Source organism: Cervus canadensis, chromosome 2 (assembly GCF_019320065.1).
Source record: "Cervus canadensis isolate Bull #8, Minnesota chromosome 2, ASM1932006v1, whole genome shotgun sequence".
In the NCBI taxonomy this organism is placed as follows: Eukaryota; Metazoa; Chordata; class Mammalia; order Artiodactyla; family Cervidae; genus Cervus; species Cervus canadensis.
In genome coordinates, this window is record NC_057387.1 from 108,973,853 (window position 1) to 109,116,202 (window position 142,350).

General features: G+C 51.0%; 1 protein-coding gene across 3 annotated transcripts; it reads left to right on the forward strand.

Annotated features, from left to right (window-relative positions):
- The first annotated feature begins 19,721 nt into the window (after positions 1-19,721).
- On the forward strand, positions 19,722-115,136 carry SH3BP4 (SH3 domain binding protein 4). 3 transcript variants are annotated; one of them, XM_043462052.1, is made up of 6 exons: positions 19,722-19,942; positions 59,342-59,416; positions 93,573-93,823; positions 99,188-101,547; positions 111,759-111,947; positions 113,190-115,136. In XM_043462052.1, exons 3-6 carry the CDS (start codon positions 93,706-93,708, stop codon positions 113,412-113,414), a joined length of 2,892 nt encoding a protein of 963 aa, XP_043317987.1. In that variant the 5' UTR covers positions 19,722-19,942; positions 59,342-59,416; positions 93,573-93,705; the 3' UTR covers positions 113,415-115,136. The 3 variants fall into 3 exon arrangements, with proteins under 3 accessions (XP_043317987.1, XP_043317989.1, XP_043317988.1); XM_043462054.1 differs by lacking the exon at positions 59,342-59,416; XM_043462053.1 differs by lacking the exons at positions 19,722-19,942; positions 59,342-59,416 and adding an exon at positions 88,835-88,915.
- The last annotated feature ends 27,214 nt before the right edge of the window (positions 115,137-142,350 follow it).

Sequence of the window (142,350 nt, forward strand, 5' to 3'; positions counted from 1 at the left end):
ATGTAGTTGGTACTGCTAAGAAGAGTCAGCTGGTGTACTGTACCACTGTGCTTTCCAAGGTACTATGCATGTTATGTGCTCAGTCACTTCAGTCATGTCGAACTCTGCGACACCAAGGACTATAGCCTGTCAGGTCCCTCTCTCCATGGGATACTCCAGGCAAGAATCCTGGAGTGGGTTGCCATACCCTCCTCCAAGGGATCTTCCCCACCCAGGGGTGGAACCCTCATCTCTTAAGTCTCCAGCATTGGCAGGTGGGTTCTTTACCACTAGCACTATAAGGTACTATACAGTAGGATTAAAAAATGTTTTCTTTATTCTTTGTGTCTGTTTATTTTTCATGTATTATTTGCATGAAAAGCATTGTAAATCTATTACAATACAGTATTATGTAGCCAATGGTGTTAGTTGGGTACCTAGGCTAACTCTGTTGGACTTACAAACAAACTGAACTTATGAACGCACTCTCAGAACAGATCTCATTTGTACGTAGGGGACTCACTGTCCAGTGAAACTCCACGGCTCACCGTTTAGAGACAAAAGCAGCAAAGAAAGGGAACTGAGCTGCCGTGGGGTGCCCACAAGGAGCCTGGCTCTGGAGCCCAGTGATGGCGAGCAGCATGAGATGTTCCACACCCACAGGGCTGCAAGTCACCCAGGTTTCTTGGCAACATCCTCAAAGTGGCTGAAGCTGAAAACCACAGCAGCAGCAACCCAGCTTCATGAACCCAGCACCCGAGGTGATACTTATCTGAACCCAGGTCTGGGGTGAGTTCGGCCCATGTAAAGAGATGGTATTTAATGTTCTCTGTGAACACGTGACCTTGAAATCTATCTACTGCTCTGAGAGGAAAGAAGCAAATCAAATGAAAACTGGCTGCAACTTTACCCCACGTAGACATTGTTCTTGGCACTTCAGAGGGTTCCAGTTACTAAAACAAACACCAATATTGAACAGATGAAAAGAAAAGCTGAAAAACTAAAATTCTAAATAGCAGCTAAAGGTAACAACTGGGTGGATACCATGTGGCAGTTGAGGAATAACTGCTAGGTGAATTTGAATAATAAAAGTGCTATTTGAAGAATCCTGAACTTTAGACATACTCTCATAGACATCTAGAACACATATTTTTCAGCAGAATGAGTAATATAGACCAATTTGCTAATCGTCAGTTTCACTAGATCTTGATGACGTCACTCATCATTAGAACATTGGTAAATTGTCACATTTCCGTTTACTTGAACATAGTGCTAATTTGTTTGTTTTTCTAATTGAAGTACAGTTGATTTACAATGTGTTAATTTTAAGTGTACAGTAAAGTGATTCAGTTTCATATATATATTCTTTGGTAGATTCTTTTCCATTATAGGCTGTTACAAGACATTGCAGATAGTTCCATGTGCTATACAATAAGTCCTTGTTGTTTATTTAATCATAGTAGTCTGTATCTATTAATCCCAAACTCCTAATTTATCCCTCCCACCCCCTCTCCCCCATCTGTTTGTTTTTAACCAACACTTATCTAAGGGAGTGCGGAGTATCCAATTTGTGGATTCCTACGATCAGTACTAACTTCCAAGTGTCCTCCTATAGCCATTTTGGAGCCATTTCCTGTGACCGACCACAGCTTGCTCACCACAAATGGGAACGCCTCTCAGTGCAGCACTGACTTGAGAAAATAGATCTGGTCATGACAACTGGTTGAAGACATACTCTAAAATAAAAATAAAAACCATTAACTTTTGTGCCCGATTTGCATTGTCTTCTTATTACCTCCTCCATTAGCACAAATAATTCAGTTATATAAAGTACATCAAAACTATTATGAACCTTATAACAAACCTTAGCTCTGCTTAAAGTTTTCCATTTCCACTAAGGCACCCAGTGCCTTTTGCAGAACTGCCTTCTTCACCTCTGAGAGAAAGAGAAGAGTGTTTTTGGAAAACAAGTGACCTAACACAGGTGTTCTCAAGCTTGAGTCCCCCCAGCTACACAGACCAGATGATGCGCACAGGCGCGACAGAGATCCTGCTCGCTGGCTGTGTCATTCCAGCCCTTCTTGCCTTCCAATAAAGCAAAACAGATGTGAGTCAGGCAGGATCACATCCTGGAAGCAGCAGCTCTCATTTATTGTAACGTAAACCATTCACCAACCTGAGTCCTCTACACACGGCCAGCAACGGATGGCTTAGAGTATCCCAAGCGTGTGAGCTATCCCCACGTGCTGCAATAGCCTGGATGGAAAGAGCTCATGTAGAGTATAAAACAATCCCAACATCTTAAGTGACACACATCCCCCCCAAAAGAATGGCATTTATTTTGCAAGCAACCAAATACGTAAAATGGCAACCCACTCCAGTATTCTGGCCTGGAGAATTCCATGGACAGAGGAGCCTGGTGGGCGACAGTCCATGGGGTTGAAGAGTTGGACACGACTGAGCGGCTAGCACTAAATTTGTAAAATCTAAGCCCAAAGTCTCCTGGGAAGCTGGCTGCAGGCACACTGAAGAATATCCTTTCTCTTTTACCAACCACAAAAATGTTGCCTTACGTATTTACACCTCTCATACCAAGAGTGAGCATATGCAGCTTTCTTTGATTAGACGCTGCATCTGAGGACTCTGACCATATGTTATCAGTAATATCAGTTCAGTCACTCGGTTGTGTCCGACTCTTTGTGACCCCATGGACAGCAGCACACCAGGCCTCTCTTTCCATCACCAACTCCCGGAGCTTGCTCAAACTCATGTCCATTGAGTCGGTGATGCCATCCAGCCATCTCATCCTCTGTCGTCAGTATGTTACGTGACAGGCTAAAGCAAAATCAAACAAACAAAAAATCTGTGAATTTACTTTAATTTGAAACTGTATATGGTATTATATATTTGTTAGGAATTTGATATATGGAGAGAAGAAAATACAGTCGGCCCTACATATCTGCATATCCATGGATTCAACTGAAGGATGGAAAATATTTGAAAAAAAAATTCCATGAAATTCCAAAAAGACAAAACTTGAATTTGCCACTCATCTTCAACTATTTATATAGCACTTACATTATATTTGGATTTCCCTGGTGACTCAGATAGTGGAGAATCTTCCTGCAGTGCAAGAGAGCCAGGTTCAATCCCTGGGTCTGGAAGATCCCCTGAAGAAGGGAATGGCTACCTATTCCAGTATTCTTGCCTGGAGAATTCCATGGACAGAGGAGCTTGGCAGGCTGCAGTCCACAGGGTCTCAAGGAGTCAGACACGACTGAGGGACTAATACAACTACACTACTTTACCAACGAAAGTACTGAAAGTCACCCAGCTATGGGAGGATCACATTTTCCAAGCCCCAGATTGGAACAAATCTGCTACAGGTGGTCAAAACAAAACAAAACAAAAAAACCAACAGATTAAATGTTTAAATTCAAGATGGTCCCATAAAATCTGAGATGTCATGAAGTCAGGTGAGGGAAGCAGGGAGAATGCTCAGCCAAAGTGCAGGCAGAGGTGAACTATTAGGAATGGAAGAAGACCCAGCAGGCAGAGAGGAATGGGGACCATTACTGATCCATGCAGCATGAGGTGTGCGTGGTGGGTGTCCTTGGGTCTGGTGAGGCAACACTGGCTGTGTCCACCAGCCTGCACTGCTGTGAACCAAAACTCCGAGTCCCCAGCCCTGCCTCTCACATTTCACTGTCCTCTTTGGGACCTAGAGGAGAGCCCCTTCAGAAAATCTGCATGCATCTATTCTTGGATAGGGCTTCCCTGGTGGCTCAGATGGTAAAAAATCTGCCTGCAAATGCAGGAGATCCCAGTTCAACCCCTGGGTTGGGAAGATCCCCTGGAGAAGGGAATGGCAGCCCACTCTACTATGCTTGTCTGGAGAATTCCACGGACAGAGGAGCCTGGGAGGTTACAGTCTATGGGGTTGCAAGAGTTGGACACGACTGAGCGACTAACACTTTCATTCTTGGAAAAGTCTTTCTAAACATCAGAACCACTGTATAGAACATGACAGCAGCAAACCTACTCAGAGAACAGCCGCAAAGCCGACAACCAAACATTCTTTCTCCTCTGTTGTCAAAGTCACTCTAGTCCTGTGAGGCAGAGCTCTTCTCGCCTGCTCCGAGTGCTTTTCTAAACAGAGCATCATGGGAGGATTCCTAAGAAGTAAATATTTATAAGGCATGGTGGCTGATCAAAATATCTCTTTAATAAATATTTAGGGAAGTGAAAGTGTTTCTGTAAATAATACCAAGATGAACAATCCTTAACATCAAGAGGAAAATCTTTGGTTGGTAATAAGTGGGGAGTCTATTTTAATTCTTGATTTTGGGGATCCAAACGTACTTAGCAAAGTGGAAGAAACTCCAAAATATTAGGAAACTGAAATGCCTGCAGAAGTTAAGCTTTGGGGAAGCACCACAAAGAGATGCAGAAAACTGAGTGACAATGGGTGGGTTTAGAGGTTATGGGGTGTTCCAGAATGATCTCTGTAAGAGAAAGCGGCCAAGTGCAACACACACACACACTCATGTATATACAGTTATGCTTTATCATTTTGTGCCTTTTTGAATATTGTATTTAAATGAACAGATTATTTGGAAGTTGCCTTGCATGTTCTGATGCTGTTATATAGCAAAAGAAGATTCCAGACTATTATGTTGCCACGGTTCAGTCGCCAAGTCGTGCCCGACTCTTTGTGACCCCATGGACTGCAGCACATGCCAGGCTCCTCTCTCCTCCCCTGTCTCCTGGAGTTTGCTCAAATTCATGTTCTTTGAGTTGGTGATGCTATCTCACCATCTCATCCTCTGCCACCCCTTTCTCCTTCTCCTGACTATTACACCATCTTTCATTTATTCTCTCATTCAGCCAGGAATGATTGAGTGTCAGACCCTATGAGAGAGGGCAGAAGACAAAGGAGCTTTTCCCTCCTGTGCTTGGAGGCTAAGGAAACAGAAACAAGCCTGGAATTAAAGCAATTTGTGGTGAGCATCCCCAAGGAAAGTGGCACGATATCTCCCTTCTCTGTGCAGAGGGACTCAGGCTGACTGACCACCCTGGTTTGCCTGGGACTGTCTCAGTTTAGTGGCAAAATTCCCTGGAAACCCACTCAGTCCTGGGCAAACTGGAAATTGATTAGTCACTTAGCAGGTAGGAGTGGCCCCTGCTGGGAAGGGGTGATGAGCAGACAATTGTGTGAAGTTGATTATCCAATCTGGGCTTGAGGTGTAAATTGGAATGGCTACCATATGGCTGATGATGAACTGAGTGCCTCTCCCCCAGGGAGAGAGGGTGAGACCTTTGTCACCAAAGTGAACTGAGCTCCACTTTCCTGGGAAGGCTTCTCACTTTGAATCTGCTGACAGATACTAACAAATCCTCCCTCACTTCCTTTTTAGTTCTCATTTACCTGATATGTGTTGGCCTCAATTTATCTCTTCTTTCATCATCATGTTTTAAGCCTGACTTTTGTAAGGAGTTGGGTTTGGGGGATTTTCCATTCTTAAATTTTCTCCTTTAACTTAGAGTAATAACCCATTTATACTCATTGTCATCATTTATATTCAGTTTTGCTTCTGTCATCTTTTTTAATGTCTTTTTTTTTCTTTGTTTTCTAATTGCTTGCTTTCTAGTCTGTTTTGTTCAGATAGGTTTTTGTTTCTCTGTTTTTTCTTTTATGATGCTAGACTTCATTGTGATCTGTAGGGCAAACAGCATTTTAATTCTGCTAATTGCTACATCATAGATTTTTTAAATGCATTTAAAATGTATTCTTCACCTGAAGGGAAACCAGTCATCAGAGTCATCAGGAAAGTAGACTTTGTAATATCCTTTGAGGAAGACGGTGGGTTTGTTCTAAAAATTGCTACCTCAATTTCAATATTTAACTCTGCACATCCCCTGCTCTTCCCAGGTACGATTTCCTCAATTTCGAGTTCTGTTTTAGGGGTCATGTGTATTTTATTCCACTGTTTTTTAAGATTTCTTTAATTCCATTATTTCTTTAATTATCAGTTTTGCCCTCATCTCCACCCTGTACTCTGAAATGCTATTATCTGTAATCCTTAGACCTGTCCTTCACATACTTTTTCTTTCTGTCTTGATGTAGCCAGTTCCGGCTGCTCTGACAAATACCACGGGCAAGGTGGCTGAAACAATAGACATGTATGTCTTACAGGTCTGGGGGCTGGAAGTCTGTGATCAGGGAGCCAATTCAGCTGGGCTGGGTGAGAACCCTCTTCCTGGGTCTATCTTATCGGGGCTTCCCTGGAGGCTCAGATGGTAAAGAATCTGCCGGCAATGCAGGAGATGGGGGTTTGATCCCTGGGTGGGGAAGATCCCCTGGAGAAGAGAATGGCAACTCACTCCAGTATTCTTGCCTGGAGAATCCCATGGCCAGAGGAGTCTGGCGGGCTGCAGTCCATGGGGTTATAGAGTGAGACATGACTAAACACTCAGTCCCACAGTGAGGGCTCCACCCTCATGACCTAATGATCTCCTGAAGACCTCATCTTTAAACGCCATCACTTCTTGGATTAGTTTCAAGATATGAATCTGGGGGTGGATCACAAACATACACTTACATACCCCTCTATAACACCATGGGCTGTGATTCTTCTATTTGCTTCTAGCAGCAGTCTCCCCGGCAGAAAACAAATATTTACTGAAACCAATTTTGTCAGGATACCACATAAAAGGAAATCAAGAGCAGCAGAAGGGATGAGGCAGCAGGAGAATCTAATCCTGACATGGCCTTAGTCAGGTGGATATTGAAGAAAGGAGATGCAGGGCCCCGGGGTCCCTCCCATCACCCACATTTGTGACTGCTGCCCCAAATGCTCAGAAACGCTGTTCCCCAGACTCCACTCAGACTGCACCCTCTCACCTGTCTGGCCGCTGCCCCTAAAACCAACAAGCAGCAAGTTGGGGGAAAAAAAGCTGGTCACCCTCTAGTTATCATCCTCCTTGTCCTCATACACTCAGTCCAAATTTCTTGAGAAAGTCCTAAGCACTGGTCATCCATCTTCACCTCCAGTGTCTGCCCAATCTCTTGCAGTCTGCCCTCTGCCCCATGCCCCTCTGCCATCGCTAAAGTGACCCACTATCTCCCCATGGCCAAGCCAATGGATGCTTCCTGGCCTTCCTTTTTTTAGTCATCATGCTGACACCCAACACTACTGATCGCTTTACTCTTACTAGAAATATTTTCAACCCTATCTACCGTGACTTCCTTTCTAAGTCTTACCCCTTCTTAAGTGAAAGTGAAGTCGCTCAGTCATATCCGACTCTTTGTGACCCCATGGACTGTAGCCTACCAGGCTACTCTGTCCATGGGATTCTCCAGGCAAGAATACTAGAGTGGGTTACCATTTCCTTCTCCATAGCTTTCCTCAACTCCTCTTTGATACTCATTCATTCATTCAACAAGCATTTGTGGAGCACCAACTATTTGCCAGTAGATACAGCAGTGATAGTAATCTCTCATTTTATGGAACTTACAATCCAACACAGATGGAGGGAGGGAGAGCAAGGAGTGAACAATAAATGAATAAATGAAGAAGCATGTCAGACGATGTCAAAGGGTCGTAAGTCCTGGGCAGCGAAATAAAGCAAGGCAAAGCTGATAGAGAGTGACAGTGAGGTGGGGAGTCTCACTGGATGAAGGTGATCAGAAAACAGCTCTCTGAGAAGGAGACAGTACATCAGAGCTGGAACAATGTGAGAGAGGGACGGATGTGGAGAGCTGGGGGAGCGTGTGTGTGGAAAACGGAACAGCAGGTCCAAAGAAGCCGAAGTAGGTGGCTAATAGGTGTGTTCCAAGAATAACCAGGGGAATGTGGTGGGAGAGGGGAAGGGAGAGGGAAAGTGAAAGCCAAAGTGGCTGGGGCAAGTGACAAAGGTCTCTGTACACCGAGGAGGAGGAGGCCACTGTTCTCCAGGCAGTGACCTTAGTCTTCTTTCTCTGTATATTTTCAGAGCAGTACCCCATCCAAGCCCAGAGCCTCCATGACCACCTTCATCCCCATGAAGCCAAGTCTACTTCAGCTCAAACTTCTCAGTTAAGCACCGGGTCCTAGGGCTTTCCTGGTGGCTCAATAGGAAAGAGTCCGCCTGTTAAAACAGGGGACATGGGTTCAGTCCCCGATCCAGGAATATCCTACATGCCAGGGAGCAGCTAAGCCCACATGCCACAACTACTGAGCCCATGTGCTGCAACTACCAAAGCCCATGCGCCCAGGAGTCCGCGCTCCACGAGAGGAACCACCACAAAGAGAAGCCAGTACTTTGCAACTAGAGTGGCTCCCGCTCGCCACAGCTACAGAAAAGCCCACCCAGCCACAGAGGCCCAGCCTGGCCAAAAATAAATAAATAAATAATATTGTTTTTTTTTCTTTAAAAAAAAAAAAGAAAGAAACGTGAGTGACTTCAAGCCTGTCTATATTTAAGAGCAACAGGTACTAGGGAAGGAAATGGCAACCCACTCCAGTACTCTTGCCTGGAGAATTCCATGGACGGAGGAGCCTGCTGGACTGTGGTCCATGGGGTCGCAAGAGTCGGACACGACTGAGCGACTATCACACACACTCTACTCACGTGTCCCAAATGCATCTCAGACTCAACGTGTCCAAACCTGATCACGTCATTTCCTCTGGAACGTCTCACCATCTGGGATTTGCCTAGCAGAGTCATGGTCCACTGAGGTCACCAGGCTGAACTCTTTCAGGGGCATCTTTCAAGACCCCTTCCCCCTCATCATCCCCGACACAGCCACCAAACTACAGTTTCTGCTCCTTAGTATCTTCTCTCTCTGCCCTCGGCTTTTGTTATATTTTCACTGTCCTGGTCAGATTCTCAGCACTTCTTGCCACAAATGTAACAACTAATTAACTGTTCTCTGTGACCTAAGTCTGATCCTCTTTGGGTCCATCCTGCATATTCCTAACAGAGGGGACATTTGAAGAGTGGATATCACTATGTTCCTACCTTGTTTCAAGTCTAGAGTTCTCAGTTCAAATCCCTTGGAAAGGTGATCTGTCCATAATTTAACTGTTTTTTTTTTTTTTTTAATTTATGTATTTATTTTGGGGGGGGGGGTGTACTGGGTCTTAGTTATGGCATAAGAGATCTTTAGTTGCAGCATGTGAAATCTAGTTCCCTGACCAAGGATCGAACCAGGGGTCTCCTGCACTGGAAGCAGGGGCCTTAGCCTCTGAATCACCAGGGAAGTCCCTCATCCTTAAATGCATTCCTTCCCAACACACACACACACACACACTCCCATCCCACCCCTCAGTCATCAGCTAGACCTGGCAATGTCTCTGGCTGTTCTGTACCTCCATGCCTTCCTTCCTGCTTGCTCCTCTGCTTACATGCCTAGAACCTCTTCAATTAATTTATGCCTATCATTCTTCAAAATACAACCCCAGTAAATGCTGGCACATCCATAGAGAGAAATACTATATTTATTAAAAAGAAACAGGCAGAGCTCTGTGAATGTCTTCAGAAGCATCTGTAAGATATTTCTATTTACACAAAAAATAAGCTGCAGAATACTGTGCATGGGATGCTATTATTTGAGGGGGAATAAGATTATTAGAAATTTAATAGCAGACATAAAGATAATTTGGTAGAATATTTTGAAAATCAAAATGGTAGTGATATCTTTTAAAAACAGAGCAAAAGGATAAAGGGATAGCAAGTAGGTGGGGGAAAAAATATAAGAAAAATAGAGCATCAATCCAGGATGTCAAACAACTGAATAATAGGAGCCCCAGAAAGAGAAAATAGAGTGACCATTTCTTTCTAGGCTTATTATAGAAAAAAAATGAGGAAAATTTCTCACAATTTAAAGATATGTGCTTTCAGATTGAATGGGTTGTTAAATCATCCATCGTAAATCATAATAGATGAAAAATAGCAAGAGAGAGCTCAAGAACTTTCACAAGCTGGAAACAGAAGTACTTAGAGAAGCTTCTAAGTACATGAGAGAGAGAAAAATATATATCCATAAGATATTACATCTCTGCACGTTCGATGTAAAAAAATAAAATTGGCTTCCCCGGATGATGTGATAAAGTTCGTGTTAATAAATAACTCACTTTTTCATTATTTCCTGTGTTTTCCCTCCTCTTTGGTTGCCATGTGGACCCATAACCCCATAAGCCTTCTTTCCAAGTGTGTCTAGACAGAGAGTCTGGTTGCCTCTTCATGGTGGTTCTCTGAACATATCTGGCTATCTGGAAAGAGGGCAGGTTGACCGCCGCCTGCTCTCTTCCCTACCCAAACCCTCATTTGGCCTTATCTTGGGGACAGTGGCTGGAGCCCCTTAGGCTGATACACTGAACAATCAGCTCAAAGGGAGGCACTGGAGAGGGGTTGCCCCAGGGCCAAGGTCAGAGCAGGCCACCTCCCAATATGGTCCCTTTCCCCCATGTAGTGGTTCCAAGCATGCTTGTGTCTGCTGACCAGAGGCAAGGTCAGCCTGGCAGCTTCCAGATTCATCTCTAGGACTTTCAGATAAGCCATGAAATCTCTTGGTGGCTGGGAAGAATGAATCACGAGGTCAAGACTGAGACTGTCATGGAGGTCCAAAGAGCATGACCACCTCTGAATGCCAAGTGGCCTGGCAAAATAGATCCTGTCCACTGCTCAGTGGCTGGAGGTCGGATTTTGGAGCAGGGTAGACCCAGACAGAAATTTTATCTTGATTCTAGCTGTGATCTTTGCTGAGTCATTCTCTGAGCGTCTGTTTCTGTATTGACCACATCTTATATTTCATGGTGAATTGACACCTGTGTCCAATTCCTAAATATAGTAAACAACTTGCGCTCAAGCTTGTTTTTCAATTGCAAAGCAACCAATCCAGGGTTTACACCCAACCACTTCCCTTATTGGGCCCCACACTCCAGGCCGCTATCCACCTGCCCTAATTACACTGGAGCCTGCTAGCAGACAGCTAGGGACAGAGAATCAGACATCATTGAAGTGATTTATGCCCCAGAACCTGCTGCAATTATTCAAAACAGCCAGTCCCAAGCTGCTTACCAAGCCATGCCCATTACTTTCCTTGGAATCCACAGTACAGGTTTCTTACCCTCATGCCCTGGCTGCCTCTGCCTCCCACAGAACCCTGCTGCCTCTCCAAGTGGCCCAGTGTGCCTCCTGTTTCTAGGAAACTGTGATTATGATATATATATAATTAGTCACTCAATCTTGTCTGACTCTGCAATCTCATGGACTACAGCCCACCAGGCTCCTCTGTCCATGGAATTCTCCAAGCAAGAATACTAGAGTGGGTTGCCATTCCCTTCTCCAGGGAATCTTCCTGACCCACGGATCAAACCCAGGTCTCCTGTTTGGCAGGCAGATTCTTTACTGTCTGAGGCACCAGAGAAGCCCAATTTAAACCCATATTTAAGCCCGATTTAAACCCATGTTGATGTGATGGATAGTAACTGACTTTTTCGGGAAAAAAAAAAAGAAAGAAAGCTTCATGCTCCTGGCCACATGGCAAGTGGTATGCACACAATAGGAACAAGTACAGACAAATCTTAGAGCTCTGGGTAGACTTTTCCGCTCCTTCTGTTGCTTCCTAAGCGCCAGTTGCAAAAGTGTCACCTCACCCTTAAATTCCCAAACTGACCAAGTTTTATTAAATTCTCACAGTTTGACACTGAAATAGTCACTGTGATGAGGCCCAGCCTTATGAAGGTGGGGTTCTGTGCTGTGCCCGGAAACACCCCAGGTTGCAGCTAATCTAGTCTGTCCAGCCACATCATCCCTAGGTTCACACATGCCACCCGGCACCACACACAGCGAGCAGCTTGCTCCTTCCCAGAGCAGGCTCAGCCTGGGACATCGCCCCTCTTCCCTGCTTCTAACCTCGGACAAATTATACCCGGCTTTTGCCATCCAGCCTTGAGGATGCCCACCCACCACCTGGATGCAGGCTGGGCCAGGTGGCTGTCTTGTGTGTGCCCTGATACTCAACTGACTACTTAACACCTTACAGAGTAATTGTTTATTCCCACAGCCGTCTGATTCTTAGATAGAATGATGTAGGATATACTTAGGGCTTCCCTGGTGGCTCAGATAGTACAGAACCCACCTGCAATGCAGGAACCCTGGGTTCAATCGCTGGATTGGGAAGATCCCCGGAGGAGGCCATGGCAACCCACTGCAGTATTGCACTCCAGTATGCAGCCCCACAGACAGCAGCCCACCAGGCTCCCCGTCCCTGGGATTCTCCAGGCAAGAACACTGGAGTGGGTTGCCATTTCCTTCTCCAGTGCATGAAAGTGAAAAGTGAAAGTGAAGTCACTCAGTCGTGTCCAACTCTTTGTGACCCATGGACTGTGGCCTATCTGGCTCCTCCGTCCATGGGATTTTTCCAGGCAAGAGTACTGGAGTGGGGTGCCATTGCCTTCTCTGGGCTTATATGAGCATTCTAGATATATTTGTTAAATGAATAACTGAATACTTGAAGAAAGAAATGAATATTTATTTAGAAGTATTTCTAGAAGTTTCCTGAGAGCCGCAGAACTCCTTTCAGCTGAATTTTTTTTAATCTGTCTTCCTTCTGGATTCTGCACGTGCACCTGTGACATGCACATGTGACATCCTAGCCACGCCCCTGTGTGTATGAATGAACTAAGGACACCCAGCAGGATGGAGGGCTCAGAGTCACAGCAGTGTAGGGTGGGAAGGACAGAGCCTTCCACAAACAGCAAACAGGTTGCCCAACATTTTCTCATGAAACAGGGACTCTCTTACAGCTCATGTTGAATTACTGGCAGAGCAAGTTTTTCTGATCTGCAGCGGTAGGTGAGTGGGTGGCGGGTGGGAGAAGAGCATCTGATTCCCCACATCCCCCTGCACAGTCAGCGGATATGGGGACCCAGCCCCTGCGAACCTCTCCACCCTCACCTCTCTGCATTCTCCTCACACTTTCACTCCAGCCACACTGGCGTCATGTCAGCTCCAGAAGGGCACGAAGCTTCCTCCAGCCTCTGAGAACTAGATATTGCTGCCATACCAGTAAACAGTCTGTCTGACAGTCTGACAGACTTTATCCTGGGGGGCTCCAAAATCACTGCAGATGGTGACTGCAGCCATGAAATTAAAAGACGCTTACTCCTTGGAAGAAAAGCTATGACCAACCTAGACAGTATATTAACAAGCAGAGACATTACTTTGCCAACAAAAGTCCGTCTAGTCAAAGGTATGGTTTTTCCTGTAGTCATGTATGGATGTGAGAGTTGGACTATAAAGAAAGCTGAGCGCCGAAGAATTGGTGCTTTTGAATTATGGTGTTGAAGAAGACTCCTGAGAGTCTCTTGGACTGCAAGAAGATCCAGTAAGTCCTAAAGGAAATCACTCCTGATTATTCACTGGAAGGACTGATGCTGAAGCTGAAATTCCAATACTTTGGCCACCTGATGAGAAGAACTGACTCATTAGAAAAGGCTGATTATGGGAAAGATTGAAGGCAGGAGAAGGGGACGACAGAGGATAAGATGGTTGGATGGCATTACCAACTCACTGGACATGAGTTTGAGCAAGCTCTGGGAGTTGGTGATGGACAGGTAAGCCTGGCATGCTGTGGTCCATGGGGTCGCAAAGAGTCAGACACGACCAATCAACTGAACTGAAGTGAACTGAACCAGTAAACAAAGGGTGTTGCAGACATCCAGCCGTCACATCACAGTGGCCCCTAGAGTGAGCTCCAAGGGAACTCTGAGTGGAGGCTAGATGCTCCCCCTCTTTGAATCATCAGACTGCAGCCACCCACCCCAGCCACCCACCGTGCACCCTGAGGAGACTCAGGATGAGAAAGCACAGGAAACTGGCCCCAGAGAGCTGAGCTGCATATCAAAGGAATGATTTCAGTGAGCCTAGACTCTTGAATCTTCCCGTGCACAGGCAAACACTACACTCCTTAACTTGAGACATCTGGTTTTCTTTTATTAACAGTAATCTTTTGATGTTCTGACAAGGCCTTTTGTTGCAAAAACTCTCCTCTATATCCTGGCTGCCCTCACCCTCGCCTCTTCAGAGCAGTTTCTCGGTGTCATCTGAGAGGCTTGCTGTCTGTGTCCCAGGCTTCACAGCCTCAGAATGTCCGCCGAAGCAAACACAACTCTCAACTTTTCAGTGCGCCCTTTTCTTTTCCAGTCGACTCCGCAAAGACTTGGCATATGCTGTGCTGTCTGCCTGGCATGCCCCTCCCTGGTTCCTTTCTCTTTGGCATGGATGTCTCCTCCCCCGATGGCCCTCTCTAGTTGGCCTACCTAAGTCGGGGAGTCTCTTGTTTTCTCCTGGTTTGGGTGATTTCCTTTATAGCTCGTACCACCCATGAGCTTGTCCCCTTCTTTCTGTTTCAAGTCATCGCTGGACCCTCAGCACCAGGAAGGCAGAGCTGATGCTGTCTCACCCAGCCTCAATTCTCAGGGCTGAGCCCAGGGCCTGGCATACACGTGTTCAATGTGTATGTCCGAATTGCACAACTGCCACTCTCCAGGCTTGTGACTCATGTCAGGAGCATCTTCTCCCTCGGTTGAAATCCACCGAGGGTACTCAGCCAGGCGAGGGTTTTCCCAGCAGCCCCCTCTTCACACTGTGTGTTAGAGACAGCAAGTTTGAAATTCTGTTCAACCACACTGATGATACAATTGCTATTTTATAGATTCCATTGGATAAATACCTTAATGCCTTGTCTTAAACCCTTGTCTTTTTATTCTCTTTTTGTATTTTTAAATTCTATTTTCCCCTTGACATGGGCATTTTTATCATAACTGATCTCACTTCTCCAAAAGAACATTATTATTTTTATTTCCTTGTAGAGAATGCCCTTGTTCCTAGAAAGAGACTTTCATGATAAGCCCACTTACAATTTCTGAGAAATTACTCCCTAACGTGAAGTGTATTTTACAAGTGGCCAGAATGCCACAACATTAGCAAGCTTTGGTAGAGCTCAGGGCAGTACTTATTACTTATTCTTGCTTGAACTGCTGTTTCTAGCAGTGCTGCATGTACTTTAAGAAGCTACTAGAATGAATGATAGGTGGTGGTGGTTGGTGTGGATTAAGCTCATGCTATTGCTGGTTTAAATAACAGTGATGCCATATTGATGGTCCAAATCCATGCCAGCCTCCTCTAACTTCCTGGGCATTTTACTTTCTGACACACAGGAGACTTCCTAAGATGGCATTTTTCCCCTTAATACACTGAGAGCATGTCATTATAAAGGAGCCTACACTCAGAGAAATTTGGCATGTAAAACCCTTTTGTGAAGTCTGAAGGTCACTTTCTTGGATTCTCTCATCAACGCTTTTCTGCCAGGGCAATGTGGTCAGCTCCTTGAACTACAGTGGCTTGCAAAAAGGTATTTCTACGTACAGCTGGTATAAAACCAGGAATGAAAGATTAACTTGTAAGTCTGTGTGTGTATACAAAATAATGACGGTAGTTTATATTTATAAACACTGTAAGCTCGACACTGAGCAATCTGCACACATTATTTCATTTAATCCTTGCAAATATTATGCCCAGCTCCAGATGAGAAAACACCTAGCTGTTAAGTGATGGGACTGGCATTTAACCACAGGCAGCCTGATTTCAGTACCAAATGTGCACACTTGTATACACACACACACACACAGTCCTACAACACACACATGTATCATATATACATTCATACACTCTAACATATTGTAAATGCTTAAGAAAAGGTTTCTGGATGGACATGTGACAATACTTTGTTAACCACAGGATCTTGGCAGAGGGTGTGAAATTGTGGTCAATGCCTACTTGTTACTCTTGTTCACTGTTCAGTTGCTAAGTCATGTCTGACTCTTTGTGACCCCAAGGACTGCAGCACGCCAGGCTTCCCTATTCTTCAATATCTCCCAGAGTCTGCTCAGACTTATGTCCATTGTGTTGATAATGCCATCCAACCATCTCATCCTCTGTCTCCCCCTTCTCTTCTTGCCCTCAATCTTTCCCAGCATTGGGGGCTTTTCCAATGAGTTTGGCTTTTCATATTAGGGAGCCAAAGTATTGGAGTTTAGCTTCAGCATCAGTCCTTCCAGTGAATATTCAGGGTTGATTTCCTTTAGGATTGATGGGTCTGAGCTCCTTGCTGTCCAAGAAACTCTCAAGAGACTTCTCCAGCATCAAAATTCAAAAGCATCAATTCTTCAACCCTCAACCTTCTTAATGGTCTGACTCTCACATCCATACATGACTACTGGAGAAACCATAGCTTTTACTATATGGACCTTTGTCAGCAAAGTGATGTTTCTGCTTTTTAATATGCTGTCTAGGTTGGTCATAGCTTTTCTTCTAAGGAGCAAGCATCTTTTAGTTTTATGGCTGCAGTCACCACAGTGATTTTTGGACCCACTCTTCTAATCCTTTGAAACAAACAAGTATTACTCTTGTACTTAAAAAAACTTATTGAATTTGCTGAATGTGTTTCCACAAGAAATGCTTATTGAGTCATTGAATGTTATGAGTAGCTCATTTTTTTCTTTTGCCTTTGGAAGGAGAACTAGGAAAACTGGGTGGAGTGAAAAAGCATACAGTTAACAGGGAACAACATCTTAAGACCTTCTTGCTTTTCAGTACTTCAAAGACAGAAAAATCCACAGACAACTTACACCCGCCCAAGAGTCACTGTATCTCTCAGCTCATTCCTGCGTCAAACCCATGAACTACAGGAGTACAAGAGAATCTGTTCATGGGTTTTTTCTTTTTTGTTCAATTTTCTTTAAACATTCTGACCTCCATAAATGCCTCTTCTTTGATGCAGGCTGCTTTGAAGATGCTTATGGCACCACGATACGATACCAAGTACTGGGCTGGTATAGCCGTGGACACCTTGAGGCAAGCTCTTCACCCCCGAAGGTGAACGCAGCAGGCATTCTGCGATCAGCGCTGTATCTTGCATTTCCATATCACTTTGCGGTTTGTGCATTTTAATGCTTCTTCTTCCCTCACTGCTTAGTGAACTCAGCTTTTCCCAGACTGGACCTTGGCTTTCTTATTTGATTGTTTTTGTGCTCTGCCCTAGCTCTGTTCCTTGGTGTGGCCGCTGAGCCTTTCTTCGTGTTTGGCCATTTGTGTGCTTCTGGGAATTGTCTTTTCATAGCTTTTGTCCATTTTCCACTGGCTTGTCTTGTTCAATGCTTTATAGGCATTTTTACACAGTAAGGATATTAGTCATTGGGAATAGCAGTAATAATAGTAGATAAAGCAAACTGAATGCTACTCTGTGCCAGGCTCTTTACTAAGCACCTTAGACGCTGCACTGAATTTTCATTCTCATTTAGGAAACCGAGTCACAGAGAGGCAAGCCTAGCAGGCTGGCTTCTAGGCCAGTGCTCCAAACGTGTTCTTATATTACTAAGGACCCCCTAGGCCTCCCACATGCCTTTTATACCCTTTTTCTGAGGTTTTTTCAGGGTGACAGCTTCCTTTTGAAATCCACAGCATACTTTTTAAGGCTAATTGTATCTATTTTCAGGAATTCAATTGTCCTAACACATAGATGACAGGCTTCCCGGGTGGCTCAGTGGTAAAGAATCCCCTTCCAATGCAGACACTGCAGAAGACACGGGATTGATCCCTGGGACAGGAAGATCCCCTGGAGGAGGATATGGCAACCCACTCCAGTATTCTTGCCTGGAGAATTCCATGGACAGAGAAGCCTGGCGGGCTACAGTCCATGGATCACAAAGAGTCAGACACGACTGAGTGACTGACACATAGATGATACCCAAATCAGAACACCATTGTTCACCCTTCTAGGTCCATGTATCTGTCTTCCTATGTCTCCTTCCAAAAATTCATCGGGAACTTCAAATTGAAGTGGCAGTAAATCAGATCCCTAAATTAAAGGGAGGTCTCAAAGGTTGCAAGGGCTTGGGATCCAGAAAACCCAAGATTTGAATTCAGATTCATGCCCCAAGGGCTCATGATAGCAGTACCTAAGGTCTAAAGTCATCTACACAATGAGAATAGTAATAATATCGACTTTGCTAGGTAATGGTGAGGAATGACTCAAGGAGTGATTATTTCTGGGCACAGAATAACAAATGTTAGCTTTTTTCCCCCTAAAGACCTGTTCTTCCTCCTGGTTTCTGGATTGCATGGGGCACCCAGTCCTTCAGTATGGTAACTAGTGGTCCTCGAAATGATTAGAGCCCAACCTTCCTAGTGGCTTCAGGTCAAATTCTGGCTCTACCAGTTTCCTGCTGTCAAATTAATTCTCCAAGGTTCAGTGTACTCAGGCGTGAAATGGACTAATGAGGGTAGCCAAGTGTGGGATTTTGGGGAGATTAAATGTTCCAGTCCATGGAAAGTGCTTGCCACACAGTATGTGGTGCGTTCACTCACTGAGCATTTATTGAGTACCTACTACGTGCCAGGCATATTCTGGCACTGGTGACCCAGCGGTGTACCAGCCAGAAAACGTGTACACGGCCACATGCTGTGTATTCCACTTGTGATCTGCTCACCAGGAAATTCTTTGTAATTTTCCACGTGACTGCCTTTTTCTTGTTCTTACTTTTTAAACTTTGCGCTGGTACCCATGTGCTTTTTTTTTTTTTTTTCTCCACGGCCCTAGACGAGTGTAAGAAAGGTTTTGAGAATCAGGTGCCCCTGTCCGCAATCTAGCTGACGCCGGCCAGCCTGCGGATCCGAACATCACCCGGGGGTCTCTGCTTGGGATTCCTAGAGAAGGGGTGGGCGGAGGAAGATGCCAGGAGCTTGCGAGCGCGGCCAAAACGTCTTGAGACGACCGCCACCTTTAGATCTGCTCGGTACCAACCAACACGATTCCGGAGGGGCCTGCCCTCCTGGACCTCGATCCCGGGCCCCAGCCTAAAGGAGGAAGAGGAGGAGACGCCAAGACAGGATCCTCGCCGGGGCCCCAGGAGACGAGGCGCCACACCCCGGCCTGCGAGCGCTCCCCCTCCTGGCCTCTTGGCGCTCCGGCTCGGCCCCGCCCCTCCGCCCACACCCCGCCCCCGCCTCCCGGCCCCCGCGGCCCGCCCCTCCTCCAGCCTCCTGGACACAGCGGTTCGGCCCCGCCCCGCAATGGTTTGGCCCCGCCCCTGCTTTTCCCACCCTACTCAGACCCCGCCCTCCGACATGACCACGCCCACTAATCTTTCCTGCCCCGCCTCCGCCTTTTGGCCGCTTTCCAGGCCACGCCCCTCCGAGCTTGCCCCGCCCCCTGCCTGTCCGCACCCCGCCCAGCCTCGCGGGCCCCGCCGCTCGCCCCTCCTCCAGGCCCCAAGCTACAACGGCTCGGCCCCACCCTCTGCTTCTTCCAGCCCCACGCCCTCCTCTCCGCCTCCCCAGGCAGGTCCCGCCCTCCGCCATGACCACGCCCACCACTCATTCCCACCCCGCCCCCGCCATTTGGCCGCTTTCTGGGCCACTCCCCCTCCGAGCTCTCCCCGCCCCCTGCCCGCCCGCGCTCCGCCCCTGGCTCCGGGAGGCCCAGGCTAGGACCCGGTCGCCTACTAGTCCTGGGAGTCGTCCCACCCCTGTCTCCCCAGGGCTCTCGGCTCCGACTCTGTCCCCTACCGCCCAAGGCGCCCCACTCCGGCGCAGGACCACCTCTTCCCCGCGATCCCGCCCCGAGACCCCGCCCTCTTGAGCCCGCCCTGGCCAAGAGTCACCCCCGCCCCACCACTGCTGCCCTCTCCCTGGTCCCCGCCTCCCGCGCTCCGCCTCGCGCGCCCCGCCCCGGCGCGGGGACCACCCTCAGCCCTCCCAGGCGGGGGCTGAGCGCTCCCGGCACTCTCGGCGGTCCCGGCAACTCGCTTCCGCCGCGCGGTGGTTCCCGCGGATCGGCGCACGGTGCCGGCTCGGGCGCGCTCCCAGACCGCGGGGAGAACCGCAGGAGCCCGCCGGACGCAATGCGAGCCAGGTAGGCAGGCTGCGCGCCCGGGCCGGCCCCTGCGGGCCGCTCCAGCCCCGCGCCCGGCCGCGCTCCCGCGGCGCCTTCTGGGGCTCCGCGGCTTTGCACGCCTCGCGGGCGCCGATCGTTTCTCCACCGCCCGAGTTCGGGGTTCCGGGGGTGCCCGGGCGCGGCTGGCGCCGGACGGCTTCGGGAAGCCTTGCGCGCCCCTCGTGCTCCCCGGGGACTCCGTCACCTCGGTGCAGGCTGGCCTGGCTCGGGGTTCCGGGAGCCGAGCCGCACTTACGGCCCCCGCGTGAGCCCGGCAGATCCCCCTTCCCTGGTCCTAGCGAGGTGACCCTCCTCGGCGACTGTTCGCGTCCTCGGGGCCCTCGGCTCGGGGGGCCGTGGGTGCTCCGAGGGCTGGAGGCGCCGGGGCTTTCTCTGGCGCGGGTCCCGGGCGAAGGGAAGGGCGCGCGGTCCGGGGTTAAACTTAGTGACAATGCGTGTTTCAACTTCTTCGGGGACCCCCTCATTTTAGGATGGAAATGAGAACCCTGATTTCTGGCTTGGCCGTCCGGTGACCCACAGCCGCGAGGTGACAGTGGCGGCGGCGGCGGCGGCGGGCGGGCGGGGACGACTGGCGGAGACGCACGTTGTTAAGTGGTGTTTCGCGGGAAGGCGGCTCCGCGGTGCGGGTTGGTGGTCTGTAGGACCCCAACCCTGGAGGTCGGTGGCTCCCACCCCGGGCCGGCCGGGTAGCTGGGGGGACCAGGCCGCTCTGGCCCTTCTCCCGGGGGTGTCGGGCGGCCCCCGGTGCCGCCAGAGGGACGGCGGCCGGGCTTCCTGCGTGCGGAGAGGCCGGTGGAGCCTTACCGTTCAATGCGATTCAAAAAGGGAACCCGGGCAGGATGTTATCCGCGCTTTTCTTTCCAAGTTAGTGCCGCTAGATCGGTACCGTGTGTTTTATCAGTAGTAAGAAGTTCACACAGAACTTTTGTTCGGATCACAGCAACACTGTATTTTCTGGGTGGAAAGCATAGAAATATAGACAGTAAAACAGAAACCATCATTGATCCCACAGTTCTACCGGCTTCAGTATTTACCTTCTTTGATATTCATATTGCACCCGCTTGCTGATCTAACCGGTAAGTTTAGACGTGGAACCTCTCTTGACTAAATGGAAGCAATCCCTTTGTGAAGCTCTCCGCCTCCCCCCTTCTAAACCTGATTGTCTCTGAGCATCAAAGTTTGGGTGTCTGGGCCTGGCTGCCTTCTCAGGCCCCATGGGTCCCCTTTGCAGTGGGTGGTGTTTTCCATGCCTTCTGCAGGCCCGAGATGGAGAGAGAAGCTGGCAGTCAGCTAGACCAGTGGCTCAGAGGGGATTGGCTTTGGTTTGGGTTCCTTGCCTTGTAAAACTGAAGGTAATGATTCTCAATCTGCTTCTCAGGGCACCATAAAAATTAATGGGTGGTTTGCAAAGCGTTTCGACATCCTTGCATGGACAGCGGCTGTACTTTGAGGGGCTAGGAAGCATTTCATTCGTGTCCTTTGCTTTCGTCATCAAATAAAAGTCTACCTCCCACCTGGTCATCCCGTCTAGGAAATGGGAGTGTCCAGTGGAGTCTGGAGAAGGTTCCCGGCTCCCTGCTCAGCACAGTCTGCCCAGGCCAAGTCCCTCAGGAAATGGTGGGGTGGGGGGCTTGGAAGGAGACAGAACCCCCTCATCCATCTCCCCCATCTGCTTTCTGCACATGGACCAAGAGTGTAAGGGGGCTTTGACATTAAGGCCCCAGGGTTCATAGGCCTGATGTTGAGGCCATGCTGATCCAAGAAGAAACAGTTAGTTCTGGGAGGACTCAGACAGTGAACAACCCTGGCTTCCTAGGCATTTGTTTTACGGCACTCTTGTTTACCAAATGAACAATGACCCGCTCAGGTCTGCGGTGCCTGAGAAGCTTCTGTGAGCTTTATTTTTTTTCCTGTTGTCCCAAGACTCTGGCACCACGCTTTAAGGGGCTTTTTAAAGCAATTGGGAGGGACTCGGATCATTTGTTAATTTTGGATACTGAAAGCTGGAGCCGTCAGAGGTGCCACACAGGTTGCCTTTTGTTCCCCTGGCAAAGCAGCCGTGACGGAAGCGCCTCTTTCTGTAGCAGGTCTGGAGGGTTCCAGTTTGTCATTTGATAGTCTCATTTTTTTTTTTTTAATTGTCACTCCCACCAGCACTTTGTTCTGCCCAAGAGCTAGGAGCTGAGCACAGACCAGACACAGGGGGCTTTCCAGAAGGACCCAGAAAGTGGGCTGGATGAGTTACTGATAAGTATCCTTCCAGGCTCCTGGGCTCTTAGTGTTGTGCCTGGAATGTTCTCTGAGTTGGGAGGAAGGGGGAGTCCTGGATTTTCTCCTCTGCTGTTTGCTAACTCAATTTCTAGTCACCCTGCAGCCTTGAATTGTTTCCCTGCAGGCTGCTTCAACAGACTTTTTTCTTATTCTAATGGTACTGGTGTGATAATAAGATATGCTAATAGGAACGAGGTTGACCCCTGGGTCCTTGGAGGCTGCTCCTGTGTTTAAACCCTGGCTTGCTTCCGGGCCGGTTTAGTGTGGGAAGGATGTGTGCACTTCCTTCTTGCAAGACAGGAGCCCACCTGGCTTCCCTCTGCTTCTTAGGGGAGCCCTTGGCCCGAACAAGGTTAGAAGCCACTTCACTGGGCCCTGGCAGACCTTACCGCAGCTGGGGGCAAACCACTGTGGCTCCCTGTTTGAGGAACCAGGCTTGTGTGTGACTTGTGGGCTCGGGGCCAGCCACGTGGGTTTTCCTTAGCTTGGTTAGTTTTAAATTTGACACCTGAATTGGGCCACGTTGCAATTTTTCTTCTGAGAATTGGAGTCAGTCCCCTGGGATGTGTTTCCTAAGGCCCTGGAGATGGGCACTGGAACTGCTTTGTCCTGAGGGCACCGCCTGACAGCCGGGAACTGGGGCGGGTCACTGAGCAGCTAAATAGCCTTTACCGTGACCTCAGGGCCAGGAGGGGAGCCCGGGGCAGTCCACTGTCGACACTCAGCTTCCGGCAAGCTGGATCCTGCCTCCCCACTGCTTGCACAATAGAAGCCCCACATTCTGCCTTCACTCTCCAGAGAGTGACAGAAAAAATAATTCAGCAAGCCCCTAAACACCCAACTACTTACCAGGGTCTTCCAGGGAGTCTGAGCCTGCTTCTCCGTGGGCTCTGCGGGCGTCGTGTGTTACTGGACAGCATCTGATGCATTCAGGACCGGAGTCTGGGGGAAGGATGTTGACAAAAGAGTGTGTGATGTGATTCTAGGAAGGGTGAAATTCTTTGTAGTTCATCACCGCCTCCCATCCGCCAAGTGTACAAAATATCTTCCCAAACCACTGGTAAGCAAATATGGACTTGTAAGTTAAGATTTGGAGTGTTGTAATAAGGATCCCTTGGGCTTCCCAGATGGCACAGTGGTAAAGAATCTGCCTGCAGGAGTCATGGGTTCAATCTCTGGGTGCCATCTCTGGATCAGGAAGATCCCCTGAAGGAGGAAACGGTAACCCACTCCAATATTCTCGCCTGGGAGACTGCGTGGACAGAGAAGGCTGGCCAGCTACAGTGCATGGGGTCACAAAGAGTTGGCCACATCTGAGCACAAAACAGGGATTGTGTGATGGACCTGATCCAGCATGCAGACTTTAAAATCCTCACAAAAACCGTGAGGGTTTCCCTTTTACAGGAAGACCACCGGCATTGAAGTCGCTCTACCAGCCTCATTGTCCAGTAAGTGCTCAAGCTGGGGTTTAAGCCTGGACCTGCCTGAGCCCAGAGCTCTTCATCACATCTCCCCGTGTGCCGAAGTGGAAGAAACAAGTCACACCTTCGGGAGCGTGAAGACACAGGCATGGAAATAGCAGAGTGCCTACCTCCTTTACACAGTGATAACACAAAGGTGGTGAAATCTTCAAAACCTGAGAAGTCTTTGCAGCCTAGATGGAAGGCAGTCTGTTTGCACCTTTGTCCCCCAGGGGGCCGTGCCCTTGCACCCTATCTACAAGGTAAAGTTTGATGTATTTGGAAGATGGTGATTTTGAAGTTGAGGACAGCTCAGAATCTGCCCTGAAGTTTGTCCTTGTACCATGAAAAGAGGGTATTCTGGGCAGATGAGGTCACTAGAATAAGATTAAGATTATAGGAAGGCTGTTAAGTAAATGTAAGATAAGGTCCACCTTCCACTGTACAATCAAATAAAGGACATACTAATGAGATTATTCTTATCTGCTCCATGAAGCCTCGTCTTCAGGGAACTCTGAGCTGATGCCTGGTAGCCCAGCTCTTCTGAACCAATTGAAAAGAATCCTTTCCATGAAAGAGTTTTTGTGGTTCCAAATTCTTATTAAATCACCCTCTTCTCTCTCCCCCCTTCCCTGTTCTCCCAGCCTGCTTCACTGAGGAAAATGCTGCCCCATTCTCATGAAACAGGGAAGCCTGCTAAGGTCTGCAGGCATAAAAGGAATTTAAAGGTTTCCTTGGTCTCTGAGCCCGAAGTGTGCTGGTCAACCTGCTCTCAGGGAAAAAACAAAGTGCCTTGATGATTGATCAGCCAACTGCCCTGGTGTACATCCTGCCCCCATGGCTGAGCTCTAGCTGCCAGTTGGGTCTGGCAATATTATTACCAAGTATCTGAGACTCTGTGTAGCCAGTAAGAGTGGGCTCCAGCTTGCCTTTCATTGCACTGAGCTCACCGGCCCAGCCCCCTTGTGGAATGGGTGAAATGGTTGCCTGGCTTCTACTTGGACCATGGCTGCCCGGGAGCTGTATGTTCTGAAAGGATTTGGGTGTCGCTGAGTAGCCTAATTTGGCCAGCAAGAGTTGGGTGCTTCAAAACTCAAGGCTCCTATGTGTGTATGCGTGTGCGCTCAGTCATGTCCTCGTGGTCTGTAGCCCACCAGGGTCCTCTGTCCATGGCAGTTTTCCAGGCAAGAATACTGGAGTGGGTTGCTGTTTGCAGGGGATCTTCCTGACCCAGGGATCAAACCCACATCTCCTCCATTGGCAGGCGGGTTCTTTACCTCTAGCGCCACCTGGGAAACTTTAAAAGCTCCCCAGAGGAATCAGCACTCTGATGTGTGTCCAGGGTTGAACTCCACCGAGGTAGGGAATTTGTGTAAGAAGGAAACTCGGGACTAGGCGTGGTCAACTCTGCTTTTGAAACCAAGGAGTTGAACCTTTCCCGTGTGGAGTGAGGGAGACAGAGCCGGCATCCACAGGGGCTTCCTAGGATCGTACAAGGGGAGAAGGGAGAAACTCGGTGGCTGAGGGCTCTTTAAGAGTCTGAGCTTGGTTGCACATAAGCTGATTACTTTTTCTCTATCATAATTAGCAGTCAAATTTATTTAAAATGTAAGTGCTTCCTTGAGAGGCAGCAAGTGCGTGGGAAGGAGATGGGCTGAGCCAGGCTTGTGAGCTGCTCGGGACCAGGAAGGGACCACCAGGCCTGGGACGCAGGCTCAAGGAGGCATCTGTCTCGTGAGATACACACTCAGGGTCAGGGGGCGGCTGTGGAGAGGGGGCTAGCTGGGGGCTCACTTCCTTGGAGTCGAACCCATCACCCCGGAAGAGCTCCCTGCAGGCTTGAGTGAGGAATCAGGCCTGGGAGCACCCGTCTCAGTCCCTCCGTGGTGACAAGGCGGGAAGGCCAGGGGGCAGAAGGCCAAAGAGGCAGCTGGAGGTGGGAGAATGTGTGCCCTTTGACCCCAAGCCCAGGAGGAGGTTGGGGTGTGGAGGAAGGGGTCTGGGAGCCCCATGCAAGCAGGACAATTCTGGGTCATGAATGATCAGAGAAGTAACACGTGGAAGGGGGCCCCTGGGTTTGGTTTGTTAGGGCTGTGTGATTGTGCTCCTGGGGAAGCGCCTAGAAAACCAAGGACGAGACACGTAGCCCTCTGAGACACGTGTTAGTGTCATTTGAGGATGTCAAGGCAGGATGGAGCTGGAAATATGTCAGAGGGGCTGGGATGCTGGGGCTCTGGAGGCCTGGTGGGGGGTTGAAGGGAGGGGGCGTAGGACCAGCACAGAGTGATGGAGGTCCAGTGAGGGGTGAGTGGCCCCAGGGACTGTGAGGGCAAGAGGTGGGTGTGAGAGGTTGTCATGGGGACTGACTCTTTAAAAAAAACCCTCACCACCGCCCCTACCCCCCATGCCTTTTCATGTTGTACATCTGCAGCTTGTTTTTACCAGCCTTTTCCGGGGTGAGGGGGGCCATCCTCATTTGTCCCCAAGACCCAGCTCCCTGAGTCTCCTCAGGGAAGCCTTCCCTGACTGCTGAGGTCAGGAGCTGACTGCTGCTTCCTTGCTGTCATCCCCCTGGGCAGGGCTCTGCTGGTCAAGGGGCTGCCCTTTCTTTTTCTCCGCATCCTTGCTATACAAACAGCGCATCCTGTGAACCAGGAGGGAGCAGGGTGGGGACCAGGGCAGTGACTGCCCTGTAACCATGAAGCAGCGATGCTGATGGTCTCTTCTTATCTTCATAGCTAAAAATTACGCCAGAGGAGGAAAGCAATTCCATGAATAATAATCAACTGACTTGTAAATGCTGCCCAGCGGTCCCCTTGCAGCTCTGCCCTTTGCCTTCTCATTCACCCCAACTTCCTGCCTTTGTTTACCTGTTCGTGCTATCACCCTTTTGGAAAGGATTTTAATTTTTATAACTTTAGGATACAGAAAAGTACAGCTCTTCCTTGACATCAAATGGAGTTATGTACTGATAAATCCATTGTATGCTGAACATATTGAAAATGCATTTAATACATCTAAGCTCCCCAGCGTCATAGCTTAGCCTTCCCTAACTTCAGCGTGCTCTGAACCCTGTTAGCCCACAGCTGGCCAGAGTCATCGAACACAAAGCCTGTTGGGTAATGAAGTGTTGAATAGCTCACATAATTGATTAAATATTGTACTGAAAGTGAAAGACAGAATGAGTGTCTGGGCGCAGAATAGTTTTGTGTCTGTTCTTGGCCCCAGCGGTCACTCCCTGCCCTGCCCAGCATCACGGAAGAGCGTGGGACACATGTCCGCTAGCCTCGGAAAAGAGCGGAGTTCAAAATCTGAAGTCCTGTTTTTACTGAGTGTATGTTGCTTTCAGTCTGGTAAAGTCAAGAGATGTAAGTCAGTTGTGCGTGCCTGTGCTTAGTCGCATCAGACTCTTTGGGATCCCATAAACTGTAGCCCGCCAGGCTCTTCTGTCCATGGGATTTCCCAGGCAAAAGAATACTGGAGGGGGTTGCCATTCCCTTCTCCAGGGCATCTTCCCAACCCAGGGATCGACTCCCGTCTCCTCCGTCTCCTGCACTGGTAGGCGGGTTCTTTACCACTGAGCCAGCTTGTTGTTCAGTCGCTAAGTCGTGTCTGACTCTTTGCAACCCCATGGAAGGCAGCCTGCCCGGCTGCCCTGTCCTTCACTGCCTCCTGGAGTTTGCTCACACTTATGTCCAGTGAGTCAGTAATAACATCCAATAAGTCAGGGACCATCTGTAAATGGCACATGTGAAAAATGCAGCTTCGTTTAAACATTTCAAAATTACCCTAAGAATCGTCGTTTTGACAAGTGGTGTCAGATGTTTGTGTGTGTCCCTTAGAGAAGTGGAAAATAAAGCCTCATGTTTGAAGTTAACTGGGGATGATGGCTGGAGCCACTGTTCTGCATATAGTAATTCATGTCAAGCTCTGGGCTTGGCCTGTGACCCAGGGCCTCTCACAGTAGCTGGTGGTGGTGATGGCAATGGTAGTAGAAGCAGTCAGCTGCCAGGGTCTGCTCTCACTTTCCCTCCCTGTCATCCTGGCCCAAATATCCTCTGGCAGAAGGTGTGTTTTTTTTTCCCCCTTGTGGCTTCGGAAATCAGTGTTTATGACATCTTAAGGAGGGAAACTTTATTCTGGTTTTGTGCTGGTCCACAGCCATTTGGCTATTTCACCTTTCTGTCCTGCATGAGGAGACCAAAGTTTCAAATTTTGATCACATGTTTCTTTTCGGTCAGCCAAATATGAAACAGTCTGATTTGCACAACTGAAAGTCATCAGAGGACATTCAAAAATTAAGTGACTGACCATCCATCATGTTCTTCTAAGCACTGATTTTTGTACCCGAGGCCATTGTCAGGGCAAACTGGAACGTGACAAGTTCCTTTTCTCAGGGATGTCTCCAGTGGTCTTTGTTGAGATCTGTTTTATTTTGGGTGATGTCATGGGCTTCCAAATCCCACATACCTGTCTGTGTTTGCATCTTTGGCTTCTGTTTGCTTCTGGCTTTGACCTTGGACACATTTTTGGACTTTTTTGAAGCTGGGCTTTCTTACCTGTAAAGCGGTGTTGGTGGGACTGAACTTGCCTGGTGGGAGATTTTCATGTGGAGAAATGGACCCTACTGCATCACCCTCTCTTGTGAGCCCCGTACCTGTCCTGGGGAGGTTTTCATGATTCTGGCCTTTTGGAATCTTGTGCACACTTGTAGATTTTTAAAAAATGTTAAGTAGAGATTTTGTGTGATGCCTCACCATCTGAATTAAACAGGAGTGCAGGGGGTTGATATTATTTAGGTATTCAATCTGACGTTTAAAGAATGTAAGTGTTGACATTTAAAGATGATGGTAAGTGTCTAAGGATTAGAATCTCCAGTCTTTGCCCTGTCTCTGAAATTCCTGGTGCAGAAAGAGCGGTGAGGGATGGGGTTGGCAAGTTTCACTCCAGTCTGAGACCTGGGGTGGGGAATGGTCCTGGCTTGTAGGCGGGCGGGGGGGCGGGGGGGCGCCAGCTGTCAGCGGCTGCTCTGTGCCTCTTGCAAGAAGGCCTGACGTGTTCTCGCTACCTTGGGGGGTCGGGGAAGAAGATGAAGCATCTAGTGTTCAACAGACATCTTTTCTAGATATATGAATTGTTTTGGGAAGAGTTCCTTGTGATTTTTCATTCTTAAAAAAACCGTGTCCACTTAAGTTTTTTTCCATCCCTCAAGTAATTATGTGTTCATTTTACAACCGTGGTGTGTGTGTGTGTGTGTGTGTGTGTGTGTGTGTGTGTGTGTACGTGTATGTTTTAGTCACTCAGTTGTGTCCAACCCTTTTTGACTCCATACACTATACCCCAGCAGGCTCCTCTGACCATGGGATTTCCCAGGTAAGAATTCTGGAGTGAATTGCCATTCTGTTTTCCAAGGGATTTTGCTGGCCCAGAGATCTAACCTGGGTCCCCTGCATTGCAGACAGATTCTTTACCATCTGAGCCATCAGGGAAGCCCCTTTAGAAAGATTAGAAAATGCAAAAAAAGAAAAAAGTTCACAGTGGAATTCTGCCACTCAGGGTAACTGCTCTGGGCATTTTTGTGTCTTTTAGATAATTTCACATGTAAATCTAGATCCTTCCAAAAGGAACAAGATGGTGGAGTAGGAACTTGGTTTTTTTGTTTCCTAGATGCCTGATGCATAGTTATCCTTCAATCAGTCCTTCCCTGTTGAATGAATACTATGCTTTTTACCAAAAAATTGTTGATATACCTTCAGATCAATAAGTACAGATTTGCATCCTCAGTTTTACTGTCGATCTCTTCAGGGATGCATCCTCTTAATTTAACAAGTCCTTGTTCATAGACAGTTTCCAGTGACTTTGAAATTATAAACAGTACTGCAGTGAACATCTTTCAATACATGTAAGTTTTTTCTTCCAATGATTTTCTTTTCTTTTATTCTTAACATCTATAAAGAACTTCTAACTTTATTAATGATAGGGTGAATGTATAATTGGAGGAGGAAATGGCGACCCACTCCAGTATTCTTGCCTGGAGAATCCCATGGACAGAGGGGTCTGGTGGGCTACAGTTTATGGGGTCACAGAGTCGGACACAACTTAGCGACTCAGCACACACACATGAGGAACTGTAACAACGTGGCCCTCAGGAGACCTGCAGATCTTTTTGACATGAGTCCCGTGTGCGGTCAGGTGTTACAGTGGAAGCCCACCAGTCACTTACAACCCTCCTGTATTTGTAAACTGCAGTCCTCCTAAATGCTTTCATGTACTGTCTGCCTTTGCTCTCAGAAATATTTATTAATTTTCAGTCAAAAATACTGAGGCTATTACTCACCCATCCGTGTATTAAATCAGCATTTATTGAGCATTTACTTGTGCTTACAGCGAACATAAGAGAGAAAACAGACACAGGAAGCAAAGGAAAAGCACAGATATTTACAAAAAAGAATTGGCAGTGTTGAAAAAATGATTCCTCAGTGATCACAGACACTGAGTTTCCGGGGCTAGTGAGCTGGCCTCCAGGCTGCAGAGCTGGCCTTACAAGCAGGTGCCCCTGGGGGCTTGGACCTTGGTGAATTCTCTGTACTTGGCTTCCAGTTCTTGTTTCCAGAACCTGATTTAGTTACTGCCCTGACAGACCCAAGTTAACTAGACTCACAGTGACTGATGTATAAACCCAGTGCTGCTATATCTGTCAATCAGGGGAGATGTGATTACTGAAAGGATGATGTGTCTCAGCTTATGGGGTTGGTTCTTCTGCAGGCTGGTCACAAGGGCATCTGGATGACAGATGCGGCTCTGTCCAGAACAGAATTGAAACAAGACCGGTGTGGGGATGTGGAAGCTCTCTCACCCCCTCCTAGCTAGAGATCCAAGAATGATTAGGCAAGCTTCCCTCACCCCTGTCACGCCCTGGCGTGGCTCAGATGGTAAAGAATCTGCCTGCAACGCAAGAGACCTGGGTTTGGTCCCTGGGTCAGGAAGATCCCCTGGAGGAGGGCATGGCAACCCACTCCAGTATTCTTGCCTGGAGAATCCCATGGACAGAGGAGGTTGGCAGGCTACAGTTTATGGGATCACAAAGAATCAGACACAACTTAGCGACTGAGCACACACAAATATATAATCGCTGCTCAGAAAAGCAAGTCCAAAGGGAGTAACATTTGGGAGAGTTCCTCTATCTGTTGAGTGAAACTTGGTGAACTTTGAGATCAGTCTCAGCTTCTCTGGCACTCCTTTGCAGGGAATTGATTTTTTTTTAGTTAATCAATTAATGTATTTATTTATTTGGCTGCACCCAGTCTTAGTTGCAGTACTCAGGATCTTGAGTTTCAGCATGTGGGACCTAGTTCCCTGACCAGGGATTGAACCCCGGTCCTCTGCATCGGGAGCCCAGATTCTTAGCCGCCAGAGCACTGGGGAAATCCTGGGGAGTTGATTTCTGACCATCCAGGGGCTAATGTGCTCTAACTTGTGAGTTTTGGTAGGCGGGGGCTGGAGGTGCTCATCACGGTTTTAGGGAATGTACACACATGCCGGTTTCAGAAACAGTACCGTATGGGGCCGTCGTGTGTCCTGTAGCCTGGGAGATGTTTCTGTTGGACATCCTCGGGGCCCTCCCCCTGCTGGAAAGGGAAGCGGCTGACGTCCATGCATTCGGCTTCAAGAACTGCCACTTGGAGCTCTCCAGGCTCCTGTTGCTATGGGCGTCAAGAGTGATCCATGGGGCTGTCCATGTCCCTTGGGGAGCTGCGACCTGACGGACTGCACTTTGATCTGGCACACGGTGATGGCGCAGACTTGATTTCTGAGACCTGTGGGTTATTAAGGGCAGAAAGTACTTAATACCTTCCACTGATGGTAAGGCTGTAATTTTGATTTCTAGCTGTGGTCTGGCGTCACAGGACTTCTTCCTTCTGGCAGGAGGGGAAAGCTGAGTTATGGGCGGAATGTTGGTTGGCCTGTGTCTTGAGCGTGGTTTGCAGGAGACCTGACTGCCTCCTCTGTCTTGGCACCCGGGTTCCTGTGAGTCATCGTCCACCTAGTGTAGGATGAGGCAGCACTTTTCGGGCTGCCCAGAAGGCAGGAGGACTGCTCTTTCGTCCTGGTTATTTGTCCTGGCTGCCAGGCCCACCTCATGGAGTTCAAGGGGGTGGGGAGCCCCTAGATCAAGCTTGAGAGCCAGGCCCTCTTGTAACTCTCCCCCCTGGCGCCTTCCCCTCCTCGTTAGGGAAGGGGAAGGCGTGTTTCACTTGGACTCATGCATTTGCTTCCTCACTGTGAGCCAGATTGGGATTAGGGGGTGGGGAGGGAGGGGGTGGAGAGGCTACCAGGGACAGCCTCTGTGCTGGGAATCGGCCGCCAGTGTCCCAGGAGAAGAGGTCAGAGCTCCCCAGGTGTGCTGGAGGGCAGGACTGGCTCCCCAGAGAAGCCCTGCTAAGTGGGGGGCCCCGAAGGAATTGAGTGGAAGCCCAAGGGATACTTAGGCATGGCGGGCGGTTGGGTGAATGCCAGGAACTAATAGATGTGCTAGTTTTCTGGGAGCACATGGAAGGGATGGGAAACGCGGGTGGCAGGTGTCTAGATGGAAGGGTGGGTCCTTCTGGTCGTCAATCAGTTTTAACTTTTATCTCAGGCCCCTGGGAAGATGATGACAAGGAACCTGACTCGCAAGGGGTCCAGAAGTTGAGCAGATGACCATGCCTCCCTGCTCATATCCGTGATCCCCCGCAGCTACCTTGGGGTCCCCTCCTGTTGCCCCACTCTGCAACCCACATGGGGAGCCACACCCTTCTGACCTACTGTGAGAGTATCATAGAATCATCCGAATGTTTAAACGACCACCCTGGACAGTTTTAAGAGTGACCTTCATTGCCCAAATGACACTCAGCAACTGGGCCAGCTGTCGGATTATTGAGTCATAGCATCTCATATTCCAGAAAGGAGGAGGTGTGGATCAAGATGCAGAGGCTTCCCAGATAAAACGACGTTGGAGGGACTTAGTGAGATAGATCCGAGCGCCTCGCCCTGGTCAGTGGAGTCCCTGGCCGTCTCTGAGCACGGCCGTCCCCCCCCCCGAGCCTGGCGCTCAGGGCCGCAGGCAGGATGAGTCCTGATTTTCCTTGTCAGGTTCTCACTGGGCCTGGCAGTCATCCCCCTCCCACGGCCCCCTTCGCCGCCCTCCTTGAGTTGGTAGCCTCAAAGTTGCGGCTTTCCTGGCTTGCAGAAGGTTTCTGTGTCTAGCGCACATTCACCTGGCTAATCCTGTGTCTACTTCTGGGGAAAACCTCCAGTCCCACCTTCTGTGCTAGTCGGACAACCCGCTGTTCTCCACGCTCTCGGAGTAAAGCCGTTCCTTTATCAAGGTTGAAAGGGACAGAACTAAAAGCTGGACAATGATGTCATAAATACCGCATTTTTTTTTTTTTTTTTGTCATTAGTGAAATTGTCAAGAAATTGGCCGCTTGCTAAATGGAGGGTCTGATGATTATTCTGGGAAGAAGCAGGGCTATTTTGTTGAGCAGGAATGTGCAGAGCAGAGGGTGACTCCCGTGGGGACTGGGTGTTGGAAGGCTGTGAGTAACAGGTGAGCAAGGCCTTCAGGACAAAGTGCCGATTCACGGCTTAGCAGACCACTGTAAATTAGGCGTTGTGGGAAGATCTTGCGCGAGTGTAACTTTGAATATGTCAGGCTGCTTGCGGTTGTCCTTTGCCTTCAGGTTTTACTGCTGGGAATTGCAAATAGGCAGCTCCCTAGAGCTCACGCACCAGGCTGGCGGGAGTGTACAGAAGTGGTTTGGGTGTGAAAACTGATGGGCCAGTCTGGGGTGGTCATCTCCCCATTCACCTAAAACCCCCTCCGTTGTCTTTAACAAAACAAAGTAAACTGTAAATTTAACATGTTCGGGGGAGAAAGAGGAGAAAATGTAGCTAATATTTGTCAAACAGCTACAGGCGGTCAGTATAACAGGTGCTCTCACTTTTATTATAGAAGATCCTTCTAAAAGCCAGCGGGCTTCCCTGGTGGCTCAGATGGTAAAGCGTCTGTCTGAAATGTGAGAGATCCGGGTTTGATCCCTGGGTTGGGAAGATCCCCTGGAGAAGGGAATGGCAACCCACTCCAGTACTCTTGCTTGGAAAATCCCATGGACGGAGGAGCCTGGTGGGCTACAGTCCATGGGGTCACAAAGAGTCAGACAAGACTGAGCGGCTTCACTTTTTCTAAAAGCCAGCAGGGTAGGTGGCTTTGCTCACATCTTCCAATGATGAAACTGGAGCCAAAGAGGGTAATTATTGTGTCCCTGGACACAGGGAGTATCCCAAAACCCCAGGGAGTAAGCTGTTATGTGTGGTCCTTATGCCTGGATATTAACTGAGAGGGTTATTTACCCAAAGCATGAATGCCAGGCTCTGCGTGCAGCTGTTCCATTGTGGAAGCGTACACTGTTACAGTGGGAGGATTAAGTGCATTGAAAATGACCCCAAACCAGACATTGCCCGGGAGGACATTCATTCACCGGCACCTGTCAGATCAGAGCCGCGGTGGCGTTCTCACCTTGACCCCCATGTGGCATGCCGCTCGCTTCCCGCCGCCATGAACTCGTCTTAGACCCTGGCATCGTGTTTTAATGTTATAGTGACTCTTTCCTCACATCCTGCATTTGAGGATGCCTGTGCCTTGAACCCCCTTAGCTTCCTTTGAATTACAAGAATACTCAGAAACTTCAGAAATAGTTCTTTTCATCAGTGGCAAGCAGTGCTGGAAATCCCATGCACAGAGGAGCCCTGGCCTGCTGCAGTCCCTGGGGTTGAAGAGTCCGACGCGACTTAGCAGCTGAATCCGAGAATCTGATTAGCCCTTATATGTTCAGCTAAGTGCAGTATGGGAAGCTCTCACTTACGGGCTTAGTGCCCTTGGCTTACCTGCCTGCCACCCACGGAGGAGCCCCACCAGAGTTCCCTCCATCAGGTGAGGGCACCACCTGGTCCCCTGTGATCCATCCAAGCACAGCTGATGGGAGAGAAGCGGGCTGAGGTCCACCAGCAGGTCCGGGACTCTGGTTATCTTGGTGATGACTAATGGAACATCCCAGGTCTTGCCTTTTTGAGTGCTTGATCTCAAGAGGGAATTTTTGAAAGTAGCAACATCAGGAGTACCGTGGGTGGTGGTGGGGTTACAGTTGTGTTTCTGGCGTAGGACATCCCAAGGAGCCACCCAAGTGCCTCGAGCCAGGTGACCCCGATGCCATCCTTGTTGTTTTTTCCTAAGGCATCTCTTCTTTTTATTTTAATATCCTCTTTAACCCAAGAGCTCTTAACATTTAGTATTTTCCCTTGTCTCTTTCCTCCTCTTCCTTCCTCTTACTTTCTACTCAACCGGAGTCAGCGATGCCCTGGCAGTTTTCTTCTGTAGAGGGTGTTGGGATTTCCAGGTTGCTTCTCATGTTTGCGAACGCGCCTTGCATACTCGGTCGGCAGTTGCACTTTCTCCAGGACATGCAAGTGGATGTGGATCAATTAAATTATGTTCACTGATTACATGACGTGTCACGTGCTGACAGAAGGCGCTCGGTTTGCTGTGCTGTCAGATTCGAGGGTCGGGCTCCCATTTCCCGACAGGACTGTGGTTTTGTCGTGTTCCCTGGATCAACTCTGACAGCTTCTCCGTATATATGAGCTGTTCTGGCAGCTTATTGGATCTTTAGATTGATTCACCGTTTTGTCAATCAGAAAACCCTCTCCCGTGTGTATTCAGTGTTTGGGGCCTCAGTTGTACCTTTCTCATCGTGCTTTACCATCTTCCTTCCTGGGTCATTTTCAGATATGTGTCACGTGGAGTCTCAGCTTTTCTTCTTCCTGGGCCAGTGCTCCTTCCTGGACGTCATATGTTGGTAAAAATCATACTCTTGGTTCCATCACTGCCTCTCCCATGAAGGCTTTGCTTCTTTTCTCCTCCTGCTGAGCGTGGTTTGGAAGTTAAACGACCCGAGACCGTGGCTGTAGTTGCCTTCATTGAAAAGGAGGGCATTTTGACGAAAGGCGCTTGGTGTGTATCCAGAGCCGTGTCGGGACTCGGGTCTGCTGCTCCTCGGGCAGAGCGAATGTTTCAGCCTGGATTCCTCCCCAGGTTCCCTCTTCCCAGGGTCCAGGGGCGCTGTGTTCCCCCAGTGATATGGCTTCTCTGATGCTGCAGTGTTCTCTGGGGCAAGGGTTCTGTCATCAGTCGGGGTTTGCAGCCTTGAGTGATGTTGTGTGCCTTGACACTTCAGGACTTTGGGGGTCCCCCTCCCCAGCGTGCAGTCCCGTCTGTGTGCCTGGGCGGTGGTGTGTTGTCACGTGGACTGAGGGTTTCGGTGGGACCCTGCAGTCACGTGACACAGGGCACTGGCCTCAGCTGGGCCTTGCGTGGCTCTGTGACCGGCCTCTGCCTGGGAGGCCGACCCCACTCCTGTTCTTCCCGCTCACCTGCTCATCAGTGCCCTAGCAGACACGCCGGGGGGCTTCAGTGCGCTAGACACGGTTCAGCGGTGACCTTTGCCGAGAACTGAGAGCAGGAGCTGATCGTGTTTATTCTAGGCCTGCACACTTCTGAGGCCTTCCTGGTTTCACAGAGCAATTCTGGCCTTTTCAGCCCGGCCCTGGGTCTGGCAGGCTGTTCTTGAGCTTTCTGTCTCCAGCCTGCCCTTCTCTGCACCGGCCCGCTGGTCCCTGAGATGCCGCTTTGTTCCCAGTGTGATGTGTATGGACCCTTCTCCATAGGCTTCGAGGATAAATGTCTCACACAGACACTCACACACAGTAGCCCTGAATGTCTTCCTGTTTTAGTTCCAGCTACATTGGTTAGATATAATGGTTATCTGAAACTTAAAATACAAACATTCAAAAAATTAAGATCATGGCTTAAAACTCAAGATGCAAAAAAACTAGGATCATGGCATCTGGTCCCATCATTTCATGGCAAATAGATGGAGAAACAATGGAAACGGTAACTTTATTTTCTTGGGCTCCAAAATCACTGCAGATGCTGACTGCAGCCATGAACTTGCTCCTTGGAAGAAAAGCTATGACAAACCTAGACAGCTTATTAAAAAGCAGAGACTTTGCCGACAAAGGTCCATCTAGTCAAGGCTTTGGTTTATCCAGTGATCATGTATGGATGTGAGAGTTGGACGTAAAGAAAGCTGAGCACTGAAGAATTGATGCTTTTGAACTGTGGTGTTGGAGAAGACTCTTGAGAGTCCTTGGACTGCAAGGAGATCCAACCAGCCATTCTAAAGGAGATCAGTCCTGGGTGTTCATTGGAAGGACTGATGCTGAAGCTGAAACTCCAGTACTTTGGCCACCTGATGCGAAGAGCTGTCTCATTGGAAAAGACCCTGATGCTGGGAGGGACTGGCAGCAGGAGGAGAAGGGGATGACAGAGGATGAGATGGTTGGATGGCATCACTGACTTGATGGACATGAATTTGAGCAAGCTCCGGGAGACAGTGAAGGACAGGGAAGCCTGGGGTGCTGCAGTCCATGGGATCACAAAGAGTCGGACACGGCTGAGTGACTGAACTGAACAGTGGTCAGAACCGTCACCATCACTGGTACCTTGGACTGGCCCGGACAGCATCCTTCCTTTGCTGCTGGACTTAAGGGTGGTCTTGGTGAGTCTGTGTGCCTGGGCTGGGCCTCTCTCCTTCTCTGAGCATCAGACTCACCATGAGGGCTGCAGTCTTGCTCAGGGCTCTCCCTTAGTGTCAGTCGGCCTCAGGCTGAGCCCCCTGCACCCTTAATTATAGAGGCATCCTAAATGACCCTCTGCCCAGCTTCAAGTGACCCCTTTGGAACCCACTTATTGAACAGTATTGTTCCCCAGATGATGGTTTTTCAAAAACGTCAGTGTGGTTATTACATTGTTTTGTTGTAAGAAAAGTACGTGCTTTTGTAATCATTCCAAATATTACCGACACCTGGAGACTGAAAAGTGAGTCATTCTCTCCCACTGGGGCTGGCTGTATGTCTGCTTCTGACAACTTTCCTGGGGCGAATTCCATCAGGTTGTGGAGTTTTCTGCCGACCTGTATTGCTCAGGGTTCCGCTTCTGTATCCCCAAGTGGGGTTTAGGTATAATTTCCCTTTTTGTTTATCAGCTTGGGGATCAAGATCACTTTTTGCCTCGTAAAGCAACTGGCAAGGGGACTTTTTAAAAAGAAACTGCTTTAGACTTATCCTGAGGGGAATCAGCTGGAAATGGCAAGGACTTGGATTGTGTGCTGCTGCAGGGTGCTGCCAGACACCAATTTCAGAAACTCTATGAACAAAACAAAATAGGCCACTGTATAGGACCTCCCTCTCTTATTAGAAATTTATTTGTCTTTGAATTGTGGTTTTTTATAAAAACAACACATAGTGTAAAACTTACCATCTTGACAGTTTTTAAAAGCATACAGTTGAACAGTGTAAAGTGTGTTCACATGGTGTGTTCACAGCTGGTCTTCAAAACTTTTTCAGTTCCCCGAACTGAAACTTACCCATTAAACCTTTCCCCATTTTCCCTTCTCCTCTAGCACCAGCTGAGACCTCACCATCATTCTACTTTCTGTTTCTGTGAATTTGACTCTTTCACATAGCCCATATAAGTGGAATCATATAGTACTTGTCTTTTTTTGTGACTGGTATTTATCTTACTTAGAATATTCCTCAGGTTTCATCCGGGTTGTAGCATGTGACAGAACTCCTTCCTTTTTAAGGCTGAAGGATGTTCCATTTTATGGATGGACCACATTTTGTTACCCATCCACCCATTCTCGGACCTTTGGTTTGCACCTCTTGGCAATTGTGAATGATGCTGCTGTGAACATAGGTGGGCAAATATCTCTTTGAGAAGCTGCTTTCACTTTTGGATAGATACCCAGAGGTGGGATTACCTTTATCATAGGGTAATTTTGTTTTTAATTTTTTGAGAACCCTCCATACGATGTTCCACAGCGGTGGTACCAGTTTATCTCCCCACCAACTCCGCACAGGGGTTCCAGCCTCTGCGTCCTAGTCCACACTTGTGACTTTCTGATTTTTAACCACAGCCATCCTAAAGGGTGTGAGGTGACATCTCCTAGTTTTGACTTGCATTCCCTTCTGATTAGCGGTATTGAGCATCTTTTCATATGCTTATTGGCTAGCCTGCCCTTTTTAAATGGCATTCATTTACTTAGATTTTTCTGTAAAGTGTTTCTGAGGTGGCTTTCTCTTCATACTCCTGGTAAAATGAAAACTCAAGTGAATTGATGCAGATTTCATGCTTGGTCCCATGCAGGTGTGCTGGGGAACTTATTTCTGAATCGACCATTTAGAAGGAGGAGGTCCTTGTGGAAAGTGGAGCACCTCCTCCACTGTCCCCTGTCCCCTGCCTTCAGCCCAGAAAGCCACTTTCCCTTTTGCAGGCTGTTTAAAGCGTTCAAGTGCGTTCTGATGAATGATGCTGTAGAACACGATTGTCACCCTGTCGATCTGAAGTGTAAGAACTGAAGCCACCCAGTGTCTCTCACTAGGGCTCCCTTCTGGCTCAGGCAGTGAAGAATCTGCCTGCAATGTGGGAGACCCGGCTTCCATCCCTGAGTTGGGAACATCCTCTGGAGAAAGGAATGGCTACCCACTCCAGTATCCTTGCCTGGGAAATCCCATGGACAGAGGAGCCTGGCAGGCTACAATCCTTGGGGTCGAAAAGAGTCAGACACAAGTGAGCGACTAACATAAGATAGTAGTGCCTCTAAGCAGTGGAGGTCAGTTGTCTTTTCTGTTTGTTTCTAAGTGAAAAGTGAACGTGTTAGTCACTCAGTCGTGTCTGATTCTTTGTGACCCCATGGACTCACTTGGCTCCTCTGTCTTTGGAATTCTCCAGGCAAGAATACTGAAATGGGTAACCATTCCCTTCTCCAGGGGATCTTCCCAACCCAGGGATCACACCCAGGTCTCCTGCATTGCAGGCAGAATCTTTACCATCTGAGCCACCAGGGAAACCCACCCACAAAGAGTATGAGCCGTTCTCAGTGTTTTCCCCGTCTGGTTTGATAGGTGTGCTTTGGAAAGTTAGACTGATCCTTGCGGAGGACATATTTACACTTATCTCAGTGGATCAGCTCCTCACCTGCCTGAGGGAGGGCCCTTTAGAAATTCAGGAAAGTCCTGAACTTGACTCCACTTTGCTGTCCTTTATCTTTTTGAGCTCCAAAACCACTGCAGATGGTGGCTGCAGCCATGAAATTAAAAGACGCTTGCTCCTTGGAAGAAGAGTTATGACCAACCTAGACAGCATATTAAAAAGCAGAGACATTATTTTGCCAACAGACATCCATCTAGTCAAAGCTAGACCTTCCAGTGGTCATGTGTGGATGTGAGAGTTGGACTATAAAGAAAGCTGAGAGTCGAAGAATTGATGCTTTTGAACTATGGTGTTGGAGAAGACTCTTGAGAGTCCCCTGGACTGCAAGGAGATCCAACCAGTCCATCCTAAAGGAGATCAGCCCTGGGTGTTCATTGGAAGGACTGATGTTGAAGCTGAAACTCCAGTACTTTGGCCACCTGATGCGCAGAGCTGACTCATTGGAAAAGACCCTGATGCTGGGAAAGATTGAAGGTGGGAGGAGAAAGGGATGACAGAGGATGAGCTGGTTGGATGGCATCACTGAGTCAATGGATGTGAGTTTGAATAAGCTCCGGGAGTTGGTGATGGACAGGGAGGCCTGGTGTGCTGCAGTCCATGGGGTCGCAAAGAGTCACGCACAGTGTATGGGGCAGGTGGAGTGGGTGGGCCTGTGGACACACACCCTTGACTGACAGTTATCCTGAAATGCAACTCCAGGTTTGCCAGTCCCCCTGGGAGCCCAGAAGCTCCTGGAATCTTTAGCTGGACTTGGCCCTGAGGCTCCAGCTTTGAGGGGCAGGCCCTTCAGCTGTTCTGGGGGGCGGGAGCTCTCTTCCCACGCTGCAAGGTCCAGCCTCCTTAGCTCAGAAAGGGCGAGGGGTTCGAGCCCATCCCAGCCACTCTGGCTTCTCTCTGCCCCTCACCTTCCCTGTTCACTGGCAGGTGTTGGGGTCCCTTTTGGCTGCTGGGGGGGAGGAGGGGCAGGAATTAGGTGGCTTTGAGCCAGTCTCTGCACCCACCCTGGGAAAGTAGTTCATCCTCAACTGTGCAGGCCTGCCACCCGCAACACGTGGCAATTTGTGATGGGGATAATTGTATAACTTGCCTGATTAGAGGCGCGTGTGGAGCTTGCCTGACTCACGGCTCAGCCCTGCCCGGGGAGCAGTTGAGCTGGCCCAGCCGGCAGCTGCCTGCAGCCCGAGGGGTCAGGGATGGGGCAGGCAGTGACGGGCGTGGTGGATCTCTCCAGATCGGCGTGACGCAGAGTTGGACTCCCTGGTGGCATCCAGCAGCTCTGTGCTGGAATGCTCTTCCCAGGGAAAGGAGTTTGGTTTGGGTTGAGTTGTTTTCCCCTAAACCTAGTCCTTCCAGCCTGTGAGCGCTAGGGCAGCGCCGTGCCGGGCCCCTCTGCCCATGGCTGCCGCCCCTTCTCACTTTCACAGATGGAGAAGCTTCCTCCAGGGAAGCTGAGCCACATCCCAGGGCCCCCTGTGGCCGCCTTCCTCCCAAACGTGGCCTGCCCCCGAGCCTGGGGCCCCTTTCCATCAGGCCTGAATTCCATCCTGGAGCAGCTGTCACCTGCCCTTGCCTGGAGACTCATGCCTGCCTCTAGAATCCTACCTGTGAAGCAGGCACTGTGAGTGTCTTCACTCAGCGTTAGGGCAAACCCGGGGGCATGAAGCAGATCCCTTGCACTCTGAGGGTCAGAAATCAAACAAATGTGGTTTGACTTGGAGCACCCTGCTTCCCCCGGCCACCTCTGCGCCTCTCTTCTTAAACAGAGCTGAAAGGGGACGAGTTTCTTTCCTCCTGTGTGATCCTCGGGTGCCCTCCAGCCCAGCATTTCCAAGTCCTGTGCAGACGGCGATCAATTCTCCGAATTGATTGATGACCCCAGAGTGCAGGAGTCCAGGGCCGAGCTTGGCGTCAGGGACGCCGCGTGTCCTCCATACGGGCTGGCGTCTCCGAGGCTGGGGGCTGAGCTCTCACCCAGGGACCCCTCTGAGGGATGCCTGCAGACCTGGGGGACCTCCTCAGGTAACCCATCCATCCCTGCACGGGGACCCCTCTGCTCACCTGGCCATGTATTGCATAAAGGCCCGAGCAGAGCAATTGGTGTCTGGGCCCTTCTAGAAATTGCTTTTTTTATAAATACAGGCCAGGTTATCACCTCTGTTTATCCAGCCTCTCAGGTTGTAACTTCCTATTGATGTTCTAGTCAATGGACAGTTCTGAGACTAACCTGAGTCCTTAGGAGGGTGGAGGGCAGTGTGTGTGTGACTGAGCCACTTTTACATACAGCTGCCTGCAGCCATGTCATGCTCTTTGACTGTTGCTTGTTTTGTAATAAATAGAGGAGCTTGTATTTATGCCCCTCCCACTGGCAGGCATGGGAGGGGGTGTGTGTTTCAGCAAAGAGGGAGGGAGTGGCCTGGAGAAGGGGGTTAAGAGGCCAGGCCAGGTGACCAAGGTCAGCATCAACAGTGGCAAGTCCTGTTGACAGTATATGCCCTTGGGCAGGGTGAAGAGGGCACCTCCCCTGCCGCCTTCCTCCCTTGGACCCACAGCCCCAGTCTCAGGCTGAAAAGAAGCAGACACACCCCAGCTGAAGGGCAGTTACCCAGTACCTGCCTGGTCTTGCTCAGAGCCGTCAAGGTCACTGAAGACAGAGAGTGCCTATGGAATTGTCACGGTCCAGGGGAGCCTCAGGAGACAGGGCTGAATGCCGTGTGATACTGGCAGGGATCCTGGGGTGGGGAAAGGACGTGAAAGAGAAACTCAGGGAATCTCAGGGCTTCCTTCCCTGGTGCCTCGGCAGTAACGAATCCGCCTGCAATGCAGGAGACAAGGGTTCGATCCCTGGGTCTGGAAGATCCCCTGGAGAAGGAAGTGACAACCCACTCCACTATTCTTGCCTGCGAAACCCCATGGACAGAGGAGCCTGGCGGGCTACAGTCTCCGGTGTAGTCAAGAGTTGGACATGACTGAACCACTAAACAACAAAAAGGGTATCTGAATATAGAGTGGACTTTAGTTCATATAACATGCCGTCATCATTCGTTGACAAATGGGCCATCCTAATGGGAGATTTTAATAATAGGGAAGGCAGGTATTGGTTGGCATATGGGAGTACCTTGTGTTATCTTGACAACTTTTCTATACATCCAAATCCACCTTAAAAGGAAGTTTGTTTTAGAAAAGAGACAGCACGGTGGCAGGGAGGGCCTGTGGGAGGAGGGGTGCCAGGGCATGGCTCACAGACCCTTGACTCTGGTTGGTATCTGCCATAGGCGGTAACCATGGCTGGAGTCCAGAGGGTGCCCTGCAGTGCGGGCCAGTGTTTCCGGGCGCCCCTTGCCAGGGAGGAATCCAGGCCTCCTCACCTTCTGCCAGGCATGGTGCCCACCCCCTCCAGGTCAGGCGCTGGCCTGTCTCTTCCAGTCAGCAGGTTCTCTGTTCTCTTCTCGGCTGGACTTTTAGCAGTGAACTGCTCTCCCGGTCAGCGAGGAAGCCAGCTTCCAAACACAAAGCGCAGGTCAGCTCGGCCAGGTGAACTTGAACTTGAGACAGGCAGCAGAGCAGCGGGAACAGTGGGCCTGTGTACAAACTGCCCTGCAATTCCGAGTCTGGAGCACTAGGCTGGTGGGGAGGGGTGGTCGGGGTGGCCGAGGGCCCCGCTAATCCTGTTAGCGGCTCAGGGGGTGATGCGTGGAAGAGGGGATGAGTCGGTGAGGTTGTCTCTCCTCCAAAGATGGCTGATAGCAGCATGCACGGCTGCATCGAGGCATCTGCTCCTTCAGGCATTTTCTGCCGATGCCCTGAGTCAGGGCTCAGGGTGCAGGTGCTGTGACGCGCCCAGCACCAGGAACGTCTGAGCGCACACACATGCACACACAGGCATGGGGGCTCGGGCCCCTGCACTTGAGCTTGTAATCTTCTTAGGCCAGAAGGCTTTCTTAGGGGACCCGGCTCCGGGCCAGCATGGGGACAAATGTCTGTCTCCAGCTGGACCTGCCATCCTCTGGCCAGTCTTCTGTGCCCAGGGGTTGCCCTAGACGGGGGCAGTTCTGAGCAGCCCCTGCTGATGGGAGGAGGTTACTGATGTGGGGACCACACCTTGAGTGTCAGGGGGCCTCGGTCTGGGCTGAGATTCACCTGGAAAGAGACAAGGGGGCGTCAGGTGGGAGGAGCAGAGATGGCAGCCGTCCTGGGTGGCCTTTATGTGCACGCGTTGGTTCCTCATCGCAGGGTAAATCCTGGAGCACTTACGTAGCGCCGACTGTAGACCCCGAGCTCTTCTAAATGCTTCACACATACACTCCCCACAACAGTTTGTAGGTTGGGTGCCCTTTTTTAGAGATGAGGGCAGGTCTGCTCCTGGCTCAAGGTCCTGCCAGTGGGAGGGCATGAGAGTGGTGCTCCGGGGCCCCAGGCAGCCCACCCAGCCTGGCACCTCCTCGGGTGGGACAGCTGGAGATTTGCGCTTACACAGACAGGCATCACCCTGGCACTTAGGGTCCCTGCACTGGGCGAGCTCTGGGTGCTGGGATCTTCTGGTGTCTCCCTTCTCTCGATGACCTCTGGACCCAGAGACTCCCGCGATGGACATAGAGTGGGGATGGCTGCTTCGGTGACCACCCCCACACCCAGGGACCACTTCCCTGCTGTCGGGGTTTTCCAGAAGGTTCTCTCTTCGCCGCTCTTCCTGCCCAAGTGCGCAGATCTGAGATTCAGCATGTTTGAGTTAACACCACCGCATTCCCCAGCTGCCCCAGGAAGAAATCTCTCCGGATTCCGTACGTGCTCAAGGTGTGTTTGAGCAAACACGTTTTCTGGTCCTTTTTAGCCCTTCCATGCAAGCAGGCTGTGCAGCTCCTGGGCTTTTTTCCTACAGCCAGCCTGATCTTCAGGTCCTGGACATTCCCCGTGTCTCTCCTGGCCCTGGGACCGGAGCCCCAGGAGCAGGGCAGCCGCCTTGCAGTGGCCCCGGGGCCTTTGTTCCTGCACCCCTTCGGGTGATGTTCATGGTTTGCACGTCTTGCCTTCCGTCACTCCCTCTGGAAGCGCTCTGTCACTCATTCAACAAGTATTTGAGAGCCTGCCGCATCTGGGGGTGTGGAGGGGGCAAAGGACAGAGTCCCGGGCACAGTCCACTTTCCATCTGTGGGCAGCAGGGACCAGATACCCTTTCCCTGGGCCCCAGGCCGAGCTGGCGTGCACTGGGCCATGCGCTCACCGACCAGGGCCGCCCCGTGCGCTGAACTCTGGCTGGGCCCTGCTCTGCTGCCAGCCACAGGCTCGCCCATCAGCTCGCGTAGAAGGTTTCTTTTGTTCGGTGCTATTGGCATGATTGAATCCATCGCTGCTGCCAAACAGGATGTGGTCTGGGTGACTCCCAGCTTCCAGCAATCGTAGGTTCTTGTTTTCCACTGCCTGGAGAGGGACAAACCCCATAACCACAGGGCACTTCAGGGGCCCCGGGGGGAGCCCTAGGTTAATGAAGAGCCCAGCATGGCAGCGTCGGGGACCAGCATCTTTAATTGCATGGGAGGGAGGGGGAGAGGTGGGGCGATTTCTCGCAGTCATAACCCAGCCCAGGAGGAGATGGCTTCCAGGTGAGGCTGGAGGCCTTTGAGTTTGGTTTGGGAGGAGGGTTTCTAGGTGGGGCCCTACTCCCAGGTCACAGCTGGGCTGTTTCTCTGCAGCGCGAGGAGACGAGGGAGGGAGCCGCCTTTTCCCTAGGCCTGCAGGGCCTGTCCTTACGACTCCATTGGGTTATCAGGCGGCCAGGCCTTGTGGTGCCTAAATCTTGAATGCATGTGTGTATGCGCGGTTGTGTCGACTCTCTGCCACCCCATGGACTGTAGCCCTCCAGGCTCCTCTGTCCATGGGATTCTCCAGGCAAGAACACTGGAGTGGGTTGCCATACCCTCCTCCAGGGGATCTTCCCCACCCAGGGATTGAACCCTGCAGTCTCCTGCATTAGCAGGCGTGTCCCTTGCCATTAATACCACCTGGGAAGCCTGTAGATACAAATAAACACTTAAATATTTGGGACGAAGAAAAGATGGCAGAAACAGTGACAACTCATAGAGACTGGTATAGCTTCTCCCTTTCCATGGTTTTCCCCATTATTCTTGCTGGATTGTAGGAGTTCTTTGAATTTTCTGGAAAATAAGTTTTTCTTGGCTGTGAGCATTGCAAATATTGCCTCCTACTTTACTTGCCCACACGTGCTTTAAAAATCCAATGAAGCACATTCTGAATCCCTCCTGGGGGATAATTTACAGAACTGTTTTCCAGGCGTTCCCAGTTCTGGCCGGTGTGTCCTTGGTCTTGGCCAAGGCATCGTGCCTGGTCCAGCTTATTGTAATTATCCGTCACTGCCTTCTCTCACTTTCTGTTCCCCTTCATGGATCACCCCCCCTGGTCTGGGAGTGCTTTCCTGCACAAATCGTTTTGGTCTCTTAGTCATTTGGGGGAAAATGTGTGAGTCAGCCCTGGACCTCGGGCCTGGGGCACACCCCCTCCTGGCCGAGCAGCTTTAAATCTGTGTTTCTTTGTGGCCCCTGGAGGTGGGAGCTTTACTAAAGGAATGTGGGGTCTAAGGAGCCTGGACCCAGCCTGTTTAGAAGGAATGCATTCCTGGAGGAAGTTAAAATTAGAAAAAGCAGCTACACTTCCTGCCATTCAGCCGCAGTTGGCTGCTGTTTGTTTGCACAAGGATTCTTCTGGTAAGAATCTGGGGTCGGTTTCTGCTGGAATGTGACGGTGAAGTCACGGTTTGCAGGATGGAGGTAGTCCGTTTCCATGGCGATCTTTGTTGTTGAAGTCACTGCTTTGTTTGTGAATTCTTGGAGAATTGTGCCAGCGTGGAAAATAGTCTTGAAACAGCTCCTTTTCATGGCTAGCAAGGAAGATTTTATTTATTTGTGAAAGCTCTTGAATGGGAAGTTGATACCGTGGAGTACATCTGTTTGTCGGTGAACGCTAGAAGGAGTAGACCTGGACCCTTGGCGGTGGGGCTTGGCTCCCCATCGCTCCGCCCCCTCGCAGGGAGGCTGGGACTTCTTGGGAAGCCCCCTGTGACTGGGGGAGCCCCCCCTGACTGGCGTAGGCGGGGAGGGGGCACCCTCCCACCCCACCTCCTTTTTAGCAAATAAAAATACACCGCACCCTGCTATGGTTGACTATTTGGGACATACTTAGGGTAATAAAATTAATTGTTGCATATCTGAAATTCAGATTTAGCAGGGTGTCCTAACACCCAGATCACCTCTGACTTTCCTCTGTGGTCCTCAGTCTTGGTCTCGTGGTGCCTGGGCCCCTGCCGGGTGAGGAAGCGACATTGCCTGCTCCTCGCTGGCTGGCGGGCTTGTGGCTTCTCCAGGTTTGTCCCCAGGGGCTCGGACACTTCCCCCTGCCGGCGCTGGGCTGGCCGCTCTCACCTGCTGGGGTCAGGCTTGCAGTCAGGCAGTCATGGCGCGTGCTGCCTTCGTTCCGTGGACAGAGAGCATGCAGGAGGTCTGAGTTGCTCACACACATTAGGGTCCTCCTGCGTCATCACACCATGCCCAGAAGCTGGAGGGCACGGGGGAGCTGGCGCGTCATCTTCCCTGGAGAACAGACGTGTTCATCAGAGGCTCACGTTCACCGAACCAGGGCCATCACCAGCTCTGCACTGGCCTGCCCAGGAGTGCCATCCCTTAAGCGGGGGGTGGGCGGCGAGCATGTCACCCAGACCTGGAGTCACAGGTCTCTTGGTGGGAGTCATGGGCCGGCACTGGACCTTGAAGGAAGAGGGGAGATGTGTATGTAGGAGTTTTCCGGTAGGTAGCTCCCCTGGCCAGAGTGAAGGGAGTTGGCATGGGTGCTAAGGAGGCTGGTGGGATGGGGCCGAGCTGGGGAGAACCCTGAGCTGGGGCAGGGATGCCTGGCCTCAGGTGGGCTGGTGCCAGGAGGGAGAAGGGCACTTTGTGTTCATGGGCAGGGGAGGTGAAGGTGAGGGAGCTAGAGGATGGATTCGGTGGAGATGCAGCTGGGACCATCCGGGACCAGCTGATCAAGAGGGCCAGCAGATCACAGGTATGTTCGGGCAACAGGTCCCACTGGTGGGGCATCTTACTGTGCGCTCCGTGAAGCAGACGTAGGGGCTGGATGCAACGTTGAGCAAAACAGGTGTCTTCCTGCCCTGGGGGCCATGCAGATACGCTCGTGAGAGATACAGGGCTGATTCCTTGGGGGGATCCTATAGCTGTTCACTGAGTGCTTGCTGTGTTCCAGGTGGACAGGGTGAAGTCTTTGCCTTCCAGGAGAGAAGAAAGGAAGTAAACAGATGATATAGAGTGCTGGGAGTGATCACTGAAGCCCGGGTATCGGGATGGGCAGAGAAGCTGTGCTGTTTTGAGAGGGAGTGTATTAGGCTCAGGGGCTTCCCAGGTGGCGCTAGTGGTAAAGAACCCACCTGCCAGTTTAGGAGACACAAGAGACGTGGGTTTGATCCCTGGGTCGGGAAGATCCCCTGGAGGAGAGCATGACAACCCAGTCCAGTATTCTTCGCCTGGGAAATCTCATGGACAGAATTGCCTGGCAGACTATAACCCATAGAGTCACACAGAGTCGAGTACAACTGAATCGACTTAGCACACACTCCCGTCGTAGGCTGACTGTCCCTTCCCACCTCCCCCGGGGATCGTCACATGGTAATTGCCAGAACCTATGAATGGTACTTCATAGGGTAAAAAGGACTTGGCGGGTGTGATAGCTGAAGGATCTTGAGATGACCCTGCCTCTCTGGAGGGGCCCTGAGTGTCCTGTCATGGGGGAGATGTGCCTGCAGAGCAGAAGGTGATGGAGACAGAGATGGAGTGAGTGGGCTCTGCCGTGGGAGGGAGGGGCCGTAAGCCAGGAATCCAGGATGCCAGAAGGAGGAAAAGGCGGGGCAACGGATTCTCCCGGTAGAGCCTCCACAACGCACCAGGCCCAGCAATACTTGACGTTCGCCCAGTGAGACTGGTTTCACATTTGTGCTCTCCAGATGGTAAGAGTAAATTGGTTTCACGGCGCCAGGTTTGTGGCCGTTTGTGACAGTTCCTAGGGCTGTCACATGCTTTTCCTGGGAAAGGAACGTGGAAGCCCAGGGACTGAGGAGGTGATGTTTGAGCCAAGCCCAGGTGTAAATAAAAAACTTTCCCTGGTGGCTCAGATGGTAAAGAATCTGCTTGCAATGCAGGAGACCTGAGTTCAATCCCTGGATCGGGAAGATCCCCTGGAGAAGGGAATGGCAGCCCACTCCAATATTCTTGCCTGGAGAATTCCATGGACAGAGGAGCCTGGTGGGTTCTGTCCATGGGGTCACAAAGAGTCGGACACTACTGAGTGCCTAACACCTTCACTTTGGCTTATTTCAGGTATAAGGGGTGGGAAACATACTTCACGATGCATTCAGAATGTGAGGGTGGGCTTTCCTGCTGCCCTGTGGGCTGGGACTGTGGGGCCTGCCCTGGGATCCAGTTCCAGCTTCAAGTCAGGAATTCCTGGGAACTGTCAGCCCTGATGGCCCTCAGCCTGGACACGAGCTGCAGTGAATTTATACGTTTTTAATGTAAAAATGTCAACTGCTTTTCTCCAGATTTAGCTGTGTATACGTGTATCTTATTAATGGAACAAAATATTTCCTTGGCTTTCTAAATTGGGAGTTTCTAGCAATACAAAATAGCACACTGGCTTTGACCAGAACTGGCCAGAAATAATGCACCCATGTCACTCAGCTGGGCTTGTGTCTTGGCCAAAAAAGGTCCAGTGGCCGAGTGCCTGCTTGACATTTGCCATCTGTTCTTGTTTGAGGTCCCCAAGTGCAGAGCCCGAGGGGAGGACTTGGGGATTGATATTTTGGAGAGAGGTGGTCCCCAGAAGTAGGAGTGGGGACACAGGAGGGCGACGTGAGGAAGTGAGGGAGGCAAGTACAAGGTACATCACTGAGCTCATGGTCACTATGACTGCTGGGGACCCTCCCGAGGAACCTTAGAATGGTCCTTCTGAAGGATGAGGCAGCCACAGGAGTGTGTGTGCCCTGAAGGCTGAGCAAGGGCTGGGGGCCACACCCATTTGGAGGGTGTGGTCTTTTTCCTTTTTTGGCTGTGCTGGGTCTTCTTTGCTGCTTGTGGGCTTTCTCCAGATGCAGCACATGGCTGTCTCACTGAGCGGCTTCTCGTTGCAAAGCACGGGCTCTCGCTGCAGGCTTCAGGAGTGGCAGCACGCAAGCTTCAGTGGTTGCAACTGTCCAGCTGAGTTGCCTTGTGATACGTGGAATCTTCCCAGACCAGGAACTGAACTCATGTCCCTTGCATTGGCAGGTGGATTCTTAACCACTGGACCACCAGGAAGTCCTGGAGGGTATCTTGATAGCACAGTGAGGGGTGACTCATTGTATACAAATCCAACACAACGTGGCCTCCGCGACATCCAGACTCACGTTCCCTTTGGGTCCTGAGAAAGGCAGCTATTTCAACCCCCTCCAGCGAGAGCTGAGACAGCCTCCAAAGTGTGTCTTCGTGACTATCCCAGGTCAGCGAAGCAGGCGGTGTTGGGGCGAGGCTTGGAGAAAGTTCAAATGCGTGTGTGAGGAGAGACGGGAGCACAGAGGTACGAAGCACCTCGCCTGCAGAGGGACATTGGCCCCTGTGTGTAGCATCGTCTCTTGATACCTGTTTGGAGCCCGGTCAGCCCAGGTGGTCCCTTCCCCGCCTCCCAGGAGCCCCTCCTGCATCCAGGAGTTTTCTCTCCATCTAGTTCTGGACTCACACCAGCAGCTTTGTGCCTTGGCGTCTTCCATTTTCAGCCTTGTCTTTTTTTTTAATTTATTTTATTTTATTTTTGGCTGTGCTGGGTCTTTGTGCTGCACGGGCTTTTCTCTAGCGTCAGAGAGCAGGGGCTACTCTCGGGTTGAGGGACACGAGCTCCACGCTGCAGTGCCTTCTCCTGTCGCTGAGCCGTGCTCTAGGGCTCGAGGGCTTAGTAGTTGTGGCTCCTGGGCTTAGAGGCTTGGGCATCTTCCCGGACCAGGTATTGAACCCGTGTCTCCTGCATTGGCAGGCAGATTCTTTACCACTGAGCCACCAGGGAAGCCCCCAGCCTTGTCTTACATCTAGGTCCCTGCTGTCTCTTATTTCCCATCTAGAGTGCAGGACCCATTGGTTTTATTTATCTTGCTGGTCCTTCTGTACCTTGCAGGGAACAGAGCCCAAGTGCAGATTTGGGAGATGGAGGAGACATCTGTTGACACTTAACCTCCTGTCCCTCAGAGCCAAATGAGCACCAGCCAGGAGGGCTTGAGCTGTGTTCACAGTTGTGTTAACCTTTCACGCCTGATTGGTGGTTGCTGATGACAAAGGTCTTACTGTGTAGAACAGTCGCTGGGTGGAGAGGCTCATCAGAGAGGTTCACATGACCCTGGCGGGCAGTGAGGGATGGCCAGTGGAACCCACCTTTCTTACCCCATAATAGCCACCTGGGCCGGGGTGTTCTGATGTGACCTGACTCCACACACCTGTTCCAGCCTGTATTTAGAGCTGGGGGTCCGAGAGGGAAGTGACCCCATGGAGCTGTGCCCTTGGCCCAGCCTTGCTGGTGGGCAGCGGGTGGTGGTCACCCAGCCCTGTGTCCACCAGTACGAGTGTCTCCCCAAATGCCCACCTCTCCAGCACACAGCCATCTATTGAAATAGCTTCAAGTTGACATTTTCTTTATCTGTGTGTATTGAAGATTGCATTTTTTTTTTAAGTCTTGTTAGAAGAGTAGGCTGTTCCAGGGGTTGGGAACTGCCTTGCATTTCTGGATAACATTATACTTATCTCAAAGGAGAGATTTAGAAACTGGGGATTTATTTTGGGGTAAATGAATAAAAACACACTGTCCTCTTATAACCTGGTTTGGGTCTTGGGCTTCGGAAAATGTTCGTTGCAGTGAGTCTGTTTCTGAACCATTTCTGCATATCTGTGAGGGTAGGGCGTGTTATCTAAAAGTGGGAGTGGCCTGGGGTACATAGCAGATTAACAAATGGCAAAGCAGTCCATGTTCTCTTAGAGAAGGGATTCCGCCCTTTTCCCACGGCTTTGGCTAGGTTTTTGGAACTGAATGGTACCCCAGTCCAACAGCAAGGCAGGCGGAGGCCCCCCCAGCCCACTTTGCAGAGCTGAGAGGGGAAGGGGGCTCTTGGGAGGTAAGCAGGGCGTGGAGGGGATTTGGGGTCCGCTGAAAAAGGTCTGCTGTTAGCACTGGGGAGGACTCAGGCTGCATCTTCCCCTCTTTCACTGTTGCTAAGGTGAGAGGTTGCCAGGGTGAAGATGTGACCTCCAGGAAGAAGAATCTGCGAGGTCAGAGGGTGGGTGGTCCTCGCCTTGACAGGTCTTCCCCCAAACCCCATTCAGGGAGGGGTGACCCTCAGGAGGGCAGCTCTGGGGAAGGAGGTGGCTGCTGGGGTCCTGGCAGAGAAGGGACCGTGCTGGACCCCACATGTGCCAGCCCAGCCAGCACACACTCGGGGCCGGGCAGCTCCCCACCCCGCCTGGTGGGCGCCAAGGAGCAAGGGTGCATGTCCTGGGTCTCAGATTCAGCAACCGAAGCCAGGATTTGAGGCTCTGTTCAAATAGGGTCTGCGCTTGCACGTGCTGACTTGTCCCAGTATTTCTGCCTCCTCTGTGTTTGTTGGGAGTCTCCCAGGCCTGGCACAGAAGCCCCCCCTTCCTGCAGGTCATAAACACCAGGCAGGATGTTGTACTTCCTACTTTAGGAGATTGAGATGGGGGAGGTTATAATTTCTGTCTTGGAAGAAGGAAAGAAGGAAGGCAGGGTAGCCCTGGAACCCAGGCTGGCATTTGATGCCTTCAGGTGGAGACATCCCGACTGCCTGCAGCCTGCTTTGCCTGCCTCTGTTTTCTTTGCACTTGACCGTTGTTGTGTTCATCAGGGTCCTGGGGGCAGCTTTGGACCGGTGGGTTATGACCTCAGCTTCCCGTTTCTTGACCTCGGTCAGTCATTGAAACCCCGTTGAACCTCACTTACCGAGTCTGCTGAGGACACAGTGGTGCTGACCCCGCCCACCTCCAACCTCCAGGAGGCGGGGTGGAGAAGCACATTGTTGTCAGTTAGCCCGTGGGATCAGTGTGGTCCAGGGACCTGTGGCGCCAGCATCACCTGGGAGCAAGTTGGGAATGCACGTTCCCAGGCCCAGCCCAGGCCTCGTGGTGGAGGCTATGTTTTAACAGACCCTCCAGGTGAGCCTGGTACGTGCCCTTGTTTGAGAACCACCACCTTATTCATATAGAAAAAGTAATTCTCAGCCATTTATGCCATAAGCATAATTGCGAGATTTCTGTTACACATTTGGCTAAATCTCTGGACTTTTATTCTTCAGAGAATAGAAAGGCAGGGTCTCTGTCCTTAAGATGGCCCATGTTGTTTGTTGTCCAGTCGCTCGGTCATGTCCGACTCTTTGTGACCCCACGGACTGCAGCACACCAGGCTTCCCTGTCCTTCCAGAGGCTTCCCTATGTCCCAGAGCTTGCTCAAACTCACGTCCATCGAGTCGATGAGGCCATCTAACCATCTCATCTTCTCTTGTCCCCTTCTCCCACCCTCAATCTTTCCCAGCATCAGGGTCTTTCCCAATGAGTCAGTTCTTCACATCATGTGGCGGAAGTATTGGAGCTTCAACTTCAGCATCAGTCCTTCCAGTGAATATTCAGGGTTGATTTCCTTCAGGATTGACTGGTTTGATCTCCTTGCTGTCCATAGACTAACAAAAATGATGGGAACAGTCTACTGTACATGATAGGGAGAAAAAAAGATGATAACATAGAAAAAGCAAAAAGTTAAGAGTAATCTCCAACATGACGTGGAGAGACCTGTTTTACACTTGAGGAAGCCCAGAGTCAAGTTAGGTAAGCTGGCAGAGCTTATCAGGCCCATGAAGGGCAGAGCTGGAATGCAAGTCCTCAGATCTGGCGGGGTCATCTTAGAAACCTCTGTGTCCAGGCTCTCCCCATCCAGGTGGCATCTCACACACCCAGCCCCTGGCTGGAGCCGCCTTCCCCACTTATTCAGAGGAGGAGGCTACGGTCAGGATGGAAAACCTCAGACTTCCTGGAAGCTCCTTCATCAGCTTTGCTGCGGGGATTGTCATGATGTTGGATTTAAACCTCCAGCCCTGCTGGGAGCCCAGATCTGTGACCCCGGTCAAATTGTAAAGGTCCTAAGTAATTAGTCAATGAGTGGAAAAAGTCAAAGCCTGGAAGAATTAGAATTTTTTTTTAAATGGAAAAAAACCCAGTGTCCATGGATCTTCCCATCTTCCTACATTGGGTGAAGGTCTTTCTCTGAGCGTGTGTTTGATGACTGTATCTGGCATGCATGGAGCACAGCCTAGTACAACCTCACGGTTCCCCATTTGTTTATTTTTTTACATTTATTATGTTTATTTATTTTTGGCTGCACTGGATCTTTGTTGCTGCACAAGGGGTTTCTCTAGTTGCGGGGAGCAGGGGCTACTCTTATTGCAGTATGCAGGCATCTCATCGTGATGATTTCTCGTTGGCGCGCAGACTCTAGGCCAAAGGCTTCAGTAGTTGCAGCACATGGGCTTAGATGATCTGCTGCCCGTGGATCCTTCCCGGACCAGGAATCGAACCTCTGTCCCCTGCACTGGCAGGCAGATTCTTACCCGCTGTGCCCCCAGGGAAGTCCTGATGCCCCGTTTAGAGTCAAAGGATGACACAAAGGCTGGCAAAGCAGCCTGAGTCAAGAGTTCTGGAGTTTTTGTTTTTTTGTTTTTCTTAAATGTTTAATGTGGTCTAGTTTGCAAGCCTGTTTTAAGCGATTCCCCAGTATCAGGTCTTTACAAAATATTCCACTTGACTGGTCCTGGAAGCTGCTCATCTCCCATGATGATTATTGGAATAATTAAATCCATTAAAATGTCTGTAACAAGGCCCATCAGCTCCATCCAGTGGGAGCAGAAGCCTGGAAGAGGAGGAGAGGGCAGCCTTGTGGCCACAGGTGTGGGCGTCCACGTATCTGAGAGCGAGTGGGCTCAGGTCACCCAGACACACAGGAGCCTCCACCCTTGTCCCCGCCCTGCCCCACCGGGGAGGAAGGATGCGCAGAATGCCGGCCATGCGCAAGGAACCAAACCGTCAACTTGAGACCGTGCCAGGCACCAGGTGGGAATGCACAGGTGTGTAGGGTGAAGCCGCCGCGGGCATCTGGTGGACCTCTGTCTCAGTACCCCGCCTTCTGTGCTTCACAGTCGATCTAGGCTTCATCCACGGGAGAGCAAAGGCTATTCCTTGCGCCACGTGCTATAAAATTTGAAATAGCATGAAATTTTAGGAGAGGTAGGTGAAGCGGTTCTGTATTCTGTGTAAGAAAGGTTTCCCCAGAGACCAGGTGTCCTTTCACTTGACTGCCTCCCCCACCACACACCTAAGTACTGTTGTTTCACTGGTGTTTCTTTTGTTAGCGTTAAATACCACGGTCTGTCTGCAGAAAGCATGATTATTCTCAGTTTTGTAAATTGGTTGCCTTGTCCTTTCCTCCATAAACAATGAAAACCAAGGGTGACGTCCACCGCCAGGCCTGGGACCCCGACGCTCATGTGCCTTGAGCATCTCTGGCAGAGGGACCCAGGGTGCTAACCTGTGCCCCAGGGGGGCCCAGAGCTCTCCCCTCTCAGGTTGGAGCAGGCTCCAGGAAACAGTTTCGGGTTGATAAAGTTTACCTCTGGGCCTTTCTTGCTTCCTTTTCAAGCCACACCTCCCATTGTTGCCCTTCCCTTCCTCTTGCCATCTCAGATGCTGCCTGCTACCTGGCCAGCCCTGGCCAGGGCATTGGATGGGTGCTGCCCACGTCTGTGGCTTGAGCCTGCCCCCGGCTGCCCCTCTGCCCTGCAGCCTGCACAGGGCTGGTGTAGACCAGGGGTCAGCACACCTTCACTGCGGAAGGCCAGGCAGCGTTTCAGGTTTGCGGCCCCTCAGGTGTCCGTGGCAGCTACCTTTGTGTGCCATCGACACACAGAACCACAGGCAAAACCGTAAAAGGCAGGGTGCCTGTGTTCAGTAAAACTGTGCGTCGGCACACTGCGATCTGAATTTCATATTTTTAAAACATTTCATATAATTTTTATGTATTATTCTGTGCTTTCCCTGTTGAAAAATGCTCTTCATCCACGGGCAGAGACAGGTGTTGGGCCGGCTTTGACTCTGTTTTGTCCTTCAGTGCTGCGACTTTGGTGTTTTCAGGTGTGGTGGGCACAACAGTGGGTGAGACCAAATCCTGCCCCGGAGAGATCCCAGTCTGGATATTGGCAGGTGCCCGATGTAAAGGACCCTCTGGCCGGTGGATCCACACGTGTCCACCGTGATGGTTAGAAACCCAGACAATAGGCCAGTTTCCCCAGAGCCACCCTAGAAATGCTTCTCCTGTGCTGGATGACTGCGTGGATGCTGGGGTTGCAGGAGCAAATCATGCGGGTTTGGGTATTCAGTGACATCAGAGGACCCCGCAGGTCCTGCCCTGAGAGGCTTGGCGCTGCAGGGTGGCCAGCTCTCGTGGGGTTAACACGAGCCAAGCTGTAGCTCTAGCACAGGCGAGGTTTCAGAGTGTTTCTGAACCTGTCACTTTCAGCTCTTGAGACAGATGGCCTCGTGAGGATTTCTTCTCCCGGTTTGTTGTATGTTGTGTGAGTTTGCTTGGGTATGTAACAGAGAAATCAGGGCATCGGGCATCTTCTAGACTCCAGGGTTTGGGGCTCACTTGATCCACACACACCAAGCCCTGTGTTTTCTTTGGGGGCTGTGGTGACTGATGGGCCCCTGGCTTCTGGCGGTTCCCTCCTTGGCTGAAGGACCACACCCGTCTCCTCTCAGGTCAGTGGGTCCTTGTGCAGAAACCTGGGGCTTCCAGAGAGGTAGAGCCTGCAGCTGGGGAGGTGGGAAGGGACTGATCCTGCTCACCTAATCCCCCTACCCTGGACCGCACAGGCACGCTTGTTCACGGCCAGAGTCGTGAACGCCGAGTGGGCAGAGGGCTCCAGGTGTGCACCTGTCCTGCCACAGGTCTCTCTAGGAACCTACCAGGGATCCCTGTGAGGGAACAGAGGAGCCTGCTGGAGTGAGCAAGCAAAAAGCCCAGTGGTTTCCTAGGCTCTTGCCTGAAATGCTGAGTGATCCAGCACCTAAAGGTTCGTTGACTGAGGATGCTGTAAATGGACTGGGGGAGGGAACGCAGTCCTCCCCTCTTCATAAAATCCTCCGCTTCTCATAAGAGACTTGGTGGCGGTCTGCTCTGGTTGTGTGGAGCACACAGCTATTTTGCATCTGGGAGATGGGCTTTAGGGAGAGCCGTGATGCGGATGTGGGAAGTAGAGGCCTTTGACCACCGGAGATGCTCTTTTGGGAGACTCTGTGGCCTTGCCAACCCCCGACCCCTTCTTCCCTTCCTGAAGGGCCTGCAGGTGGACTCGTGCAGAGGTCAGAGGCTCAGCAGTGCGGGCACCTGGACAGGAGGGAGCGTAGAAAGTCCTGTCGCCCCAGCCTCGATGCCGGGGAGGGGATGGTTTATATAGCACAAGAGACAGCCAAGTTCTCAGACTGGTGCGTGCATGCATGCTAAGTCGCTTCAGTCGTGTCCGACTCTTTGCGACCCCATGGGCTATACAGTCCATGGAACTCTCCAGGCCAGAATACTGGAGTGGTAGCCTTTCCCTTCTCCATGGGATCTTCCCAACCCAGGGATTGAACCCAGGTCTCCCACATTGCAGGCAGATTCTTTACCAGCTGAGCCACAAGGGAACCAGAACACTGGAGTGGGTAGCCTATCCCTTCTCCAGTGGATCTTCCCGACCCAGGAATCAAACCAGGGTCTCCTGCATTGCAGGCGGATTCTTTACTAAGTGAGCTATCAGGGAACAAGCGTTAAAATACCCAAAACCCACTTCTGAGAGGCCACCCCTGCACTGTCTCACTCCCCCCAGGCCTTTTCAGTACCCCCTCCCCCTTTAAAGTGACGAGGTTCTCACCTGCCCCATCTAGACAGTCTTTGGGGTCCCGTGAGCACCTCGATGACACCCCAAGGTCTGCAGATGCACCCAGAATCCAGGTGATGGGTGGACAAAGTCCTCTGCATCTTGAGCCCTGAATGTCCTACCCCATCTGCATTTTCTCGTCTTCTCAGGGTCTGAATCTTTTGTCATGTTCAGATACATTTCCTCAGGTTGTTGCTGCCTTTTTGTAGCATTCATTGATATCACTGGGGTCTTTCCTTTTGCCTTTGGGTTTCCTACATTCCTTGTGCACTTAGGTCTGTCTCTACCACAAGAGTTAAGTGTAGAAGTGCTGGGTTTTCTCTTTCCTTCTGGTGGATTTCTTTCCACGCCTCCCAGCCTGTCCTCTCCCCTTTCTGTGCATCTGGAATTCATTTCGCTGTGGAAGCCCTGGAGGAAACGGTGCTGTGAAGACCAGCCAGCAGCCCCAGCATCTCGGGATAATTCTTGCCCCTCTGTGATGCTCCTTGTAATTAATTGCGTGTGGACTGATAACGTGGCTGAGGGTCTGTTCCAGGAGAGGACGGTGATTTAGGGAAGGTGCCCAGGATGGGATTTCCTTCTCCTGTTTCACAGGCTGGCCAGGTGCAGGGCTCCTGTAAAGCCCGGAGCAGCTCTGTTACCCCCGTCCAGAAGGCCAGGGTGTCATGCCGCGGTGGCACCTTCGATCCCACCGTCTCATCACCATCCTTGTTTAAGGAATCTGTTGCAGACATGGGCTCCTTGGTTACTGTTAGTCACCACCTCCTAAGTGACCAGCAAGTGGGGAGGAAACCCCACTGCTGGCAAGTCATTGGGGAATACATCTCTTGGGTTTAGCTGATAAGATTATTCTATTGAACCTGCACTGCCCATCTCTGCAGCAGAAGTAATAGCAGGTGAGGGAAGACAATACAGCCTTGAGAAAAAACAAGCCAAAAATGCCTTCGTGGTGACTGGGCTCCCGGAAGCCAACTCTGGCACAGGTTACCAGGGTGCATTCTTGGGGTCAGACCCCTTGGAAGGGACATGAGGTTGGGGGTGCAGAGGGAAGTCCTTGGAGACCCCACAGACGCTCCAACCCTGGACAGATATTTCTCACTTGTCTGGGTTGGAAGGGAGGTGGGGGGCATCCTTTTATGGCAGAGTGGTTGCCCCAGTGGGGCCGTGACCTGGTGGAGGAGGCCTCTTTCCGGGAGGGGGTTCTAGAAAGCCGGCCACGCACCTAGCAGCCGGAATGGAAAGGGTTCCGGGGCCCGATTCCAGCATCCACCGGCACCCTCATCATCCCGGGTAAACGCAGTGGTGAACGTAACGAGATCGAGATGTGGAAGAGCCTTGGAGGAAAGAGGTGGAAATGAGTACCTCAGCTGCAGAAGACTCTGGCTCTCAGCCTCGGTTCCCCTTTTGTCTTGCAGCGTCTCCCTTCTCTGGACAGAAGGCCGAGTCCTGGGGCTGGTGCTCTGATGTCAGAGAGCTGGGGCCGGTGGCAGGTAAGCGATGCGGGCCGGGTGCCTGAGTGCGCCCCCCACCGTGGCCTGCCCCGCGGAGGGGTGGTGTCACCCCCGGAGGGGGCGTGCCCCGAGTCCCTGCCGAGCCGCTCAGGAGGGAGAAGTCGCTTCCCCAAGACCCTGCAGCACCGTCCATCCCCCCGCACAGGCCTGTCTTCACCTCCTCCTCGTCAGCACTCCACGTGCCTGCAGGAGGTCAGAGGTCACCAGCGTGCCTGGCACAGGCAAGTTCCCGGAACAGCTCCGGGTTTCTGTTTACCTCGGTGACTTCCCTCTGTGTCCACCGATGACACGTTCTCGCTCTGCCCAGAAACCAGCCAGGCAGCTTGTCCGCCTCCCTGACAGCGGGGGGACGGAGCCCAGGTTGGCTGGCCTGTGTGTTTGCACAAAGGAGCTTTATTCTTAAAGCTGGAGAGGTTCCGAGCTTCCGGACAATGGCCACCAGTGATGAGATGCGATGCCTTTGGCTCTGTGTGGCCCCGGGACAGGTGTGTCCTGGGAAAGGAGTCTGAGGTTGGCAGAAAACATGAGCTGGAAGCTTTAGCCACCGCTCAGGAGGAAGAAGTGAGTTGGCAGAAAGAAGGGAGAGTGAATGATGGCCGGGCAGAACGTTCTCAGATATTTTCTCTGATGTTCTTGATCTTTATCCCCGTGGCCTGCGATAATAGTAGGAAAAATCCGTCTATTGTAAAATCAGCTGGGTCAGATTATCTACGTAACATGGTGCAGACTTCATGTTTAAAAACAAATGAGACTTTCCTCTCGGGGTGAAAAGGATCAGATGTAATGAAATGGGGTCATTTGCAAACACAGGATGAAGAGGGGGCTTGAGATGGAACAGCCCAGACCCTGCTTCCTTGTAGAGTCAAATGTTAGTCGCTCAGTCGTGTCCAACACTTTGTGACCGCATGGACTGTAGCCCACCAGACTCCTCTGTCCTTGGGGTGCTCCAGGCAAGAAGACAGGAGTGGGTTGCCATTCCCTTCTCCAGGGGATCTTCCCGACCCAGAGATTGAACCCAGAACTCCTGCATGCAGGCAGATTCTTTACCATCTGAGCCACCAGGGAAGCCAGGAAATCCTTGCAGGGTCCAGTTGAATAATAAAAGCTGTTCCGGATAAAGTGTCTGAATCAGTTCAGGTCATCCTTAAATCCTGTGTGTCTTCTGTTCACCTGGGGGCAGCTGATTGGATTTTGTTTCAGCTTCACCAATGCCCGCCCCCCGCTCCCCCCCCCCACCTTTTATATCACATTTCTTTGTTTTCCAGTATCAGCCTGTGCTGTAGGAGGAAAGAATGTTGGAGGATGTTTGCAGGTTATGACCCTGGGGCTTTTAATAGTGAGTGAGGAATTCAGGAGTGTTCTGGTCCCCACTGAGGTCTTAGGGACTTAAAATACCTCTGCCCAGGAAGCGGCTGTCAGCAAGCCTTTGCCCTGGAGGTTGCGATCTGTTTGGGTTTGCAGTGAAACCCAGTGAAAGGCATCCACATTCTTCGCATTCTTTTGGACTGGCATTGGCCGGAAAGCTGGGGCTTCTGAACTCAGACAGCAAGCATGTGGCTTGGTTCTTCTCTGGAGATAACCCTGGTAGATACCAGGGATGGTGTGGCTGGGTTCCCTGCCCTCTGGCCCACCCCACCCAGGTTACCTCCTCTGGGTTTGAATTGAGGGCACAGCTTGGCTGGGGTTGACCCCTCTTGAGGAAAGCAGGAGGTCAATGGGGAGCTCTATCTAGGACCCCTCTTCAGCTCCAACAGTTCCCTGGGTGTCATTTATGTGGTTTGCTTTTTCTGGGACTGAGCCAGGGTACCCAGAGCAGCAGGACCTCTGGGAAGAGGAAGCAGGGTGGGTGGGCCTTGCCCCCAGGGTCTGCATGCTGTCATTAAGGGCTCGCAGAGGTGGACTCACACCTCTCCTGGCCATGGAGATGGCAGACGGCCGTGGGGGCTTTAAGGAGTGGATGTGTGTCTCCCAGCATTTAAAGAGACCACCCACTGACTGGCCAGAATGGGATCCTCACAAATTTGGCCAATTTTTCTGGCTTTTTCTCCCCACACAGAAACACAAATGCAGTGTTTTCTCTTTGCTTCTTAATGTTCAAGATATGATTTGTCCTAAATTCATTGTGAGGAGGAGCATCAAGGGGTTTTGTGAAAGTGTTAGTCACTCAGTCATGTCTGACTCTTTGCGACCCCATGGACTGTAGCCCACCAGGCTCCTCTGTACACGGAATTCCCCAGGCAAGAATACCAGAGTGGGTAGCCGTCCCCTTCTCCAGGGGATGTTCCCAACCCAGGGATCCAACCCAGGTTTCCCACATTGCCGGCAGATTCTTGACTGTCTGAGACACCAGGGAAGCCCTCAAGAGGTTCCACCCATGTGGAACTACATACACATTGGTCTTCTCAGGTGGCGCTAGTGGTAAAGAACCTGCCTGCCAATGCAGGAGACTTAAGAGACGCTGGTTCAATCCTTAGGTCGAAGATCCCCTGGAGAAGGGCATGGCAACCCACTCTAGTATTCTCACCTGGAGAAGCCCATGAACAGAGGAGCCCGATGAGCTACAGTCCACGGGGTCACACAGAGTCGGCCTGGACGGAAGCGACCTAGTGCTTCACTCTCTACTCACGTGGCATCAGGTTCTTTACCTGTTACTGATCCCCTGTTGTCGCCACCAGGAATCATTTATTAAAGGGCCAGTGGACGCTGCTGTTCAAGGTGATGGGGCAGGTGAGGGAGCAGGAATGATGCCTGATTCCAGTTCCCTTCACTTTAAGACTCATGTGAGGGACCAGCGTAACCGGCAAATAGCAGAACTTGGCCTGACAGCTCCTCGGGGAGTGTGCCAACCAAGGAGGGGCTCGGTGGGGAGACCAGGGTCAAGGCCAGTTCCCACGATCCCGCCAATGGCCATGGAGGTGGGAGCTCCAGCCTCACTCACCCACCGTCTGCTTATTAGGTCTCCTGCCGCCCAGTAACACGTCCTGTCCATTTTACAGACAAGAAGTCAGGCTCAGAGAGTGTGCCTCATTCAAGTTCAGATTCAGAGTTATTAATAAGCTTGTGTGTCCCAAGTCATCCTTCCTTACTGGGAGGACACATGAGCTACAGGACCAGTATCCCCGAGTCCCCTTCTAGCCAGTAGAAATCGATTGTGAATCAAACAGGTTAAAGTTTTTCTCTTAAAACTGTGAATTTAGTTAAAAATCAAGGTTACAGTTAGGGAGTGAGGTGGGTGGTCTCAAAGACCCGTGCTGTCCAGCTGCATGGAATCGTTCACCCTCCCTGTAGGGAGCGCTGTGGCCAAGGTCTGGTCTATGGGGACACTCAGACAAATTCTTGCCCTTCAGGGGTTGCTTTTCAAACCGGGTATCCCCAGATTTTCTGATTGTGTGAGCTTGGGTTTTTGGACGTGAAATTTGCATAGCATTCAACTAACCACTTAAAAGTATACAGTTCAGTTGGCATTTAGTGCAGAGTCATGTGACCGGAGCCTGTCTCTGGTCTCAGAACCTTTCCATCACCCCAGAAGGAGACCACCCCCCCAGAGTGTACCCCTATTGCCCCCTGCCCTCCTACCCTGGCAGCCACTACGGGGTTTACTCTTGAGGTTTGAATTGGACGCCAGCCTGTCGGTACTGATCCCGGTTTTCCGAGGTCCTCAGGACCAGCGCAGCCAAGGCCGGCATCCTTAACTGCAGACACCCAGGCCTGCAGGGCGCCCCCTGGAGGTGCGGCCTGTCATCACAGTGGGTCAGCAGCTGGACCACTGCGGGGACCTGGCCACACATCCCTTGAATGTGAAGCAGTGCTCAGCCTCTCTCAGAAGCTCTGCATGAGTGAGCCTCAGTCACGTCAGGGCTGCCTCATTAAATTTATTTTTAATATTTTTTTAAATTTAATAAAATTAAATTTTATATTAAATAAAAATTAAAAACCTCATATTGACCGTGAAGTCAGGTGCCACCAGAGTGAAGTCCGGGGAATGCGGGCGCGTGAGAAACCTGAGTGGTTGGGCAGAGGTACTAAACTGAAAACAGCTTCTGTGGTCTTACAGGCCTTGTGTTTTAGTTTCATCCCCAGCCTGCCTTTTCACTCCTCTTAAAGCAGGCGTGTCGTGAGGACCGCCGAGACATTTTTAACATACTTGAGGCCATGGAGATAAAAGGTGAGTGGAAGAAAGATCCCGCAGTTGTTTATTTCCAGAGCCTTCCAGTCTCCTGCTGAACCCTGCATAGGCTACAAAGAACATCCCGATCTAATCAGAAAACCCCCGGGTCCCCATCCCTGGCTGGAGTTTTCCCCTTTTGTTCATCTGTTATTTGAAGTTGACTGGGCCAGCTGCAATTCAGGAAGGACAGGGTGAATGTGTTTTATTCTTGGGTCAGAAAAATGTCTGTTTGGAGTCAGAAAAATGTCTCTGCCGAAAACTTACAGCTTTAATCTTTTCCAGGCAGAGACAGATTTCAGTAATGAGCACAAGCATTTTGCATAAACTAATTTCCTCGAAACTTGGTTTCCTCACCTGTAAAGACAGAGCCCAGGACAGAAGGTTCTCAGATAAAAAGGAATCGAATATGCCCTCCAGCTTGCTCAAGAGAAACAGGGGGAGGGTTGTTGGAAACATCCAGAGGTCAAGCCCCCAGATCAGAGGTCAAGCCCTCAGATTGCAGAGGACCTGGGAACCAGGATTGGAGAAATGAAAGCACTTTTCAGGAATCGTGTGGCATGTTCCCCCGATACTCGGCCTCTGCTGCTCAGCCAGTGTGCACCTGGCCCAGGAATGGCCACCAGTCACGGTCCAGCAGTCTGTGAGCAGGACCTGCCCTGGGGTGCTTTTGCCTTTCTCAGCTCCCTGCTCTTGGAAGTGGATTGGGGCCTGCTGACCCTTTGGAACAGGTCCTCAGCTGCTGGGTCCAGAGGCAGACGGTGGATTGTCTCATCTGCAGGTGGGGTCCGTTGCTGGTCCATCGGAGGGAGGGGACAGGGCCATGGGGTGTCCAGGCTGGAGGAGCTCCTGGACCAGACAGTGAAGCGCCCAGCAAAGTGAGGAGGTGGCATGCTTTCACCCTCCCCCGGGCCTTCATGCAAATGCACCTCCCCTCCCTCCTTCCCTCTCTCTCTCCTTCCCATCCTCCTTATTTCCTTCCCTCCCTCCCCACCTCCCTCCTTCTGAACTTGCCACCCCACCAGCTGGGTAAGCCATTTAACCTCCCAGGGCCTCCCTTGTGTCTATATCGAGGGGCCCCTAAGCATCAGTCACGTGGATTCTCTGAACATGTCACTGATGTAATCACGGGGCTGCCCTGCCCCAGACACTTCACACAGTTTCTCAAGCCCTTTGCCCTGGCTCCTAGTGGACAGGACCCCCCCCCCCGACCCCCCCCCGCCCAGTTCCTGGGCAGACCTGGACTTTGGGTTCCATAAACCCAACTTGATTCTTTCCCGCTTCATCGTTGCCCACCATAAATCCTGTTTACACTTGCTGTTTTTCTGTATGAATGTACAGCCTCATCTCTGCCTTTGGTCTTTGGTGAAAGTAATAGTGAAGAGCACTGATTGAGTGCTCTTGCTCTACAAGCAAGCTGTAGGCGTGCTTGGGGTGTCACTGAGGTCTGAACCTCGGCCCCTTGAACATCATCTTTATCAATAACAGGTGTGTCCCCATGGGACTTCTAGCAGCCTATTGAGAGGGTCCTTAAGGTCCCAACCTGACAGACTGAGCTTAACAGATATAGCTGGTTTTCTAAAAAGAAAGCCCATAGCCCTTGTCAGATTCCTCAGATGAGTTTTGCCTGACTTGGAAGAAGCCTAAGGCCAGCTTGGAGATAAGGTGGTGGGAAGATAAGCCAGTGTTGGGTCAGACCAAGGGTCTGAAGGTCTGCCTTGACCAAGAGTGCTCAGCACACACCCAGATGAAGCTCTCCTCCCCTTTTCGCACTAAGCCCCTTCAGTTGTGTCCGATTCTTTGTGACCCGTGACCCCGTGGACTGTAGCCCACTGGGCTCCTCTGCCCATGGGATTCTCCAGGCAAGAACACTGGAATGGGTTGCCATGCCCTTCTCTGGGGAATCTTCCCCACCCAGGGGACAAACCTGCGTCTCTTCTGTCTCCTGCCCTGGAAGGCAGGTTCTTTACCACTAGCGCCACTGGGAAGCCTCCTTCTTTCCTTTATCTGGTTCTTATGTCTGTTGCTTTTCATTCAAATACCGTTGGTATTTGCTCTGTTGTAGAGTGGGGAGGACCTGGCTTATGAAAATCACCTTTGGATTCTAGCTGACCTGGGCTTGCTCTGCCCCACCCCTGAAAATCAGAGATGCTGTGTGGGTGTTTGATGGGAAGCCAGGGTCCCGGGCACCAGCAGGCTGTCCATGGGTCGGTGGCTGGAGAGAGGGGGGCCTCCTGAACTTGTCAGGCTGCACGGTGCTCAGGTTTGAGGGGCGTGGGAAGAGGAATTCGGGAGTGGGCTTTCAGGGGAGGTGGACTTCTGATGCACGGTGTGTGTGTCGTGGGGCTGTTGTGGATTTGGCCGAGGAAGTTTGAGGGAGGAAACGGTATTGTGCAATGCTTGAAGAGCTCTTCCGTAGGTTCATTTCATGTTGAAATTTTGCGGAGTGCTTTACCGTTTGCAGAGCTCTTGAATTTGTTCTTGACCTTTTGACCTTGGAGAGGTGATGTCAGGCCAGGTTCTGTGGCCGCCTCTTAGCGATGAGGGCGGTGGTGCTCCAGAAGCCCAACAGTGATTAATGGGAGCTCAGAGGAGCATCTGACCCCGACGCCAGTACACAGCTCTCCACAGCAACAAGAGCTGGGGTCGGATGGTGGGAGGCCAGGCAGGGTTCTAGAACTGTCCATCGTGGGACGCATGGGAGAGCCCAGGTGAGGTCTAGATGGATGTCCCTTCTAGCTGGGATCTCTACATTTCCAAAGGATGTAGTGTAACTTGAGAACCAGTCATCTGTGTATGTCGGCAGGCAGGTTGGCATGTGTCGCTAGGAAATTGTTTGCCCTCCCTGTATTGCAGGAAAGAGAGCGGGGCCCGAGAGGATGGTCACATCCCAGGTCACCTCTGAGTCCTTGGGACGGCTGCCAAGTATGGGATCCTGGCTTCTTGCAGGAGAGGAATTAAGAGTGAGCCATGGTAAAGAGGAAAAGGTTTATCCAGGGAGATGCACACTCCATAGACAGAGAGTGGGCCATCTCAGAAGGTGAGGGCATCCAAGGTGTGGGGCTGTCGGTTATTTGTTGTTGTTGTTGAGTCGCTCAGTTGTGTCCGACTCTCTGCGACCCCCTGGACTGCAGCACTCACGGCTTCCCTGCCCTTCACCGTCTCCCAGAGCTTGCTTAAACTCATGTCCGTTGAGTTGATGATGCCATCCAGCCATCTCATCCTCTGTTGCCCCCTTTTCCTCCTGTCTTCAGTCTTTCCCAGCATCAGGGTCTTTTTCAATGAGTCGGCTGTTTGCATCAGGTGGCCAAATTATTGGAGCTTCAGTTTCAGCATCAGTCCATCCAGTGAATATTTAGGGTTGATTTCCTTTAGGATTGATGGGTTTGATCTCCTTGCTGTCCAAGGGACTCTCAAGGGGTGGTAATTTCGTAGGCTAATGAGTGGGAGGAGTATTCCAGCTGTTTTGGGGAAGGGGTGGGGATTTTCAGGAATTGAGCCACCCCACCTTTTATGATTAAATTTATTTATTTTTAATTGAAGGAAAATTGCTCTACAATACTGTGATGGTTTCTGCCATACATCAGTATGAGTCGGCTATGGGTATGCATACACCCCCTCCCCCTTGAACCTCCCTCCCTCCTCCCTCTCCCTCCCACCCCTCTAGGTTGTTCTGCAGCTCTGGTTTGGGTCTCTGAGCCACACAGCCAAGTTCCCTTGGCTATCTGTTTTGCATATCATAATGCATATGTTTCCATGGTACTGTCTCTATATATCCCACCCTCTCCTCTCTCCCCAGTCCCCCACATGTCCTCAACTCTGTTCTCTACGTCTGTGTCTCCACTGCTTCCCTTCAAATAGGCTCATCACTATTCCTCAACATAGTTCTGAAGTCCTAGCTATGGCAGTCAGAGGGAAAAAAAGAAATAAAAAGGATCCAGATTGGAAAAGAAGAAGTAAAACTCTCATCTGTTTGCAGATGACTTGATACTATACATAGAAAACCCTAAAGATACTATCAGAATATTACTAGAGCTAATCAGTGAATTTGGCAATGTTACAGGATACAAAATCAATACACAGAAATCACTTGCATTCCTATACACTAACAGTGAAAATTCAGAAAGAGAAATTGAAGAATCAATCCCATTTACCATTGCAAGAAAAAGAAGAAAATGCCTAGGAATAAACCTACCTAAGGAGATAAAAGAGCTGCATACAGAAAACTATAAGACACTGATGAAAGACATCCAAGACGACTCCCCCAGTTTCTGACCTTTTGTGGTCAGCCTTGGAGCTCTCGTGACGCCTGTGGGTGGGGGCGTGCCGATTAATTGCTGGTGTGCTACAGTGAGCGTATACTGACACTTGAGGAAGAGTGGAGGTCCATTTGTCTGCCATCTTGGACCTACTTCGTTCTAATCAGTTTATGTTGTGTCCTTGGACTCTGTCATTTTCCTAAACCCTGCCCTCTTCCTGTCTCATTTGGGATGCTCAGTTTCTGTAGGAAGTCTTCAGGGTACCACTCATGAGTGAGCTCCCACGGACAGGCTCCTGTGTGCTGACTTCCCTTGTGTCCTTTCTGCACCTGCTGGGAGGTTGACCTGGGGGTTCATCTGAAACCACTGCATCGGGTGGGCTCCCTTGCCTCCAGTAGAAAGGCCAAGCTGGAGGGGAGATCGGGGTGGTCGCTCCCTGGATCCCCAGTACCTGCCTCCCTGTCCCTTCCTACTGTCATTACTCCGGGGTCTTGCTACACTCGCTGCCCCCTCCCCCCCATCTCCCTGTCATTCAGCTCAGTTCAGTTCAGTGGCTCAGTCGTGTCTGACTCTTTGCGACCCCATGGACTGCAGCATGCCAGGCCTCCCTGTCCATCACCAACTCCCGGAGTTTATTCAAACTCATGTCCGTCGATTCGGTGATGCCATCCAACCATCTCATCCTCTGTCGTCCCCTTCTCCTCCTGCCTTCAGTCTTTCCCAACATCAGGGTCTTTTCCAAGGAGTCGGCTCTTTGCATCAGTATTGGACTGTATTGCATCAGTATTGGATCAGTATTGCATCGGTATTGGCCAAAGTATTGGAGTTTCAGCTTCAGCATCAGTCCTTCCAATGAATATTCAGGACTGATTTCCTTTACGATGGGCTGTCATTGTCCCCTTACTGAAGTCCCCTCAAATGATGCTAAACTGAGTGACAGCTTAGCCTGTCCCCACCCAGTGAGAACACCAAGGCGGGACCCAGGAACCTGCACTTCACCCTGACTGGCCCAGGTTGTCACTGACGTACTCAGCTTCTTTGGATGCAACTCCCAGACTGACCACTCTTGTCCTATCTGCACCTGTTGGAGCATCCATCCATCCTTCTGAGGAAGCAGATGTGATTCAAGATTCAAGGTACTGAATCTTGCCTGACATCCAGATCTGCAACTTACGCAGAGCTTCTTAGGGGCCGGGCTTCCCTGGTGGCTCAGCTGGTAAAGAATCCACCTGCAATGCGGGAGACCTGGGTTTGATCCCTGGGTTGGGAAGATACCCTGGAGAAGGAAAAGGCTACCCAGTCCAGTATTCTGACCTGGAGAATTCCATGGACTGTACAGTCCATGGGGTCGCAGAGAGTCGGACATGACTGAGCGAATTTCACTTTCTTATAGGCCAGTTGTGGGGGGCTGGGAGAGCCAGCACCTGGCTTAAGGGAGGACCACCCTCCGGGGGAGGGGGCTCACACCCGAGCTCTTGGCTCCCTTTTGGTGGCTGTGCTCAGGTGGCTGATGCTGAAGCTGAAGCTCCAATACTTGGGCCACCTGATGCGAAGAGTCAACTCATTGGAAAAGACCCTGATGCTGGGAAAGACTGAGGGCAGGAGGAGAAGGGGGCGGCAGAGGATGAGATGGTGGGATGGCATCACCGACTCAATGGACATGAGTTTGAGCAAGCCCTGGGAGTTGGTGATGGACAGGGAAGCCTGGCGTGCCGCAGTCCACGGGGTCGCAAAGGGTCAGACAGGACCAAGTGACTGGACAATAGCACAGGAGGCATCCCACGTCTGTCTCCCATGAGGGGGGACTTTGGCCTCCGGGTGGGTGGGGAGCAGGCGGAGCCCCTGCAGCTCTGGCTCCAGCCGCTGATCCTGTGCTGGGCTGGGTGAGTCGGGGGACCTGAGAAGACCTCCCTCTCTGTACCCAGACGCCGTGCCGGGTACCCACTCTTCTTGCGAGAGACCTGAAGCAGAGAACAGGTGGTGGGAGGTGGGCACGGCCTCACCCTCTCTATCCCTCCCAGCTTTGTTCCTACCAATGATGCTGTTGCTTCCTTCCTTTCTCTTTGGTTTTTCCTTTTCCTGTGCTCCTGGGCATGTTCAGAAAACCTCGTAAGGGCTACCTGCTGTTTCAAGGGTATCATACTTGACATTTCTGAGATTTGATAAAGAAGAGATCAACCAGAAATCTCTGGTGTAGCATCTTTATGAGAAACAAAGTATATTTCATTTTTAATGATTTTTAACTGTGATACAAAAACCTTCCAGAAAAGAAATCAACAGGCTGGAGGCAGCCAAGGCTGCGGGGTGCTCAGAACCACGGGTCTCACGCTGAGATGCCACCCAGGGCTCCTGGCCTGGATTTCCACCTGGCCAGTGTCCCCACAAAGGCGGGAGCCTGTTCAGGGATGGCGGTGTTGGCCCATATTGCTGCGAGCCTCCAGTACCACCCCTCCGTCCCGTGGCCCTGCCTGTGGTCTCAGAGGGTCTGAGACCAAAGGAGATGGTGGAGGAGGAAGGTGCCAGGGGGAGGGGGCAGGGATAGCAGCAAATGATCCACGTGATATCCCCGGGATAGGATGAAGGTTAGGGGCCCACACAGATTCTGTGGACAAGTTGGTTCCCTAAATCTCTTTCATTCCCTCTACTGACCGAACCCGCTCTGAAGGTTTAAATTAGTCGGTAAAGCCTGTAGCCCAGGGCCTGGCCTAGGGTAAAGGGCATTATCTTCCTAGTTAGGATTCAAATGATTTTCCTAGGGTCAGGGCGGACTCGTTCCTGAGAAATTGACTAGGGGGTCCAGACCGCAGGCAGTATATTGAGGTGATACGTGGGAAATTCCCGAAAGATGGATGGATGGATGCAGGGATGGATGTAGAAGGGAGCCCACCAGAGAGCAGGCGCGTCCGGAGAAGGACCAGGAGGCTGCGGTCTCAGGACCGAGTGGACCAGATATTCGGTGTGCTCCCTCCCTTTGCAAATCAGCCCGCTTATTGTCTTTGGCCGTGTCTGCCTTTGCAGGGCAGAGCTGAATGGTTACTGTGGAGGCCACGTGGCCCATGGAGCCTGCGGTCTTCCCCGCCTGGCCCTTTCCAGCAGGGGTGTCACCAGGGGCCATCTGGCAGCTTCTCTCATCACAGCTGAGGCGGTGGTGGGGGACTCCTGGCATCCAGTGGGTAGAGGTGGGCATGCTGCTGGGATGCACTTGGACGGGCCCCACGGCGAAAGATGATCTGGCCCCAAATGTCGGTAGGGCCAAGGTTGAGAAACACTGCCATCCAGAAGAGCATTTCTGTTTCAACTCCAGAAATGACCGGCTGGGGGAGGTGGGTGGTGCCCTCTGCTAGGATAGGGATGCAGGAGAGGGCTAAGGCTGGCTGGGGGGAGGACCCGGCCATCTGGCCCTGTGGGGGCCATCCTGAGGGCGTGGGCAGTTACTGCAGAGACAGGGCTTCAGGCATCAGCAGAGACTACCCTGTCCCCAGGGGTGGCCTGGCAGCGGCCAGCTCCTCCCACCACCACCACCACCCCCTCCCAGGAGAATGCCCCTAGTGACCAAGCGGAAGGGCCGGGATGGACAGTGGAGACAGTGGACACTCTAGGGGCCGGCAGAAGAGGAGAAAGCATGGAAGGCAGGGGAGGACTGGCCGTGGAGGTGCGGGAGGAGACCTGCAGGACAGGCCTCGCAGACCGGCTCACAGCAGGGAGAGCCGTCACCCGCGAAGCCACAGGCCAGTCAGCGTTCGAAAGCCACCCAGGGAGATGCATGTGGGCAAATGCCCTCGGGACCTGGTGCTCCCATGGCCTCATCAACCCCATGAGAACAGGGCGTCCAGGCCTTGGGGCGGGAGCGGCTTCAGGGCCAGTGAGAGGGCAATCAGGGAGGGTGTTTGTGAGCAGAAAGGAGCTGGCACCAGCCAGCCAGGAGCCCTGGGCTCAAGCCAGCAGCTGGTGCTGTAGGCAAGGGGACCCGGAGCTGTCCGGGGCTCCGGTCCAAGCCCAGGCCTGGGGAGACAGAGCACAAAGCCCTCCCATGGACCAGGAGGAGGAGGAAGGATGGGGCGGGGCAGCAGGGCAAAGGTGCTGCTGAGAATCCTCTAGACGGCTGAGTATGGCCGCTGACCAGACAAAGCAGAGGATGGGAATGACCGAGGCAGTGCCCCTTCTGCCCCTGGGTGATTCTTTTCTCCTCCCGATGCTTTTTCTGAACTTCTGTATAAAATAATCACCCTTGGGTACTTTCTCGTTGGAGGCGAAAGGAAAGCTCCTCCCCGACTGCCCTCTGGCTCCAGGTCACAGTCTCCTCCACACCAGCCAAGCTCTTGCATCACCCTCGGAACTGGGAGGAAATTAGCCGATTATCAAAAGGCCAGGGGCCTGGCTTCCAAGGCCTCTGGGGCACTCACTCTCCCTGCAGGAAAGCTGCTGGGCCGGTCAGGTTCCGTTTCATCTCCGCCTGGTACAGACGGGTAGCAGAAGCTCTGCGGACAAACAGGATGGTTTCACACCAGGCTTGCTAAAGTGTGTGTGTGTGTGTGTGTGTGTGTGTGTGTTCGTGGCTCAGTGGTGTCCGACTCTCTGCGACCCCATGGACTGTGGCCCGCCAGGCTTCTCTGTCCTTGGGATTCTCCAAGCAAGAATACTAGAGTGGATTGCCATTTCCTTCTCCAAGGGATCTTTCTGACCCAGGGTTGGAACCCCAGTCTCCTGCATTGCAGGCAGATTCTTTACCATCTGAGCCAGTAGGGAAGCCCCTGCTAATGTATGCATTGATTAAAAAAAACAAAGCAAAACAGAGCAGATGTTTGAACTGTCCTGTCAGCTCTGCCCCAGCGGCCCAGCTTGACGGTCCTGCTCCGGTCTCCAGGAGCCAGGCTGCTGTCGGCCCCGTGGGCAGCGGGGAGGAGCAGCTGGTGGTCTGGAATTGTCTAGAAAGGGGCTTCTCCAGCTCCGCCATCCTGTGTAGGGCTCTCACCAGCCTCGGGTTCAGGCAGTGGCTCCCCCTGCAGCCCCTCAGCTGGGATCCTTGGACCAGAGACCTGGCTTCTCTGCACCTCGGTTCTCCCAACTGTTCGATGAGGGGAATAATGTCTGTGTCATGGGGTGGCTATCACGTGTAAATCAGTGAGCACAGAAGCACGGAGAATGATAACGCCTGACACGCACCCAACAAATGCCCTCAGGGCGGTGGGGTCGGTGGGGGGTGACAGGCAAGTTTTTACAGATTGACAGCGATTTGTGGCAACCCTGCATCAAACAAGTCTCTTGGCGTCCTTTTTCCAGCAACAGTTAATTCCTCACTGTGTGTCTCTCTGTCATTTCGGTAATGCTTGATTTCTAACTTTTTATTACTTTTTAAAATAAATATTTAAATACTTCAAATAATAGATACTACATTTGTTCTAAGGATCTATGATCCATGACCTTTGATGTGACCTTGGCAAAAAGACAGTTCAAGGAAGGCTCAGGTGATGGTTAGCATTTTGTAGCAATAAAAAATTTTTTTTAATTAAGGCATGCACATTTTTTTTTTTTTTGACAATACTATCATATGCTCACTCGGGTTCGATCCCTGGGTTAGGAAGGTCCCCTGGAGAAGGGGATGGCAATTCACTCCAGTGTTCTTGCCTGGAGAATCCCATGGACAGAGGACCCTGGCGGACTACAGTCCACAGGGTCGCAAAGAGTTGTACACGACTGAGGGACTTCACTTTCAAGCACATAACAGCTCCACCTCAGATCATCAGGCATTAGAGTCTCACAAGAAGCAAGCCACCTAGATCCCTCGCACACGCAGTTCACAACAGGGTTCGAGCGCCTATGAGAATCTAACGTGGCCACTGATCTGACCGGAGGCAGCGCTCAGGCGGCAATGCGAGTGATGGGGGGTGGTTATAAACACAGATGAAGCTTCACTCACTTGTCTGCCGCTCACCAGCCGTGCAGCCTGGTTCCCAACAGGCCACGGACCGGACCGGTACCAGTTTAGGGGTGGGGTACCCTGATTCTACACCTGCAGACAGGTCCCGGGGCCCCGGCGGAACAGCACAGTTCAGGGACGGACACAGTGACCTCCCCAGGCTCTCTGCCGGACATCCGAACAGGCTCTGTTTGCCCCGGTGAGAAGGGTGACAGTTAACGTGCTCTGTCCAGTTTTCACCCCATCGTTAGTGTATTCCCTTACGTGTGTGTCTCTGGCAAAGAACGCTCCAGATGGATTTGCACCTGTGTCTCAGTGAAACATGGGACCACTTCCCTAGACGAGCAGGACGTCCCCTTAACTTCCGGCCATGGCCTGCAAGGCCCCAGGCCACTATCACGGCTGCACCTCACCTTCTGGACGGCTAGGCCAAAGTGCCCACAGGGCTGCTCTAGCCAGGAGCCAGCCTGCCACCTCCCACTCCCCTGGCCTTTTGCCCCTACCCTGTCCCCCATTCCTCGAGGTCCAGGGTCTCAGAGTGTCCCCAGAAAGTCACATCCACCAAAAGCTCAGAGTATGACCTTATCTAGAAGTAGGGTCTTTGCAGATATAATTGACTTGAAGTCTATGTGTATGCTCAATCGCTCAGTCGTGTCCGACTCTTTGCGATCCCTTGGACTGTAGCCCATCAGGCTCCTCTGCCCATGGGATTCTCCAGGCAAGAATACTGGAGTGGGTTGCCTTGCCCTTCTCCAGGGGATCTTCCCAACCCAAGGATAAAACCTAAATCTTGCACAGCAACTGCACTGGTAGGCAGATTCTTTACCACTGTGCCACCAGGGCTGGACCTAATCCCGTGACTGGTGTCCTCAGAAGACAGCTGCGTGGACACACAGGAAAGAAGGCCACGGAACGACAGGCAGATTTCAGTGGCACCTACGAGCCAAGGAAAGGCAAGGCGTGAAGCCACAAGCCAAGAGGGAGCCTGGAACACGCTCTTACCAGAGCCTTTGGGAGCGTGCCCACAGAGACCTTGATTTCAGACCTTCAGCGTCCAGGACTGGGGGAGGATGGTTTCTTGGTTTTAAGCCACCCGGTTTGTGGTTATTTTTTACACCAGCCCTGGGAACCCGTGCATCTGGGCCTCGCTGACCCCAGAACACCTGGGCGCGGTTTTGGCTCAAGGTTTCTGCAAAGATTTCCTTTGAAGAATGTGTCCTGCTTCTAAAAATAAAACCTCATCTGCCCTGGGGCCCTCCTGTTACAGGGGGTTCTCCCCAGTGCTTGGCCTTGTATTTCTGTGATCTGCTTCACTTCAGACTCAGGCCCAGAGACGTTTGGTTGGATCTGTTCTGCAGGCAGCAACAGCCACACCAGGAGTCGGGGTTGAAGGCCACACGAAGGTCCTGGAATTCCTGGGGCCACTTCAGTCTGCTCCTTCGTGGGCCCTCTGTCTGGCCTCCAGTCGTCACTTACCTGTTAAAACGCACCTTGATCCCTTCAAGGTCAAAGTGGTCTTTCGGGCACAGTGGCCGGCGGATCCGCAGAGCTGCGGGCTTGCGCCCCACGTGGGAGGGGTCCCCTGAGGGTCCTGCGTGCCCCTTGTGTGCGCCTGCAGAACTCGCCTCCAGGACTACACACTGTGAGCGTGTAGACTCGGGACCTTGTGAGTAACATCCAGAAAGTGCCGCTGCCCTTGGGTGGTTTTGCGATGGAGTCAGGGGTCTAGGGTTAGTGAGAACAGAGCAGTCCAGGGAGGATTTATTAAAAGGTAGGTGGGTCAGTCTGGGCTGCACAGTGACCTCGGCCCTGTGTATGCATTGGGAGCGCGCGAGTGCTTTGAAAACGTGCTGCTGAATCTCCGGGTGAGACCTTGTTAGTCCAAAGCCTCCCCGGGTGGTTGTCGTCGGCATCCAGGGTGGGGAAACTGTCAAGGGGAGCCCCCGGGGCCCAGGGGTGCCGGGGGTGGCCACGGGCTGGAGGTTGGGAGGTGGAGACCGAAATGGAAGGGCAGGAGCCAGAGAGGAGAGGCGCAAACACACGACCTGGCAGCTCGGTTTTAAAGGAAAAGGAAGAGGATAAATAACAATGTTAGTAATAGTAGCCCTCACCAGGGACCGTGGTTCTCAGAGGGCTGGTATTGGGGACACATGGCAGTCAGTGCCTAGAGTTGGGTCCTTAGGGGAGATGCTCCCAGCTTCTGGGGGTGGGGGCCAAAGATGCTGCCAAAAGTCCTGCAGCGGGCAGCCCCTCCCCCCGCCACCCACCCACACACACACACAAGAGTGGTCCCATCCAAAGTGTTTCTAGCATCAACAGCAGGAGGCCTTGACTTGGGGAGAGAGCGCCTGCTGGCTCTTACTAAGTGCTCGGCATGAACCAGCCGGCCTTATTCACACACTTGGAAGAGGCAGAGAGCCTGTCATCCCCTTATTATAGATGGAGAAGGGGAGGCACCAGGGCGTTGAGTTCTGCTTGCCAAGGGCTTCCCCGCCTGGAACCAAGGGACATGGCGGATTAAAGAGAGCTCACCAAAGGTGAGAAGGTAGTGACTTTGGTTTCAAGTACACACCAACGCCTCCGAGTGGAAACGCAGAGAATTTGTGAGTGGGTTTGAGCCCCTAGCACTTTGCTGTTTGGGGACATCTGTGCTGGGCCAGCTGGCTTTCATCTCCAGGCACAGTGATGACCAGGAACGGTCCTCACTGAGCATCTATTGTGTGCTCACGTGTCAAGCCAGATTTTACTATCTTTTCTGCTGCAGATGATAAAAATAGAGGCTCAGAGAGGTTAAGTAATGTGTCCAAGAGCACACAGCTAGAGCTGCTGGTCACACTCCAGTCTGACTCCAAAGCCTCGTGTTCCCTTCTTTGTACAGTGGTATCACCTTAGTTTAGTCCCGGCTGCAGGCCAGGAGGGGGAGGAAGAAGATGGAACAGATCTGGGCTGGAGGGGAGGGTTCCGAGCCTGGAGACTGCAGTGTCTTCACCTTTGTGAGGCCGCCGGAAACAACCTGCTTATCTCCCAGGCTGCAGAGAGGGTTGGCCCACAGGAGAAGATAAGCTTTTGTCTGGAAACAGATGTTTCCAGAATAGCCTTTTCCCTGCCCTGGTCTTTTTCAGAATGATTGCTTCTTGAGGGATCAGTGAAACTGGGGTTCGGTTTGTGCCAGGAGACACAAGTGTAAGTTAGTTGCTCAGTCATGCCTGACTCTTTGCGACCCCGTGGACTGCAGTCCACCAAACTCCTATGTCCATGAGATTTTCCAGGCAAGGATACTGGAGTGGGTTGCCATTTCCTTCTTCAGGGGATCCTCCAAACCCAGGGATCAAACCCGGGTCTCCTGTACTGCACGCAGATTCTTTACCGACTGAGCTACAAGGGGAGCCAAGAGACGCAGCACACCCCTAAATGCCGGTCCTCCAGGCCGTCTGGCCTCCAGACCTCTGCTGTTCCTGTGGGCCTGTCACTCTCACCAGCCTTTCTCCGTCTCAACTGCAGGTCCCTCGCACCTTTGTTGTATTTTGAGCTGTGCTGTCTTGCCCGCTCTGTCCCTGGGAGACCCGGGGGCCCCCCTGAAGCCTAATCTCTTGCCCTCAGCTGCTTTCCCACTCAACTTCTACCAGCTGCAGGAAATTTCTAGCCAAGGTTTTGCTTCAGTGCTGTGACTACGTCGGGTGTCTTTTGTGTTACTGAGGATTTGCTCATTTTGTGCGTGTCCTGCTGCAGACGGGCTGGACTCCCCCCATGGGGAGCCTGACATCACGGAGGTGGAGCCCTCTGGCCTGGAGGGTCTCCCTGGTCCTCCCTGTAGCTTAGGGGACACAGGCCTGCTTTGTCCTCCCCCCGACCCCTAATTTCTGATGGTTCCATCGTGTTCTTGGCGAGTGGAAAAAGTTCAGAGAGCCCCAGAATCATGCTGCAACTTGCTTGTTATCCAGCCCCCATGTACTTGGTTGCCACAGAGCAATGTCTCTGCAAGGCCCGTGAGGTGGCAAGGTTTTCCGCAGAAACACTCTGGGTCTGTGGGTGCCATTCTCCACCAACATCCGACTCTGCCTTCAGGAATGTGGAGTGAGCAGTGGTTCAGTCGATGGCCTGGGAGTTTGGGATCTTAGGAAAGAACGTTCCAGAAGTGTGGAGGTTAGGCCACACTTTGCAGAGGCTGGACCTCTGTTCTGGGACTTGACCCTCATTTGCTTCTTGAGTTCGGTTGTGTCAGTTGGGACAAAGAGGGGCCTGGAAAAGAGGAATTCCTGGGAGGCGGGAGGCCACGCTGGCTGAGGAGCGCGAGGGTCTGAGATGGTGGATCTGTGTCCACACCCCCAGGAGGCTGTGTGACTTTCCTGGGGTCCCCAGAGCACACTGCCGCAAACTGGACTCAGCACAACAGAGCTTCTGTCTCTCACAGCTCTGGAGGCCTGAGGCTCAGGACTGGGGTGGCGGCAGAGCTGGGTCCTTCTGAGGCCCAAAGGAGAAGCGTCCTGGGCCCCTCTCCTGGGTTTGTGGACGGCCGCTTCCTCCCCATGTCTCCACGCCACCTTCCCTCTGTGCCCAGTGTCCCCGTTTTGTAAGGACACTTGTCATATTGCACGGGGGCCCGCCCTCATCGCTGTATCTGAACTCGGCCACCTGCAAAGACCTTGTTTCCAGATAAGGTTGTGTTGGCAGGTAGCGGAGGTTGGGACTTCAGCATTGTCGGCAGGGGACATAGTTCAGTTCGTAACATGAGGGTAGGAGAAAGGCGTGAACATGTGTGACTGCTCAGAACTGCTCTCCCTGGCCTGGTGGTTTTTAGGTTTTAGCCAAGAGATGCTTGCTCAAGTGCCTGACCTCAACCCCGTGGCTGGGCCTTGAATAGCTCAAGGTAATGGAAGTAAGGTGCAGTGATATTAAACCCTCACTACACACAACCCACAGTTGTAGTGACTAGTAGAGGTAGAATTTATGAAGTGATCAGCAGTTTATAAAGAAAGTCTACTTCCTCATTTAGTAAAGCCCCTATAAACCAGCTGGGCTTCCTTGGGTTTCCCTGGTGGCTCAGATGGTAAAGAATCTGCCTGCAATGCAGGAGACCCGGGTTTGATCCCTGAGTTGGGAAGATCCCCTGGAGAAGAAAACGGCAACCCACTCCAGTGTTCTTACCTGGAGAATCCCATGGTCAGAGGAGTCTGGCAGGCTACAGTCCATGGGACGAGAAACAGCCAGACACGACTGAGCAACTGCACATACGCACGTGCACACACACACACGTGCACGCACACATACACACACGCACACACCCTGTTGTGGCACTCATTTTTAAGTAAACAGACCAGCCATATTTCTGGAGGGAAAGATAAAATAGTAAAAAGGTGTCAGTTCTCACGAGTGCTATGCCAGCAAAAACCAAAGCCCAGTGGAGTTAATTTTTTTGAAGGAATGAAAAGGTGGGAAATTACTAAATTATTCTGAAGTTCATTTGGAAGAAAAAAAAAAAAGGTAAAAATAACTGATGGGAGGCTTTGAAATAGAGCGAGTCGTGGAGGCTAGTCCTCACAGATGGCCGACTGTGGTAAAACTCCCGGAGTTACATAAGGACTGGTGTTGTGATAGAAATAGGCAGACTCACGACACAGAATCGAGCAGATTCAAAGCCTGGTATCTGCACATTTAAAAAACACCAAGGACATCACGGAGACGACAGATTGTGCCGGACTGATGAAGGAGTAAATTGCCTGGCTGTTTGCTAATTAATTTTGTGAAGTTCCTCTCTGAGCAGCCAAATAGATTATTTGTACATTAATGTCAGTCCACACGCCATTTTTTTTCAAATAGAGGAAAATAGATGTGAATGTTTATCAAGTTTTTCAATGGAGGGAGGCTTTTCTGAACTTCAGTGTGAAATCACAAAGGAAAGATTGACAGGGTTAGGTAATTGAGAGTTCATTCAGCTAGCAAATGGATTCATGTGTGCGAGCAACAATCGGGAAGCTATTTGTAACTGATACGACATTTCCTGGAGAAGGAAGTGGCAGTGCACTCCAGTATTCTTGCCTGGGAAATCCCATGGACAGAGGAGCCTGGAGGGCTCCCGTCCCTGGGGTTGCAAAGAGTCCAATGCAACTGGACAACAAATGAAATTTTACAATCTAATCAAGCAAAGGAAGCATCATGATAGTCGTGAAGCAGCAAACAAGATGTAATCAACATTTGAAAATTTTCTGATTGATGGTTTCGAAGGAATGTGGAGTTAAACTTGGTATTTCATTGCTCAGCTGTCAGATAAGCAAAGCTTTTCTTGAACCTCTGTCAGAAGGGTGGGAAGGAATCTCCGCTGCTGTTGGGAGGGTAACTCTCTACAGCTTTCCAGGAAAGCCTTTGGCAACGCCTCGTACTCTATTAGAAAGTCATCTCAAGAAAATGATCCATAGTTTGGAGATAAAGACGGTCACCACCCTGCCGTTTATAGACGCAGAAAGCGGGGAGCCTGCAGGCAACCGCAGGTCAGGGTGTTCCCCCCTCCACAGACCTGGAAACAGGCCCGTGAGTCCTTTGTGCCCAAGGACACTGCAGCCCAAGCTCCTTTGTGCAGAGTCTTTGGTGATGACTCCCCGTCGGGAACGATTCTGCACTCGGTTCCAGTCCGTGTGGGGACTCCCCCCACCACCACCAGCTCTCAGACTTGGGCTGGGCGTCCTGGAGTGCGGCTCAGTTTGGACACTCTCTACCTGGAGATGAGCTCAGCCTCCCCAGGTCGTGGGCTCAGTCCTCAGACTGCTGCCACCGCCCCACTGCAGATGCCGATCCCAGGTCCAGGTTGGCACCTGTGCTTCTGACCAGATGGCTCTAGATTGCAGTTTCCCATGATCCCCTCCTTGGGTCTGATTAATTTGCTAGAGAGGCTCACAGAACTCAAAGATTTTACTAACAGGGTTAGTATACCAGGATATAACTCAGGAACATCCAGACGGAAGAGCTGTCTAAAGCAAGGTATGGAGAAAGGGGGCGGGGCTTCCGCTCCCTCTCCTAGCACCCCCGCCCCAGATCTCCACGTGGTCACCAGCCCTGAAGCCTTCGGAGCTCCAGCCTTGGGTTTCTACAGAGGGCTTATGGAGAAAGGGAAAGTGTCAGTTGCTCGGTCATGTCCAACTCTTTGTGACCCTGTGGACTGTAGCCCACCAGGCTCCTCTGTCCATGGGATTCTCCAGGCAAGAATACTGGAGTGGGTAGCCACTCCCTTCTCTCGGGGATCTTCCCGACTCAGGGATCGAACCTGCGTCTCCTGCATTGGCAGGAAGATTCTTTACTGCTGAGTCACCAGGGAAGCGAATATGTGTATAAAATAAATCACACTATCACAAATCAGATGGCCTGTGTTTCCTAGTTAGTAGAATCATGAGGCCAGGAGGAATAGGAACTCATGGAGCTGGAATTGGGAAGGCTGGCTTTAGATCAACGGGGATTAATGAATGCATCATTCTAGATGCTCAGTCAAGTGTTTGAAACTGTAATCAGCTTGGCAGATGGCATACTGTTGTTATACATACTCAGAAAATGGTCTTGCAAGGCTGGATATGACCTGCTGGAATCATGGTGTTTGGGAAGGAGGATGGAAATTTATTTTATAAAATGTGTGTGTGTGTGTTTTAATTACAAAAAGTAGAAAATTTAGAGAAAAATAAAGAACTAAATGATCCATACGCTTGCCACATGGACATAATCACTGTCGGCATTCAGTGTGAAATTGACTCTTTTTCTAGCAAGTACACATTTCTAAGAACAAATTATTGTAATATTTGTGGGTTTCATTTTTCTCAAAGTTCTATTGGTGTGGATTTTCCATTCTTTTGAGTATTAGAAAATTAATTTTAACAGCTGCATAAACCCAGGCTGGAGTTAGAACACCCTCAGGCCACATGTTAAATAATTGTTTCCGTACCTGCCGAAGGAGAAGGGGGTGGCAGAGGATGAGATGGTTGGATGGCATCACTGACTCAATGGACGTAAACTTGAGCAAACACTGGGAGTTGGCGATGGGCAGGGAGGCCTGGCGTGCTGCAGTCCATGGGGTCACAAAGAGTCGGACATGACTTAGCAAGCCGCTGAACACAGGAGCACATCTGTATCACTGTAAACAGCAATGTGCAGAAGCTGCTGGGCCTATAGCTTTGACCTCCTAAGGACAGAGAGGCTGAGAGGCAGTGGAATGGGAGCAGGATAAGAATCCTGTCCTCTTTCCTTCCCTTAGTAAATATTGATGAAGTATCAAGACTGATGATTGGTTTATTGCCCAGGATATCTCAACTAGTCACGGGCATGGTAGGTTTTCTATAAAGAAATTCATTCATTCCTGGAGTTTCATCTGTTGCTTACTATGCCAGATGCTGGATCTTTGATAAACGGGTGAATAAAACTGACACAGTTCCCTTCGGTCCTGGGGAGGGCCTGGCTGAGAGGCAGCAGTAAACCGGTCGTCAGAGCACTGACCCCTTGGTCCTCAGGAGTCAGTCCTCGGGTGGCCCTCTCTTCCCAAGCTCACGGACGGGCTCTGTGGGGTTGGTGTCAGCCACGCACTGTATTTGCTGGTTGTTCTCAGCGGTGCCTCCTGGTGGGTGTGGCCCTATTCTCTACCTGCCCATCACCCTCCTCCCCCCCCATCCCTGTGGTTTCTGCAGTCCTCCCCTGTCTTCCAGTCCTGCCCCGTCTTCGCTTGAACTTGAACCTCAGATGTGGCACGTGTCTGTCATTAATGAGAATCATCCATAGATTCAGGAGTAGCATGAAGCCTTAGAGGCTGCCTTCCCAGGCAAACAAGCTTGTCTGAATTTGGTATTTTCATGAGTCTCAGAAATGAACCCCAGGGAAAACCTCTTTCAGTCAAAACCAAACAAGCCTCAGTTTCCTCGTCTGTAGAATGAGTGCCACCAGCTACTCTTGTGCCTCCCAAAGTGGTAGCTAAGATGAACTTTTAAAAAATGTCTTAAGTTAATATATACTAGAAAAGATTTATCAGTCTAAGGAAGACCTTTTTTAAAAAAAGAAAAAAAAAAAGCTAGAAGCTTCCTTTTTAAAGCTATAGCCTTTAGAATAACTTTTTTTGAATAAGCTTACATTGTTAGAAAGTAGGTTGGTTTAAAGAGAAGTGTTAAATAATTTGATTTTTTTTTTTCTAAAGGAAAACAGTAAATCAGAGACTGATGCTTGGAAACCACAAGTCCTCCCAGTACTGATGTTTTACAGTTTGATTGACTGTGTCAGATGAGAGTCAAGAATCTGAGTCTCCCTCCCTCCAGCCCGTCAAGTGAATGGGCCTCTCTTCTCATCTCTGTTATAACATCTTCGGAGATAATCATGCCTTTTCTTTCTCGTCGCTGGCTGGGGACCAGAGTGGGGAAGTTTTTCCAGTCTGGGCCGATCACAAGATTTTACTTCCCAGCCTGTCTGCCGCAGCTCTCCCCGTGTGACTTGGTGGGGGCAGCCCCACCCCACCAGACTGGCTAAACCCCGTGCCTGGGGAGCACTTGACATGCACAGGTCGGGTCATCTCTGGACTCCCTGCCGTCGTCGGCAATGGGGTGATGGCGCAGGAGGGCGTGCGGGTAGAGGGTGTCCGTGTGGCACACACAGGGTGCTGGGCAATCCAAGGCGTGCAGGCTTCTCGTCCCGTGTAGTCTCAGGAGGCGTGGGGGAGACGTCAGCCCTGCCCTCCCCTCGGTGTCCGTTTCATGCATGTTGTCACGCCAGCGAAATGATGAGCAGTCAAGGGAGGAGACTGGATCTCCATCCGCTTGTGTCTTTGGTGGTCCCCCGATGTGCCGCGATGCTGAACGAACGTTTGAATGAAACATTTGTCTGTTCAGCAGATGGACCAAACCCCCGCTGGGGCCGGGCCCTTGTGCTTGGTGCTGGATGATTACAGAGGAGCCAGGTATCCAGCTGGCTTCCGAGGACATGAGGGTAGTTGTCTGGAAACTGTAAAATCGTAGGCAGGATCACAGCTCTGATGCCCAGAGTAAAAGCACTATGTGCCCAGAGGAGTTAATGGATAAAGCCCAAGAGAGCTCAGAGAAAAGATGGAATTCTGTCTTCAAAAGCACCATATGACGAGGGTCCTCTCAGATGGGTAGGTTTTAATGGAGCAGAAACTGGGGGCTTTCTTGGGTCTTTTAAGTCCATGGGGTGGAAAGAGAGATGGAAGCTTGAGACTGCAGGGTGGTCGGGATGTTTAGAGCCAAGTGGAAGAATCAGTCTCTGTGCTTGGTGAGCTCAGGGTAGACAAAGGCGAGTGTGATACGGACATGGAGGGTGGCTTAGTGTAGAGAGAGTCTGGAAAGACAAGCCAGGCGTGGATTGTCTTCTACAGACTGTAGGAGCCCCTGCAGGGTTTGAGATTGTTGTTTTTACTCAAGAGAATGATGGGATTGGTCCAGCCCACCCCAAAGAAAAATCCCACAGCTGGGCATCCAGGAGGCTGGAGGCAGGAGGCCAAGGAGTAAAAAGTTCAGGCCCTGCAGAGGCGGTGGAGGGCACTTGGCCATCGCTTCCCCTCCCTGACCCTTGCCCATGACCCCGCGATTTTCCAGACTCAGATTTTCTTAATTTGTCACTGGCCAGTGAAAACACTGGGGCTTCCCCCATAGCTCAGTGGTAAAGAATCTGCCTGCCAACGCAGGAGGCACAGGCTCGATCCCTGGGTCAGGAAGATCCCCTGGAGGAGGGCATGGCGACCCACTCCAGTATTCTTGCCTGGAGAATCCCATGGGCAGAGGAGCCTGGTGGGCTACAGTCCGTGGGGTCCCAAAGAGTCGGACACGATGGAGCACCAGTTGAAACACTTGTGTCCTCAGGCTGGATCCTTCCAGCCATCACACTTGACACCATAAAAGCAGCAGTTGAGAAGTGGTGTCCACAACGGCGGGGTCCCTCCCGTGGGGGGTTGAGCTTGATCACCAGCTTTGGGTGAACAGGGTTAGGCCTTGAACATGGGCACATTGCCAGCCCAGTGTACACAGAGCCTGTTCCTAGAAGGAGATGCAGCTCTCAGCAGCTGTTCACCCAGGAGATGTGGTCCCCTGCTCGGGAGGTGCCCAGAGCCCAGAACGGATGATTTTGCCCAAGAACCTCATTACTCTACACAGACAGCCGGCTGTGGAATGCTCCGATAGCTCTCAACGCTTATCTCCTAAGTCAAGGTCCTTGTTGAACCAAAGCAAAATACATCGCAGACAGACGCTGGAACAAGCAGCTGGGTTTCCCATGGCCCCGATTCTCCGATGGGGCCGTGGGCTTTTCCCCCAAAGGAAGCGGCGCTTCTCCAGGCCACACCAGAGGGCAGCACCTTCGTCCTTCGTCTCTGCTTCAGGCGGATGCTGGACACAGAAAGGTTCTGAAGGTGGGAGGAAGCATCCCACTCCATGGCGGGAATGTTCAGGTTTCTCTGTGCAGGACGGAGCTCTCCTAACAAGCCCGTGCGTTCCCAGCCAAGACAGCAGAACCAGGAAAGGGACACCAGTCACGTGCTGCCTTTTCACTTGGGCCAGTTGCCCAGACCGGTCAAGGTCAGGGTCAGGAGTCAAGGGTCAGGAGGTGGAGGGAGATAGGGTGCTGTTTAGGCTGGGGGATGCATCTCCCTCTCTGGCTGTTGGCGTTGGAGGGAAGAGGTTGTTGTAGACGTTTCCAGGCGTGCAGACAGGCTCATGCTCGCCCACTGGGTCACTCCCAGCCCGCCTTCCTCAGGGCTCCGCCTCGATCCTGGGGAGGTGTCCATAACACCAGGTTCCTCCCCGCAGCCTTGACCGGGCGTGTCGTCCTCTCGAGTCAGGAGCCCCGGGCGCTGGGTTTCTTCTGGCTGTCTGCTGGAAGTGGATCTGCTGGGGGAGGGAGGGAGGGTAGCTCTGGTTGACTTTAGTCCTCGGGATCATGCTCTTTCTTGGGCAGAGAATCAGGGGGTGGGGAGCAGACAGGATGAAGTGTCTGTCCACAGAGCCTGCTGACCGAGGCGCCCTGGAGCCGGTCGAAACTCGTGCTTTTTTTTTCAGCCGGAGGAAATCTGATGAAATCCACATGATACTCCTACTCCAGAAATTAAAATCTGATGTGGAAAGTGAGTCATCTTAAAAACAAGGCATGACCAGAACCCACCCAGGGGAAGCCGAGGGCCGCCTTGATGCCTGGTGCCTCCCGCAGGAGGGGCCCAGGCCAGGCGCCTGCCTTCCGTGCCTTTCTGGGTGGGGTCACCCAGAGGACCCGGGGCTTGGCTGTTGCACACACTGGGGTCCCGCCCGTGGGGCGTCTCCACCCCACAGATGCTTCTGTTCTTTTTCCTGGTTGGTTTTTGTTGCATTTCTCCATAATTTTGTTTTATTGATTTGTTTTTCGGCTGGGCTGGGTCTTGGTTGCTGCACGGGCTTTTCTCTAGTTGCAGTGCCCAGGTTTCTCACTGTGGCTTTTCTTGTTGCAGAGTACAGGCTCTCGGCCCTGGGGACTTCAATAGATGCGGCACGTGGGCTCAGCAATTGCAGTTCCCGGGCTCTAGCGCCCAGGCTCTGTCATTCTGGGCTTAGTTGCTCCACCGCTTAGGGGATCTTTCTGGATCAGGAATTGAACCTGTGTCTCCTGCATTGGCAGGCGAAGTCTGTACCACTGAGCCACCAGGGAAGCCCAGTTTGTTTTGCTTTTTAAATCTTGGTCAGGCAGAATGTTGGCACGTAGGCCCCCACAGGAGAATTCTGGACTTCCAGGATCCTGGGAGTGATGAGTCCACGAGGGTAGCTGACCAGCTGTGTGCAGGTTCCTGAGTGTACCACCAGCATCTGTAAATAATTGTGTCCTTGTACAAAGGTGTCGGCCGTCCAGAGACCAGCCCCCTAGTTACCAGGGAGGCAGCTGGCAGTGGGCTCCTTTCTCCCTGAGTGAAATGGCCCGTATACTAAAGAAAAGAAAACCTCATTAATTGTGAGTCAGACATTAGTAAGCTTTAATGCTCCCTCCTGACTGAGACCTGACTTCTACCACGTGGGGGTGATCCCTGGGTCAGGAAGATCCCCTGGAGAAGGAAATGGCAGCCCACTCCAGTGTTCTTGCCTGGGGAATCCCATGGACAGAGGAACCTGGTGGGCTACTGTCCATGGGGTCACAAAGAGTCGGACACGAATGAATGACTATCCCTTTCACATCCATCCGGGGGGTCACTTCACACTTGTTGGCGATTGGGACTTTTTAAAGGATACCATCCCAGGTTGTGTGCCTAGCAGCTCAGTCCTGTCCAACTCTTTGCGACCTCGTGGATTACAGCCAGCCAGGCTCCTCTGTCCATGGGATTCTCCAGGCAAGAATACTGGAGTGGGTTGCCGTTTCCTCCATGGGGAGGGGATCTTCACGACCCAGGGATCAAACCTGCTTCTCCCGCATTGGCAGGCAGGTTCTTTACCTGTCAAATATCTCCAACACTAGATTCTTTATTTAAATAGAATTCATTCACTCATTTATATTTGAGAGCTTGCTCTGTACTGGCTTATGACAATCCAGGGGGCCTCAGAGAGCTTCCATTCTCTTGGAGAAATCAGTCTGGAAACAGAAAAACATGGTGTTGATAACCAAAGTAGAGAAGAGAGTGGGGTGTCGCAGACCCCGGACTGCAGTGAGGGGTCCAGCCTGGTGAAATACTCAGCAGGGGCCTCCCAGGATGCGAGGAGAGCATGCGCACAGGCCCTGGGGTGGGAGGGAGAGAACAAGAAAAGGCCCAGAAAGCCAGCAGGGCGCGTGAGGCTGGCCTTGGAGCACTGGGAGCACGAAGGCCTAAGAAGCTTCAGAGGGTTTTGAGCAGAGTCCCGACTGACCGTTTTGAAGGAAGTCCTGCCTGCTGATGGAGGGCAGAGCTGGACGCGTTAGACCTGATGGACAGGAGCTGACCACTGTATTGAGTTGAGGGGGGACAGTGGCCGGAGGTGCTGAGGGGAGCTCAGCCGCAGCTGCCCGGGGTGAGGTGGGGTGTGGGCACACGCTATGCACACCCACCGTGGAGAGCGGGGGAGGGACAGGGGGCTTTGGGGCTGGTTGCATGAGCCCTTCTCCTGTCGACTAAAGGTAGCGACTTCGGGGAGGAGGTCTGGGGCAAACCCGGAGTTGAGTTTGGACTGGGAGGTACAGGTCACCCACTAGTCCTGGGGGGAGCCCCCCGGCGACCACGTCTGGAGTTTGGGGTCACTTGTCAACCGCACAGGAACCCCACCGCGGCCAGCTCTGCTGTGAGACCACCTGGGCATTTGTATTTAGGGCTCTTAGAGGTTTCCTCTTTCAAAGAGACACACACACGCATATATTCATAGCTTCATTCCTGACACATCCCTCCTGGAGAGGCGAATGATGAAGGCTTCCTAATATTACTTCCCGAATTTTATAATATGTTTTGTTTTGGACATTTGAAACACATACATAAATAATAGTAAAAGGAATAAATAAGGAAAGTAATAATGATAAAAAATAATAAAATAGAGAAAAAAATAGAGAAAGCATAATGTATAGTAATATATAGTAATAGCATGAAGAGTGAAAATCGCTCAGTCATGTCCGACTCTTTGTGACCCCATGGACTGTACATCAGTGGAGTTCTCCAGGCCAGAATACTGGAGTGGGTAGCCTTTCTCTTCTCCAGGGGAACTTCCCAACCCGGGGATTGAGCCCAGGCCTCCCACATTGCAGGCAGATTCTTTACCAGCTGAGCCACCAGGGAAGCCCTAGGAATAGTGTAACAGATGGTAAAATACAGTGTTGATGAACCTGGGTGAGCTCACTGCCAAGCAGATCAGAGCATCAGGTCATTTACCCCCACATTATTATTGTTATTATTTGAATAAAGCCAGGACTAATTCAGGGGGCGTGGCTCTTGACCTTGGGCCACTTGAATCGGAGGCCCCTCTGGGAGAGAGGAGCGGAGCTCCTCTGCTGGTTGCAGGGCTGAGGCCAGCCCGTGAGTCACGTGAGTCACCTGGGCTCGCAGGGCTGGGGGGAGGAGGGCGGAGCCCAGGAGGGTGGGGAGAGAGAAGACAGTTTCCGGGAGGCAGAGGGGAGGGCAGCGAGCACACTCCAGGGAGCAGAAGTTGCAACGGACATGCAGGGTGGGCGGAGGAGTGCTCCCCGGTTCACACGGGGTGGAGGTGAGTGATAGACCCGGATGCCCAGGTGAGCTGCACGGCAGGGGGTGCTCCACCTCTGATGGTTTAAAAGCAGCAAACCACACCCAGCGGGGCGCGGTGGGCGGTTTGAGCTGGAGGGACCTTTGAGAAAATTAAGGGCATGGGCTTCCCTGGTGGCTCAGATGGTCAAGAATCCCCTTATAATGCAGGAGAGCTGGGTCCAGTTCCTGGATCGGGAAGATCCTTTGGAGAAAGGGCATGGCAACCCACTCCAGTGTTCTTGCCTGGAGAATCCCACGGACAGAGGAGCCTGGCAGGCTACAGTCCATGGGGTCGCAAAGGGTCGGACACAACTGAGCCTGTTTCCATTTTGTTTCATTTTCATGAATTGGACCAGGGTAGTAATCCGGGGGAGCCACGAGCAATAAAATGAGCTCTAGTGTCAGCCAGGCGGGAAGCAGAGAGCATTTTCGCAGCCGCGCCTCCTGGAGCCGTCCCGGCAGGGCGGGGTGGGGGTGGGGGGGTCCCTCCAGGCATCTCCGGAGGAGGAGTTGCAGAGCCTCCGGTGAACCCTCACCCTGATGGTGTCAGGTCGGGAGGTGCCAGGAGGAGCACGCCCGACAGGCCTGGCCCAGCCTGGCTCTCTCTGCTGTGAAGTAACATCCCCGAGGTGAAGGCTGGTGTCTGGGGTGGATGTCGGGACTGCCCTGGGGAAAATAGCCGTTCCAGGCTTTCCATGGGGCATGGAGCACCACGGACCAAAGGGCCCTGGTCCCAAGGAAGGGCGTGAATGAGTGCGTTCACGTGTGTGTGAACGAGGCTTCTGGTCGTCAGGGAATCAGACCTCAGTTCTCAGCTCTAGCTGGTAAGTGGCGATGATGTCAGGACCACACAGCTGGTGGCTTCCAGGTTCCTTGCACGGCAGCCTCAGTGAGGGTGTCTGTGCTTTACAAGGACCACACATCTCTTACTGTAACTGCCGGCACGCTTTCTGCCTCCACTGGCTCGGGGTCATGGTTGTATCTGCCATCGATAACACAGCAGAAACAGGGATCAGTCTCCCCAGCTCCCAGTGGTGTTCTGTGGTTTGTTCTCCTGCCCACCTCGAGGCCCTGGTTCCTCCTTGGCAGCAGCAGGGGCGGCGGGAATGCGATCGCTCTTAAATCTTCATCTCTGCTTTTCTTGGCTGCTCCCGCGAAGCCGTCTGTGTCCTGTTGGGGCCTCAGCTGACTTTTTGGCCACTAGTCTCCCAGCCCTGCGTAAAAGCTGCCCATCCAGACTTCCTCCAGCTCCTCTGCTGAGGACATGGGTCGCCTGCCCTTTCTCCAGGGTCTGTGCAGGGTTCTGACGGGGTGGGGCTTGCCTGATATCCCCTCTCCGTTGCCAGGGCCACCTGTGTCTCTTCCCTCCCCCAGCTCTGTCGCTGGCTTCTCCTAAACTGTGTCAGTAGTCTTCAAAGGCAAAACAGCACTGCTGCTTCCAGCAGTGTCGTCAGCAGCCATAGTCATCTTTCTGGATCAGAAAGCTTTGGTGGCTTTCCCGTGGCGTCCAGGGCCGAGACTGGCCCCTGCCCTCCCTCTCCTGCGGTGCTCAGCCGCCGTGTCCCCCAGACTCACGGGCCCTGCTCTGCCTGGCGCTAACTCCTTGCTCTTTACAACCCTGGGCTCCTTCCCCTGCTCTGGGCAGCCGGCCCGCCTCTGGGGACCCTCACCGATCCTCGGGAGCAGTAAGGCCTCATGGCTGAGCCCACCCTCACTTTTATTTATTCTCTCCACTAGATGCTTCCCCAGATGTGAGCGGGGGGCTCGGTGATGCTCCAAAAGGGAGGTGGGGGGAGGCAGGGGGCGGGGGCAGCTCATCTTTCATCCCGATCTCTCGAAGCTTGGTCAGGGTGAACCGCCCTGGGGAGCCCCAGGGATCCTGTTTCTGGGAGCACACCGCTGCTGGGGTTCCTGGGTCCTGACCGGGAGCCTGTTGCGGTGGGGGGGGGCGGGGTTGCACTGGGGGGCGTGGGGCAGGAAGTGCGACCGACTGAGGGCGTGACCCCGAGCGCCATCCCTGGTACTGCCGAGTCCTGGGGGCAGCCTGGCCCGGGGTGGGGGTGGGGGGCTGGCAGATTCCACAGCTGATGGCATCTCCTGACTTTAACCAACCCCCACCTTCTTTCCCTATTGCTACCTCCCCAAGAGGCCAGGAATCACAGGTAGGAACTGTCCTTAGTTTGAAAGCCCACCTGTAAAACGCAGGTTATGGGTGCAGAACCGTCACAGAGTTCTGCCCCCACCGATCCACCCACCCACGAATCCCATTTTATCCTCTGCGTCGATTCCCTCCAGGAAATGAGGCTTCGACTTTTGGATCCAAAATGTTTTCACGTCCTCTCTTCTCAGTAATCAGCTCTCACACGCGGCCGCAGGCTGCCTGGTCGGGACAGAGCCGCCTCTGGCTGGGTCACCAGGCATCCAGTCCGGCTCCGACGTGGCCTTTGCCCAGTCGTATGGCCACCGTGGCTGATGGGGAAGTGGGCTGTGTCCCCACCTGGAGGGTGGGCTCTGGGCGGGCAGCGGGGGGAGACGAGCTTGGGGGGGGCGGCAGGAGACCAATCCCTGTCACTGTCTTCTCTCCTGGAGGCCCAGCTCAGTTCTCTGCAGAGAGGAACCTGGGCGTGGGGCAGCGGGTCTGAGCACGTGGTCAGCCGTAACCTCACAGGGAAGGAATGGAAGTCATGTGGGGGCCCACTCGATCGGGGAGACCATCCAGGTGCTTCACCCCGTCCTTCAAATAACTGGCGTGCCTGTGAGTGCTGGTGTGTGAGTCCAGAAGTGTGTGTGTGTGTGTGTGTGTGTGTGTGTGATGGGGCATCTCCGGATGGGCTGGAGGACTCCAGGATGGGAGACGGGTGGGAGGGACCACGGTCTGGGCTCAGGTTGGGCAGGTTTGTAGGGAAAGTGTCCCCCAAGGGAGACGGCCGCGCCTGACCTCCCCCTTGTGCACATGCATGCCCCTCCCCTGGCCTCCGATCTTGGGTTAAGGGTCCCATTTCTGGCTGCCTTCTCGCTGTGTCCTCACCTCACCTGGCAGGCAACAGAGAGAAAAGCAAGCTCTCTGGGGTCTCCTGTAAGGACACTGATTCTACCCGCTTCATCTACCCTCACCCCACCCCCTCCTCCCCTCCTCATCTCCAGATATCCCTGCAGGGTGTCAGAGCTCTGACAAAGGAGGGGGTTGCATTCAGCCCACAGCCAGCCTTCTCCCCAGGGTGCTCAGGTGAGGGAATGTGGCATCCAGTGAGATGGCCCAGACTCTGCCCTTGAACCGCTGCCCGCAGGTCACTCAGAGCCAGGACTGCGGCTCCTGATGCCAGGCTGTGGTGGCCAAGGCGGGGAGTCCAGGAGTCACGGGGTCTGGCTCCTTGTTCTCAGCACCTCCCCTGTGTTATCTCTCTCTCCTTTGGACAAATCAGGACGGTGCTCTCACTGTCCCACGTTACCAGCATGAAAGCGAACCTCGTGTTCGGTGCTCCACACGGGCTCCTCCCCAGCAGATGGCATGCACGCCATCTGGGTCTGCCCGCAGCACATGGAGCCTGGGGCCGGGCTCCGTCCTGCCCACTGCGGCATTGCTGCACTGGGCGGTGCTGGGGCTCCAGGTCCCGCTCACAAGTAAGGGTGACCCACCCGCGTCAAGACGAGGCATCTCCCACTGTCTGCAGACGGAGCAATCCAGAAACAGGGGCCCTGCGGCCAGGGTTACGGGGTGAAATTCCCTGCCCTCGGTTGCCCGCTGAGCTGAATGCAGTGGTCACCTGTGGCCAGCTAGAGCAACGTCGGCCCAGGTCTGCTCTGGAAGAGCGTGTGACCTTCCCTGGTCTGCAATTGACTCCTGGCTGGTCCTTTCCTGTCCATTGGCCCTGGTGAGGGGTCTGCTCAGAGCCAGTTACCTTGTTCATCACCAACCACCCCCCTTCCCTGCCCCTCCCCCCCACACACAGCCCTGGGTGCCCCTTCCCAGGAAAACCGAGGCCTCAGAAGGGAAGCTGTGTCCTTTCCCACAACATCTCCCTCTCCCGGCGTGCTAACAGCACGGTGACTCGGTGAATGTACCGCGTTCCGTCTGCAGACGTCACACGAGAACACCTTGCATGCACAGGTGGCCACGTGTGTGTTGTGTTTGTTTATTCATGAGTCCAGGGAGGATCTAGGGGAGTGTGTGGGCAGGGAGTGGGCCCTTCACACCCACTGCAGTGATGCAAAGCACGGCCCACCCCGGACTGGAGGCAAGGGGACCAGCCACTTTTTGTGCACACTGAGCTTTAGTCCCCCTTCCCTGAGCCCCGGAACTAGCAGCGTGGACAGATGCTGTTTTGTCCTCCTCTTTGGCTGTAATGAATGGGCCGGCCAGGTGCTCAAGCAGACTTCACAAACCTCATTGTGGCCCCCCAGCAAGAGGGGGTGCGCACAGCAGGCCAGGGAACACTGCTGGGACTGTGTGCACCCCGAGACCCATGAGACAGGCATAAGGGGGCATAGAAACTGGAGCCTGAGCCCTGCTGTGTTCTCTCAGGCCAGGAAAATTGACACAGCCTCTGGAAGGATTCCCTCTTGCCGTCGATTTGCTCTTTAACCCGTGTCTTTTCACTTGCTCCAGGGAAATTCTGTTTTTCTTCCACCCCTCACAGGAAGAAGCACATTGCCGAGCTGACACCGTCCTGCAGCATGGTTGCCTGAGACAGCAGCTTCCACGCTCGCTGGAATAACTGGAGGGAGAAATATGAAACCTTAGCCCGTCCGCCCGGGGAAAAGAGTTTCAGGATGGCGGCTCAGCGCATCCGGGCTGCCAACTCCAGCGGCCTCCCGCGGTGCAAGTCCGAGGGGACCCTGATTGACCTCAGCGAAGGGTTTTCAGAATCGAGCTTTAATGATGTCAAAGGTGAGCTCCCGGGCACGGCACTGGCTGAGGGGGAAAACGCAGCGTGCCAGCGCTCAAGACCCAGAGACTCTGCCACTTCCGGGCTGCCAGGTTTCGCGTTCAGATAACTGAATCTGTGCTGCCCAAACTTCGTCGTGTTATGAATTCAGCCCTGAAACAACCCCGTGTGTGGTTTTGTTTTGATGTGTTGGGGAGGTTGTTTTGAATTTTTCCCCTGAGTAATGAAACAACTTCTTAATGAAGAATATTCTTTCTCTTTACGTGAGTTTTGGTGGCATTAAGACAGGAGCGTGGTAGAACAGAGAACCAGGGGGAAGGAGAGTGTGGTGAGTCAATGAGGTCCTGAGAGCCCCTGGAGGATAGAAGAGGTGGTCTGGGACAGGGGTCAGCATACCTTCTCTGCAGGAGGTCACAGGGTAAATACTTGAATCCTTGCAGGCCATACAGCCTCTGTCACAGGTGTTTAGCTCCGGGATTGCACCAAGAAAGCAATCATAGAAGAGAGTAAACAAGTAGGCATGGCCGTGTTCCAACAAAACTTGACAAAAACAACCACCTGGATCACAAAAACAGCTGACAAACCCAGGGGCTAGAGTTGGCCCACCCCTGGTTTAGAGGTGGACCCGGGATTTAATCGTTGAGTCTGTGTTTTCCTAACAGCTCCATAAAACTGGGCTGGTGGTGAAGTCTATTCTTAGACACTAAAGAGGGTGCTGGTGGGTCATTTTTCTCCATCCTGCCCTCACTAGCCATCATGGTATGTCTCCTGTGAGGTTCCTGGCATCTGATGTTTCATCATCATCATTACCATCATCATCACCACCATCATCAGCTGACTTTACTGGTGAATTCTGTTGAAATGATCCACTGTGCTGCCTAGAGACAGCTCAACAGCAAAAGCTATCTCTTTACCTTTATATCGTTAGTCCCTGGCACAAAGTTGGTGCTAAATAAACATTTCTTGAGCTAAACTGCTTTCTCCCAGATAAAATCATGACACTTTACCCTGATATAGTAAACATTGTATGTGCACGTTTCTGCCTTTTCTCTTCCATTAATCCTCAACTTCTTCCTCTTCCTGTCCGCCCTTTATTCTCGTGGCCCTGAGCATCGCTTAAATGGTCTTCTAAAGAAAAGACTAGCCAAGGTATCATGCGTGTGTGCTAAGTCGCTTCAGTCATGTCTTACTCTTTGCGACCCTGTGGACTGTAGCCCACCAGGCTCCTCTGTCCATGGGATTCTCCAGGCAAGAATACTGGAGTGGGTTGCCTTGCCCTTCTCCAGGGGATCTTCCTGACCCAGGGTCTGAACCTGCGTCTTTTATATCTCCTGAACTGGTAGGTGGGTTCTTTATACTACTGCAGCCACCTGGGAAGCCCCAAGGAATCAGGAGGCTTTATTAATAAGAGCAGCGGACCTATTGGGTGTTATAAATAATCGAGCCATTTAATTTTTGTAGTCAGGTATTGGGCAGTGTTTTCCTTATAACCCAGCTACTCACAGTTGAAGCGGGAAACTGGGAACTTAAGTTGTGGGGTTTGGGCTGGGGATATTGAAATGAAGGGCAGAGAGTGGAGCGTTGAAAGATGATGACGCTGATCCTAAAAGAACACTGCAGCTGGGAGGGAAGGCAGGCGAGCCAGCCAGGGGTGTGAGGCAGGGCCGGTTAGCTTAGAGGGTGGGGTGGGAAGAGGCCCCTGGACCATACTCGCGAGGGGGCACCCTGTGGCCCAGACAGCTCCCTGCACATCGTGATGATGAAGCCAGCTTCAAGGTGGGATCTTATTTCAGGCAAAATATCTGCCGCAATGTCATCTGCCCCTGATAAATGTTTTTTCCTATATAAGAACCAAGGTAGGAAATGTATTATTCAGTAAGTTGAACCTCCTGACACCTGGGGATATTTTTTTTTATTAAAAATCAAAGTACCTGTGAATCTGGGCAGCACTCTCCAGAATTCATTAAGATGGAATTTGATAGGGATTTTCCTGCATCTGACTTAATGGAAGTCCCAGCCTCTTGTCCCCGGGTGTCTGTGGCACTCGACTGATTAAGAGGCAGGTCTTCGCAGGGAGCTCACTCCGAGGTCCACCTCCACAGGGTCCCGACTAGAAGGGGTGCTGTCTCCCATCAGATGAGCCTCATCCTTAAGTGAAGTCTGTAACCACTCCTCTCCTAAGAAGAGAGCTTGGAATATTAAGTAAAACCATTTTTATTCTTCAGTCTTGGTAAGACTCAAGTGATCATTTGCACTGATACATTTTTCTCAGGCTACATCCTGCTTAATAGCTTTGGTTTTTAATTAAAAAAAATATTACTGTAAGGGAATTATTCTGGAGGAACGTAATAGGGATATAACTTTTGAGGAAGTCTAACAAGATTTTCATAGCTGGCCAGCTTTCTTTAATTTTCATTTGGTTTTAATTTTTATGTGACACTTTCATGAGACGTGTCAAGGAAACAAAAAATTGTTTGTATTCCTGGAGCCTGTGACTGGAAAACAAAATAGGAGGGAAGATCTTATGCTATCCCTTGGACCTCAGCTGACCCAGCTCCCTTCTTTCCACCCCCCCTCGAAGTTGTTGTCTTTGACTTGGCTGTTTTTATTCACTCCCTCCTTTCTGTGTTAAGTGATTTCTCTCCGGTGTGATTTTACAGAAGGGCAAAGCCAGGGGAGTGCCAACTTTGACTTCAGCGAACACCTTGTTGCAATAACATGGATGTTGCTTCTCTGCTGTAAGCAGCTACTGTGAGCAAGATGCACCCTAACAGAGCGTACAACCTAGTGGGGCAATGGAACCCTCCCCCCCCAACAAAAACCAAAATAAATATGTAAGGACATTTTATATCGGTTGATGATAGATGCTACGGAGAAAAATTAAATTAGGAAGGGGCTCGAGGTGTTTACTGCTTTATTTATTTTTTAAACATTTTATTTTGCATTGCGTACAGCCAATTAACAATGTGATAGTTTCAGGTGAGCAGCGAAGGAACTCGGCCATACATATACTCAGCCATACATATCCATTCTCCCCCAAAGCCCCCTTCCATCCAGGCTGCCACATAACCTGGAGCAGAGTTCTCTGTACGATACAGTAGGTCCTTGTTGGTTATCCATTTTAAATATATCAGCGTGTACATGTCCATCCCAGACTCTCTAACTATCTCTTCCCCACAGCAACTATAAGTTTGTTGGTTTTGTAAGTCCTTTGCTTAGACTAAGTATCATTATGTTCATCACTTCATCAGCATTGTCTCATTTAATCCTCACCAGAGCCCATTGAGGATAGATGGTTTATCCGTCAACAATCCCAGGCTCCAGAGATCCCACAGCTGCTAAAGTGAAAGTGAAAGAAGTCGCTCACTCGTATCCGACTCTTTGTGACCTCCTGGACTACACAGTCCATGGAATTTTCCAGGCCAGAATACTGGAGTTGGTAGCCGTTCCCTTCTCCAGGGGATCTTCCCAACCCAGGGAGTGAACCCAGGTCTCCTGCATTGCAGGTGGATTCTTTTACCAGCTGAGCCACCAAGGAAGCCCTAAGGAGCCCAGCTCTGATGATCCCAGAGCCAGATTTTCCCTGACACCCCAGACTTGGTGGTAGGTGACAGCTTCCAAGGCCCAGGTACACACCCTGCCAAGCATATCTCTGTAATTTAGTTAATGTAAATAAATAGAAACTTCCTACCTTATTTCCTGAGAGTTTGCTGAAGAAATACAATTTAATTTGTTATCATTTCCTTTATACAATTTAATTTATTATTATTTCCTTTAGGAAAAGGAAATGGGCAGGTGAATTTTTTTGGCAGGAGGGCCGATTTGATAGACTAGTATATCTGTTGACTTAGTCATACATTAAACAAGATGAAAGTGTCGTTCCTCTAAAAATGTCCTTTCTTCGCTTGTTCACATAGACAACTAAGAAAATTTGCTCTCGTTTTTCAGTTACAGGAAGGCAGCAAACTCTGTAAAACAAGACACAGCTGGGGTGAGGAAGGGGGCCAAGATAAGGGCTTATTTCCATCAGAAAGAAATGTCTTCATCCTCTTAACCCTAATCCTCTACGTATATGTACTTTGTCACCTATGGGAGGTTTTTAATTATCCGTTATTTTTCAAAACACATCCTACTTGTTTAGATGACTTTTTCTTTTCTGCTGTTCCAATTGCTGCCTACATTGGTAACACATAGTTGGACACCAAGAGCCATAAATTAGCTTGAGTCAGTTGTTTAAAGTGTTGGCATTTTTTCAAATTGCTTAAAGAGTTGTTCAAAAGAACGTGAATTACGACTGAACCTCAGCCTTTAATTTTCAGGGGATGAGGGAGAAATCATTTCATGGTGTTCTTCTGAATGATTGTTTAAAAGAGGTTGAAAGAGACCCGACTCAAAAATCTTATTTCATATAAACAGTTTGATGAAAAATGGGTTTAACTTGGGAACCAGGAAATGGGTCTGCTTATCAAGGGTACGTTCCCCTCGGTTTATGTATTTCATTTTGAAGGGAGAGAGTGGAATTGGTTCTTAGACACAGAGATTCTTTCTGGTCTTTGGTTACATGCACTGGGTCATTTAATACTGTTTTTCTAAATCACTTTCAACTTCTCTTTTGACCTAACAGCAGTCCCAATAAGTTAGTTACATCAAGAAAAGTTAACAGTTAAAAGGAGATGTTTAAAACCCCAGTTGGTATTGTTCAGTCAATAAGTCATGTCTGACTCTTTGCGACCCCGTGGACTATAGCACTGCAGGCTTCTCTGTCCTTCACTATCTCCCAGAGATTGCTCAAACTCATGTCCACTGAGTCTGTGATGCCATCCAACCATCTCATCCTCTGCCGCCCCCTTCTCCTCCTGCCTTCAGTCTTTCCCAGCATCAGGGTCTTTTCCAATGAGTCATCTTTTTGCATCAGGGGAACAAAGTATTATTGTAAGTTCAGCATCAGTCCTTCCAATGAATATTCAGGGTTGATTTCCTTTGGGACTGACTGGTTTGATCTCCTTGCAGTCCAAGGGACTCTCAACAGTCTTCTCCAGCACCACAGTTCGAAAGTATCAATACTTCAGCGCTTAGCCTTCTTTATGGTAAAACCCGGGACATCTGATGATTCCATCATGCTGATTTGCGTTTCTGTGGATGGTGGAGAGGCTTTCTACCTGACTTAGACTGTGATTGGGATGTGATGGAATTTGGGAAGAATTCAGACCCCAGATTTCACTGGTTGATTTCTGTCGGTTATGCCTGGCTTCTTGTCTCCACGTCAGGGGTGATGGTTTCCCAGGCCTCTTTTCTCCGTGGCTTGGGACAACATTCTGCCTCTTCCCGGGAGCCCACCCTCACCTCCTGTTCTTTATTTTGCACAGTGCCTTCTCCCAGTGCCTTGCTCGTCGACAATCCCACACCCTTTGGAAACGCGAAGGAGGTGATCGCAATCAAGGACTACTGCCCAACCAACTTCACCACCCTCAAGTTCTCCAAGGGCGACCACCTGTATGTCCTAGACACGTCGGGCGGGGAGTGGTGGTACGCGCACAACACCACTGAGATGGGCTACATCCCCTCCTCCTACGTGCAGCCCTTGAACTACCGGAACTCCACCCTCAGCGACAGCGGGATGATCGACAATCTTCCAGACAGCCCGGACGAAGTCGCCAAGGAGCTTGATTTGCTCGGGGGATGGACGGATGCCAAGAAGGAATCCAGCAAACCCTACAGTAATAATCCTTTCTGGAACGGGGTCCAGACGAACCCGTTTCTCAATGGGAACGTCCCGGCGATACCCGGCACAGACGAGCTGATGCCCAGAAGCGCCGTGGACTTGCTCCTCTTTGACACGGGGACATCCTCCTTCACCGAGTCCAGCTCAGCGACCACCAACAGCACTGGCAACATCTTCGACGAGCTGCCAGCCGCCAGCCGCCTCCCCGCGGAGCCGCCCGTCAAGCGGGACAACCCTTTCTTCCGAAGCAAGCGTTCCTACAGCCTATCGGAGCTCTCCGTGCTCCAGGCCAAGTCCGACGAGCCCGCGTCCTCGGGGTTTTTCACAGGCTTGAAATCACCGGCCCCGGAGCAGTTCCAGAGCCGCGAGGACTTCCGGGCCGCCTGGCTGAGCCACCGGAAGCTGGCCCGGTCTTGCCACGACTTGGACCTGCTGGGCCAAAGCCCTGGGTGGGGCCAGACCCAGGCGGTGGAGACGAACATCGTGTGCAAGCTGGACAGCTCGGGGGGCGCCGTGCAGCTGCCGGACACCAGCATCAGCATCCACGTGCCCGAGGGCCACGTGGCCCCCGGGGAGACGCAGCAGATCTCCATGAAGGCTCTGCTGGATCCCCCGCTGGAGCTCAACAGCGACCGCTGCAGCTCTATCAGCCCGGTGCTGGAGGTGAAGCTGAGCACGCTGGAGGTGAAGACCCACCTCATCCTGGAGATGAAGGTGTCAGCCGAGGTGAAGAGTGACATTTTCAGCAAAAGCACGGTGGGCCTCCAGTGCCTGAGGAGCGACTCCAAGGAGGGGCCCTACGTCCCCATGCCTCTCGCCTACAGCTATGGGGACACAGTCCAGGTCCAGCTGGACAACCTGGAGCCCTGTATGTACCTGGCCATCGTCGCCCATGGCCCGAACATCCTCTACCCTTCCACTGTCTGGGACTTCATCAATAAAAAAGTCACTGTGGGTCTCTACGGCCCCAAACACATCCACCCGTCCTTCAAGACAGTGGTGACCATTTTCGGGCATGACTGTGCCCCAAAGACCCTCCTGGTCAGCGAGGTCACCCGCCAGGCCCCTAGCCCGGCCCCAGTGGCCCTTCAGCTCTGGGGCAAGCACCAGTTCGTCCTCTCCAGGCCCCAGGATCTCCAAGTCTGCGTGTTTTCCAACATGACCAACTACGAGGTCAAAGCCAGTGAGCAGGCCAAGTCCGTGAGAGGGTTCCAGGTGAAGCTGGGCAAGGTCAGCCGCCTCATCTTCCCCATCACATGCCAGAACCCCAGCGAGCTCTCCGACTTCACCCTGCGGGTTCAGGTAAAAGACGACCAGGAGGCCATCCTCACCCAGTTTTGCGTGCAGACCCCCCAGCCGCCCCCGAAAAGTGCCATCAAGCCGTCCGGGCAGAGACGCTTCCTCAAGAAGAACGAGGTGGGGAAGATCATCCTGTCCCCGCTGGCCGCCACCACCAAGTACCCGACGTTTCAGGACCGCCCCGTGTCCAGCCTCAAGTTCGGCAAGTTACTCAAGACGGTGGTGCGGCAGAGCAAGAACCACTACCTGCTGGAATACAAGAAGGGCGACGCCATCGCCCTGCTCAGCGAGGAGAAGATCCGGCTCAAGGGGCAGCTGTGGACCAAGGAGTGGTACATCGGCTACCACCAGGGCAGGGTGGGCCTGGTGCACGCCAAGAACGTGCTGGTGGTGGGCAAGGCGCGGCCCAGCCTGCTCACAGGGCCCGAGCTGAGCACGTCGGTGCTGCTCGAGCAGATCCTGCGGCCCTGCAAGTTCCTCACCTACATCTACGCCTCGGTCCGCACGCTGCTCATGGAGAACGTCAGCAGCTGGCGCTCCTTCGCCGACGCCCTGGGCTACGGGGACCTGCCGCTCACCTTCTTTTGCCGGGCCGAGCTGGACAGTGAGCCCGAGCGGGTGGCGTCCGTCCTGGAGAAGCTGAAGGAAGACTGCAACAACACAGACAACAAAGACCGGAAGTCCTTCCAGAAGGAGCTCATGATGGTGAGTGGCCGGCGGGGGCCCAGTCTGGCCTTAGAGCCCTGGCAAGCGTGGGCACAGGCGTGGTTTTCTCAGTCGGTGGGCCCGGGGTCTGGGGCCCCTCTCTGCTCCCGGACAATCACGTGCACCTGTGGACAGGCATTTACGTGGGCCTCGGAGAGGGGAGCCCCAAACAGCTCAGTGCCACCAGGGCCCAAGGGTCATTCCGGCCTCCTCCCATTGACTTTGTGAGCTCCTTGGAGGTCCAGGGTGCATCTCCCCCTGCCGGTTGAGGGGGTCGGGGTACAGGGGGCCTGTACCTCACTCCTGTTAAGACCTCCTGGGAGGAGATCCACCCTTTCACCGGATCTCCAGCGGGACCTGTGTCATGAAAGTTTGATGAACCACTGCCCCAAAGTCTGACTATATCAACGATGTGACTTTTTCTCTCCAGGCCTTACTTGAAGGCTCCACCCTCCTCAGTATCATTTCCTCCTCCTCCTTTTTGCTTCTGTTTGATTTGGGGTGACGTTGTTGTTGTTCAGCTGCTCAATCGCGCCCAACTCTTTGCCAGCCCTGTGGACTGCAGCACGCCAGCCTTCCTCATCCTTCACTATCTCCCAGAGCTTGCTCAAACTCATGTCCATCGAGTTGGTGGTGCCATCCCACCATCTCATCCTCTGTCATCCCCTTCTTCTGCCTTCAATCTTTCCCAGCATCAGGGCCTTTTCCAGTGAGTCGGCTGTTCATGTCAGGTTGCCAAGGTATTATTAGGGCTTCAGCATCAGTTCTTCCAGTGACTATTCAGGGTTGATTTCCTTTAGGAAACGAGTGAGGACAGCCTCTGTTTTGCCAGCACAACCTGGGAACTGGAATCCTAAGTACAGAGGGGGCGGTTAGAGCCCCCCCTGCTGGTTAGAGCTCTTAAACCTACCGGAAAGCACCTTCCGGACCCATTCACAGCTTCCAACAGTCCTGGGCTCTGCGCTGGTCACTCTAACTGCCGGTGCAGTTACCTGGGAGAAGCTTAATGTCTTCTGGGCGTCCCTGGTTGAATTCATGCCAGCAGACATTCTGTTGATTCTTTCTGTAACAGAAGCCGACTCAGTTCCCTTCCCCGTCCCCCGATACGAACACGTCACTAGTTTTTGTTCCCGTGAGAAACCCGTGGCTTGGTCATAGCTTTATTTTTTCTTTTTCCGCCCTTTCCACACAGCCCTTTTCACCTCCTAAGCCCTGTAAGGTATGACTCCCAGCGCCTCTGCATTTCTGCCAGCTCAACTCCCCTCCTTCCCCCAGCACCTGCCATTCTGAGTGAGTGCCTGTTGCAGTGGATGGGTCCGGTGTGTCTGTGTGGGTGTGAGGGAGTGTGCGTGGATGGAGGTGTTGCATTCACATCCTGTGCTGCCCCCTGGGCCTGGGGGGCACAGGAGGGATACGGTCCACGGGGGCATGGCCCCTGCTGCAGGGAGCATGAACGGCAGCCTAACAGGAGGCAAGGCATCGAGAAAGACCCCTTGACGGTGGCCCCACAATAATACAAAGTGCCAGACACACGAGCGGGATAAGAGCCTGGCTTTGCCCACAGGAGGGAGGCCGGACCTGGAGGTGGCAACCAGGAGGTCACTGAGGGCATCCATCACTGATGGTAGCTTCAGTGGGGAGGAAGCCCGTTGTCATGGCAACAGGGGTGGGGACGAGATTGGGGTGGGCAACAGAGGAACCTGCCCAGGTGCTGGGTGGGGCTCCCGCACAGCGAGGAGCCAGGGCCCCCACTTAGGGGGTGTCCCGCCGGCCCACCCACGAGATCAATTCTCGCAGTTTGCGTCCAGCCTGAGTTGCACGGTGCCCTCGTGGATGGACCTTGTGCAGGGGGGCAGGAGGGAGCTTCCAGCAGGGATTCTCCGTGATGGTGGAATGATGTGCATTCATGGACCATGAAGGGTATTTAATCGTTCCTTCATCACAGCTGGAAATCGCTCACCTTGAATGGGGCAGGATGAATGGACCTGGGCGGACCGAGGAGGTGGCACTCAACTTCCATTTCCAACTCATTTCTTTTCATCTTTTTGTTCAACTTGGGGAACTTTCTCTGACAGCAGGTTTTTCAGGAAACTTCCTTGGGTTAGTGTGTGTTGGGGCGGGGGTGGTCCATGTGCAACTCAGACCTCCCCCCGTCCCCTACCAGCCCCCCACCCACCAGGATTCCCAGGAAAGGAGGAAATGAAATCTGACCTTGGCAGGAACGTGGCCCCGGGACAAGGTTAGATTTGTGGTGCAACAGTAAAACCAGTTTTGCAGTGTTTCCCCTCTCCCGCCCCTCCCCGGCTCCTCTCCTATCTCCTCATCTTGTGGGCTGGCAGGTTTGAATGATTGGCCAAACTTCTAGAAACCACAGGCTGATTTATCCCAGCGTGTCTGGGGAGTCACTGGAAACCAGGTGTTTTATTTCCAGGGACTTAACAAATCACTAAGGAGTCAGGCTTCCTGCGGCCTCAGTGGCTGATTTAACCCACTCCCCGCTCTTCAGCCCCATCACAGGCAGACCACCTCCTTCCACCCCTCTCGTTTTGAAGGTAGTTTTCTGTTCAGTTATGACTCCTTGGTTTGGAAGCAGTGATTGAATGAATTAAAAGTGGTGAAGGTTTTCGGACAGTAAATTTGCAGGCAGATGAGAAGGAAAAAGGAACCAAGGACTGAGTTGTCCAGCCTTCTGCTGCCCTTAGAACAAGGTCCAGCCCCTTCCTCTGGCCCACAGGCCCTGTAAGACCCGGCTGGGGCCATACCAGCCCCTGCACACCGGCTGCACCAGCAGCCGTTTCTCTGTGTCTTGGACACACCTGGCCGCCCCTGCCCCGGCCTCTGCACATGCCGTTCCCTCTGCCTAGAATTCTCTCTGCTCCCATTTCACATGGTTGTGTTTTCTGTCCTTCAGATCCCGGCTAAGATGCCCTTGTCAGACCTTTCCTGCTGCCCTCGATGAAGCCTCTGGGTCACTGCACCAGACTCACTGTATTATTGTAGCTTTGTCTTCATGGCGCTTTCTCAAATCCGAAATGCTCTTGTTTGCTTGTATTCATGGTCCTTATCATTAGACTAATTGGATATGAACTCCACCAGGGAGAGGATGCTGGCACACAGGAAACACTCACGTATTTGATGAATGAGTGAATATGTGATTGAATGAATGAGTGGTGCAGGCTGAGAACCTGACCTGGACGCAGTCTCCTGAAGTGAGGTGTGTTTCTGTTCTCCAGCTCTGTTCCTTCTTTCACTGTTTTAGTACATCTGTTCAATATCAGAGCTGGTCCGGCAGCATCTTGTGTACCTGTGACCTCCAGCTGTTTCTCTGCGGCCCTGTCCCACCCGCACGTATGACCACTGTGGAAAGCACCCCTCTGTCCCCGGTCTGCCCAGCTATCCAGTACAGGCCCTGCTGTCTGTGACAAAAGATGGCTGTCCAACACGGGTGATGCTACCGCCACCCCGACTATCATGAAAGTGGGGGGAGGAGAGACGCTGACCCTGAAGAGAGTAGCCAGGATGGACGGAGCTCGCGGAGCACCCCCAGGCATAAGAGAGCATTGAATGAACCCCCCGTAGGATCACTTGGCTGGCAGGACTTGTGGGTTGGGAAGATGTTGGAATAGGCACCACATATTTGAAGAGCTTCTGAAGTCAAATTCTGTTGTCGGAAACAGGCCCGGAGAACGGGTGGTGGGTACACGGCTGTGGCTTCTAACAGAGCTCAGAAGAGCCGCCCCGTCCGGCCAGGGCGGGTGTTTTTACTCCATGTTCATGAAACACGTCTCGGGTGTCTGTCTACTGTGCCCTTATTTGGGGGGTAGGGTGTTGCATCTTTCCTTGAGGGAGATGCAGAGTGAACACCCACAGGAGTGCAGGACAGACCAGAGATGGGTCCCAAAGAAAAGATCTCCTTGACGTGAGTGGACCAGGGAAAGGCAGTGTCAGGGAGGGGCTGACACGGGGGGATAGGCCATGACCCCCCCAGCAGAGAGGGACTGTTGGGTTGAAGGCACAACATGGGCAAGGGCCAAGGGTGCAGGGGAGCAGGGCATGGGGAAGAACCAGAGGCCAGGGGAGGCCAGAGGCTGGGCTGAGTCGAGATGACCGCGTACTGATGGCGAGGTAACAGCTGGATACCAGCTGGGGGTAACCCAGGCTGGATGATGCCTGTGCTTTATTCCTTGGGGTGGGCCAGGGGATGGTGTAAGTGTTTTAGGGGACGGGAAGGGGACCCAGGTGTGTCCTCCTCCTTGGGGACCCACCAGGTGTGTTGATGCACCTTGTCACCTCCCAGCCTCCGAGCCACACAGCCGACAGTCAGTGCCCACCCCGCCACCCACCGCCCTACCCTTAGCCTTAGCAAGATGGTGGGTGGCCTGTGCGGCAGCCCTGGGCTTTCTCTTCCATCCTACCATGCTGGGTGGGGGTCAGATGGCCCCAGGTCTGTGCTGTGGCCCAGAGGGGCGGTTCCCAGGCCACATGCACATCCACGCTGACCTTCAGAGCCCCCCGGGGTCCTGGGTTTGGCCTGCTGCTGTGGCTCATCCCAGATTTTGCTTTTTCCCAAAATGAAGATAGTCCTCATTGGCTTTTCTATTTGTGAAGACGGCAGATGCTCTTTTTGCATTGCGATTTGCCAGTCCTGAGAAACAGCAGCAGAAGCCCCCACCCCCGCTCCAGGCCTGTCTTCCAAAGCAGGCTGTGTTAGCGATCTGCAGTGTAGACAGCGCGGGTCTTCCTCCATTCCCTGGGTTTGCCCTGCACTGTCTGTGGTCAGCTTCTTCCCCTGGAGCACATGAGCAGGCGGCTCTGGGTCTGTGCGGAGCTGCGGTCCCCAGCGGGGTGGGTGCTCTGGTCCTCCGTCTCCAGGACGGTGATGGCGCCTGGTCTCGCCGTTACCAACACTGCTCCGAGGCAGGTCCCGGCCCCGTGACTCTGCAGGCTTGTCCCCTCCATTTCATGACAACATTCTGCCAGCTGCAGGTGCCCTCCAGAGAAGGAGGAGCCAGCGTTGGCCATGGCAGCAGGGTTACGTTGAGGCGAGCAAGGCCTGAGAGTGACGGGGGAAGATTTAAAAGCCCACCGGTGTCCGTCTCTGTCTCTGCAGCGACTGGACTGAATGGCCCCTGTGGGTGGCTGTGCACTCTCCTCGCCTCTCTGAGCCTTGGGTTGCCTTGTCAGGGGTTTAGTTTTGTTTTGTGAGGGTGAGAGGGCTTCCGCAGGGGGTTCAGGGGTAAAGAACCCAGCTGCCAATGCAGGAGATGCGAGTTCGATCCCTGGATCAAGATCCTCTGGAGAAGGAAATGGCAACCCACTCCAATATTCTGGGAAATCCCATGGACACAGGAGACTGGTGGGCTACAGTCCAGGGGATCGCAAAAGAGCTGGACACGACTGAGCGGCTGAACACGCAGCATGCGTGAGGGTGAGACATGACAGAGTGTGTTCTTCTGTTTTAAAAGCATCAGTGCTGCTTTTGACACACTTTGTGGGTCTGGGGAAGAGTTTTCTGAGTGTGGTTGAAAATCCAGGTGGAAAACATGGCTGCATGTTTGTTCCAGGACTTTGTGACTACGCTGAGTGGAGGAAAGGGTTTGGCTCACACGCTAGGACTGTGGCGATTTGGGTGATGGCCATCTCATGTGTGTGTGTGTGTGTGTACACGGGTGTGGAGGGTGGCAGACAGAACCCTGAGGAACCCAGCTCAGTAAGAACTGGAAGTGTTTTCATCTAGCAACACTCTTTCAATGTAAGAGATTATTCTTGACTCTGGGGGATACACCGTGAGGGAGCGTCTAGGAGTCTGTCCTTCTGCCTGCGGGGGAAGGAGGGAAGGAAGGAGAGTTGGCTGGAACTGCAGGAGGAACCGGGCTGTGGGCAGGGTGGCCTCTCCTGAAGGGAGCAATCGGAACTGGTCCTGGGGCCGCCAGGAATGAAGCTGTTGGGGTGGGTGACCAGTAGTCACGGGTGGTGGCAGTGGGAGTCCAGGAGCGGGAGGGAAGGATGCTGTGGGCTCTCGGGGGAGTTTCTCTGAAAAAGAGAAAGTTGCTGTAGAATACAAGTCTAGGCAGGTGGTGGTTTTAGGGGTAAGGTTGGAGGTGAAATCAACGCTGAGAACCTGGAGAACCGAATGGAAATAAGGGGAGTGTTGAGATCAAGAACAGTTGGGGCTGGACAGATTGGGATGAAGGGGTTCTGTGAAATGGGAGCAAAGCCACCTCCCCCAGAAGAGGATGCAGCTATCTACCAGCTGTGCACTTAGCAAGGTTCCCGGGCTCTTCCTGCCAGGTAGTCCCAAAGCCCCTGGGGCATACAGGGAGGAGCAGGGTTGCCGTGGTGACTGCCCTTCTGGTGTTTGAACATCTCCGGAATGGAAGCTCGGCTGGAATGAGATAACAGCAGAGTGACACTTTGTCATATTCTCATAAGAAGTGAAGCGAAGTGAAGTCGCTTAGTCATGTCCGACTCTTTGCGACCCCATGGACTGTAGCCCACCAGGCTCCTCCATCCTTGGAATTTTCCAGTCAAGAGTACTGGAGTGGATTGCCATTTCCTTCTCCAGGGGATCTTCCTGACCCAGGGATCGAACCCGGGTCTCCTGCATTGCAGGCAGACGCTTTACTGTCCGAGCCACAGGGAAACACCATTCTCATAAGAATGTCTTTTCAAATGGGGACTGGCACCCTGGCCCGAGGGCCCCTGCTTTTGTAAAGGAAGCTTTCCTGGAACACAGCCCTGTCCACTCGCTCAAGTGGTGACTGTGCTAGTCTTACACCCCACCGCAGTCAGGTCGCCAAGGCAGAGACCCCTTGCCTGCAGAGCCAAAAAATAGATCCTGGCTCACCCTACAGAGCAAGCTTGGCCTCCCTGACCTAAGTCACGGGTCACTCCAGCTACTGAGAGTCGAGCTGGGACCAGCGTGCTTTGTTTCACTGGGTGTTTTCTGTTTTCTGCTATTACCTGTGTTAACTTGTGTGTGCAGAAATTAAAGAGGTGCTGCAGGGAAAATGTTCCAGAACCAGACCCCTGCAGCTGAGAAATTTTTTATTTCTGAGATTTGGTGGGCACCCAAAACTCATCCTTCAGAAAAAAAAAAAAAAATGCGTGAACTACCCCTTGGTGTTGGTGTGGGCAGCACCTGGTCCCAGCTGTGGCCGCTCCGGGACCAGAGAGAGGGGCTGAGTTTCTCAGGACCTTTGTCCCTGTCCCCTGTACCCTGAGGAGAGAGCAGCTTTGATCACCCCCACCAGGGATCCCCGAAGCAGAAGCAGGTGACTCTGAAGTGTTCTGTTCCCTGGAAAACAGGACACTTGCAGAGCCAGGCAGCTGAGCACACACGTACTGCTGGGATGCTCTGAGGAAGCCTGGGAGGGACCGTTGTCACTGGGGGTCGGCCAGATCCTTCAAGGACCCTCCTTCCCCTGTGCATCTGGACTCAAACCATAGCACGCCAAGAGTTTGTTTTTTTGTTTTTTTTTTTTTTATTCAAATATAGTTGATTTACAGTGTTGTGTTGATTTCTGCTGCACAGTAAAGTGATTCAGTTATACATATAATAGAGACATTCTTTTCATATTTATTATGGTTTATCACAGGATATAGATTATAGTTCCCTGAGCTATACAGTAGGACCTTTTTTTTTATTATTATTATTCAAGCAAAAGAATTTAAATTCTGAATTCTACCAATGTGTCACACATCTCCCCCAAACCACGAACATGCTGTACATGTTCTAGTACAAATCTAGTAAGCATTTAATTTTTTTTCAAACAATGTCACTTGAAGATATCCAAGTTCAAAGAGAGCAGTTTCTGAAATGTCTAAATCATTGTGCTGAAGTCTCATGTGCAGGTCCTGAAGTCACGTGGTACCCACAGAGCTGGCAAGGCCATTGGCCTGAGTGCCGGGAAAACTACCTACCTCCCCTCAGTCCCCTCGAGCTGTGGGACCCTGGACAGGCCACCCAGCATCTACAGGGTCTGTAAAACAGACACCATGCTGCACTCCTGTCCCCTCGAGCTATGGGACCCTGGACAAGTCACCCAGTGTCTCTGGGGTCTACAAATCAGACACCACGCAGCCCGCACAGTGGGTGGGAGCCGGGGACAGGCTGTCTGCAGGCCAGACCAGCTCCAAAACTGGATCCCTGTCCTCTTAATTTTATCTGCAAACTGGGGTGAGCTTGGCTTCTCTCCATGGGGCTTCTGGGGAGTAGATGAGCCCCATGCCTGGCTCACCGGAAGGACTCAGTGATGGCAGTTTATTTATAAAGACAAAAACCAGAAAAAGAACACATGGTCCTCCCTTCTGGTTTCCCACCTTAAAGCCAATTGCTAACCCCTTGGACCTTGGACGGCTTCAGAATGAGCTTATGCTTTAAAGGTAAAGATTGAGATGCCCATGCATTCAAGGAGCGCCCCCTGCCCAAAGTCATCGTCCCTTCATTTTGTTAAGTTCCCCCAAATAAACGTAAAGCTTCGACAAGAATACTCAGTCTAAAATAGCTGTGTTCTTTCAAATAGCAGACCAGCAGACTGACCCTGCTCAGATGCCAGGCTGCCCACAGCTTCACAAAATGTTTGAAGCGAACAGTGTGTTTGGCTCAGCTGGGGAGGGGCTGGCTGGGAGGTGTGTTGATGTTTTTAGCACTTTTTCTGCGGAGCCTTGAAGTGACAGCCTCAGGTGCTTGGACAGAGTGTAGAGGGACAGAAAGGAGGTGGGCCTGGTCTCAGCATCCTTCCCATGGTATCCTCGATGTCCGAGGGCCCCAGGGCACCTCAGACCCCACTGCTGGGGCCCCGGAGGCTCTCCTCTGCAGCTGTTAGGCTGTAATCCAGGGATGTGCTGGGTGGATGAGGTTGGGGTGAGCCTTGGTTCTGTGGCCCGGGTGGGTCTGGTCCTCACTGAGTCTTCTCCTCCTGCCGGGGCTCCATCCTGGCTGCCCACAGTCACACACTCTGTGTTGGCTCCACAGGACCTGCAGCCCAACACCCAGCAGATGTCCGTGTGGCTTGGGGTCACGTCTGTGGACAGTAGGCCTGTGGGTTTGTGCTACTGTTGTAGATTCATTTCTTTAAGCCAGAAATGTTAGTGTGACCCCCACCTCCAGCCTGGGCTGCACAGAACCCCAGGGCGGTGAACCCTGTGTTGAAAGCCTGCCCGATGGACCAGCCGCTCACCTGGATGGGGGATGACGTCCAAGGTGGGGCCACGTGCTGTTCAGGTCACAGGGGGACGTGGGCTGGGAATCTGCCCATTGCCTCCTTCCCAGCTGACAGCGCTTCTCTCCTCCTGACCCCCCATCCATCCACAGTTAGCGAGCCCTGTGCAGAGACATGTTGGAAATCTCTCACGGTTTTGAAAAGGGTGGGGTCCCATCGATTCTGGAGACTCTTGATGGTTTGGCCTCTCTCAGCCTCCCTGCATCCTGGCCCTTCGCATGTCTCCAGAACCACAGGGTCCCGGATCTCGGTCTGCACTCCAGGTCCCAATCTGAGCCCCCGCTCGCGTCTCTTCTGTGATTCGGGGCTCCCCACCCACTGACGGCAGCTTGTCCTGCTCTGCGCCCAGACCATCCTGCACTGGCCGTCTGGGCCAAGGGCATCACTTCTCCAGTTTCCCCAGTGGCGGTGGGAACGCATGAACAGCCGTCATCTCACCCAGCCCGCCCATCCGTGTCCTGGGGCTGCCGAGTGGAAGGACCGTAGACTGGGAGGCTCCAAGCAGTTGAGGTTTATCCTGCCTCGGTTCTGGGGCTGTCGCAGGGTTGGCCTCTCTGGGGGCTCTGTGGGGTCTGTTCATGCCTCTCTCCCAGCTTCTGGGGGCTCCGGTGATGCAGCTGCATCACCCTGTCCCTACTGCCACCTTTCTGTGGACGTCTTCCCTCTGTCTCTGCGAGTCTGTTTCTCTCCACGTAAGGACACCAGTCGTTGGATGAGGGACGCACACCCTAGTCCACCAGGGCCAAAGGGTAGCTGGTTCCATCCGCAAAGACCCTGCTGTGATTTATAGTCATACCGGGAGGTTCCAGGAGGGCGAGCATGTGTGGGCGGGGGGCCCAGTACCTCCTGCGATGGTGGGTTCCAGCAGTGCGGGTGCTCAGGCCACGCAGCATCTGGGATGTCAGCACGTGGTCTCTGCCGGGCCGGCTTCCGGTGAACCCAGAGCCTACCCTCGGCCCCGCCTCATCCCCGCCCCTTCCTCCTCAGGCCTTACTGAAGATGGACTGCCAGGGCCTGGTGGTCAGACTCATCCAAGACTTCGTGCTCCTGACCACGGCAGTCGAGGTGGCGCAGCGCTGGCGGGAGCTGGCGGAGAAGCTCGCCAAGGTGTCCAAGCAGCAGATGGATGCGTACGAGTCCCCCCACCGGGACAGGAACGGGGTGGTAGACAGTGAGGTGAGCCCGGCCCCCCTTCCCTCTGCCTGTCAAGTGCGGTGGTGACGGCATCTACATTAGAGCACTTTAGGAGGACAGATGATGAAGCGTGAAGGCACGTGCTCAGCGCAGCGGAGCCTCACGATGAGAGGGAGCATGTCCGTCCTTCTCGGGATCCTTAGTTGGGAGCCAGGCCCTGGGTGGTGGCGAGGTTGCTCTGCCGTCAGGAGGGACATTGGAACAGCATCCTCAGAACTGCCGGTCCCTCGCTGATCCTGATCTTAAATTACCTTCAGCCCGACTGGAGGACGCGGGATGATGGGGCTCCGCCCCACACAGGGTAGGGTGGACAGATCCTGGTATGCTGTCGGCTTCAGCCAAGGCTGGTTGGGTCCCTTGCTCAGAGAGTCTGTTTTCTCACTTGTTTTGTGGAGGTCACTTTAAGCTTCTGGAAAGATGGAAAGGCTCTCGAGACCTAGGAAGCAGGAAGTCCCCAGGATAAGGGCATCCTTTACTGATGTGGCCAGTTTCTAAACAAATGGAAAGTACTGCGGGGGTTGGAAGGAAAGAGGCCCCTTCTTTTGGCTCGGCCACTACACAGTACTGATAGCTTACAGTGAACGGCGTTGGATTCATGATCTCTGAAGAAGATTTAGCTTCGGGACCAGGGGGCTTGATCACTCAAGAGCTTTTGTGTAGTAGAGTTTTATTAAAGTGAAAGATGACAGAGAAAGCTTCTGACATGGACTTCAGAAGGGGGATGGAAAGCGCCCCCTCACTAGTCTTATAAAGGCCGTATATACTTTTACCAGACCCACTCCCAAATTAAGATGAGAACTGACAACAGAAAGGTCTTAACCAGACCCACTCCCACAATAAATGTCTTAAGATAACAAGATTAGTCAGAGGGTTCTTGTTAGGGAGAAGCATGAACTTGAGCAAGATACTTTGTTATATTGACTAAGACAAAGCAACGTAGGAAAAATCATGTGTCCTTTTCTCCTTGAGAGCCCCAGACCCCTCTCTCCTTCTCGGGGACCCTGGACTTCTTATCAACTTACCTAGTAATTGACTCTCTCAGTCCTGCCCCGCTGCTCTCCTGCAAAGTGCCTTCTTCCCTCTGAGATGTGCTAGCCCAGGACGGGGTCAACTCTGCTTCGGGGTTTGTGATGCTGGTGCTAGGAGAGGTTAACTCGGACCAGCTCTCTCAGCATCTCCTAATATTTGCCCTCTCTTTTGGTTTTGGACGACTGCACCATCCAGGCCATGTGGAAGCCCGCCTACGACTTTCTCCTCACCTGGAGCCACCAGATCGGGGACAGCTACCGGGACGTCATCCAGGAACTGCACATCGGCCTGGACAAGATGAAGAACCCCATCACCAAGCGCTGGAAGCACCTCACGGGGACCCTGATCCTGGTGAACTCCCTGGACATCCTGCGAGCCGCCGCCTTCAGCCCCGTGGACCACGATGACTTCGTGATTTGAACGGGTCCCCCACCTCCTGCTGCTCCGGGGCGTGTGCCCTCTGTCTGCCCCCGATGCCCAGGCGGGCACATGGCACTGGGGAGGGAGGGAGGGTTAGCTGCTCAGACAGACCCAGGGGCCCTCCCCACTGGACCCTCACCCAGGACTAAGCACACGTGTGATGTTCCACCTGCCTTCTCCATCATGGGGGAGGCCTGAAGGGAATTTCTACTGCAGGTAGTTGCCAATCAAATAGCTTTCTATTTGTTAAGTATAAATTTAAATTTAAAATCAGTTTTTTTTTGTTTTTTTTTTTTAAGTATGGGGGTAGGGCATACCAGAAAGGTGGTTATCTAATTTTTTACTGGACCCTAAATTAAAAGAAGAAAACACTTCTTAGGGTCGGATACTGTTGAGGTTTTTATGTTCTATAAAGACCTTTTTAAATTATGTGACAGATGTATATATGTATTTAAGGGTTGTGGGAGCATTTCTGGTTGTCAGACACACTTTGCATTTCAACACGGAGCATGGGAAGACACTTGTTCAAGTGCTGGACCTTTTTGGCTCTGTACTTGTGAAAAAGAAATCAAATAGGAAATGTGGTGTCTCACTAAATGAGTCTAGTTGGTGCCTGCCCATTCTTTCCGAGGCTGTCTGGTCCTACGCTTCCCTCCTGTTTTTCTTACCTTCCGTACCTTGGCCTCGTGTTGCAGGAAGGATCAGCCACGACACAGGGGAGGTCTGTCTGAGCCCCTGCCTGTGTGCCCTTCGTCCTGCAGAAGAGCTACGCCACCCAGAGCCAAGTGGCCCCCGCAGCTCTGAGAGGTCGCACCCAGCTTCTCCCGGGGGCAGGGAAGGCTTGCTGCAGAGCTTACAGCCTCTCTTCTGGGCACAGAGAACACATCACCACAAGCACACCCTATGCTGATGATGTCCAGAGATGCCTGCTGGCATTTGCCAAACTCCACTTCACCTGAAATGGAGCCCTTCTCCCCTCCTCGTCTGTCCATCTCTCCTTGGAAATAAATAGCGTAGGGAAATCTTTAAAGACAGAAAGCAGCATGAAGGTTATCTGAGCAGGATGACCATTGTCTGAAAATGCTCTCACGTAAAATCTGAGACTTGGCTGACGGTTGCCTTGATGACTTGATGGCTGGAGATCACCTTGCTGGGCTGAATTCTACAGTCACGTGTGGTTGCATCATATCGGAAGAAAGTGAGGGATGGGCATGAAGAAACATCTGGAGGATCAATAGAGTCGATGCCCGGGAAGGTGCCAGGACACGCGCCGTGCTTACGTGAGCGATGCACCATCTGGGATTCCGGAATCTCATTCTCTAAATCTGCTTGCTGGAAGCGCGTCAATTACTTAATATAATCCATTTAAATCCCTTATTGGTCTAAAACATTCTATTGAGTCCGATTCGGAAGACCCACAGCTAGAAAACAGCAACAAAAAGAACACTACAGACTTTATGCTGCAAAAACCGAGACACCCCACAATCCCCCTCCCCGTCATCCCACGGAATCACCTTACATTCTGCACTCCACTCTCCGCCTTCAGTCTTCCCAGAGAGCATCTCTCACTTTTCCCCAAAGAAGAAACAAAACCAGTCGCACCTTAAATACGGAGATTTTTTTCCTCAGGGGCTTTAAATAGTTTCCTATGCAACGTGTCTTGTAGCACAAATTCAATTGTACGAAAGTTGCAGTAAATTTTCTTTGGATATTTTAACCTAATTGTGTGTGTGTGTGTGTTTTTTTTTTCTGTACCCAACCAGACTTTAAGCACAAAGCCTAGTGTATCTATGCACGGAACAATGTCCCGTTTCCCCCCTCCGCCCCCCACCATGGTCAAGGTGACATGATATAGATGACAGGGGGACGTTTGGGTTAGTGGGGATCTTGTTTTCTTGCTGCTGATTTAATTGCTCTTGTGATATAGGAATCTCAGTCATTACTGATTAACGGGAATCAGTGTGGCCCAGAGCACCCCCACCTGGAATTGGCCAGTCCCACACCCACCGTACACGGCTGAGTGTGGACATCAGGTAGAGCTAGAGAGCCTCCCAGAGGCCTTGCCCTCACCTCGCCCTCGGAATACCACGTAGCTCAGGGAGCGAAAGGAGAAGGCCATGGCACCCCACTCCATATTCTTGCCTGGAAAATCCCATGGACGGAGGAGCCTGGTGGGCTGCAGTCCACGGGGTCGCACAGAGTCGGACACGACTGAAGCGACTTAGCAGCAGCAGCAGCAGGGAGTGAACGGAATGGGTTGGGGGCAGCCAGTGGAGCCCAGCCCCACCTGGAGGTGATGGGGAGGATGGGGAGGGCGATGGCCTCCTTTAGAAGTGACCTTAGTCCAGGGTTAAGGGGTAAGCCGGCGCCAGCCAGGCCAGACCAGGGGAACGGGGCGTCTGCAGCATTGAGGGGGCCCAGGGACCACCGGAAGCCGACCCCTCCCCAGGCCTGGGGTGTGCTGAACAAGCAAGAGCCTCTGAGAGCACCTCTGCCCCCCTCACCAGCCCTCCAGTGCAGTCCTTGCACCATTTTGCAGCTGAGAAGGGCTCAGCGAGGCCCTCTGACTGACAAGGCTGGCAGAAGAGGTGGCAATTTTAGCCCGGAGCTGCTGTCAAAGTGCCATCCTCTCACAGATCTGAAGGCCAGAAGTCCAAGATCAGGGTGGCCCATGGCCGTCCCCCTGTGCCTGGCCAAACCTCTCTTTAAGGACCCCAGTTATGGGAGAGGGCCCGCCCGAGTCAAGTGTGACCTCATCTGAACTCGATCTATGTGCGCTTGTGTGTTAGTTGCTCAGTCGTGTCCGACTCTTCGCGATCCCATGGACTGTAGCCCGCCAGGCTCCTCTGTCCATGGGATTTTCCAGGCAAGCATACTGGAGTGGGTAGCCATTCCCTTCTCCGGGGTAACTTCCTGACTCAGGTAACAAACCCAAGTCTCCTGCATTGCAGGCAGATTCTTTACCATCTGAGCCACTGATCTTTTTTAATGACCTTATTTCCAAGCAAGGTCACATTCACAGGCTGGGGGATGGGACTTCCAGCAGATCTTGAAAGACAGCTCAACTCACAGCCCAGCCCCCTATACTGAGGCCTCGGTAGTGGCCTGCTTGGGAGGATGGTGAAGAAATCCAGCTGGATTGGTCTCCAGGGTCTCTGCCCAGTTTAAGCAAAAGCCAGAGGTAAGGGAGGGAGGTGGCGGGAGGTGAATCTTTACAATGGGAAGCTACTCTGGACAGGACCGGCTCAGTTCACCCAAACCCACTTCCTGAGCAAACAGCTCAAGTGTTTCCCAGTTAGTTCAGTTCAGTCACTCGGTCATGTCCAACTCTTTGCAACCCCATGGACTGCAGCCCTCCAGGCCTCCCTGTCCATCACCAACTCCCGGAGCTTGCTGAAACTCATGTCCATTGAGTCAGTGATGCCATCCAACCATCTCACCATCGTGTTTCCCAGCCTCCCTTCAAGTAGGTGTGGCCAATCGACTCCACCCGCAGGTGGCATCGGCCTGGCCCGTTGAACCTTCTGGACACCCTTGTCCTCAAATGACCCCCTCAAACCAGAGTACTGCCTGGCCTCTGAGGCTGTGGGGTTCATTGTTAGGGCAGCCGGCATTCCTCTAGGTTCTGTGTTCTCAGATTACTACTGTTAATGGAAAAGCTGGAGGGACGAGGGGTTTGCTCTTAAAAGGAAAAATCCCTGTCACACCTGGAAGATGTCAGGTAAGTGAAAGTCGCTTCCCCGTGGCTCAGTGGTAAAGAATCCACCTGCAATGCAGGAGACCCCAGTTCAATTCCTGGGTCAGGAAGATCCGCTGGAGGAGGGAAAGGCTACCCACTCCAGTATTCTTGGGCTTCTCTGGTGGCTCAGCTGGTAAAGAATCTGCCTGCAGTGCGGGAGACCTGGGTTTGATTCCTGGGCCGGGAAGATCTGCTGGAGAAGGGAACAGCTACCCACTCCAGAATACCCAGTATTCTGGCCTGGAGAATTCCATGGACTGTATAGTCCATGGGGTCACAAATAAGAACTTAGTCCTGTTCTTTCTTTGTTTATCCACGTCCAGAATTGAGCACTACTAATCTGAATATGAATGACTTAGTCCTATTTTTACCGGTCCAAAATGCTCAGATAAAATTTCCAGTCCTTTACAATGTTGATTTTGACATTGAGAATGGTAATAGTTGGCAAGAAAGTTATGGTATTTGTAGTTGTCTTTGAGGATCTAGGGGCTTCCCTGGTGGCTCAGACGGTAAAGAATTTGCCCACAGTGCAGAGACCCAGCTGGGAACGATCCCTTGGAGAAGGGCATGGCAACCCACTCCAGTATTCTTGCCTGGAGAATCCCCGTGGACAGAGGAGCCTGGCGGGCTTCAGTCCATGGAGTCGCAAGGAGTCGGACACAACTGAGCGACTAACACTTCGAGGACCTAACACCCAGAAGAAAGACTACATCAGAAACAGCTGTGCTCTGATTTCCCATGAAAAGGGCAATTTTGTCCGTGGCCCGGTCCTGTCTTGGTCTCTGCCTGACTGTTGAGCAGTCACAGCACACGTGGCATTCACCAAGCTGTCTGCTTCGTGGTCACTGAGCCCCACCCCTCCAGGTGGCCTCAGGTCGCCTGTCCACAGCCGCCAAGACTAGTTCTAGTCCTGAGAGCCTCCCCTCCGTTGGTCAGCAGATCCCCGCAGCCACTAGTAGGTCCCCCAACCCTTCCTACTGCCGTGCCCTGCACAGCCATGAGGTGGACCAAGAATGAACTTGAGAAAGGAGAGGGGAGACTGTTGGGTGATGGGACTCCGAGTATGGTTGTGTATGGGGGGCTCTGAGAAGGAACCCCAAGGAGGAGGGGAAATCCTTCCAAGATTCTGGAAGGGCAGGGGAAAGGGGTTACTAAGAGGTACTGCCTGGAGCGTAACCTCTGTTCCCATGGAGCCCACATGCTGGTGGGGAAATGGCGGGTAAACGTGATCAACATTCATTGGAGGCCAGGAGGTAAGTACTGTGAGGGCAACTAGGAAAACTGTGACCTTAGGGGAAGGAGCCAGTGTAGACCAAGACAGCCTGGAAAGCCTCTGATGAGGCACAGTTTGGGGAGTAATGAGGGCTTCAGTGATGACTCAGTGAGTAAAGAATCTGCCTGCAATGCAGGAGACAGAGGAAACTTGAATCTGATCCCTGGGTGGGGAAGATTCCCCAGGAGGAGGAAATGGCAACCCACTCCAATATTCTTGCCTGGAGAACCCCATGGACAGAAGAGCCTGCGTCCATAGGGTTGCAGAGTCACACAACTGAGCGACTACGCATGCATGCACAGGTTCAGAGAGGCCGGCGTGTACACTGCTCTACAAAGGGCAGAGACAGCAGGGCGGGAAGGTGGGGTGAGGGTAGAGCAGCCTGGAAGCCAGGTTAGGCTCAGAGGGAGGGGAAGGCTTTGGAGGACTGGAGTGAGGGGTGACAGACCCGGATAGGAGGTGTTGGTGTGATTAGCTGAGGAGAAGCCAGGAGTCCCAAAGGCCCTATACTGACCTGGATGTCAGGGGCAGAAGGGTGTGGGTGGCAGACGGGGAAGATGGACTCAGTGTGGCTTGGATTGGCGGCAGCAGCGAGACCAAGAGGGGCTAGTGGCCTCTGAACAGAGCAGGTCATGATGGGTCCCAAGCATCGATGAACAGCCTTACCGGAAAGTGGGGAGGGACTGGTCCGGGAGGGAGGCTACAGGCGATGGACATGGATGTTGGGGGAGAGTGGGGAGTTCTTTCTGTCCAGATGCAACAGAAAGATGGAAGATATCATTGAAAATTTTAGACCAAAAAAAAAAAAAAACAAACAAACCAGTGAGAAGCTGGTGCAGACAGTGTGGAAACCTGGAAGGACATCCTCCACGTCCTTGAGTGGGCTTCCCCCTACTCCCACAACCATCATGTTGACCACTGAGGTTTCTGAGTCACCCCACTGCCTCTCATTTCTCCTCCTGTCTGCGGGGCTCCACCTTGATCCTGGCCACATCATCTCTCCCTATACCTGCAACCCCAGTCCTACCCCATCAGCGCATCGCCCACATGGCCACCAGTGTGGTCCGTGTGGACTAGAAACCCATGCTCCTGCCTGCTTAACCCTGACCTTGCGCGGCCCCCCATGTTGAGAGTGGGTGAACGGAGGCCTCCCAAGTACGCAGACCCCTTTTGGCCCTGGTAAGCTTCCACCTGTCCCCACGAGATGAGAGGAACAGGGATGCTGCTCAGAGGGCTTTCACGAAAGCCACATTTACAGAAAGCAAACACCTTTCTGATCCTGAGATGAAGCCCTCCGTTGCTTTTTAATGTTAACTAAAAAGTTGTTTTGGTAACTGATAGACCTAGTAAATCATTGTAGTTGTCTTAATGTCTTTCTTGGCAAAGTACAATGTTGGCTGATGACAAAATGGATGAACAAGGTGAACTGTTTCCGTGGCTCTCTGCTCTTGCGGCTGTTTCTACCTAGACCACCCTCCTCACTGTGCTTTGGCTTGATCATGCTTTCCAGGTGGTCAGTTTTTCTCCTTTTGAGGACACTCTTGCTGTCCATGGAACCCAGAAAACACAAACCCGCATGCCAGCCCTCCAGCCTTACCACAATAAACCCCGAATCTGTCTGTTAGAGCTGCGTATTTGCTTGTTGTGCCCAGACTGTAAACTGAACAACGAAGATGCTCCTGCACCCAGGTCACACTCAAGCAACTCACACTCCGTATGTTCTTGGATGAACGCCCCTGTGAATGAACAACTTCCAGTGACCACTGCTGACCGATTCCCCTGGGAGAATGGAGGCCAGGTACCAGTGTCCGAGTAGCCTTGCGTGCATTACTGATTTTAAAAAATCAAACAAATTGAAGATTGTGACGAGTCCACTTTTGGATTTCTTTCTAGAAAGTTCTATCTTTACCTGTTTGAGTTCCCTGGTCTCCCCACATTACATATGTTCAACTCAGCTGAAGCTCACACTAGGGCAAAAAAAAAAAAAAAAGTGTTTGCTTTATTTTTCACACGTGTGCACACTTTTTCTACACGCTAAGTATACAATCAGTTCACACCCGCAGCGTGGACGCTCACACCTAGGTGAGACTAGCAGTCGTGGGCACACTCAGCGAAGACCCGCAGCCTCGGGTGGGCCATCCTGGTGTCCCAGGCCTCCTGGGCCTGGCACCTGACACCTGGGCAGAGCAGGCGGGCGGTTGCCTAGCAACTCAGGAATCAGAGTGTCCTCCTTGTCTAGAAGAGAAAAGGTCTGGAGAATTGTCACTTTCGTTTTTGACCCTGAGCCTGGTTCAGATCCACATCTGCAGAATGAAGAATTAATTTATAGTAAAATCCCTGCTGAAAAGTCAGCTTAACAACATGTGATACTGAAACATACAAATGTAACCTCATGTGTGTTTACGGAAGTCCCGTATGAACGTGTATTCTTTGTGCAGCTGGTGAATTAGTGGGAAAACAATTACGTGTTAAAAATCTCCTCGGAAAATCAGGCTCCTGTTCTGCAAGTCATTTCTCAAAACACCTTTACATATTTCTAATTATCACTTTTTCTATGTGACAGAAGAATTGAGAAATTCAAGACAGAAAAGGTGCTGAATCTGTACTGAGAGACTCAGGGCGCTTGACCTAGTTAGAAATAATTTACACAGACCTTGGAGATTTATGTGTTTTTCCCAGGACCAGGGAGACAGTCACCATTTTTCAAATATTAGGTTTGTGCAAAATACATAGCGATGTCTTGATGGTTAGTGTCAGGATGCCAGGCACAGTATATCTCAAACCATCAAAACAAAAATAAACTGGTTTTGCATTCCAACATTAATACCCGAGTAAAGAGCGACTCCATTTTCTGTTTGTGACATGTAGCAGACCTCAGGTGTGCCGGGGCGGTGTGCACAGAGTGTTCTTGTGCGTGCACAAGTGTGCCTGAGTGCGTGAGCATGTGTGTGAGGGTCCCTGCACCAGGGGCCCAGAGGCTTCTGAGACAGCCTCCAGGCATTCCTCACCTCGGGCAGCAATGCCACGGCAGAAGCCACTGACCACCATTTTATTCCAAGGTCACCCAGACTAGTAAAAGCCAACACTTACCCAGTACTTTCTCTGTGTGTCACCGTCCTAAAACTTTAGAGATTTCAACTCATTTGATCCTCTTGACACATCTGTGAGATCGGTAAAATTATTATCCACATTTACAGACGAGAACATGAGGCACAGAGAGGTTAAATAACTTTCCCAAGGTCTCACAGCTACGAAGTGTGGAGTCGAGATTCAAACCCAGACAGTCTGGCTCCAAGGTGCTTGCTGGACCCCATTCCTGCCATACCCAGGTGATGTTTTTCTAAGAGAAAGAAATGGAGACTTGCATGATTTAAAGTGGTAAAGAGCAAGCATTGTATTTCTGAGTTGCAGCAAGTTTTACATGAAGACAATGAGAAGTGGAGAGAGGTTTTGTAATTCGCTTGTTGTTTTAATTTCCTTTGCTTAAAAAGATGTAATTAGTTTATATTCCCTTTACATATTCAGTGGCTGGTATGGAGACAGCAAAGAGCCTGCTGAAGTGAGAGTGATTTTAAAATTTTCCTCTACAGAATGTCCATTGATACTGAGGTGGTTAAATAAGTTACAGTATGTTTACAAGATGGAATACTCTTCCACCTCTAAAAGGAACAGGCAGATCTATAGTAATTGATATGAAAGGATCTCCAAGATCTAGTAAGTTAAAAAAAAAAAAATTAACAGTGACTGTAAAATCTCCCATTTACAGAACTCACACGAAAAGCCTTCCTGGCAGGACACTCAGGAAGTGTGGTCATGGGGTTACTGGGGCCTGGCAACCTGGGGAAGGACTCAGTTTACCTTGAGACCTTTCTGTGCCAGGCTTCCCAGCGGCACTAGTGGTAAAGAACCCTCCTGCCAACGCAGGAGACAAAGGAGATGTGGGTTTGATCCCTGGGTCAGGAAGATCCCCTGGAGGAGGGCATGGTAAACCACTCCAGTATTCTTGCCTGGAGAATCGCGTGGACAGAGGAGCCTACAGTCCATAGGGTCGAAAAGAGTCGGACACAACTGCAGCGACTTAGCATGAACGCACACCTTTTTGTGCCATTTGATTTCCTGCTCTGCACCAGTGATATTTTCATAATTCTATATGGTACAGATAATGATTCATGAAATGAGAGTAATTTAGAATTAGTAGGCATCCAGGGATTAGAACGAATACCCCAATTTGCAAAATCAAAAAATCATACAAGTACCTAATTTGCATACTGTTGATTAGCACAGTGGGCCTGTGGAGGCAGATCATCAAAATTGATTTGGCTGTTGGAACGGAATGCTTGCAGCCAGCGCCCCCAGATGCATTTTAGGACTTTCTCTGAAACCCTCAAACGGTGTGCTAATTTTTTCTTTACTTTGGTCTGTTTATCTTCCAAGGAAGATGTATAGAGTTTGCTTTTTTAATATTTATTTTTATTTATTTATTTGGCTGCACTGGATCTTAGTTGTGCACACTCGAGATCTCAGATCTTTGGGCACTCGAGATCTTGGATCTTGGTTGTGGCAAGCGAGATCTTCTTCAGTTGCAGCACGTGGGATCTAATTCCCTGACCAGGGATCGAACCCAGGCCCCCTGCATTGGGAGCACAGACTCTTAGCCACTGGACCACCTGTGAAGTCCCAGAGTACTTTTTTTTTATTAGGTACTCACACATGTTCACAATCCCCCAAAGTTCAACAACCACTACCCTAGAGGATATGAAGAAATGGTGATGTCCGTATAAAAAACTCTCCTATTCAGGGCATTCATAAGTATTAGGGGGACACATAGCAGGAGGGCCCCACGCACTGGCCGTGGTCAAATGCAGCCCACCAGGGCCCAGCACACACCCTGCCTGGAGGTTTTCACAACTGCATCTCGTGTGTATCACATCCGTGACATCTGTCATTCTACAAGTCTGCCAGGACTGCATTGGGCCAAATGGAACAGAAACCTGGGCGAGAGCACTGTGTCAAGGAAGGAGTTTATTTATCTCTCATCTGACCAGTTGCCCAGGCTGAGTGCTTATTCTGGGGCTCTGAGAACAGGCCTTCCACCTCCCTCACAGCCATCCTTACTCTATGTGTATTATGGCTCTGTGGCACATCTCTGGGTACCAAGTCCATCTTCCAGGTGGCAAGAGGGGGAGAGGGCAAAGGGCATGGGGTCTACCAGTTGTCTGTCTCTTTTAGTAAGGGAAGCAAGAACTTTCTGATAACTGCATTCAGTGGAATTCCACTGCATTTCACTGCCCCCCCACCACGATCCTCAACTTTGGGGGTTCCATGAACCTGTGTGACACCTCCCTCCCCAGCCATAAGGGGAGCAGTCTGTTCGCTAGCTGGTTGTCCCGTAACCATAAACCAACTAGACATTCTGTGAGGATGGACGAATAGGGGCCAGCGCCAGTTGCGCAGCCCCAAATGTGCACGGGCACACGTGTGTCTGAACCTATTTTACCACCATGAGCTGGCAAGCATGGATCATTTGGTCAATTGGACATGAAAACTGCCCTAAAACCTTCACTGTGAAACTACAGCCAAGGGCTGTGATTGTAGACCTGCTTCCACTGGTACCATTAAAATCAAAGCTGAGAATCACACGATTTTAAACTATTCAAGTATAACTCCCATAAAAGTGCATGGCACAACTTGGGATGTGGTAAAACATTCCTGATGAAAGCAAACTGGGATTTCCTTAGTGGTCCAGTGGTTAAGAATCCACCTGCCAATGCAAGGGACATGGGTTCGAGCCCTGGTCTGGGAAGATTCCAGCTGCCTCAGAGCAACTAAGCCCAAGAGCCACAACTACTGAAGCCAGTTCACCTAGAGCTGTGCTCCGCAACATGAGAAGACCACGCACAGTAACAAAGAGTAACCCTGCTTGCTGCAACTGCAGAAAGACCCAGAGCAGCCAAAAATAAAAATTTTTAAATAAATAAAAATTACGAAAATAAAGCAAGCTGTGTTTCTTCTTCAACTTAACTGAGTTACGATTGACACGCAGCAGTAAGTTCAAGGTTTATGAGTTTAGCGAGTTTTTAAGTTGAATGGAAAATGCATTTTAATAAAAATGACCTACCAGATGAGCTGTGGTCTACCAGACCAGGATGTGAGAGTTGGACTATAAAGAAAGCAGAGTGCCAAAGAATTGATGCTTTTGAGCTGTGGTGTTGGAAAAGACTCTTGAGAGTCCCTTGGACTGCAAGGAGATCCAACCAGTCTGTCCCAAAGGAAATCAGTCCTGAACATTCGTTGGAAGGACTGATGCTGAAGCTGAAACTCCAATACTTTGGCCACCTGATGCGGAGAACTGACTCATTGGAAAAGGCCATGATGCTGGGAAAGACTGAAGGCAGGAGGAGAAGGGGATGACAGAGGATGAGATAGTTGGATGGCATCACTGACTCGATGGACATGGATTTGAGCAATCTCCGGGAGTTGGTGATGGACTGGGAAGCCTGGTGTGCTGCAGTCCATGGGGTCGCAAAGAGTCAGACACGACTGAGTGACTGAACTGAACTGACCTACCAGAAAAGAATAAATAAAGCAGCCACCTGTGCCTAATTCACCCAAAGTTCCAATTCTGCACCCTCTCCAGGGCACCTCATTATCGACAAAAGATTCTATGAGCCTGGCTCACATTCCTCACTCTGAAAAATAAACAAGGAAGCCTCTTCTCTGAGTTCTCATTCTAGACACCACCAGCTACCAGCCAGCAAGGGTGGGTTTCTCCCAACTAGGGCCTGAAGCCTGGGGCAGGCAGGCAGTGAGCTGGGTCACCAGAGAAGCATTTGGTTGGAAGAAAAGTGGCAGCTGGAAGTGATGAGATGTAAATGACCAAACAGGGGTCCAGATGTACAGAGAGCGACTGTCCAGACAATGACATAGAATTCAAGTTTAAGGAAGTAACATTGACATTACTGGGGCTTCCCTGGTGGCTCAGACTGTAAAGAATCTGCCTGCAATGTGGGAGACCCAGATTTGATCCCTGGGTCAGGGAGATCCCCTGGAGGAGGGCATGACTACCCACTCCAGTATTCTTGCCTGGAGAATCCCATGGACAGAAGAGCCTGGCGGGCTACAGACCACGGGGTCACAAAGAGTCAGACATGGCCGAGTGTCTAAAACATTGACATTATTATTATTGTGTATTCTAACTAAGAGCAGTCTCTCCGGAGGATAAGAGCCAGCCTCCTATGATCACACCCGCCACAGCCCAGCCCCCTCTCCTGTGATCCAAACAGTCCAACAGTTCAAGCTGCACTCATCAAGCTGCCAGGAAAGCTCTTGGCTATATGGCCTTCCCTTTTAGAATGTTTGCTAAGAAATGTTTGCAGCGTGGTATTTCTCCAAAGGTCAAGCACCCTCTACTTAATGGTAGCATCTCCGCAGAATCTAAGTATGAGTGTAAATTCAAAAGCACTCTCTTCCTTAAAAAGCTTCCACTTTCTTCACATGAACTCCAAATTTTAACGTGAAAACCTTGTATTTTAAAGTTTCCCCTCCTGTTTATGACAATATAAGGGTTGTCCTGAACATGGTAGATCAGTTAGATCAAGATTTAATACATGAGGAAAAGAACATTGAGTATAATATCCTTACAGAAATACCCAAAGCTTAAGAAAGAGTGACGTTTTCTTTGCCTCCAAAAGAGAAAACTCAAAATACGTGGATATTTGCTCAATGTTTTAGAGAGATTATTTGAGAGGGAATTCAGATCATAGGTTCTCTTTCCTGGTTACACATGACGGTATTTTTTAAAATCTCCCAAAAGTACCTTTGATTTATGTTTCCTATACACCCAAAGGAATAACTGTAGGGGTGATTCAAAAGTCTATAATTTGGGAAAATATCAGTCTTTTTATTTAGTTCCTGAGGATAAATCTATCCTTGTTTCTTAAACATAAAAATTCTTTGTTTATCACAGCTCTAAAATATTTTAAAGAGGTGGATTTCATGTAGTCTGATTCTTTAGAGCATTTTGGAGCATTCTACCACAGCTTGTGAATCTTTTAAAATGTCCCCGTGGGAGCTGCATACAAAATGAAAGAGTTACTCTGTAAAAAATGTAGGAGCTGTAAGGGCTGTCTTGAAGTCAGCCCACAAATATGTACTGGGTGTCTGGCACAGCCCCTCCTCAAGGTGCTGGGGTCACCCTGATAAGCAGCCAGAATCCCCTTATCTGGACAGGCTTGGGAGGACCAGACTAACATCTTGTCAGCCTGCAAAGGACCACACCAAAGAAGAGATCTCTTTGAGTTAAAGATGAACAGGAAGGTCACATCTGAGACCCGAAAAATCACAGCTGGAAGCTGCTTTCAGTTCCCTGATCCCTCGGGGCACACACACAGTGGGGAGGGGTGTCCCCTCTTTTGGCTTCCTCCATCGCCTCCTTCCTGCCCAGCCCCCAGCGAGCTTCTTCCCCAGCACGTCTTAGGGATGCTCTTCCATCCTGGCCTTGGTTGGGTCCTTTAAAGAATCCTGGAGTGGGTTGCCGTTGCCTTCTCTAGGGGATCTTCCTGACCCAGGGATCCAACCCGCCTCTCCAGTGTCTGCTGTAGTGCAGGTGGATTCTTCACCCGCTGAGCCACAGGGGAAGCTCAGTTTAAGAATCATCTTTATGTGATTGCCTCCTTGACCTCTGCTTTCCCTATGAGACTCTGGGCTCTGCTCACCACTGCACCCCTGGCTGCACCATAAACGCTTATGGAGGAAGAAAGGAGGGGAGGAGAGAAGCTTGCTAGGGAGGCGGATATCACATTGATGAGCCCCCCAAATTCTCACACGGACGCTCTGGTCTGACAGCCCTACAGAGCTCAAAACTGGAGCCAAACCCAGCATGAACTTTGCTGGGTGCTTTGATTCTATCCAAATGCAGACAGCCCATCAATGCCAGCCTGAGCGCTAGAATTCAGCCAGCTTCCTTGCCGCTGCGCCTTCCCCTTGTTTAATGTCACTCTCAAGCAGTGTCTTCCATCGTGCTTAGAGTGGCTTAAAGAAACAAAACTGCCATCATATTTTGTAAAAAAAAAAAAAAAAAAAAAACTTTTTATACTCAGAGATCTGAATGCATGGTAGGTTTCTGAAAATTGCCTGCAGGCGTCTGGTTCGAATCCCATTACCTGTGGCTTTATAGCTCAGTTTTGTCAAAATGAAGGGCTGCCGTAGACAGGAGCTTGACTGAAGCGCCTTTCAGTCTTCTGTGCCAACACTGGACTTTTAACTGCTCTTGCCAGCCTTCTTTGGCTTGCCTGGGGGTTCAGTGGTAAAAAATCTACCTGCCGATGCAGGGGACGAGGGTTTGATCTTTGATTTGGAGAAGATTCCCTGGAGAAGGAAATGGCAATTGGCTCCAGTATTCTTGCCTAGAGAATCCCATAGAGCCTGGCTGGCTACCGTCTGTGGGGTTGCAAAGAGTCGAACACCACTTAGGGACTAAATGACAATAACTGGCCATTGCTTGCAGCAAATATTTTCCATTGCTGCTCTTTCTTCCTGAGTTATATTAATACATGCACATCCCATGTTAAGGGAAGAAACACACAACATGCATGACCTCTGTGAAGTCAACCTGAACCTCACATCAGGGGAGATATTTGATTCTTCATGTTTAAGTGTGAATCCATGAGGAGGTCGGCTCAGAATGCTGGAGAAACAGCTATATCCATTGACTGAGTGGCAGAAGCTGGCCAGTGTCCTTCTGGGCTGAACTGCATTCTAGAAAACCCACTTACATCCTGGAAGATCTGATGTGATCTCTGCCACATCCACCACACCCCCAGCTCTTAGAGAAGCCTGGTTTGCCCTGGACCCAAGGACTTAAAGAGAGAGGGAGGATGGGGGAGAGCTTCCTAAAGAGAAAATGTGCGGGATGTCACTGCTCATCCTCTCTGTCCCTGTTGACTGCTCTTGAATAGGCTCATTTGTTTTGAATTCACACTCTTAATAAAAGTGATTTTGTACCAACACCTCTCCACTCAAGTACTGTTATGAGAAATTCGAAGCTGTCTGTGTGTGCCAGGGAGATCAATGCAAGTTTACAACGTATTGAATCCGATTACTATTATGTGTGGGTAGTAGATCAGGTCCGCTGGACTTACTGTTGGTCTGTGGCCGGGGAGTAAGGATACATCTGTCTCTGTTTTTGTTTTTAACTAGGGAGCTTTTTCATTATTCATTCTAAGGATTGAATTCCTTTAAAAGTCTTTCAGGCCTAAAGAAACTGGTTCCCTCTGCTATTCTGGTTTACTGTTGGCTGTTTCCATCTTTTTTTTTCCCTCCCTGCAAAGATAATGAAGAAGTAATGAGTCATGGTCACTTTTTCGCTTCAGTGGCCCTCATACTGGCCATAAAACACTGATCCTGATTTTTCTTATTGGCATTTAGTTGCTGCACTATTGTCTGTTGGTTTCTGCTGTATGCCGAGTGACTCAGCTACACGTATACACACATCCCCTCCCTCCTGAACCTCCCTCTCACCTCCCCACAGTGCTGAACCTATGGTCTAGACCTCATTTCTGCCTTGGTTCATGTCCTAGAAGAAGCTTCTAAATGGGTTAGATCATTTTTTTAAAAAAAGAAATGATAAAGTTGGACTTGTTTCTAGCCACAGGGTATAACCAGATCTGAACTTGCCTGCCCACCATAAACAATGAGAACACTGGACGAAAATACAGGAAATAGCAGTTTTCAGACACTGGAGCAGAGTCAGAGTGTCAGTGCATGTTTTTTTTAAGTTATTTTTTTTATTGAATAATAATTGCTTTACAGAATTTTGTTGTTTTCTGTCAAATCTCAACATGAATCAGCCATAGGTAAACATATACCCACCTCCCTTTTGAACCTCTCTCCCATCTCCCTCCCCACCCACCCCTCTAGGTTGACACAGAGGCCCTGTTTGACTTTCCTGAGCCATAGAGCAAATTCCCGTTAGCTATCTATTTTACACATGGTAATGTAAGTCTCCATGTTACTCTCTCCATACATCTCACCCTCTCCTCCCCTCTCCCCATGGCCATAAGTTGCTTCTCTATGTCTGTTCCTCCATTGCTGCCATGTAAATAAATTCTTCAGTACTATTTTTCTAGATTCCATTTATGTGTGTTAGAATACGATATTTATCTTTCCCTTTCTGACTCACTTCATTCTGTATAATAGGTTCTAGATTCATCCACCTCATCAGAACTGACTCAAATGTGTTTCTTTTTATGGCTGAGTAATATTCCATTGTGTAGATGTACCATAGCTTCTTTATCCATTCACCTGTTGATTGATGGACAGACATCTAGGTTGCTTCCATGTTCTAGCTAGTGTAAATAGTGCTACAATGAACAATGGGTTTTATGGGTCTTTTTCAGCTTTGGTTTCCTCAGGGTATATGCCTAGGAGTGGGATTGCTAGGTCATATAGTGGTTTTATACCTAGTGTTTTAAAGAATCTCCATATCATCTTCTATAGTAGCTGTATGAATTTACATTTCCACCAACAGAGCAAGAGCATTCCCTTTTCTCCACACCCTCTCCAGCATTTATTGTTTGTAGACTTTTTGATGATGGCCATTCTGATGGATATGAGGTGATATCTCATTGTAGTTTTGATTTGCATTTCTCTAATAATGAGGGATGTTGAGCATCTTTTCATGTGTTTGTTAGCCATCTATATGTCTTCTTTGGAGAAAAATCTAAGTCTTTTTTCCATTTTTTGATTGGGTTTTCTATTTTTCTGGCATTGAGCTGTATGAGCAGCTTGCATATTTTGGAAATTAATCCTTTGTTAGTTGTTTCATTTGTTGTTATTTTCTCCTATTCTGAGGGTTGTCTTTTCACCTTGTTTATAGTTTCCTTTGTTGTGCAAAAGCTTTCAAGTTTAATCAGGTCCCACTTGTTTACTTTTGTTTTTATTTCCATTACTCTAGGCAGTGGGTCATAGAGGATTTTGCTTTGATTTTTGTCATCGAGTGTTCTGCCTATGTTTTCCTGTAAGAGTTTTATAGTTTCTGGTCTTACATTTAGGTCTTTAATCCATTTTGAGTTTATCTTTGTGTATGGTGTTAGGAAGTGTTCTAATTTCATTCTTTTACATGTAGCTGTCCAGTTTTCCCAGCACCATTTATTGAAGAGGCTGTCTTTGTCCCATTGTATATTCTTGCCTCCTTTGTCAAAAATAAGGTATTCATAGGTGCATGGGTTTGTTTCTGAGCTTTCTATCTTGTTCCATTGGTTTGTATTTCTGTTTTTGTGCCATACTGTCTTGATGACTGTGGCTTTGTAGTATAATCTGAAGTCAGGAAGGTTGGTTCCTCCAGCTCCATTCTTCTTTCTCAAGACTGCTCTGGCTATTCGGGGTCTTTTGTGTTTCCATATGAACTGTGACATTTTTTTTTTTAGTTCTATGAGAAATGCCTTTGGTAATTTGATAGGGATCGTGTTGAATCTGTAGATTGTGTTTGGTTGTATAGTCATTTTCACAATATTGATTCTTCCTACCCAGGAACATGGACTATCTCCATCTGCTTATGTCATCTTTGATTTCTTTCATTAGTGTCTTATAATTTTCTGTGTACAGTTCTTTTGTCTCCTTAGGTAAGTTTATTCCTACATATTTAATTCTTTTTGTTGCAATGGTGAATGGGATTGTCAGTGCATGATTTTAAGAGAAGGAAAACAAATGAGATGACTGCCACCATGGCCCCAGATTTCTACTGGGAGGCACTTTCTGGATCACAGCAGAGAGAGGGGGAATCCAAGCAAGTCATGGATGTTTCATTGACTCGAGCATTAGGAATTGGAATTCAGAGAGGCCAAGGGAGCCAAAATTTATGGAGCAGAGTACTGGAGTAGAATGAACCACACAGGGGGGAAAAATGCTCTTTGGGAGGTCTCCTTCAACGTCCTTGAGTCTCTGGGGGGAAATTATATTGTGCATACATATGACCAACTCTCCAAGGTCAGGGAAAGAACAACTATTAGGGGATTTGTAAGGTTAACCATTTCTAGAGCTCACATAGTCCCAACCACTCAAGTGGAGAGAACTAACTAAACATACAGGACATTCAGAAAAGAACTCAGAAAGGTCATGCGTTAGTCATAGATAAAAACAGCCCAAGAGTAAGCCTGTCTACTAAACACTTAACAGCAAGACTCAAAAATATCAATCTGATTAAAAAATAATTTAACTGCCTGCCAAAAAGAAAACCTTGCAATACTATTTAAAGGAAGGTCAAAAAAAAAATCTGGACATTCAATAGTCATAATGTCCAATATCCAATCAAAATTTACTAGACAAACAAAGGTGAAAGAAAATATGACACATCGCCAGGATAGAGTTCTGCACAGAAATGGTGCAGATAATGGAGAAATGATGGGATTAGCAGAGAAGGACTTTAAAACTTTTTATAAATATGCTTAAGCTTGTTAAGGAAAATAAGAACATAAAGAAGAGAGAAATAGACAATAAAACCAAAGGAAATGATCCACAACTGATTCATGTCAATGTATGGCAAAAACCACTACAATATTGTAAAGTAATTAGCCTCCAACTAATAAAAATAAATGAAAAAAAAAAGGAAACAGATAAGTAAGCTGGATAACACAAATATGAAATTAAAAATTCTCCACACCTTTGCAAATTCAGAGGAACCATTTCTTTTTATCTTTAAGTATGAAAATATCTCAAACATTCACTAGAGTGTAGAGAAGAGGGTGATGATCTTCCAGGGCTTGTCATTCATTTCCAGCATTTACCCAGATTCTACTTTGTGTTTCATTTGCCCTCTGAACACTTAAAAAAAAAAAAAAAATCTGGAGTACTGAAAACAAATCTCAGATATCATATAATTTCACTTCTAAATATTCCAGTGTTCATTTTAAGAAATAAGTGATCAAAGTTTAAACACACACATATAACACCATATTACACCCAAAAGATTAGCAATAATCTCTTTATGTTGCCTGATAACCAATCTACAGTTTTTCCTGATTGTCTCAGAAGTGCCTTTAGGGTTCATTTGCTCTACTCTCTGCTTTCAGATAATGTGACTCTTAATTCTTTTGTAATCTTAACAGTTTGCCTCCTCTTCTGTTTTTTTCCATGCCAGTGATTTGTTAGAAACAATCTGATCATTTTCCAGGTCATTTGCCCAACAGAATGTCCCACTTCTGGCTTTGGCTTGCTGACTCATTGGGCATCATTTAAATTTCTTCTCAGCTTCACATTAACTATGAACGGGCAAGTAGTCCTAGAGGCTCGACTGGGTTCAGGTTCAATCTATCCATAATGATACTTCACTGGTGGGGCTGTAACCCTCCTATTGCAGAGCTTCAGTGGGTAGCTGATGTCTGGCAATCCCACTTTTGGCAACATTAAGACAGATGAGTGGGATCAGCCATTGTCAGCCTACCAGCTTTTCACCTAACAGTTATAGATGTCCCTTAGAAAAATAATTTTAAAAAATCCTTGCCAATGTCCTAACTGAGAAATGAGAGCCTTCTGTTTTAATTGGTCAGTGTTATTTGTTGCTTATTTTTCAAGTCAAGGGATTCCTCTGTGATTCATCTCCCTACCTCTTCAGGTCTCCTCGCTGAGTCTTGATCATCTCTGGTCTATTCCTTGTCTTGGCCTTCTCCTCAGGCCCTCAGGACTGGTTGATGCAGAAACCATTCCATGCACAGCTCCTTGGAACAATCTCCACATTCTGGGCCACAGGGAGATATGAGATGTTGGTCCCTGATTGCAGCTCACTGTTGGACAGCCTAAAAAGCCACCAGACTGCACATCCTTTCCCGACCATGGTCCACACTGCAAAATGGGAGAAATTTAGTGAAACACTAAGTCTATTCATTCCTACTCACTTTTTCATTTCCAGAACCTCTTCCTAAGACACAGGCATGAGTCTCTGTGGCCTGGGCTGTGGACAGTTTGTGGAACACACCGTTCTGAATCACAGAGGCCCCTCCCCTCTGGAGTTAGCTGTTGGTCACCCTGTTCTCTTCCTTTCTCCTTCTTCTTCAGATAACTTATCTTCCAGGAAGTTCCAGAGTCTCTCAGCAAATATGATCTTGGTGGCGTCAGCCCGGAGGTCGCAGACACATGCCCAAGTCTGTCTGAATCCCGGGATGAGCGCAAGTCAGGCTGGCCCACGGGAGCCCTGACCCCAATAAACAGCGGGATCAGTACTCTCAGAGGTACAATGTGCTGCTACCAAAAGAATGTTTGTCCAAAAGATTTTTTTCAAAGGAAAGCAATGTAAAAATTGTTTTTAGTAATCCAGGCATCTTTGTGAAAAATGTTGAAAATCCCCCAAGGAACTTTGTAGGAAAGAAAGACTTGAGGAACTCTGTTGTGACTGTTGCCACCCTGACCGCCACCCCCAGAATGTGTTGAACCCCTTCAGGGCAGGTGTCTCCATTTCCCTCCATTAGAAGCCCCCCTGAGCTGCAGGTCCTCATCAAGGACCTCTTTTGGAGTTGAGTACATTTTGCTTTTTTTCTTTTTACCAGTTTCTGTCATCTACTGGTTGAGGGGATTCCAATGCAGAGTCCCCTTTGGAATGATGAGGGAAACACGGATGGATCCCCACTAGTGGCCATGGTAGCACTGATGTTTACACACGCATGGAGAAGGGTGAGTCCAGAGTGCTATGAAGGCAGGACCTGGTCCCTGCTTGGCTCCAGGTCCCAGAACGTCTCTTTAAAAGATCCCCAAGGTGAAACCACATCTTAAAAGTCAGAAAAGTGAAGGGCACACAATTCTCCTACTAGTCACTCAAATAAGATGCTTATTTTATCTTCAGGATATCCACATAGAGCCCTTCATTCCTACCTTAACTATTAAGAAACTGTCACCCCGCTCAGCTCCTGGCCCCACGGCTCCATCAAAGCCACTGGATGCCTCCTTCCTCCGTTTCCCCTCTGCCAGGTTCTCAGCCTTCTTTCTTCTCTCCTGCCAAAAAGCCAGTGGATCCCAAGCACTCTTTCACTAGAGTTGTCAGAGTCTCTTCTTTCTTGTTGTTGTTTTTGTTCGGTCACTCAGTCACGTCTGACTCTTTGCAATCCCACGAACTGCATCCTGCCAGGCTTCCCTGTCCTTCACCATCACCCAGAGTTTGCTCAAACTCACATCCACTGAGTCGGTGGTGCTACTGAATCATCTCATCCTCTGCCACACCCTTCCCCTTTTGCCTTCAATCTTTCCCAGCATCACCATTTTTTCCAATGAGTCGGATCTTTGCATCAGGTGGCCAAAATATCATTAAAGCTTCAGCATCAGTCCTTCCAATGAATATTCAGGGTTGATTTCCTTTAGGATTGACTGGTTTGGCCTCCTTGCAATCCAAAGGACTCTCAAGAATCTTCTTCAGCAATGCAATTTGAAAGCATTAATTCTTTGGCCCTCAGCCTTCTCTATGGTTCAACTCTCACATCCATACATGACTACTGGAAAAACCATAGCTTTGACTATATGGACCTTTGTTGGCAAAGTGATGTCTCTGCTTTTTAACATCCTGTCTAGCTTTGTCATAGCTTTCCTACCAAGGAGCAAGTGTCTTTTAACTTCATGGTGTTCTTTCTAGTTAGAATGCATTTAGTCCAGGGAACTCTCAACTCATTTTATCTTACTCGGGAAGGGGTTGCCAAGCCTGGACCACAGTGGTAAGGACATTTGAAGAGCATGAATCATGGACTGTTCAGCAGTTTTGAGTCAGGACAGTCAGGCCTTCTCCCTGCCTGGCTGGATTAAGGATGCTGTGGAGCCACCCAGCTCTCATGTTTTGGGAGAACGTCGTCAAGGCGCGAAGTCTTCAGAGCTCCCCAGGCTGGGCTCCCAGCACCCCCAATTCTATCCCACTCTGCTCTTTGCTGGGACTCTCAGAACAGTAGAGCTGTCCTTTGAGACCAAGGTTCCTTCCTTTGCTATCTCTAGTTTTAAATGACACCTGGTCCCTCCTCCCAGCCTGCTCTGCATTCTTTGCACCCTCCCCTTGAAGCTACAAGGACTGTGACTGCCTCACCCTGCAGAGTGCAGGCAAGTGATGCTATGTGACGTCTGAATCCAGGACAGGAGGGGCCCCCTAGCGTCTGAGACTTCCCAAAGACTCTTGAAGTCCTGACTGCCACATAAGGAGGCCTACGAGGTTGCCATGCTTGTAAAAAGTCCAAGTCACATGAGAGGCCATGGGGACAGTTCTGGTCAAACCCCAGCCTTCAAGGCACATGTGAGTGCAGAAGCATCCAGAAGATCCTAGTCACGTGGTGGAACAGCAATGAGCCTTCCCCTTTACCCTGCCTCAGTTCCTGACCCACAAAATCCACACGAATGAAACATCTACCTCGACTGTTGCTGTTTTCCACCTTGACTTTTCGGGGAGTTTTGTTCTTTAGCAAAATAGATGGGGCACTGCATGGCAGCTCTGCTCCTCAGTCTCCACACACAGGTGGAGAGCCTTTTGTCTCCTTGATGTCATCCCTCTCTTTCACCTGCCATATGTTATGCCTGGAGAAGTTCTGCACGCTTCCTGTCCTTTCTAAAGAGAGGGAGCACCTTTCAATTACTTATTAACAAAACATAGTCAGCCTCTACAGATCTATGAAAACAAGCCAAAGAGAAAACCCATGGAGGGTTTGAAGAGCCACACAGTTGAGAGGGTTGAAAGATCCCTGTTTAGCCATTTGCTTTATTTGTTTGCTAAACTTCCATTTACTACTCTTCAATTATCTGTGAGGGCTTCTCTGATAGCTCAGTTGGTAAAGAATCCACCTGCAATGCAGGAGACCTCAGTCGGGAAGACTGGAGAAGGGATAGGATACCCACTCCAGTATTCTTGGGCTTCCCTAATGGCTCAGCTGGTAAAGAATTCACCTGCCATGCAGGAGACCTAAGTGCGATCCCTGGGTTGGGAAGATCCCCTGGAGAAGGGAAAGGTTACCCACTCCAGTATTCTGGCCTGGAGAATTCCATGGACTGTGTAATCCATGAGGTCAATGATAAAAAAGTAAAGGGGACACAAATCTGAATTCGCAGGAAGTTATGCCATCAGTATGCTAATGGTGGGATCGTTTGCATCAGCCATAAATCATGCTACTGTATGACTTCCTTACTAGGAAGTTAGAGGTAAAGGGCCGCATCCATGAAGTGGACTTTGCGACCACTTTACCTGAGGACGGTAGAAACAGGACATGCTGTTGCGTGCATTTCCCGAGGAAGAAAGATATGTGTGCATGGAAAATAGTTCTGGATACAGTATTTTAGAAAGAAGAGAGGTGAGCCCTAGAGATTGTGCAGCAGGACACTTGCACAGAAGCATTCACTGCAGCCCTGGGGCCTTAGCAAAGATGTGGGAATGCCCTCATGCTGGTCAATGGGAGAGATGACCTGCTCATTATTACCCAGCCAGGTGGTAAAGCTACACAGGAAGGAAAGCTGGGGAAAGACGGACTCAGGGTTCAGGGTGATGATCAGCCTCTGGAAGCAGGAGCCAGGAGCAGGACGGGCAAGCAGAGAAAACCACGTGGCAACAGGGAAGTCACTGTCAGCGTGCCAGCTTTCATTTTGGGTGATGAATCCAAAGGTGCTTAAGGGTGACTAACGAGTAAATAAGCCAGCGTGGGTCACCCATGGAGCCACCATGACGGTTAGAGCAGGCATCGAGGACCGTGGTTAATCCAGCTCTGGGCATATGGGGCTCAAACGAGCACAGAAGAAGCATGTGGAGCTGGGAGCAGAGAACGGGCAGAAAGTAGTCAAGACGGCTCTTTCAGGAGGCTGAGTGCCGAAGGGCAGGAAAAAACAAGGAACAACCAGAGGAGCCGGTAAGGTCGCCAGGTTGTGGCTGTTGGTGTGTGTGTGTCTAGCTTATTCGACAATGGGGATAACCCCGTAGCTGGAAACACTGATTATGCAGAATGACAGAATGAAGGGCGATTCAGGACTGACATCCCTGAGGAGCGGGGAGGGAGCTGGGAGAGCAAGCTGAGTCTCCTTCCACGTGCGGAGCATCAGCCCTGTCTGTGAAGGAGCCTTGTCCCCGCCCGACAACCTGTGGTCCTCAGTAAGAGGGGTGTGGGTGCCTGGGTTCACTGGGACCCTGAGGTTCCCTTACACACCGGCCCGCGCACACAGCAGTCTTGGCCCCTCTGCAGGATGTGAAAAACCCGACGCCAGCTGTCCCCACCACCGGCCTGTGGTTCCTCCGAATCCTCCCTTCATCCCCCTTCTCCTGAAGGTGGGAAAATCCCCCATGTTTCCAAGGGGGGCATATTCGGCAGCTGTGAAGCCAACACTGGGTTTGTGGGCTACGTCAGCTGTCCACAGAGGGGCCCCGAGGCTCTCCATACCTGCTGGGACCCACCTGTATCTCCCCCTTTCGAACACTGAGCTCTGGACACTGGGTCTCCAACTCCCCCATCACACCACTCCTGGACAGTCTTCCTTCCTTCTCAAGGGTCAGAAACAGGGCACCTGACTTCAGGCTTCAGGCAAGCGTCCCCTCCTCCATGACTGTCCCCAGGTCCCCCACCCACCTGCCTGAGTCTCTTGAGGACTCAGCGGTGTCCGGTCACCTTGTGTTCCCCGGGGCCAGCCAGGCTGCCAAAGCTGTCCTCTGCCCTCCCAGGCACCGTGGGCCTGTTGCTGCCTTCAGACAGGGCTGGGGTACCTGGGAGTCAAGCTTCACCCTGAGTCAAACTCATCACTCAAACTGAGCCTTAGAGACACAGTTTAACTTTCCTAAGAAGTGCTGTGCTTTCTCTAAAAATGTGGATTTATGTGTTTGTGGGGAGGCTTTTCATCCTGTGGCTGGACACAGATGCTTCCAGCTCCTCCTGGAACATTCCTCCTGGGCCCCTCCTCCCACCCCTCCCCTAGGGAGCCTCCTGTCAGTAGGGGTTGGACTCCTGAACTTCTGGTCCCAGCCCACCCTGGCCCATTGCCCGGTCACATCCACCCCTGGATGCACATGGCCATTCAGGTCTCCACACAGTTCCTTCCATCTGCCCCCTTGTCTTTATCCCCATGGGACACTTGCCCCCCCACCCCCCACCACCCAGCCCGGAGGCACTTTCTGATCAGACCAGAGGAAGAAGCTGACCTTGACCTTGGCTCTATGCCCCCTCTGCTCCCTGGGGAGCTGGGAGCAGGGTCCAAACCCTGGCTGGAAGGGACCGCCCGATGAGGCTCTGATGGATGTCTCTGCTCTCCACACCAGTGATCATTTCCTCCCTGTGTCATTAACCACTTCCTGCCTCCCACCCCAGACCCCCTGCCCACAACCACAACTTTCTGGGCTGGAGCAAGAGGGGAGGGTGGAACCTGGTTTTGCAGACTCAGTTTCTATGAATTATCTGGATAACAGTAAGAAACCAAGATAACAGCAGGAAAGCCAGGAAAACAACACACTGAATCACCTACACATTTTCCAAAGGTTGGCGTCTCCAGCTGTGCGGGAAGATGGTGAGGAATGAGGGTGGTGGACTTTGGAGCAGGCAGCCCTCTTGTCTTGGGTGGGAGGGCCCCTAACAGGAGGAGAGTGGACTGCATCCAGGGGAGCGGAGTGATGGAAACATCTAAGGACCCTCATGCGTGGGGCCAACCCACCTTTCAGGAATTTTCAGATACCATTTTGCTCCTGGCATAGGAATCTCATTCCATCCACTCTGGAGCCAAAACAAGAGACAGGTTTCCTAGGCAACCAAGAAAACATCTCCAGAGAAGGGTTACATTGTTTTGAAGTGTTTTGAAATCTTATCAATGGTTTCCAGGGAAACCCAGGATGATGAATCGTGGTCTTGCTAGGTAACTTGAAGAGGCACAGGGGAATGGATTTGAATTCACAGTGTGCATGTATTCAGTTGTTTATTAAGGCAGAAGAGCATATTTCACTCACATCTGACATTTTAATTTCCTTGTTATACGTACAGTAGCTCCTGGGGGGAGGTCAGCCTGATTCAGATCACAAAGTTTGAAAATTACAGAATTTATGAATCACTTGAGAATTGAATTTTAATTAAGCTTAGGTATTATACTTTGGGAAAATAAAGATGTTATGTAGTCACTGAGCTGCCAAATTTTGATCAGAACAATTTGTGAGTCAAAAGGCAGCGGCGTCTCCACAAGAAACGAGGCAACAGCATATTTGCTGTGACCCTGTATTGTTGGTTACTTCTATACCTTAATACAGAAGGTATTAAGTCAAAAAATTGTCTGGCCAGTCAATGTCTGGTGCATACCTGGGTTTATTTTATATTATTTTGCATCCATTGAGACTACTAAGTATTTGTGTATTCCTTCTGCAGGCAGTATTTTTCCTTTCTTGGTTGGTCCATGATCATCTTTTAGGACTTACCCCTGCATCTCAAACTCATCTTTGCCCTTGTTCATTGTGTGACTATTTAGGAAGTTTCCACATCTCCAAAGATAGCTCAAAAGAACAGTGATGGAGGGGCTTCTCTGGTGGTCCAGTGGTTAAAAATCTGCCTTGCAATGCAAGGGACATCATTTCAATCCTTGGTCCAGGAAGATCCCATATGCCAAGGAGCAACTAAGCCCATGCACACTACTACTGTGAGCCTGGGAGCCACAACTACTGAAGCCCACACTCCCTAGAGCCTGTGCTCAGCGACAAGGGAGCCACCGCGATGAGAAAGAGTAGCCTCCGCTCACTGCAACTAGAGGAAGCCTGGGCGCAGCAAAGAAGACCCATCACGGCCAAAAAATAACAAAATAAATAAATACATCTGTTAAAAAGTGGTGGAAAAGCACATAAGTTTGGTCAGCCTATGTTAGTAAATCTCTTGAGAAATATTTTCTGTTTAATTGAAATTGACTTTCCTGAGTAAAATTTTTCTTTGTGGTTCTGTGTGCATGTTTTATATAAAGTAACATGTCTTTTATATAAAGTACATTTCTTTTATTTTTCTGGGCTTTTGTAATTGGGATCAAATACAATTGACTACAAGCCGAGACAGATGACTCTAACGATAGATCAAATTGATAGCTTAACCACAGAGAAAAGTAACAGCAAATTCAAGTGATTACTGAAAGGTTTACTCTGTGTACCCTCCAGTGAGATATATTTTGAGGGCAAAAGAGCCACAGGAAAATTGCAATTATTAATAGATTGCTTTCGGTGGTGATACAGATGATGCTGACACTAAAGCTGAAACTCCAACACTTTGACCATCTGATTTGAAGAACTGACTCATTGGAAAAGACCCGGATGCTGGGAGAAAGATTGAGGGCAGGAGGAGAAGGGGATGACAGAGGATGAGAAGGTTGGATGGCATCACCGACTCAATGGACATGAGTTTGAGCAAGTTCCCGGAGTTGGTGATGGACAGGGAGGCCTGGTGTGCTGCAGTCCATGGGGTCACAAAGAGTCGCACACAATTGAGTGACAAACCTGAACTTCGGTGGTGGTGCTGGGGTAGTAAAAACAAAACTATATCAGCGTAAAACACTTGCCCCCCTGGTGCCCTCCTTCTCCCCCACCCCATGTCCACATACACAGGCACAGGGCTTCAGAGGCGTGAGGGCTCAGCTGTGGGGCCACAGAGGCACGAGGATCAGAGCTGGGAGGATGGAATTACTGTTTCCCCATCCTGAGAGTCCTTGAAAACAGGCTCAGGGCCAGATGGCGCCCTCTCCACATGCAACAGCAGGAAAGCCACTCACCAAAGTGTTCGACTCTTCGTGACCCCATGGACTGTAGCCTGCCAGGCTCTGCCGTCCATGAAATTCTCGGGGCAAGAGTAGGGAGTGCGTTGCCTTTTCCTCCTCCAGGGGATCTTCCCGACCCAGGGATCCAACCTGAGTCTCATGCATCACAGGCAGACGCTTTACTGCTGAGCCATCGAGCTCAGCTCTCAATTGCACAGAAAATCAGGTCTGCAGGGGACCACGCAGGGCCTGGAGTCAACTCTAAACCCTCTGCGTGAGGCCAAAGAAGGTCAGAGGCAGGCTCTGGCCCGTTTGCCCCAGAAGGAGGACATGAAACCTCTGTCCTGAGAATCCTTGGCTGACTTTTCTCCAGGCCAATTTACAACCCCCATCCCCATTTTTTAAGTTTTCTTAGGACCTTGTGTTGACATAAGAAGGGCCAGATCTCCATATACATCTGCTGAAGGCCATGCAAATTTCACAAGTTTAATAACTTTGCCAAGACACGGAATTTTAATGGTGTTCATGAACACCCTGTCGTCCCCATCTCCCATTCACAACCCCCTCCAGCAAATATTTTCCAACCAGCAGCAAGACCGCGGTGGGCCAAGCAAATTCCATTTGTTTCTGCTCTTGCACTCCACTTTAGGTCAAAGTAAGGCAGACTGTAGAACGTGCAGAGCAATCCCTAGGACATTCGAGGAGCCTGGCTCCCAAGACGGATGTTCAGGCTCTCGTCTCAGCTGCAGAATGACCTTGGGCAAGCTTTTATTTAGTCACGGTGCCTTATTTTCTCACATGCAACGCATACTTTTATCTGCCCTTGGGGGTGATTATGAGCTCTGAGTGAAATACATTTGTGAAAGAGCATTTGAAAATGGACCCTTTTCTGCACAGACCACTACAGCCAGGCCGCAGGGGCTGCCTGTCTCAGGCAGAAACTGATCGTTAATCAGATGTGAATTTCCTTGTAGCATGAAGCCTTCCTGAGAACCATGCTACCGGGATCTGGGGATAGCGGCAGGTATTCTTCAGCAGCCGGGTCCCAGAGGGATGTGACGTAAACAAGGACAAGTGTTCTCCAGGTACCACTGTCCCCTCCAGAGCAGGCTGGTCCCAGTGTCTGTCTGGAGATGCATGCTTGTTCCCTCTCGGTCCATGAGTCTTTTCTTGTTGATGAGCTGCCATTCTGGAACAAGGCATTCAGACAAAGCCCTAGAGGCCCACCCGTGGCA

Excerpts from the sequence above, each read along its gene's own strand:
- SH3BP4 (XM_043462052.1), top strand. The coding sequence starts at position 93,706 with ATGGCGGCTCAGCGCATCCGGGCTGCCAACTCCAGCGGCCTCCCGCGG. Across the intron at positions 101,548-111,758 it reads TCCAGAAGGAGCTCATGATG|GCCTTACTGAAGATGGACTG; the intron begins GTGAGTGGCCGG and ends CTTCCTCCTCAG. Across the intron at positions 111,948-113,189 it reads ACGGGGTGGTAGACAGTGAG|GCCATGTGGAAGCCCGCCTA; the intron begins GTGAGCCCGGCC and ends TGCACCATCCAG.